The sequence below is a fragment of the Dasypus novemcinctus genome, chromosome 2, assembly GCF_030445035.2.
Source record: "Dasypus novemcinctus isolate mDasNov1 chromosome 2, mDasNov1.1.hap2, whole genome shotgun sequence".
NCBI lineage: Eukaryota > Metazoa > Chordata > Mammalia > Cingulata > Dasypodidae > Dasypus > Dasypus novemcinctus.
Genome location: NC_080674.1, coordinates 132439805 through 132583983, shown reverse-complemented (window position 1 = coordinate 132583983; position 144179 = coordinate 132439805). Strand labels below are relative to the sequence as shown.

The 144179-nt window shown below is 35.9% G+C and overlaps 1 long non-coding RNA gene across 1 annotated transcript; it reads left to right on the top strand.

The window, feature by feature from the left end:
* Positions 1 to 29975: 29975 nt before the first annotated feature.
* On the top strand, positions 29976 to 122909 carry LOC131280162 (uncharacterized). Its single transcript, XR_009187756.1, has 4 exons — positions 29976 to 30040; positions 30810 to 30901; positions 120084 to 120121; positions 122674 to 122909. It is a non-coding gene; the product is annotated as an uncharacterized lncRNA (long non-coding RNA).
* Positions 122910 to 144179: the final 21270 nt, after the last annotated feature.

Below are 144179 nucleotides of genomic sequence, written 5' to 3'. Positions count from 1 at the left end.
AGGGAACTCTCTCCAAATCTTTCCCCCTCCTTTCCCTCCCCTCTCTCCCTCTCTTACTCTCTCTCTCTGTTTGTATCTTTCAAATTTCTAGTACTTTGCCCTATGAAGTCTAGTTGCCCTGGTCTCTTGAATTCAACACTCTGGGAATTAGATAGATTCTGTGTTTCTCTTTCCTACACTGTGACCTAGCAACTTTCTCCATGCTGCAAGGCTTTTTACATGACTCACACAATTTGTTTTCAATCTCTCAGGATTTACTGTCTTGTACTACTAGCTGTCTAATATGAGAAAATTGCCCAAATTAAAAAATATTGTTTATGATAGAAGGGTAAGTCTATCCCTTATACTCAATTTTGGCCCAAGGCAGAAATTCCCAGAATAATCCTTAAAAACAGATGAATAAATATTTTATTCTATTCTTCAAAATAAGCCAATGTGTTTTAATCACACTTGGAACAAAATCCAAGTATCCAATATTACTAATGTCACAGCCCACCCACCAAAGACCACCAGGAACACATTTGTCTTCCACAAAGATAGATTCATTTATTGCTGCAGGAAGTGAAACTTCACATCATTGGGGAACTATAGTGTGTCTGTAAAGTGGGGAGTTAAGGAAGGGTAACAGTGGATTTTGGAGCTGAAGTTAGGCTCAGGATCATCTTAGAAGGATTAGTTAGAATCCACACACAAGAGATTTCTGAAACATCCCTGCTGCTATCTTTAGAACATTTGAGTCTATATAGAGTTATTAGATTATCTTGTGTTCTTATCTTGTAGCACATTGATCAGAATGAACTGGTATTAAAAGAGTTTGAACTTAGATAGTCTGTGCTGTCCATGTCTGGTGGAATTTATCTCTCAGGGTATGTTTTACAATTTATGGTTTCTGTTTCAATTCTCAATTTCCCCCTAGGAGCCTAACAGTCAGAAAGACATCTTTTCATTTTATTATCTACAGCCTTTCCAAGATTGCATCCTTGGCTGTCTCTCTAGTCTCCTCCTCTGGCCTTACTCATTGGTCTACTGGATTTTCTGCTCTCTTACAAATATGTCTGGCTTATACCTAGCTTGGGGACTTTTCCTAGGACACACTTCATCCTGATATTCCCAAGGCTTAGTCCTTCACTTCATTTATACCTCAACTCACATGCTCCTTCATTATAGAATATGTTAATATAGTATATCAGACCTATCCTACCCTTCAGTACTCTGTCCCTTTACCTTGCTGTGTCATTCTTCATCACCTTTTCCAATACCTGATATTATATGCATACAATTTTATATTGTACTTCATTAATTTTGTATTATGTTCATGCTATATCATACTAATATTACTATAATATGCATATAATAGTATATATATATATATATTATAGCAGGAGTTCTTAACAAGGGGTCCATGAATTTGAATTGAAATTAAAAAAAGGTTAGGATAGGTCTTCATTTCGAAAACGGGGACTAAAACATTGCTGATTCCTTTCTTATTGGGATGTTGTAATGACTGATTGAACTTCAATTAAATTTCCTACGCATTTTATTGTATGAGGTTGACATGGGACTTTGGATAGAAAGTATCTGGATTTGAATCCCAATTTTTCACTTAATATCAGAAAAAAAATGAACAAGTCCATTAAAGTCTGATTTCCTCTGAAATTAATAACAATATCTAAATTTGTTGTAGGAATCAAGTGAGATAATGTTACCAAAATGGAAAACTTCCTTGCTTCCTGTTCCTTTTTCCTACAAATTAATTTTTTATTCTGTTTTAAAATTTTATTTTTAAGTAGCATCTTATTTGCTCTCTTGGCAGAGATTTTTTCCTCTTATGGTTTAAGGCAAATATCTCCACTTGTGCTCAAAACATTTGCTCAAAGACATTTTAGCAGTGACTATTTTCCATTTTTCACTCTTTCAAATAACTTTTATCTTACAATATTAATATAATAAAATCTTTCTCAATCTTAATCCTATTTTTTACTGGGTTCTTAGAGTTTTTATTAAAGTTTAAAGCTTTATATAAAAGATTTTTTGAAGTTTGATTTTTTTAGGCAGTACCAAGGATTGAACTCAGGACCTCAAACATGGGAAGCAGGTGCTCATCCACTGAGCTACATCTACTCCCCTGATTATTCGCTTTTTAAAAAATTAATTTTTTACCAACAAACACTTCCTCTTCCCTCTTCCACGAGTTCACTCTCTAACCCTTGGTAATCTCTAGTCTGCATTCTATCTCTGTGAGTTTGCTCTTTCTAGCCATCTTTTATAAGTAATATCATACAATTTTCATCCTTATTTATTTTGCTTGTTTCACTAAGAATAATATTTTCAAGATTCTCCCATGTTGCCGCAAATCTAATTACCTCACTTTTTCTTATAGCCAAACAATATTCCATTGTGTGTATGTACTACATTTTGTTTATATATTCATTTGTGGATAGAAGTTTGGGTTGTTTCCAGCCTTTGGTTATTGTGAATAATGCTGGTATAAATACTAATGTACATGTATCAATTTGCAACACTCTTTTCATTCTCTTTGGATATATACCAGGAAGTGGGATTGCCAGGTTCAATGGTAACGCTATATTTAACTTTTGCAGGAACTGCCATATTGCTTTCTATAGTGGCTGAACCATTTGACATTTCCACTAACAATGCACTGGATTTCCAATTTCTCCACATCCTCTCCAACACTTGTTATTTAAAAAAAAAAAATAGCCAACCTTGTGAGTGTGCAGTTGTGGAAGTTCTTTGTATATTGTGGATATTAAGCCTTTATCTGTCATGGTTTTTGTAAGTCTTATGCATTTTTCCCCTCATTTTGTCAATTGCTACCTTCTTTTTGTTTAGGTGATCTTTTTATCATGAACCATTTCTAATCACTTATCCTTCTCTTTCTGGAGGTGTTTTAGATATTTTCTTTATGGTTACCATGGGGAAAGCATTTAGCATACTAAATCTGTTACAGTTTAATTTGTGTTGATTCCAACTTGACTTCAGTAAACTACACTTACCCAATACCTATATTCCCTTATCTGTCCCTTTTATGTTTTCCATGACACAAATTACATCTTTGCATTGTGTGCACAGTAACAAAAATATGTGATTGTTTTTCATACCTCTGACTTGTCCGCCTTATAAGAAGTAAAAGACCGCATTACAAATGAAAAAATATATAATACTGGAATAGATGTTCACCCATTTTGTTATTTACACCATTGGTCTTTTCCTTCATTCTGCAATGAAATACAATCTAGTGTCCTTTCCTTTAAATATGGGAAATTCCCTGTAGCATTTCCTGTAAGAAAGGGTTAGTGGTAATTAACTTCCTTCACTTTTTGTTTACCTGGAAATATCTTAATTTTTCCATTTTTGAATGATATCTTTGCTAGGTATATTATTCTTGAATAACAATTTTATTTCTTTCAGCACTTTACATGTGTCTTGCTACTGTCTTCAGGCTGCATAGTTTCTTTTAGAAATTGCATGTTAATCTTTTAAGGATTGCTTTTATGTGATATGTTGCTTCTCTCTTGATGTTTTTATGATTCTGCTTTTGTCCTTGGCATTGGAAAGTTTGATCATAATGTGTCTCAGTTTAGATCTCTATGTTCATTCTTGGTATTTGTTGAGCATCTTGGATTTGTATATTTCATATGTTTCATACAACTCAAGAGGTTTTCTGCTAATATTTTTTTCAATTTTTTTCTGGCCAATTATTCTTTTCTCCTTCTCAGACTGCTACAATGCTTATATTGGTACACTTGGTGTTTGCTGTTCCACAGTTTCCTCAGGCTCTAGGTTTTGCTTTCTGTTTTTCAACCTGGACAACTTCAGTTTTTTTGTTTTCAATTTCACTGATCCCTTCTTTTGCCTCTTCCTATTTTCTCTTGAACTCCTCTATTGAATTTTTCACTTTACTTATTATACTTTTGAGTTCCATTTGGTTCTTCTTTATAATGTCTATTTCATTATTTAAATTCTCATTTTGCTCAAATTTTATTTTCCTGGTTTCATTTAGTTCTTTGTCCATGTTTTCCTTTGGTTCATTTAGCCTATATTTGAGAGTTGTTCTAAGATCTTTGATTAGTATTTTCAGAGACTTGTTTCCTTCAGAATATTTCCTATTAAAGTCTGCTTTTCCTGTGACTGAGTCATACTTCCCTGTCTCCTTGTATGTGTTGTAATTTTTTGTTTGAATTGGACATCCTGAGTATTATGTGCACTCTGGGAATCTAGTTTTCCCACTCTTTAGTCCTCAATAATCAGTATAAGAAGAAAACAAAGAGAAGAAAGAGAAAGTTAGAAGGGGGGGAAAAAAAGAAAAAATAGTAAGAAACAGACAAAATATACTCAAAAATGAAGAAAAAATAAGGAAAATAAAATAATGTTGTAGTTTGACTCTTCAAGTCTCTTGTTCTGTCTGGTAGGAAGTCAGAAGCTGCTACTTTCAAAGGTGAAAACTAGGCCAGCATCTCTGCTTGTCCCTCATCCACCAGACCCAAAAATATAAATTTCAAACAGAGAAAGGTGAAAATAGCAAAATCCCTCCCCTCTGCCCCCCAAAAAAGGAAAAAGAGAAAGTTAATGGCTCTTTATGTTTCTTTAGTTGCTGGCATTTGGCCAGCAGATGCTGCTTCTGAGAGAAACTGAGATTAGCATCTGTGCTAGATCCTCAGGGACCCACTAGATTAAACAGCAGAGAAAGAGAAAGAAGAAACCCATCCAATGATAAAGTGCACTCCATCACTATGTCTGAGTAGCTGCTGATGTGAGACCAGAGCCTCTGCTGCAGAGAGAGTTATAACCAAGTCCAGAGTCTATGCTATGACCTTAGGGATCTGCCAGACAAGGAAACACTCACACCAGAAGGAGAAAAACAAAACAAAACAAAACAAAACAAAACACACTAATTCTGTACCTCCAGGTGGACGCTGATGGGAAGATGCAAGTGCTGCTGCCCAGAGGGCCAAAACTGAGGCCATCTTCCATTCTGGTCCCACACTGATCTCGAAACCAACCTCATCCTTTAGCTCCAACGTTGCGAGGGGGAGGAATCCTCTGCCCATGCTGGTTCCAGCTGGCTGTGCCCAGAACCTGGGTCATGGTGACACAGCTGCTGCCTTTGGCCCATCAATGGGGGCTGGCCACTGGTTTGTGCTTTCACTTACAAAACCTGCACTTTTGGCACCCTTTCACTTCCTCAGGCACACCTATAGTTGTTCTAAATGTCCATTCTGTTTCCAGGTTTACCACCTAGTAAATTCTAGTCTCTTTACCCTGTTCTTTCATTGATCTAGTAAAGGAAGAGATTTGTAATACTTACTACTCCACAATTCCACACCTACATTTTTTTAAAAAGAGTTATTTTTTTTATTTATTTCTCTCCCCTTACCCCCCACCCCAGTTGTCTGTTCTCTGTGTCTATTTGCTGTGTCTTCTTTGTCCGCTTCTGTTGTTGTCAGCGGCACGAGAATCTGTGTTTCTTTTTGTTGCATCATCTTGTGTCAGTTCTCCATGTGTGTGGCACCATTCCTGGGCAAGCTGCACTTTCTTTTGCGCTCGGCGACTCTCCTTACGGGGCGCACTCCTTGCACGTGGGGCTCCCCTATGCGGGGACACCCCTGCGTGGCACGGCACTCCTTGCGCGCATCAGCACTGTGCATGGGCCAGCTGCACACGGGTCAAGGAGGCCCGGAGTTTGAACCACGGACCTCCAAAGTGGTAGACGGATGCCCTAACCACTGGGCCAAGTCCGCCACCCACCCTACATTTTTATACCCAGATTGCCTTGCCCATATATGCCCTACTTTTTTTCATTTCTTCACAGGTCAATTTCTTCAAAAAGATGATGAATTTACTTCAGATTCAGTCTTAAAAATAGTTTTATTTTATCGTTTATTATCTGCTGACTCTCCAGTATCTTTTGTGTGTGTTTTGCAGGTTGTAGAGGATACTATTCTTCAGGGAAAAATATTTTCATTGTAAGTCCCATGTGCCTGGTTTATGGAAGCATTTCTAGAAGATAGATTTGCTTTTGTCTTACTTGGGAACCTATGAGCTTCTGAGAAGCAAGACTTTTTTTCAGACTAGTTCCTCACATTGAGTTTCAAGAAATATATGCTAGCTTGTATTTGGAGTTCTCACTTGCATTTAGTTTCCAGTCATTTCTCTGGTTTTGAGTTTCCTCTTCAATTCTGGCACATAAAGATTTTCTTTCTCGAAAGTTTGACTACATATTTAAATTTGTTATTCAATTATTTTATATTATTGTTACTTATTTCAAGCAGGAAAGGTAAATTCCTATGCCTGCTCTGTCTGACATATTGACTTCTCAAATTCTGAAATATGACAGTAGCCCTTGCACCTCTCCACTGATTTCATTTATACTATGGTCACCAAACATGTCTAAGGACAAAGAACACATGCTGTTTTCTCCTTGAGTGGTGGTTAACTCCTTGTAGCTTCTGGGATATCAGAACATTTTGATTTTCAACAATTAGAGGCTTTTTCCTATTTAGTCTCATCACTGGTCCTTCTTCCTAACTCTGCCAATTTCCAAAGGTTCTATAATTGACCCTCATATCTGCTGCCTATGGATAGTGCTGTGGCTTAAGACTATACTCTGACAATCTGCAAATTTATTTTAACACAGATCTTTTTCCTAAGACTCAGAATCAATTTCTCTGACTACTATATATTTACTAGGTTCTCCATTTATATTAGCGAGTTAAAAAACAAACATCACCTTACCTCCATTGGCCTACCCTAACAACACCTGCTCTCTCTACTCTCTTCCCAATGACTACACATGATTCTTCTTACTGTCTAATCCCAGGAAATGGCACTCCATTCATCCATTTTCTCATGCCACTAATTTTGGAAACATTCACATCATTTACCTCTCTTTATACCTCCACATTCAAGAAATAAATGCTTCGTGTCAACTTGTTCCTACTGGAAGCTCTTTAACCCACCTATTTTTCTCCATGTTTACCCACAATCCATGAGACCGGGCTATCTTCTTTCTTTTTTCTTTTTCTTTTTTTGATTTTCAATCCTTTATTAATAGATTAATTAATGGGATTAAAAGTTCACTTAAAGTTTCATTTATTTAATTTCTAAAGATTTATTTATTTATCTCCCCTCCCCCCCCCCCCCCCGCCGTGGTTGTCTGTCCTCTGTGCCTATTTGCTGTGTCTTCTTTTTTTTTTTTTTTATTTTTATTTTTTATTTTTTATTGACTTTGTAATAATATTACATTAAAAATATATATGTGAGGTCCCATTCAACCCCACCTCCCCACCCCCCCTCCCCCCCCCCAACAACACTCGTTCCCATCATCATGACACATCCATTGGATTTGGTAAGTACATCTTTGGGCACCTCTGCACCTCATAGACAATGGTTCACATCATGGCCCATACTCTCCTCCATTCCATCCAGTGGGCCCTGTGAGGATTTACAATGTCCAGTGATTACCTCTGAAGCACCATCCAGGGCAGCTCCATGTCCCAAAGACGCCTCCACCTCTCATCTCTTCCTGCCTTTCCCCATACCCATCGTCCACCATGTCCACTTTTCCCAATCCAATGCCACCTCTTCTATGTGGACATTGGATTGGTTGTGTCCATTGCACCTCTATGTCAAGAGGAGGCTCAGCGGGCTATCTTCTTTCTTACCTTGATTTGTGGTAAAAGCTCTTTCCAGGAATTGTTTTTCCACTCCACTACGAGGCAAAATATTCTTTTGAAAATATGTATTCAATAACATGTGGTAGTCTTCTGCTTAAAATTCCTTGCACATAATACTACCTCAGTCTGGTCTTTTCTGATCCTTCCTTTTTACCCAAAGAGCTCCTGCCTATTGTTCAACACCTCTATTATTAGACATCCAGCAAGCCTACACTGATTGTCAAGGTTGACTGCCCATCCTTGTCCACACCCCCATCCGACACTAATCATAAAATGACAGTTCAACTAAACAGAAAGTTCTTTGCGCTAGTATATATCCAGGACCATGTACAAGGTCTCCACACAGTAGATACTTAATAAATATTTGTTACATTTTTTTAAAGAAAAATAATATTATCTGTGTGCTTATTACATCCAAAGCCAATAAAATATTGTAATTTTGGCAAAAGCATCTTTCCCCCTACAATAGTGTTAAAAACAATATTGACTCTATTTTAATGTGGATTATAGTTTATTACAGGTTTATCCCAAAAGTAGTCATGAAAACTACATTAAATGTTTTGTTCTGTATTAGTTAATAGGGTTTATTATAGTTTCTCTTAAAAGATTTGACCAACCGATTGATTATGTGGCAGTAGAGCCTACTGAATGATCTTCATGTATATATTTAAAATTTTTACCAACATGGTCATTGTGCTGAGCTTATAGACTCTGCCACAGAACGATATCTAAGTTATATGATTTATTATGTAACCCTCCTACATAATTGAATGATTTGTTATGAATTCGGCTATGAGGGTGCTATTCACTTTGATTTCTGACCACTTCCAGGAGTTTTTATGAGACTTTATTTTCATAAATACTGTGACTGCTTCATTCCAGGGATATATTTAACATGATCTTCAGAGATATTTCACATATAAAGATTATTTACATATATTACTATGGTAACCACATGTCAAAGTATGATACATAGGGACTGTATTATTTTTTTCTTTAGCTCCTCAAATCAATGTAGCAATCAAATGTTTGAAGACAGCTTCATATAAAACACACCAGAACAAAATTAGGGAAAATACCTGGGGTTGAAACTTCTTAAAATACTTCTTTAAAAATTTATACGAATTTGAAATCATAGGCATGAAAATATTATTTTTCATGACAAAGAGTGTAAATCAATTAATATTATGTGAAAAAACTATGGTTTGAAATGATGAGATTTGAAGCACTTACAAAGTGAATTCCCTATGTCTTAATCTTAGTTCTAATATTAAAAAGAGCCTGACAATTAAGCAGGAAAGATCAGAAATGTATTAGAAGAAGGAGACATTGATACATTCTTTTTGAGGACTTCCTAATTGTTATTTTTTGAATATGTGTATATATTACATGTCTGTGATTTCAGGCAATGCGATGTAGAAGAACATCACCACTGTTGGAATCTGAAGTCAAGAACTGGGCCTCCCTACCAGAACATGAGCCTTTCTAGGAGAAAAGTCATACTATATTAATCTTGGCATCTCAACATCTGACATTTAAGAGGTTCATTATTTGAATAAATGTTGAATCAATAGGTTCCTGTGTTCTGCCACCTGTATTTCTAAATTTTTGTTCTTGTAGTAGGCTATGAGAACCATATCAAGCTACCTTAAGCAAAAATAAAATTAAATTTATAAGACAGACACTGGGAATGTTCAATGACTAAAACTTGGATTGTTACTAGAACCAACAGTTGTAAAGCCAGCAGTTACTCAGAGCATAATCTATTTGTATTTCACTCCTCATGTCTTCTCCTCTTCCTCCTCCTTATAATCCTTCTCTCACTGTGCTTTCATTCACACTTTTGATGCTGCAAGGTGTACCTGACTTCCCCATTGCCCCTGAGTTGACATGATTATCTCTACTTAGCTGAAAAGTCCATAATGGCTCTCCTGCCTCAGTTATGATTCCAAATACCTAGGAAAAAGGAAATGTTAAGCCAAGTTGGAGTTAGAACTCTCCTGGTGAAAATGGTTATTGCCAGGGATATGGAGTCATAATAGGATGAGTTTTATAAGTAAATGTTTTCCTAGCAAGCGTGAATTTTTGTCAATATCATTAATTGCTATGTGATCTTGGCTTTTAAGATTCCTGAGCTTTGAATGCATTCTCCAACCCACACACAGATCCCTCAGCAAAGGGTAGAAGCTGTTATGGATTGGATTATGTCTCCTCCAAAAGACACATTCAAGTCCTAACCCCTAGTCCTGTAAATGTGAATTCACTCGCAAATAGGATCTTTTGAGATGCTATTAGTGAAGATTAGGCCAAACTGGATTAGGGTTGGCCCTTAATCCAATATGATTAGTGTCCTTATAAGCAGAGGAAATTTAGGCACAATGAGTAGGAAAGATAGAGACAAAAGGGATGAAGGCAGAGATTGAGTTATGCTGCCACAAGACAAGGAAATCCACGGATTGCCAGGAGAAAGGCATGGAAGGGATTCTCCCTTTTAAGAGGAAGCATGGCTCTGTTGACATGGATTACAGTTTCAGCTTCCAGAAGTGTGAGACAATACATTTCTAGTCTGCGGTATTTTGTTATAGGAGCCAAAGCAAACTAAGAAAACTTTCTGGCTCAAGGTAGTTTAGGCAACAATTCTAACCAATAATTGATGCATTTCTAAGCTATGCTGACCTGTATTGACCAGGCTTAGCATTTTTAAAAAGCAAGATTTTTTTTTAAAAGAAAAAAATTGCACGAAGACCTTAAAAGTGGGGGAGATAGATGCTACAGAATTAATCCAGACAACTCACCTAACAACCAAACAGACAAAAACAACAACACTCCTTCCACCCATGAAGGGGGATCAGAATCCACAATAGCTACAATTTATTATCTAAATGTGTAGTTTTCAACAATAGCTTTTGAGACTTACAAAGAAACTTATACAGGAAAAATTCAGTCAATAGAAACTGTCTCCGAGGGGGCCTAGTTGTAGGACATGGCAGACAAATATTTCAAAGCACAACAAATGAAGGAAACCATGCTTAAAGAATTAAGGAAAAGCAAGATGACAATGACTGCTCAAATAGAAATAATATATTTTTAAAATAATCAAATGGGAATTCTGGAGGAAAAAATAACTAAATGATACTTTAGGGACTCAATGGCAGCTTTGAGCAGGAATGAAAAAGTACAGATTTGAGGATAGATACATAGAAACTATCCATTCCGATGAAAGAAAAATAGATGAAGAAAAATGAATAGAGCCTCAGAGACCTATGGGGAACCACTAAGTACAGCAGTATATGTGTAATGGCATTACCAGGTAGAGGAGAGAAAGGACTAGGAAACTACATTTGGAGAAATAATGGCCAAACACTTCCCAAAATTGAGAATAATATTAATATGCTTATCTAAGAAACTCAATGATCTCCAAGGCACATAAGAAGAAGAAATAAAATGCAAAATCCCTATTTATAGTTGACCTGACTGTCTATGTAGAAAATTGTGGGGAATCTATCCAAAAACCTCAAAGTAATAAGTGTTTTCAACAATGATGCAGGATATAGTGTACACATACAAAAAATTGTGTTTCTATATACTAGCTATACGCACATGGACATTAACAAAATTAAAAGTACAATATAATTTACAATTGCTCAAAAAGGAAATATTAATGTAAATCTAACAAAATATACACAGGAATTGATTGCTGAAAACTACAATAAACTGGTGAAAGAAATCAATAAATTAAGAGCCAATATATGTTCATGGATTGAAAGATTCCACAAAGTAAAAATGTTAATTATTTCCAAAATCATGTACATACGTACCCCAATTCATACAAAAATGCCAGCAATATTTTTGTGGCTATAGAGAAGATTATTTGAAAATTTGTATGGAAAAGCAAAGTTATTATTAATTTGAAGTAGACTGCAGTAAGTTAAGGTACATATTGTAATTCCTAGAGCAAAGAATAAGAAAATAATGAGATATATTTTTTCAATTTTAGCTATTACAGAAGAGCTAAAATGATTTTGAAAAGAAGAATAAAGTCAGTCATCCAGGCATTAATCAAGACAACGTAGTTTTGATTGAGAAATTGACACACAGATCAAAGAACAGAATAGAGAACCCAAAAAGAGACCTACACAAATATGGCCAACTTATTTTTAACAAAGAGAGGAGAGTTAGTCTTTTCAACATATGTTGCAGGATCAAATGGTCATCCATATGTATAAAATGAACTTCAATCTTAACCTCACACCTCATTAGGGCAGTTAAAAAATGTCATTGAACCAGTAAGTGTTTCTACTTTAGAAAGCATTATCCAGCAGTATAGATACCAAAATTGGTATACAAATAGAGGGTCTAACAGCTGTCTAACATCATATCAATAAAAGGTTTTCGTAATATCCAGTGAGGATGGAGGGAAAAAAAACCCCAAAGAAAACAGAGGGAGCTTGTTTTACTTTTATTTTCCTCATCTTATTTAACTGGTAATCTAAGGGCAGATATCGAAAGATTGACAGTTACACTTCCAAGATTATTGTACTAAAATCTCTGTGTATAGGAATAATTATTTTCTCGCTTTAACGTGTCTATAGATCCTGAGTCACACATTCCAACAATCTCATTGAGTTATTGTTCTTGCAAATTGTAAAGTTTATTTTAGAACAAAAAACACAACCTTTTGTTTCTGAATATTCATTAGCCACACTTCCAACTAAGCTGAACAAAATAATGATTTTGAAAGGCCATTTAAAAAAGCTTGTATATTCCCAGCTTACTAGTCATAAATAATTTTCGTCTGAATTAAATTTAAATTCTCACAAGATTCAGGTCTAAGTCCAGTCAAAAGTGAGTATTATTGTTCCATTTAACCCTGAAGGCAGAGAATTTTACCACATTTACTATAGAACATGATATTATCCAATAAATATTCTAATTATAGAAGAAAATAGAGATTTTAGGAGGCTGGATTTGAGGAAAACCATGATATCTGCCAAAAGGATGAAGCATTTCTTATCAATCTCTAACTAAGGAAATCAAGAGTATAGTTTTTCCCTTGAAAGGTGTTTGGTGGCCTTGATAGAAGCAGAAGAAAACAACTAAATACAATAACTAATCTTTAACCCAGACCACATTCATATTTATTCAAAGATCTTTATTGGTCCCTTAGAGAAATTTGATGTTATTGAAAATCATTGCAAGGAAATAATTCCTCAGGAAGGACACCATTCAGATGGTTTCTGCTTCTTACAAATCTGACGGGTACAGGAGTAGGGGGGCATGACTAGATGCTTAAAGTCAGCCTCTAAAGGAAATATGCTAGTTTCAGTTCTGATGGGAAAGGCCACATCTCAAGCTCAGATCAGCAGAGAGGGAGCAGAAGATGCAGATACAGTTGGTAGGTTTTTTCCCCCTTTGCTCTGAGTATTATTCATATAATTTCTTTAAGGAATCAAATCCATCTACAAATCATCCAAATACGAAACACAGAATTACAGTTAAAAGGCTTGAGTTCTTTGTCCAGCTCTATTGTTTGAATTCAGAGAAGTTACTTACCAATGTTCAGTTGACGACATTAAGTTATTTTATTAAGTTATTTAGCTGGCTCCAGTTTACCATGCAGAGCAAATTGGGGGCAATAGACCTTCCTCACTAACTCACCATGTTACTAGGAAGATACATTATTGGGAATAAAACTTGTGACAAAGTTAAAAGTTCTATAGTAATGTAATCCAACTACCAAAACAGATGAACTCAATGAGATTTTATAGGAATCAGTAAAACATCTTCCCCAACTTAATGTCTGCCATTTGCAGATACATGATGTTTTCATGTCTCTTTCCTGTTACATCTTTAGCTATAGGTATAGTTCTAAAAAAGAATTGCGTCTTAAATAGAAGTAAATGAGTCAATTGTAGGCAAAAGAATGGCTATCAGTACATATAAAGCCTGAGAGAGATTAATGCTCGAGTAGGAAATCCAGCACATAAAGACACTGGTGAGTTCCTGCCATAAGCCATCCTACTCCCAAGACCTTGCAAATGGAGGACTGCACACCTGAACGTCCTTAGCTCTACTATTCTCATATCCCATCCTGAGCTGTCCCCACCACTGCCAACAGGTTTGCGTGCCTGATATGCTCCTTACTTAGAAAAGAATCCTGAATCTGTGCTTTTGCCAGTTTTCCAGACAGAAGTGCTAACAATGGAATCATTTTCTTTTAATAAAACAGCTGGTTCTGAGGGGCCTAGCATTAGGCCAAATGTCTCAATTTTAGTTTGCCAGTTTTCCCTCACTTCCCATTCCTAGTGAATTTCTGTAAGAATGGCAAGCTCATGGAAATACGGTTAATGAGTTAGATTCTCGAATCTTCTCCCAAAATTCCAAATTAGTTTTTGGGTCCAGGAAACTCTCCTGACAGAAAACTCTTTCATGTGTACTTTTTTCAGGTAACATTTCAAGAATAGATTAGAAATGAGGGGTATTCATATCAAAGACTACACTGTGTAAAGCATCAGTGATACCCTCAGAATGGTATACTTATTCTTTATAGAAACTTCTTCCAATTCAGTGAGAAAGAGCATGAATTTTAATTTTAATCTACATGCAGACAGAAAAAGAATATGTTCTCTTAAGTCATAATGATGTTATTTGTTGCTTTCCTAATTTAACAAAATAGGTGCATTGACCTATATTTTATGTCTTCACTTTGAGATCAAGTTATTCTCCTACTCAGAGCCTGCTCCACTCACAGTGGCTTACAGAATGAAACTCAAATTCTGCCAGATATTCAAGGTACCAGTTGATCTAGCTCAAGCTATTCCCTTGGTCTTAAGCTTTTTGTTTTGCTTGTCTCCTTTGCCTCCCATGACATACTGTACTGACTTACTCCTGATATCACTAAAACACTCTTATATCCAAATACCCAAGTGTTGATTTGCTCACGTGTTTTTTTAATTTTTAATTTTTATTTTTTTATCTAAAGCTTACTGAAATCCTTCATCTTCTGAGAGCTAAGCTGGATGTAATCTTGTCCATGAAATCTATTCCAGCCTCTCTAGTTAATCTCACTTTCCTCTTTGTTCTCATAATATTTTTGTATACTTCTCCTGTGGCACTAATCAGCATCTACTTTGTTTTTACATAATTATGTAGTGAACAATCTTCCCCAATAGACTGAACAATCCTTAAAGCAAGAGATGCTGATATTTTTCATCTCTGTTCCACTGATAACACTGAAAGAGCCTTCAATATTTGTGAGGCTAAATTGTCATATATAAAGGGTGAATTCAAGAGAGGGGTTGTTTACAATAGCCCCAAGATAGAAACAACCCAAATGTCCATTAACTAATGAGTGGGTAAACATGAAATGGCCCATGTATATAATGAATAGTATTTAGCCATGAAAAGGAGTGAAGTTCTGATTCATGTTACAACATAGATGAATCTTGAATACATTATATTAAGAGAATGAAGACAGACATAAAAGGCCACATATTGTATGATTCCATTTACAGGAAATGTCCAGAATAGGGAAATTCATAGAGGCAGAAAGAAGATTAGTGGTTACCAGTGGCGATGGGAGGTGGGACTGGAGAATGACTGCATAATGGGTACAGGGTTTCCATTTGGGATGATGAAAAGGTTCTGGAATTATATAGTCATGATTCTGGTAAGGCAATGAATATAATTAATGCCACTGAATTGTACCTTTCACTTGAACCATGGTAATTCTTCTAATGTGTTTTTGGATTTGATTAGCAAATATTTGGTAGAGGATTTTTGTACCTGTTTTCTTTAGGGAAATGTGTCTGTAATTTTCTTTCTTTTTTCATAATAACTTTATCTGGCTTTGGTATTAGGGTGATATTGGCTTCATGAAATGAGTTTGTTAGCATCCTTCACTGTTCAATTTTTTTGGAAAAGCCTGAGTAAGATTAGTATTAAATCTTTTTTTTTTAAAGATTTATTTATTTATTTCTCTCCCCTTCTCCCCCCACCCTGGTTGTCTATTCTCTGTGTCTATTTGCTGCATCTTCTTTGTCCACTTCTGTTGTTGTCAGCGGCATGGGAATCCGTGTTTCTTTTTGTTGTGTCATCTTGTGTCAGCTCTCCGTGTGTGCAGCACCATTCCTGGGTAGGCTGCACTTTCTTTTGAGCTGGGCGGCTCTCCTTATGGGGTGCACTCCTTGTACGTGGTGCTCCTCTACGCAGGGGACACCCCTGTGTGGCAGGGCACTCCTTGCACGCATCAGCACTGCACATGGGCCAGCTCCACACGGGTCAAGGAGGCCCGGGGTTTGAACCGCGGACCTCCCATGTGGTAAACGGACTCCCTAACCACTGGGCCAAGTCTGCTGCTTAAATCTTTTTTGAATGCTTGGTAGAATTTACCTGTGAAGCCATCTGTCCTGAGTTTTCATTTTGGGGAGTTGATGACTGTTTCAATCTCTTTGCTTGTGACTGGCTTGTTGAGGTCTTCTATTTCTTCTAGGGTCAGTGTAGGTTGTTCATACATTCCTAGGAATTTTTCCACTTCATATACATTCTCTAGTTTCTTGGAATACAGTTGTTCATAGTATCCTCTTATGGTCTCCTTTATTTCTGTGGGGTCAATAGTGATGTCCCTGCTTTCATTTTTTACATTATTTATCTGCATCTTCTCTCTTTTTTCTTTGTAGGTCTAGCTAAAGGTTTGTCAATTTTGTTGATTTCTTTAAAGAACCGATTTTTGGTTTTGTTAATACCCTCTGTTGTTTATTGTTGTTGTTGTAGTTCTCAATTTCATTTATTTCTGCTCTGTTTTTTGTTATTTCATTCCTTCTGCTTGCTTCGGGAATAGTTTGCTGTCCTTTTTCTAGTTCCTCCAGCTGTGTAGTTAGGTCATTGATCTGAGATCTTTCTTCTTTTTAATGTAAGTATTGAGGACTATAAACTTCCCTCTCAGCACTGCCTTTGCTGCATCGCATAAGTTCTGATATGTTGTGCTCTCCTTTACATTCATCTTGAGATATTTATTGATTTCCCTTGTAATTTATTCTTTGAACCACTGATTATTTTAAAGTGTGTTGCTGTTAATCTCTGTATATTTTTAAATTTTCCCTTTATCTATCCATTGTTGATTTCTAGTTTCATTCCATTATCATCTATGATGGTTCTTTGTATTATTTCAATATTTTTATATTTAGAGAGACCTACCTTGTGACACAACATGTGGTTTATCCTGGAGAAAGATCCATGAGAACGAAGTATATTCTGCTGTTTTGGGGTGCAATGTCCTGCATATTTCTGTTAGGTTTACTTCTTTATCATATTATTCAAGCTCTATATTTTTTTATTGATCCTCTGCCTACTTGATCTGTCCAATGTTGAGAATAGTGTATTGAAGTCTACAACTATTAATGTAGAGGCAGCTATTTGTCCCTTCAGTTTTGCATTGTTTGCTTCACGTAATTTGGGGAATCCTGGTTAGGTGCACATACATCTCTGATTATTATTTCCTCCTGGAGAATTGCCCTTTTAAATAGTATATTAAAGACTTTCCTTGTCTCTAATAACAGGTTTGCTTTTTATTTTATTTATTTCATTTCATTTCATTTTATTTTATTTATTTCTCTCCACTCCCCCTTGCCCCCATTGTCTGCTCTCTGTGTCCATTTGCTGTGTTTTCTCCTGTGTCCACTTGCATTCTTGTCAGGTGGTAGCAGGAATCTGTGTCTCTTTTTGTTGCATCATCTTGCTGTGTCAGCAATCTGTGTGTGTGGCACCACTCCTGGGTGGGCTGCGTTTTTCACATGGGGTGACTTTCCTTGCTGGGTGCACTCCTTGCATGTGGGGCACCCCTACATGGGGGGCTCCCCTTTGTGGCACAGCACTCCTTGAACATGTGGGCCAACTCACCCCACAGGCCAAGAGGACCTGGATATTGAACCCTGGACCTCCTATCTGGTACGCAGATGCTCTATCAGTTGAGCCACGTCCGCTTCCCATCAGGTTTGCTTTTAAAGTCTGTTTCATCCAATATAATTATAGCTACTCCAGTATTTTTTTTTCTGTTGTTACTGTGAGCATTGAATATCTTTTCTCTAGTCTTTCATTTTCGATATATTTGTATCCTTGGGTCTAATGTGAGTCTCTTGTAGAAAGTGTATAGATAGTTTATATTTTGCTATCCATTCCACCAATCTGTTTCTTTTGATTGGGGAGTGAAATCCACTAACAATGTTACTATTGTAAAGGTAGTTCTTACTTCACCCATGTTGACGGGTTTTATCTGTTATATCTTGTTTTCACCACTCTTTTTACTCTTTTAGTTACTTTTAATGATATAATCTCCATTTCTAGACTCTCTTCCAACCCTCTCTCTCCTGCCTTTTCTTTTCAGGCCATAGCACTCCCTTTAGGATTTCCTGCAAACCTGCGTTTTTCTTTTTTCCAAACTCTCAGTTTTTGTTCATCTGTGACTATTCTAAACTCACCCTTATTTTTTAAAGACAATCTTGCCAGATATAAGATTCTTGGCTTCCAGTTTTTCTCTTTCAGTTTGTTAATATATCATACCACTGCCTTCTTCCTTTATGGTTTATGATGAGAAATAAGTACATAATCTTATTGGTCATCCTTTGTATGTGATGAATCACTTTTTTCTTGCTGCTCTCAGGATTCTCTCTTTATCTGTGGCATTTGATGTACTGATTAGTATGTGTCTCAGAGTAGGTCTATTTGGATTTATTCTGGTGGGAGTACATTGTGCTTCTTGGACATATATATCTATGTCCTTCAATAAAGTTGGGAAATTTTCTACCATTATTTCCTCATATATTCTTTCTGTCCCTTTTCTCATCTCTTCTCCTTCTAGAACATCCATAACACTGTTGTTTTGTCTTTTTTGAAGTTGAAATAAAGTTTAAAAAAAATAAAGAAGAGATAGACCAATATATAGTTTTTACAGAATTATTTTATTTAGGAACCTTTTTATTTAAGGAATTCGACTAACATCTCTTAGGTCCATACTGTGCACATTTTGGGGAAAGGTGCTAATAAAGTCAGGGTCACTTATTAGTTTGGCAATTGTTTCTTTTCCTGGGAAAAATATTTGTTTTAAAATATTATATCTTGAAAACACTTTTGGTTAATTTGTCATTATATTAATTCAGACTCAAATCTGAGCCATTTGTGGGTTCCTTCTCCATGTTTTTTTTTTTTTTTTTATTCCCGGCTCCCTTGTGGCTTGCTTGCTGTCTGCTCTCTGTGTCCATTTGCTGTGCATTCTTTGGTGTGTCTGTATTTTTATTTTTTATTTATTTTGTATTTATTCCACCCCCACTTTGTGGCTTGCTTGTTGTCTGCTCTCTGTGTCCATTCACTGCATGCTCTTCTGTGTTTTTTGTTTTGTTTTTTAACTTGTCCCCCTTTTTGTTGTGTCACCTTGCTGAGTTGGCTCTCTACAGTGCTTGCAGGCTGGTGGCTCTCCGCCACATGTGGGCGAACCTGCCTTCACAAGGAGGCCCCGGGATGTGAACCCAGGTCCTCCCATGTGGTAGACGGGAGCCCAACTGATTGAGCCATAGCTGCTTCCCCTTCTCCATGTTCTTTAAAGAAAAACACATAAAATATATATAGAAAGAATATATTTTCATGTCAATTCAGTAATGTACTAGGTTTTATTGATATATTAATATTTAATGTTGATAAAACAATCTGTTAAAAAGACTTGGTGTTTTAGGGAATACATTTTGGGATCAGACCGACCTGAATTTGACTCTCAGATCTACTTCTTGCTAAATACGTGATTTTTCTAAGTTCAGTTTCTTTATCTGTAAAAGGAGGATGATGATATCTCCTTCATTAAATTTTTGTAAGGATTAAAGGAGACAATGTAAACATGTAAATTGTGTAGACTGGTATCTGCCATAGAGTTAGCAGATACGGTTGAGAAAACGTTAATTTTTATAACTATTTTTTAACATACAATGCAGTAAAATGTTTCTCTCTTCCTTAGTTCAATAATTTTATTTCCTTTTCTGAGATGACTTCTCAGCTTGAGTATCTTATCTACCTTTGTAGTGGTTGCTTTAATTGCCAATGTCCAACTGATGTGGGTCTTGACCATTGAAGGCTCACACTGTACTCTCTCCCATGATTACCCTTGGCTGACAGTACCACCTTGAGATGACTGAGAGATTATTCACACCTCCTCATCCAAGAACAGGTCATGGATAATGCTTGACTGTTATAGGCAATAACAGCTCACCCCTTGCTTCTGGTAGGAACACTTTTGTGTTACAATTTATACTCCAAGGTTTCCCATGGAAATGAAGTGAGGTTAGACCTCTCTTGAAACAAAAGCTTTGCCTACCTTTCCCCCTTCATTATTCTGCCTTCCTCATTCCCCTACGGGTTTCTCCTGAAAGCACTTCTCTCTTTTCAGGCTGTTAACTATATTCAAACAGATCTTGAAATCATATCTTCTCTTCTTCCCCTGATTATCATCCACAATTTTATTAGAAACAAGTAATGATTTAGTAGCTTACTATGCTCAAGACGTCATGCTAGGTGTTAGGATTTCAAGAAATTGGAAAACTCAAGCTCTGTTCCCAGAAGCATAACATTTCATGATGAAAACCCCCTTCCCCATTTATACTTTCAAAACATATCCATGCTTCTCTTGCTCATTAACAACTTTGGCATGGAAAAAATGCAAATTCTTGTTTATATATTATTCTAATATTAGGTTACCTACACAAGACCAGGTTATCCATTAGGCAGAGCCAGAATGACTCTGGCCTGACCTCCTCGGAGGGTTAGCCAGATATCTTTATCCATTGAACTAAGAGCCAATTACTCTTAGTTCTAGAGGATTTTGTGACACCCATAGCTTGTAAAAGTTAAAACAAAAAACCTTCTATTTGCCATCAGTAAAAGCAAATCTTTGTTATCTGGTTTGTAAGAGTCTTTAATATCTTCCGAAATAAATTTCAAGGTAAGCTATTCAAGCTTTAAAGAGAAGTCTACTGAATCCATCTTTTCTAAATGTACTTTGCCTCCAATTTGTTGAACATTGCCAGGTAAAGACATGTGATAGGCAAAAATGGCCCACTGCAAATTCATTCATTCATTCATTCATTCCATAATACTTTTATTAAACATCTATTACCAATTAGGTATGATTTTAGGTGTTTGTAATATTGCTTTTAACTCTACTGGGGGATAAATTAAATTTATCCCTATTTAACTTCATTTAACCATATCCCAATGCTGCTAGAGACCACTGTAAAGTCACCTAACACTAGGAAAAGACTGGAGGAAGATGGAGTGGAAAGGGTCAGATGTCTTAATCGCTTGGAGAGGACTAGTCAGGGAACAGGTCCTGAAGCTTATGCCTCATTCACCTCCAGTTCATTCTCCTGTGGCTTCATTCTTATGATGGAGAGGTGGCACTGGAGTAAGTCCCTGTGGGTAATTCCTAGGGACCTCTGCATTTCAGCAGTTGTCACATGACTAAAGGACAACTTTTAGGGCCAAGCACTTGAACCCTTTAATTGAGAATCTATTGTTTTTCGATTACTTTTCCTTAGTATATTTCCTGATTTCTTCCAGCTCTTCCTTTAGGATTACATGCTCAAAACCCTAATTTTGTTAAATCTCATATGCTGTGTCATACAGAACTTTATGACTTATCAAAAATAGCCCCTGGGTTTTTGCTACACTTTTTTACATTTCCTTGAGAATAAAGAAAATCTAGTGATTTAAAAAAATTGTCACTGAAAGAATATAAATGGTCTTCCTTGCTTGCTATATTATCCTTTCTCAGAAAAGAAGTTCCCTGCCAAAGTAACCAGGAATGAATGAACACATGAATGGAATGGATGAACAAGAAAGAGAAGACAAGAAACAAGTTGGCATTCCTTCTCAGTGGATCATGCACCAGCCATTTCTTTGGTGGGATACCCAGTGACATTAAGAATGGTCCTCTATGTGTGTATAGCAAATTAACTTTCATCCTGATTCAACAATTCTGTTAGATCTGAATATTAAAAAAAATTTCATCAACAAGGTACAGTACTTGCCTAAACTCACACAGTTAATGAGACAAACAAAACTCTAAAGTCTATCTTTTGTCTTTAGGTTCTAGATTTAGGGCTTTGTATAGTATACCTGTTATATCCTATGATACTGTCTTTCCTGTCTCTGAACTCACATAATTCTTTATTCCTCTCTTTTGCCAATACTTTTTCAAATGTGTGTGCAGTTAAAATGTGGTCATCTTCTTCCTACCAAAGTATGTCTTCCTTAGTTCCTTGGAACAAGGACTGGATTATCAATTTATTAACAAGTTCTTTTTTAATATCTTTCATGCTGCACAAGGTGGAAACTTAATAGTTTGCTGAAAATTTTGAACTAATGAGTCCCAGGAGACCCAGATTGGATTTACTTATCTCAGAACAAATCCAGGAGAATGTTAAACAGAAAAATGAGATCTGGTTTGACAAGTATAACTGTCTGATATAGGAATCAATCTTTAAACTGGACTAGTTATTATTTTGACCTTGTCTGGCTCTCATCCTACACATATTTAGATGTTTGGAGCACAACTAAATTGTTCAGTGAAGAGATCAGGAATGCTTATAAGTAAGTTCTTAATAAATCCTTCTTCTTGATGATGATGATGATGATACATAATTTACCATTCACATGTAATTTCTTGCAAGATGAGATGTTTCAATGAAACAAAACTACCAATGATATCAATGATTAGAGTCTGTGTTCCTGACTGGGACTAATCATTATGGTGACTAGACACAAGGCTACGATAGTGGCTTGCAGGCAGGAATTAGCATGAGAAAGAGTCCTTTTGTGAGCATACAGAGAGGTCAATAAGTACATGATTATAAATTAGCTTGGTGTACTAGTGTGGTCATTAACCAGGTCGAGTGTTCCTATTTCATATAATTGTTTGCTGCACCTGAATTAATTTAAGTGTTTAAATCCTGCATATTAATTCTGTACTGCAGGATATAAAGCTTTGAACTAATCTCTTTAATACTCTTTAGTATAAACACCTTAATCAAGCAACAGCTTTATAATTAGTTCTTCTTACAGGCTGGATATAATTTACTAGTTTTACAGCTTCTGAGTTACCACAACTTTTTAATCAAAGTAATTATGCTTGAGAATGTAAGCATAAATGGACGTTCCTTGTTTATACCAAAAAAGAAACCAAGGCAGTCAAAATCAGGAGATTAATAAAATCCAATATATAGATACACTTGGTATTTTTATGGCAGCTCAGGATTACTCATGCTTGGAATTTAATCACCAGATTAAGGTAGGCTATTGAGCTGAGAAGGTATTTTTTTTTCTTTAAAAGGAAGTACAATTATATATATATTGCATATTTCTTTTGTTGGGTGTGAAAAATGCTGACATGATTTAATTTTATCACAGCAGTGAGTGCTCTGACAATAACCCTCTCGTGTACTAAACCTTGTGAGTAAATAATGGTTTAGCTGCTAAGGATGTGCAGATCCATTTTTCTTTTTATCTATTTTTTCCCTGAGGATTTTAAAGTACAAATCATCTCTGGCATTAAGAACATTTGTATGGTCAGGCAACACAGTTTAGAGAGCAGTACTTTAAATTAAGTCTTAAATAGGCATTTAAATTAAATTTATTAAGAATGATGTTTATATTAATTAAGTTAAAATAATTTAAAATACTTCATTGAGGGTTAGCAATACTATAAAAGCTTAAAGATAAAGATCTCTTACATTGTTGCTAAAAACAATAAATATGTATTATTGGTTGATCATTTTAAATGTATTATCACCATCTCCATTTATCCTGCTGAAATATTTATTTGATATTCTGGCACAAGTTTAACATATGAAGAATTCTTCTGAGCAAACTTCATGAAAAATAGGCTAAGTCTTTTGGAATTCAATGATTATCTTTAATTATATGAAATAATATAAATTGAAGCACATATATAATTTTATGAAATTATGTTTGTGTGTATATATATATGTATATGTAAATAGTCAGGTTTAATCATAATATGGTGAAACATAGACAATATTTACGTATTTTATTTTGGTTAGTTTAACAAAAATGTTGATTATCTTGTGGTTACTTTAGTCATAGAGCAATGTATTGATTATAAAGACTGTCAAGGTAATTGACCCAGTTAAAGCCTGAATATAAAAGCAGTTACTGTGAAAACCCTTTAAGACTGTAAAGAATGGGTAAATAAAATATCTATTTCTCATTATATTGCTGTCATATTTTATGGAACTTTGATTTGCTAAACAATGATACTATGTATATTAGTCAGCCAAAGGGGTGGTGATGCAAAATACCAGAAATCTGTTGACTTTTATAAATGGTATGAATTGGGGTAGAAGCTTACAGTTACCAGGTGATAAAGCTCAAGTTACCACCCTCACCAAAGTTTATTGTCACTTGTTGGAGCAAGATGGCTACCAACATCTATAAGGGTTTAGGCTTCCTGGGTTCCTGTCTTCTCAGGGCTTGCCTCTCTCCAGGCTCAGCAGCTCTGTTATCTCCAGAAGACCAGCTATAGACTCTTAGGTGAAGAGTTTGTTTCTCTTTCTGGGGCCCTCTCTCTTTTTTCACAACCAAGCTCCTCTGTGTATTCACTTCCCAGGGCTCCAGCTCAAGACTCCCCAGTCTGATCTTTGCCATGTCTTTTCTCTGTGAGTCCCCACCCACCAAGTGGGCAGGGATGCAATGTTCTACTGATGTGGCCCAATCAAAGCCTTAATCATAATTTAGTCAAGTAAACCCCTGAATCCAATATAATGTAATATGCCTAGAGGAAAAGACCAGCATTCCTGTAATGTAAGCCAAAACTGGATAAACAAACTGATTCTTAATAGCTATTTGTGATAGCTATTCAGAAAAACTAAGATAAATCACCCCCAGGCAGCTTAAAAAAATGACAATGCCAAGTCATCTTTCCCTTCCACTGCAGTTATGGTTAATACATGTCTTACATCCAGATTTAATATTTATTCTCTCTTGCTTTTCAATGCCTCTTTTATCTTCTCCCCACCAGCCAAAATATCTCTACATGCAAACTTTCCATGTCATAGCTCTTTCCACTCTTTCTTTCTTAGAGCTACCTTTTGCTCTCAACCTCTTCCTGAAATGTCTTGCTACATCTTGACCTAACTAAATGAATGTTTGCAATTCTGGGCCATTCTCCTACCTCTTAAATGAACCTAAGCAGTGTCCAATTGCTTCTGGATCCTGTTTTCTTTTTTCTGAAATTAAAGTTAAGTATTTTATAAGTTTATCCTGAAAGTATTAATGGGTACAAAGTATCATTAGTGATCTCCCCTTCTTTTGTTAGGTGAAGGCATGCCAATTTCTTCAAAGATTCTTGGGGCAGGATGTGGCTGGATTACACTTCCATGGGATTTTAGATATTATGTTTAGAAGCATGATGCCCAGGATAAAAACTCCTCATGGGCCTAGCACATTCTTTTCTTGATAACAACATCCAGTGTTCAAAATGGTGCCCTACCTAAAAATTATATTAGAGAAACAGTGTGCTTAGTCCAGCAAAAAAGACAACATAATGAGGTTCTATTAGCTGCATATAGAGGTGAAGGGCAGTTTTGTGGCAGACAATTAAATTTGACATACTTGGCTCCAGGGTTGCCCTAGAACCATTGAGTTTCAGAAGGTCAAGATTTTATTATTAATCAGGAAGAGCTGTTGAGAAATGAAGGCATTTTTTGTGTGTGTGAAATCAGTATCTCCATAAATTAAACTCTCTCTGGATTACAGTTTTGGTTTTAAACTTTTGCTTTGAGGAGCAGTCTGGAGCAACTTGTGTGAGGTAACTTGTTAGTCACCTTGTTTCAAGATGAGCATCTCTGCTAGATTATGTTTAATTTGCTTATATCTTGAGTAAAAAGGGATGCAAGTTTCAAAGGCGAGAAAAAAATTTCTGGAGATAGTCAGATGTCTTTTTTAAACACCAAAGATACCCTTCTGATTCTATGCATGGGATCACTTAGGACTGCCAGCATTTCTGGTGTCTTGACGTAAGCAAGCTTTCCCTTGTCCCTAAAAGCAAACTGTACAGGAGGAAGAGGTTCATCTGCCTTTTAAAAAGTCTAGCATTAAGGCATCCTTGCTTAACACCTATGGTCAGAACCATTCATTCAAACGGTCTGATTTAACTCTGATTCAGTTTTGTTGATCCAGATTATCTGACTTAACTCTTTCTGATTCATCAGACATGTATTGTATACTGTGAAAAGCAAGGCCTTGAAATGCATGCTGAGATGGACATGAAAAGAAAAATCGTTCTCATTTTAGGGCATTTTTAATCTAGCAAAGGATTCTTGTCAAGCTTCCTCTTTGCCAAGGGAAGGAGTGAAAAGGGGATCCTAGACTATGATGTTTCTGATAATGCTACTCCCACCTTCTCCCACATGACCAAGTACCCTGCCTCAGTTTGTCAAGAAGTTCACCCACTGCACATCTCCTTTAATGTTAATCATGATAAGCTCACCTCTTTTGCCGTTCCTCATCACCTGCACTTTGTCCTATGTGCTTCCCCTAATCTGGCTCCTTTTCTATCCCTCTCCCAACTTCCTAAGCTTGTAGTTTCTGGAACTCAAGGACCCACATCAGAAACATCTCCTCATACCAACAAATCATACTACTCTTTACCCTTCTTGCCGGGGTCATCTATTGTGATGGTTAATTTCATGTGTCAACTTGGCTATATTATGGTGTCCAAGTTTCTGACCAAGCATTGACCTGCTTGTTAGTGTGAGGGAATTTCAAGGTCAGACTTGCAGCTGTATTCATTTGATTGCCTCTATAGTCAACAAAGGATGTTACCCTCAGCAATGAGGAGAAAATCCTCATCCAATCAGTTGGAGGTCTTAAAATTTAGAACTGAAAATTTCAGAGGTCCGAAGAGGAATGTGAACTTCACTGCAATGTCGATTCTTGCTAGAATATCAGCCAGCCAGCTTTCCCTTGGAAATTTGGATCAAGGACTTTGGCCTTACTTTGTATTTTCATTTCCAGCTTGTGGTCTGCCCTACAGAGTTCAGCCTTTCAAGCCCCTAGTGTCATGTGAGCCAATTCCTTAAAACAAATCTCTTTATGTGTGTGTATTAGTTTATATGTATCATGTTAAGTTTATTTCTCTGGAGAATCCTGACTAATATATTGATAAATATCTCCAGTCAATCCGTCTTATGACCTGAAGTCTTTAAGAACTGACTCACTTCATTGTCTTTCTTTCCAATATTAATCCTATTAAAATTTTTGTTCATTCGAAGAGTTATATAGGTGATACAATCAATATTTCAGTCTCCTCGATTTCTTCCCCTTCTTTCCTCAGTCACTCATTCTCAGGGTCATACCTTAGACTTTGTGATTACCATTAACTCCATTACCCAACAAATCGCATGGTGCATCATGGTTATTACTCCCTTGTGTCCTTGGCCCTATTTTACTTTGGATATGTCGTGTATGTTTCTTCTGACTTGAATACTTGTTCCTGGAAAAGCCATTATACTCCCTTGCTGTTCTTAGGTATCTGCTCAAATGACACTTTTTTGTTAGTTCTTCCCTTACCACCTTACATAAAATAGCATCCATTTCTCACAGTCACTATCTTCTTTAATCCTGGTTTCCATTTCTTCCATAGGGTAGAACTTATCACCAGTTGGCATATTATGCATTTATGAGAGTATTGTATACTTATTTCACTAGAATATGAATTCTATACTCATAGAGACTGTTTTATTCAGTGGTGTATATTCAAAACCTAGAATAATGCCATGGGTAATAGTGGGTGCTCAAAAAGCTTCAGTAAATGGGTAAGCGAAAAAAAGAAGATAAATACACAGGCATACATGCATGCACCACACACTTCTACAAATCGACATGCAATTGTCATACCCAACATAGGATGAATGAAGTTTCTCTTTTCTCACTGATTATCTGAATCTAAGAATCCCAACTGGTGAACTAAATCCCATCTTAACAAAAAAATCCTCAAACTGTAAATAGCTTTGTACTTAATAGATTGAAACAATACTAAGATGAGAATATAACATGAATTTAGTAAAAATTTTGCTAGAATATAAGGCTAGAAAGTATAAAATAGAGGAAACTTGTTCAACATAAAACCTTTAGTTTTTGTTCACAAACTTCAACCTTTAATATGCTGTATAAATTTATATTTTTGGATGTTATGGTTCTTTGCTATTGTCTCTTTTTGTTCCAAACTATGTATGGACAATGAATGGGAAATGAAGCAAAAGGGGACAAATTCCTAAAATTCCACTTTTATCTCTTTTGATTTCCTTATTGGCAAAGCATTATCTAGTCAAGAAAGATATTCTCCAGCAGGCTTTTGCAAGGTGTTCTTTGTTATACAAAATCTTTTATTTCATTCCAGCAAAGGAATGAACCAATTTGATATGATCCTTTTATCCAAGAGAAAGGGCACAACTTCTTTATTTTCAAGGTTGTGCATTTTTTTAAACTGTAAAACATACTCTACTATTGAAGCCATAATTATATGCGCTTGTCAATCAATCTTAACCTACTACACTGTGGTTATGGCATTTTATCTAAAAAGAGAAGGATTAAAGGCTTTGCATGAAATGAAGGTACACACAGTCAGGGAAGTATAATGCATGTCATTAGCTATCTTGGTGGAGAGAAATGGACAGAGACAGATTACCAATATTTGATTTCTCACAGGCATTAAAGAAGTATTTAAGACTATCTGAAAAAAATGTTGGGGGATTTGACACTTTGATTCCTATTTTGTTCTCCTGGCAATTATTTAAAAGAGCTCCTTCATCCAGCAGCTACATAAATCAAATTGGAAAAGGATAACATTTTAAAGTGAGACTAAGTAAGTAAAAAAGAAAGCTGTTTTAATGTAAGCGCTGTGCTAGAACTTCAGGAGAGGATTTTAAATGTTATTTTCTGCAAGCACATTTTATTTTTTATGGTGGCTGAGACATCTGGAATTATTTTTAAATGCCTTTGCTGTCCTTTGGGTTTCTGAGCAGCACCATGGTAATTGGGAAGGAAAAACAACTTAGGAAAAGGCAGCAGAAAGGAAGCCAAGACTAAAGTGGTTAATCCATTTTCCAAGAAATATTGGTATGATGTGAAGTACCAGCTATGTTCAACATAAAAAAAAAATACTGAGAGAAACACTAGTCACAAGGACTCAAGAACCAAAATTACATCTGATAGCCTCGATGATTATGTTTTTGAAGTGAGCCTTGCTGATCTGCAAAACAATGACATTGCATTTAGAAAATTGTAGATAATTACTAAAAATGTTTTGGGTAAAATCTGCCTGTGTAATGCTCATGGAATGGACTTTATTGTTGTCAAAATGGATTTTATTGTTGTCAAAATGTGCTTCATATTCAAAAAACTGTTGTCAAAACTACCAATAGTTAAATTTGCTTCTTCATCTTTTCTGTGTGGGTTTTTGATTAAAATAAACAAACAAAAAAACTTAACCAGATCCAGAGAACTAGTTATGCAAGTTCTAAAAGAAGGCGATGGAAATCATGACCTGAGAGGGTAGACTAATGATTTGAAAAAGTGCTTGCCAATCTATGTACCCTCTTCATGACGTTTTGGTTAGAAAAGTAAACTGTGGAATGACAAAACTTAAGAAACTTCATGGTGAAGGTGGTAGTTTTAGAAGACCTTGGTGGTTAAGTCTGATGCTTAGATTGAACAAGTTGTTGGATATTAGCAGAATATATTTAAGACTCAGAACTTTTAAATGCTGAAAAACGTTATTATCAGCAAAAACTTCGTAATAATCAGTATGCTAGCTCCTATGGAGAAAAAGAAGCCAAAGGGAGAATCCTTTGTTAACAAAGTCCCCTTAAAGTGTACTCACTTAAACTGCAGTTTTAACTAATGCCCTTGTATTGCCGTATCTTTTTCTTACTCTATTTGTTTTTCTATATTTCTCTGGGAACAAGATATATTTTGGGTAAAGGTGAAGCCTTTTCTTTTCCTTTTATGAGGTTGGTATAATGTACCCTTCCTTTGTCAATTCTTTCACTATCAAAAAGTCCAAATATTGTTTAATACTTGCCACCCATACCCCAAGTCAACTCCATACACAAGCTTGAATCTGGATCCATTATGCTACTTTATATTAGAAATGCTCTAATTGGAAATTCTGCTGTTTTTGCTTTTATAGTTGGAGTTAAATTTCCTTATTTTGTCCAATTCATCAGGCAATTATAAACCTGTAGAATGTGAAGACTGATGAAAAGCCAACTAGTCAAGAGCAAACAATGGTGGGTTTTTGCCAAAATCTGGCCCAGAGATTTCTTGTTTTGTTTGACTTGTGTAGTAGTGAACTACATCATTGTTTTTTCTTTTTTAACTTTTAAATGAAATCAATTGTAAACCTTCAAAATTCAGAAAATTACATATAAAAATGGACACTATGGGGAATTAAAAAGAATCAGAAATAACTTTCTATACCTTTTTCCTGCTTTATTTTTCATTTATCATTCCACATTTATTTGTTGATTATCTATCTCCTTCCACTGAAGTGAATGTATTTGTCCTTTCTACAGTCAGGATGGTATTTCTCCTTTGGAGAAAAGGTAACTGAGAGATTGCAGGGAGGTACCTGTATTACACAAGAGATAAAGTATCTTCCTCTAAAATACCAACATCGCTTACCCTTTATCTCTTGAAATCTAACTGAGGACAAAGTCTTTCTGTCATTAGAAATTCGTCTTGGCCTCTTAGGTTAATTTACATATCTAAAATATGGTTTAAAGTAAATATTTACCTATTTAAAGTAAGGTGGAAGTGACTGATATAAAATCCAGTTAGGGAAGCAGAGTGGCTTAAATGATTGGGCACCATTTAGGGGATCGGGTTCCATTCCTGGGACCTCCTGGTGAAGACGAGCTGGCACGCTCCACGAGCTGACGCAATAAGATGACATAACAAAAAAAAGACACAGGGGAAAGGCAATGAGAGATACAACAAACCAGGCAGCTGAGGTGGCCCAATCAACTGATTGCCTCTCTCCTATTTTGGAGGTTCCAGACTCAGTTTCCAGTGCCTCCTAAAGAGAAGACTAGAAGAGAAGACAAGCAGACACAGAAGAATGCACAGCAAATGGATACAGAGAGCAGACAGTGAGCGCAGGTGGCTTGGGGTGGGGTGGCGGGGGAGTAAAAAAAATCCTGTTGGTTTAAGTAATTTCAAAATGTCTTAAGGACCATCATTGTTCTTCAACTTTGTTACATTTCAGTCTCATGCAAGACCTGGAGAGACTGAGTCAGCTTTGCTTCAATAATGAATGAATTTGGTGTATATACAGTACAGGGAGCACAGTCTAGAATTTTATATTTCAGATGCAATATTCTGAGTCTAATTCCTACTTCATAACCCCAAATTCTAAATATGATTATGATAATGAAAAATATTTCAACTCCTTTATCACCTTTATTTCACTCGACATAAACTTGCAGTTAGTCTGGCTAAAAATTTTGAAAAACTTGTGTCAGTACACATAGATTAGAGTTCAACTTTTGAACTGCTTACGGCAATATTTTTTCTATAACACACATTTATTTTTATAAAATTACCATGCTACTTTAAAAAGTATATTGATAGGTTGCCAATTCCGTAAGTATGTATATTAAGTGTTGATTAATGTATTTCTAAAAGCACTTCAAAAATTACAATAAAGGAAATAAGAATTTGGAAAGTGATTTTTTTTTCTCTTGTAAAATTCATAAGGTATAATCACCCAACATGTTTGTGTTTATTTTCAGAATGTTTGAAGTTTACTTTACATCTTGCTTATTTTGCCATTATATATAGCATTCAGAAATAGTTGAAGCAGTAGTAGAAAGAATGCTCCTATTAATTGATGCTGATGACTTCAATTCATATTTTAGGTCATCTTAGGAATTAAAAAAAAATGTGTTAGGTGTTGGGTTAATCATTCTCTATGAACCTCCATTTCCTAAGTAGAAATGAAAGGGTAATATTTTTAATCTTTTCATAAGACTTTCATGCTACTTTACTGGAATTGTAGTTGGTGTTGGGGTTTAAGATATAATTAGGGGATTTGAATCTCTGGACTGACAATATAATAGCCAGGCCCTGAGCCTCAACAGACTCCAGCTCCTACAATTGGATTTATTGGACTCACCTCACTCAGCTAAGATGGAGTTGAAGAAGGACAACCACCACACCATGGAGCCTAGAGAGCCTACAACTGAAAGCAGGAGGATTGCATCCAGTATCTATGTGGAATCTGAGCCTCCTCTTGACATAGAGGTGCAACGGACACAACCAATCCAAGGTCCACAGAGAAAAGGTGGCATTGGAGTGGGAAAAGTGGACATGGTGGCTGATGGGTATGGGGAATGGCAGGAAGAGATGAGATGTGGAGGTGCCTTTGGGACTTGGAGTTGCCCTGGACGGTGCTTCAGGGGCAATCACCGGACATTGTAAATCCACCCAGGGCCCACTGGATGGAATGGGGGAGAGTATGGGCCATGATGTGGACCATTGACCATGAGGTGCAGAGATGCCCAGAGATGTACTTACCAAATGCAATGGATGTGTCATGATGATGGGAGTGAATGTGGCTGGGGGGGGGGGAGTGGTGGGGTGGGGGTGGTAGGGTTGAATGGGACCTCATATATTTTTTTTAATGTAATATTTTTACAAAATCAATAATAAATAAATAAATAAATAAAAAATGGTATAATTTACAAATGATAAAATCACCAATTTAAACTCTACAATTTGATAACTTTTTAGAAATGTATATATTATATAATATTGAAGAAAGTAATAAAGGAAGACCCAAATGAAAAGAAAGATAATATATTCATGAAATCAAAGACTCATTATTGTTAAGATAACAATTTTTCACAAATTGATCTATTGATTTAATGCAATCACAATAAAAGTTTTAATATACTTTTTGTAAAAATCAGTGTGCTGCTAAAATATTTACATGAAGACTTTTATATCTTGCATAGAGAAAATGCTGAAAAGCATTTGGCAGAAATCAACATCCTTTTATTTAAAAAAGTTACCTGCAAACTAGAAATAGTTAGAAGATATCTACTGAAACCATATAGCCAACATCATATGTAATGGAGGAATGTTGAATAAAGCTAGGATGCCCACTCTTATCACTTCTATTCAATATAAAATATGAATATAAAATTATATATATTTGTTGTTTAATGCATTTGCTTAAGACAATAAAATATTTTTAGTATATGTTATTTTTAGTTACTTTTAGCAAGTTTTTTGTTTTGTTTTGTTTTAGGAGGTACCAGGGATTGAACCCAGGATCTCATACATGGGAAGCTGACATTCAACCACTCTGCTCCCCTTTAGTTATTTTTAATGTGCAAAAAATGTTTATTGTTAAGATGTCAATTTTCCAACTTTGCCTGTGGTTTAAATGCAATCCAAATAAAAATTCTAGTAGGATGTTCTTTGTAGAATTTGATGTTATTTTTGAAATTTATATGGGAATGCAAATAACCTGGAATAGTGAAAAGATTTAAAAAAAAAAAAAACAAAGTAGGAAGATTTGCATTACATGAGGTTGGAGGAGAAGAGAGAGACTAGCCATATGCCTGGTTGCCCACAGCTGAGCTCAATGAAATAAGACTGGAAGAGGAGGCAGAGACCCAGAGTAGCCAAACCACCATTGTGTCTTGCCGTGGGGCAAGAGTCCAGGAATCCCAGCAGCCGACCTTCAGGGAGACAGTATCTCTTAAAAGGATGTTTTGATTTGGATATTTTCACAGTTTCAGAACTGTAAGCTTTAACCTAATAAAATCCTATTATAAAAGCCAACATATTTCTGGTTTATTACATTGGCAGCCTTTAGAAACTAAAACAGAAGTTGGTACTGGGAGTGGGATACTGCAATTGAAATTGCAAATATCAAAAATGTGGAATGATTTTACAAATGAATAAGGAGAAGATTTTGGAGGAATTGTGAGATGCTTGTTAACAAAGGCCTAGACTGCTTTGAAAAGATCGTTAGCAGAAATATGGATCCTACAGTTACTTCTGATGAAGCCTTAGGCAGAAATGATAACTGTTTCATTGCAAACTGGAAAGAAGGTGATCGTTGCTTTAAAGTGACAGAGAACTTGGACGATTAACTTCTGACATTAGATGGAAGGCAGAATTTGAAACTGATGAGTTTGCATATTTAGCTGAGGGTATTTCCAAACTAAATATAGAATGTGAGGCCTTCTCCTTGCAGCTTATAGCAAAATGCAAGAGGAAAGGGATGAGCCAAGAACTGAACCCCTGGGCACAAAGAAACCAGAAACTGATGATGTGGGAAATTCGAAGTTTCCAGAAAACAAGTCCCCAGAGAATAGTGTCCCACATGAGGATTTAATTGAACATGGAACTAGCTGGTCTTTTCAGTGAAAGTCAGGATTGAAGGTGCAGTTTTCCAGGAAGGATTTGTGAAAAGTCTTACTGTCTGATGGCTTGGAACTCAGTTCCCTGAATCCTAAACTAACAAGTTTTTTTTTTGGTGAGATTTGTATAAACAAAATCAATGTCAACCTGAAATAAAAGGGACAGAAAAGGGAGAGGTTGAAGGAAAAACCACCTTTTTCCAAGGAAAAACCATGGAAGCTGAGGTGTGGGCTAAAGACATCATCTAGGGCCAAAGGGGGACCCCACTCGAGTGTGTGGAAAGGGTGTTTGTGCCAGCATTTGAAAAGGGTGGGCTTTCAGCCCTGCTTTTCAGAAAAAGTGCAGCTTCCCCAGGCTGCATCTCACTGTTCTGAGCGGGTTGGACTGGTGCCTAAGAGATTGGGGGAGTATGACCTTTACCCCAGTGTTCTCAGAGGGTGAGGCCTAGAGTTCAGGGCCACTCAAATGCTTGCTAAGGGTGAAACTGAGAAGATGGCTGCTAGGCAAACCTTTGGAAGGGGTAGGGTTCCCACCCTAAGAAGCCTAGAGGAGAAGAAACCATCAATAGATACTTTGGAATCTAATGGAGTATGCCCTGCAGGTTTTCCAGAATTGTTTGGGACCTGTTACCCCTGTTTTCCTTCTGATTTCTCCCTATAGTAATGGAAATATTTATTCTATGACCGCCCCTTCTTTGTATATTGGAAGAAGATAACTTTTTTTCTAAGAGCCACAGGTCTATAGCCCAAGGGTAATTTTGCCCTAAGACAGACTGCATGCTTATAACTGATTTTTATGAGATTTTATACTTGTTATTCAAATGATTTAAGGCTTTTTGAAATATTGTGATGGAATAAATGTATTTTGTAGATGGAAAGAACATGTGTTTTTTGTGATCCAGAGGGTGGAATGTGTTGGTTTGAAACTTTCTGTGGATTTCAGAAAAGACCATTTTCTTGAAGCTTATCCATTCCTGTGTGTGGGGGACCCTTTGATTGGATTGAATTCAGTTAGGGAAACTTTCATTAGATTGTTTCCATAAGGCATGACCCAGGGTGGGTCATGTTCCTCTTGCTGGAGTCCTTTATAAACAGGACTGAAAGCAGAGAAAGATAGAAAAAAGTATCAGGAACAGAAGTAGAGTCCTGGAGGCCATAGGCTGGAATCAGCAGAGCACAGAGGCAAAGTACAAGGTCCCCCAGAGGCTAAGCCCATGGAGAAGCATGAAGCTGAAGAGAAGAGGCTCAGGAGAAGAGAGAGAGAGAGATAAGCCAACCAACATTGTGCCCTACCATGTACCTGATCACACACAGCTGCAACTTGGTGATGATGTCTTGATTTGAACACTTTCACGGCATCAGAATTGTAAATTTTTAGCCCAATAAACTCTCATTACAAAAGCCAATGCATTTCTCTTATATTGCATTGGCAGCCTTTAGTAAACTAAGACATTGATTTACCTTTATTTTTGTATGTTTCTATTTGATTTAAACACTTTTGATTATTTTCTTCTACTTTTTAAATTGCTATTCTTTTGCTAGTTTCTTATGATACTAAGTTTCTTCTTTTTTTAATATAAGCATTTAAAGATAGATATAATTTATTCTAAGTACTGATTTTACATCCCCCAAATTTTAAAAGCTATTTCATTTATCACTGGTTTGAAATATTTTATAATTTGTAATTTGAGAATTTTCTAGATATCTTATTTATCTATAATTCAATTACATTATTGTCAAAGAACATTTTCTATGATTGAAATCCTTTGAAATATTTAGAATATGGTTTATGGTCCATCATATTGCTTATCTTGGTGGATGTATACTCATCACAGAACTTGCCCAGCATGTAGAAGGCAGCTCACAGAGCTCTCTTACAGAACACTGTGGAAGAGTTGTCAAGTTCTGGTTATCTGAGGCAAATGCTTGAGTACATTAAATGCAGTTCCTAGGACTATAAGGAAGCTCCTTCTTAGGGAAGAAGAGATATTTTAAATCATGCAAAAAGAATTCTAAGGGACACACATGTATGCTCCAGATAGGACGAATGTGCAGAAAGGATCAGGAAGACCCTCACACTTTGACTGGGAGCTAGACTCTAAACTCATGGCATAGATGAGCCCTAAGCATTTACAGGTCAATCTGCAAAGACTGGAGAAGCAATTTTAATTTTTGTTCTTTTTTTGTTAGCTCCTGTCCTTTAAGGAATCTCTGTCACAACACTATCTGGATGCAACCTTAAGAAGCAGATGCCTGAGAGTCTAAATTCCCATGATAACATATTAAAATATCAAAGTATCTGGGTTTCAGAGCTGATGTGGCTCAAGGAGTTGAGCACCTGCCTTCCTGATAAAACAAAAACAAACAACAAGGCAAACACACACACAAAAGCAACTTAGGGAAGCTGATATGGCTCACTGTTTGAGCACTGGCTTCCCATGTACAAGGTCTTGGGTTCAATCCCCAGCCCTCAGTATCTCAAAAAAAAAAAATCTAGGTTTTAATCAAGATTACAAAACATACAAAGATATAGGAAATGAAGACCCAGATTAAGATTAAAGTATTAGAAGTCATCAGGACCAGACCCGGTACATATCAGAAAAGGAGTTTAAAAACATGGTCTTAAATATGTTCAAAGAGCTAAAGGAAAACATGGCGGGGGGGTGGGGGGGGAATAAATCAGGAATATAATACACAGAAAACAAAGGGAATATTAATAGAGAAATGGAAATTATGAAAAGGAATTAACCAGAGCAGAAGACTATAGTAACAGAAATAAAAAATTCCCTAGAATTCTAGAGGGATTCAATAGCAGATTAAAGCTGGAAGAAGTATCAGTGAACTTGAATATAAAACAATTGAAAACACTTAATCTGAAAAGCAAAAGGAAGAAAGAATGAAGAAAAGTGATCAGAGCCTGAGGAATCTATGGGACACCATCAAGCATGCCAACATACACATTGTGGGAGTCCCAGAAAATTTAGAAAGAGAGAAAGGAACTGGCAGTTTGAATTTTTTGTGGTCCCCAGAAAATCAAGCTCTTAGTTAATCCACTCCTGTGTATGTAAATTTATTGTAGGTAGGCCCTTTTGATTAAATTAGTTCAGTTAAGGTCTTTTGATTAGATTGTATGACACAGGGTGGGTCTTAATACTCTTACTAGAGTCCTTTATAAAGAGAGGAATACAAAGCCAAACATAGGGGCAGAGAAAATATTCTAAGAAATAATGACTGAAAATTTCCCAAATTTAATGAAAGAAATGAATATACACATACAAGACACTCAACAAACTCCAAACAGGATAAACCCAAATAGACTCACAATATGGCATATTATAATCAAACTGTGAAATGCCAAAGATAAGAGAGAGTTCCAAAATCTGCAAAAGAGAGCCTCAACAAGATTAAGTGCCCATTTCTCACCAGAAAACATGGAGACAAGAAGGCAGTGTGATGAAATATTTAAACTGCAGAAAGCTAGAAATTACCAACCAAGAATTCTATATTCGGTAAAATTGTGTTTCACAAGTAAGGAAGAGATTAAGGCATAACCAGAGAAACAAAAGCTGAGGGAATTCATTCACCATTAGATCAGCCAGACAAAAGATGCTACAGAAAGTTCTTTATATTGAAAGGAAAGGACAATAGACAATAGATCAAAGCCACATGAAGAAATAAAGACCTCTGGATCTAAAGGCAAATGTATAAAATATAATAATAAATCAGTAATGGTTTGGGTCTCATAATGTATAAACATGTAAATTGTGACAAGAAGTACATAAAACTGGGGGATGAAGGGCATAGGAACACAATTTGTGTATACCATTGAAGTTAAGTTGGTATCAAAGAAAACAGTGGTGCTACATATTTATGATGTTAAATTTAAGTCCCAATGTAACTACAAAGAAACTTTTGGAGAATATGGAAGCTCATAGAGACAGAAATTAGAGTACTGTTGCCAGGGGTGGTGGGCATGGGGAATGTGGAGTTAATGTATAAAGGTTGTAGTGTTTCTGTTTGGGATAGCAAAGTTTAAGTTATGGAAGCTGACGAGAGTACTGCAACATTGTGAATGTGTTAGTATGAATACTCAGGTACTGAAATACTGAATATAAAACATACTGAATAGTATGTTTTGGAGTGGTTGAGGCAAGAAAGTTAATGTTGCATATATGTTCCCACAATAAAGAAAGAAAGAGCAGGTAACTAAAGAGACAATGACAGTTAAATTCTATACTTGATCCTGAACAGGATATATCAAGGGAGGAGAAAATCTCAAAAGTACATTATTGGGACATGAAAAAAAATGGAATATAGACTGTAAGCTTTATATCAATGTTAAATATCTTGAATTGGGTAACTGCACTTAAGGCAGTTACATAAATAAATATCTTTGTTTTTAGGAAATGTACAAAGCACTATTAAATGTTCAAGAACACAATGTGTACAACCTATATTCCAGCATTCAGAAAAGAGAGGGAAAGAGGGAGGAAGGGAGATAGATGGGTCAATAAATAGTTGTATAGATAGAATGATAGTACAAACATGGCAAAATGTAAAAATTGGTGTGAAATTCGTGTATCTGGGCATCTGGGGTGTAGGGGAGGTTGGAGTTTTTATATGGGGTTTGTATTATTTTTGTAACTGTCCTGTGTATTTGAAAATATTTCAGAATAAAAAGTTAAAAAAGGCAAAAACATCTGCAACAGTGGTGGATTTATTTCTCTCTTTGGTTTTGTCCTGTTTGCTTTAAGATATATATATATATATATTCATTAATATATATTAGCGTTCCATTCTTTGTACTCTAATGACTTTTCAGCTACTGCTCTTCATAGTCTCTTTTACAATTGCTCTAGTAATTACAATTTTAATCCATCATTTATTACAATCTACCTTGAATTAATATACCACTTCAGATATAATATAGGAATTTTACAATATTTATTCCACACCTGCCTTTTAAGTTATTATTGTCATATTCTTTACTTACACCTATGATATGAATTTTTACATTATATTATTATTATTTGTGTTTAAACAGTCAACTATCTTTAAAAATAAAAACATAAGAAAAGACAGAAAAGTAGTCTTTTACATTTTCCCATATATTTACTAGTTCTTGTGCTTTTTCATTCTTTCTTGTTGAAATAAATTTCCATCTAGTATTATTTTCCTTCAGCGTGGCAAATATGTTAACATCTTTTACAATATCAGTCTTCTGATGGATTCTCTTATCTTCTACTATCTGAAAATTTTATTTTCTTTGCTTTCTTTTTGTCAATGACATTCCACTGAGTGTATAATTATTTTTGATTGTTGATTTTACTTCTAGTACTTCAAAGATGTCATTCCATTGTTCCTTGTTCGCCATTGTTTCTTATGATGTTAATTTTCACTCTTGTTGTATTTCCTTGTAATACAATACTTCTTTTTCCCCCCAGGATTTTATGATTTTCTCTTTTTCTTTGGTTTCATCAGTAAGACTTTGAAGAGCTTAGCCGTGAATTTCTTAGATTTTGCTGAGCATTCCCAAATCTGTGAGTTCCTGTTTGGATTATGTGTGGAAAAATCTCAGTCAAGTTTCTTCACACTTTTTTTTTCTGCTTCAGTGTCTTTCTGAGGCTTCACTTACACCTATGGTAGACCACTTGATACAATATCCTACTCATTGAAACTCTATTTCTTTTCAACCATTTTTTTCTGTCTTTGCTTTCAGTTTGGATAGCATCTATTGTACTGTTTATATGTCCACTGATTCATTTTCTTCTTACATCCAATATACTGTTAATACATCTAATGAATTTTTAATTTCAAATATCTTAAATTTATTTCAAGAATTTCCATTGAGCTCTCTTTTTCTTCTATTGTTAATATTGTCCCCAATTCCTCATCTCTTAACTCATTCTACCTAAATTTCCTTATCTTTCTATAGCATATGTATCACGGCTATTTAAATTTTTTGTTTATGAATTCCAAAATATGGATCATCTCTAGTTCTCCTTCTATTGACTGTTTCTTCTTTTAACTATTGGTAATATTTTCCTGTTTCTTTGCATATCTAACAAAAGTTGATTAATAGACATTGTGGATAACACATCATAAGGACCTGCTATCTTTCTATAATCTTTCTATGATGAATATTGCATTTGCATTGCAGGCATTTAAATTGCTGCTATATCACTTTCATTAAGGGTGAGGTTTTGTTTTAGGCTTCGTTGAATGGCTGTACTTCTAAATGTGCCTCTTAGTTCTGGGACATGATCTTTATTCCTAAGATGTGGGCTTTTTTTGGGATTTCCAAGCATAACTCCATGTGTTCATCATATTTTATAACTCTGACAGATTGAACTCCTGATTCTGTGTTACCATTGGAAGGCAGCTTCTGAAATCACTGAACAGCCCCTTCAGCTTTTAAGCTTTTGTTTTCCATGGACTTCTTTGAATTTCCTTCCAGGCATGAGCAGTTCAAGAGTAAACCAAGTATTTTGGCAGAGTTTATATTCAGATTTGGGCCTTCCTTCTTGTGGAACCCTGCTTTACGGGATTTCTTCCTCAATTTCCTACTGTTCTGGAAGCCATATACTTCATTCTCTGACTCCTCCTTCTAATCTGTTGTGTTCTTATTGAGCCCTATCTGCATGTTTATCACAGGACCAGAAATGTCCTGGCTTTTATAAAGGAGATTTATTTGGGATAAAATTTCATAGTTCTGAGACTGTAAGATGTCTAAATCAAGGTACCACTAGAGATGCTTTCTCACCAAAGTTAGCTACTATTGATCCTGGTACCCTGTCACAGGACAATCAGGCATATGGCAGGGCTCGTCTCAGTCTCTTGGGGCTTCTCGGTTTTCCTGCAGTCCTCTCACTCACATGGCAGGATCAATATGGCAGCTTCCTATCTATACTCTATGTGTCTTTCTCTGTGTCTCTCTCTGTGTCTCTGTTTATATAACAGCCAGCAAGAAGGTGGAGACTCAACCTCATTGATGTAGTTCAGTCTAAAGCAATCTAATCAAATGATCTACTGAACCTGTGGTTGGTGCTGGGGTTGGTGTATATCCAGGACACTTCAATCTCTGGACTGGCCTGTTGCCAGGTGGGCCCTGAGTCTCAGCAGAGTTGCAGCTCCAGTTTGTTGGACTTGCACAGGTAAGCTAACAGGGAGGTGAAGATGGTCAACCACCATACCAGGGAACTGAGAGTGCCTACAACTCTAAGCAGGAGAATTGCATCCATCAACCTGGTGGGATCTAAGCCCCCTCTCAATATAGAGGTGGAGTGGACATCATCAACCTGGAGTCCACAGGATGGAGGAATAAAATATGGATTAGAGTGAACTTACTGGTATTCTACTATATAACTATTGTGACTCTAGCAATTGAAGAAATTGTATCATTGATGTGGAGACAGTTGCCACGGTAGTTGCTGAGGGCAGGAAGAAGGAAGAAGAGATGTGATGTGGGGGCACTTTGGGGACTTTGAGTTGTCCTAAATGATACTGCAGGGACAGATGTTGGGCATTATATATCCTGCCATAACCCACTGAATGTACTGAGGCAGAGTGTAAACTACAATGTAAACTATAATTCATGTGGTGTAGCAGTGCTCTAAAGTCAATCTAATGCAATCAAAGGGTACCACACCCACAGAAACAGATAAGTTTACGAACATAATCTTTTTTTTTTTTTTTGATTCACCAAACTCAAACTGTCACAGCACTTAACTCTGCATTTCTGGGGTTTACCTTCAGAGAAATTGTAAACAGATAAATATGGATCTCATTGTGAATAGCTTCCTTTTTTCCAGAGTACTAACCCCTTAACTTACTATTTTCCAGCACTTTCAAAGAGTGGTTTTTTAATATTTTGTCTAGAATTTTAAACTGTTATTGGTAGGTAGGTTTTCTGATACAAACTGCTTTGCCATTACCTGAAGCTGTGACAATTTTTAATATTTCTATTATTGAGTTTTGAATGGAATTTTAACTGTTGTTCAGAATTGTGGTTCACTCCCCAAAGCCAAGGATAGTATGTGCTAAATAATCTCCAGTTATAAAGTGGGTAAGGGAGCTCTTCTGTCCTGACCTTTATCCCTTTTTGCTACATATTCCTAAGTCAAGAAAGAAAGTTTCAAGAGAACCACCAAGAGTTCTGGAGTTACTGCAAGGGAATCATTCCTTATTTAGATATCTTTTTAGGAAATGCTATTGCTCATCTGTCTCTGGGCTGTTTGTGCATAAAAAGGAATAAGACTGAGAAATTAGTGTTTGGATAAAAAGCTAACAAATCCAAATATGTGTTCCACTGAGTTCAGAGAGTTTAATATAATGGGTATAGCATATGCATTGAATTATGAGGCTCTAAGAAGATAATATGTGAGAAAATGAAATATGTTATGCTTTCAGACAAGAGTGAGCTTTATTAAAACAGAATTATATAATGTAATAAAATATGTTATAATATAACTGAGGTCTATGTCATAATGTTATGACATAACATAACATAATAAATAATTCTTCATCTCTTATATGGAGGGATTCTTTTGATCTAATCATTCATTGAAGTTATCTTGAAACAAGTTTCAAAATAAACAAAAGAGCAGTGTTCTATTCTAAAGAAGGTGGGAACACTGGACAAATAATTTTTTTGTCCTTCATTAAACAAGGGGGAATTGAATTCTCTGACCCACAAAATGTGATTGGTGCTAGCAAATAATAACTAAGTTCCTGAACATGGTAGGTAAAGAATAAGAAGAATAGAAAGAGAAGAAAGTTAAAGCAATTTGGGAATATTGATTTAGCACAAATCTTGTACAAACTAAAAGGTGAACCAACAGAGCAATAGAGAAATACTTTGCATGATCATCTGGATTCAAGAAAATTAGTGAACATTATACAGTTGTCTCTGGGAAATGATTAAACCTCCCTATCTTTCTAGATTTTGTCGAGCAACTAATATCTACATGCAGAACATAGCAATCAAGTTCACAGACTTTAAGTCAGCTAGTACTAGGTTCAAATTTAAGCTCTTCCATTAACTTGCTATGTGAAATTAGAAATTCATTCTTGATTTCTTCTCTTCTGTAGATGGGATTAATAATGACACCTAGGTCCTAAAGATGTCAAAGTTAAATGACATTACATGTGTAAAACTTTTTAACACAATACATAATTAAGTTGTAAGTAATCAATAACCATACAAATAAATGCTCTTTTTATTTATAGTTATAAATATAAATATAATACACTTTGTCCCTCACTTTCTTCATGTCTTTATTTAAATGTCTCTGTTTCATATGAAGCCTTTTCTGACTGATTTATTGACCTATTTTAAATTTGAGTATCAGGCTCCCTTCTCTATTTTGTTTTCCTTCATTGTATTTAATATCTATATGCAAAAAACTATGTTTCTTATACTGTTCAATTCTTAAATATCACAGCTCCTTTTTCTGTTTTGTTTTTTGTCATAATATTTAACATCCATATTTTAAAAAGCTATATTTCTTATATTGTTTAATTTTTGTTTCCTCACACTAAAATGTAAACTATATTTGGTTGGGGATTATTTTGTCTATTTTATACACTGCTGTAATCCCAGAACCCATAACCTGGCACATACTTAGTACTTAATAAATATGTGTTAAATGAATGAATGATAAAACTTGATGTGTAATGATGTAGCCCTCCATCCCTGTAATCGATGCATATTCTTTGTTCTCATTGACAATTGACTTCTCTTTATTTCTCTTGTTTTATGACTGTAATAGAGACATTTTGATTTCCATTTGGCAGAAAAAGTCCATTACTTTGGGTGGGTTAATATTTTTGAAACAATAATTTATAAGTTTTTCTTTTGTATTTACTGTAAACCTGGTCTATTTCCCATTTATTTGGACGGGAGCTAGAATTTGCCAATTCTGTGCCTCAGGAAAATATTGTTTCAACCGCAAGACAGAGTGAGGGTATAGATTTTAAAACAATCGGACCCAAGGAAATTCAAAACTCTGAAGCTGTGGGACAATTCAAAGCAGCATTTCCTTTCACTGTAACTAAAGTAGATTCTCTGGACAATAGGAAATGAGAGAGTTGACAGTAGAATCTACAGTGAATAAATGAAAATAAGACTTGAGAAAGGGAGCTCTGCACTCAAACATTTACTGGAGCTCCCTCTGTGCATTAGGATAAATGGAAATTCAAGATAGTGTTGGTAATTCAAGTATAGAGAGGAACTGTGCTTTGTCTTCTGGGTGGTGACCAAGGAAGACTATAGTAGAAATGGCTACCTGGTGGAACTAGGAAGAGGGACCTGAAACAACCTTGCCCATCATGATATGAATCACACTTTCTTCTCCAGACCCCATACCACCTTGGTGGTTGCTTTTAGTATAGCCACCCTTCTGTCCTAGCATGACCAAGTGCTCATGAGCTGCTGCTGTTTTGACTGCTGCTCACTCAGGGCTGCCCAGAAATGCTTCCTCTCTTCTACAGGTAAGGAAAATGTCCCAAACATTTACAAGTCTTATTTGTAGGAAGTATTTCAATTTAGTGATATAAATCTCTCACTAAAATCTATAGCATCCTTATTCTTCACTCTTGTCCAAAAGTTCTGTCTTGGTAGGAAAAGTAGAAAACAAACTTTAAACATTGCTGGGATTTTTACTAATATATTCACTAGCTGTTAGCTTTTGCATAAAGTGCCATTTTCTGACATCCCAGTGGTGGTGTGAATTGGTGAGATTTTCATGTAGATTTTGCAAGTCCGTCTTCTGGAAATCTTTTCACTTCCAAACAGGATCTTATGGGATGAAAAACTTTTTTCCTGCATTGCTAAAACCTATTTCCAATAGAGTAGAATTACCAGTGATCCATTTTCCCAGCCCCTCTTCAGAGCTGCATTGGGTTTATTGGAAGGTAGAATGGGTGGCAGGTTTTAGAATATGAAAGACTTCCTTGTAAGCTGTGACAACTTGTCCTGTCTTCATTTTCTGGTTCATTGCTCATTCCATACCTTATTGCCTTCTAATTGGTCTCAAGATTATCAAGACCATCAGTTATTTCTGTGATCTGCTCTGATTGGGCATGCCACGTTTATGCCAGCAATCAGCATACTCTAAGTCCCTAGCCATTGCTTCTTTTGATTGAGATTTCCGCTTGTTGGCTAATTGTGCTCATTGAAAAGATCCACAATGTTTCATGTTTAAATCAACATTGATGAAGTGTAATATTAAGACTTCACTGCTACCAAAATAGTTGCAACAAAGGAGGTAGCCTAAAACCAACTTCTTCACAATAATGTGATTCCATGGCAATAACCCAAGCAGAAGTGGACAAAATATTTCCAAAAAACAATGACGGTGTGAATTGAGTAGGGACATATCAATGGATGGTATATTAGAAGGGCAAATCAAAAAGATTATATTTGCAGAGGAATAGTGAGCTATCAGTTTGACTTTTTAATTTTTAAAAATATTTATTATTTTAACCCCAATGATTGATTATAAATTACTAAAAGAAATGAAAAACAAAAAGCAGAAAGGTGTTAGTCAGGCCAGAGAAAGGTGCAATGTGTTTAGTTCTGGACCACAATCTTGTGTAAATAGTGGTAATAAAATTAGAAAGTGTGTATTATCACAAGCTATCTAATTAACTGATATGAATTATTATTGAAAACAGACGTTTGGAAATTGTTTTAAATGTAATAGAAAACAGATTAATTGACTCAAGAGTGGTGAGATCAGCATTCACATACAAGCATGCACATTGTGACATTTTTATTAGGTCGATTATTTGTATGTAGTAGGATGGGCCTCTAAACGTCCCCAGTGCCCTGGGCTTCTACACTCATGATCCAATATGAGCAAGGCTGACAGGTTTTTAAAGAAAATCTGCTTTCTATGAACACATGAAATTAATATAGCAAAACAAGCGAATAGTTTGATCTTTGATTCTGGTTTAAGTTGACATTTCCTCTTTTAAAATTCTATAGAACTGGTTAATTAAATACTTGCACAAAGAAAGACCATTTAAAACTACCAAGTGACGAAAGCACCTGCTTTCATTGGACAAAATCCTCAGTGGCCTTTCTGAGTAGTAACAATTAGATATGGGAAGTGGCATGGCTGTTTTTGTCACTGCCTATTTTTCTCCACCAAATACCAAAATCTCTCCTTTTTAGGTTTTTCCTACCTATAACAGATATATTTATTAATACCTGTTAATTCTCATTCTCATGTGAAGGAAGATTCACATCTTAGCAAGTTAGACGAAGGTGACCAGAGGGCCAATGAGCCTTCTTTAACCTGACTGTTTTTGTTCAACTTCCATAAATATTGCAAGAGTCAGATGTCTCCTATAAAACTGTCATCTATATTCTCCAAAAATATAAAAAGAAGACTCAACCATTTTATATTTCTCTATTATAAAATAAATTGAAATGGGAAACTAAATTGCATAAGGAGTGAAAGAAAAACCTTCTATTCATTCACTAATAGGAAAAAAAGACAGAACTTAGGAAGCAGAATGTATTTAATCCAATCATTCAAATATTTATTAAGCACATATCCAGTACATTTGTTCATTGATTTATTGGGATAAATAAGTCAACAAAACATACAAAGATCCCTGGGCTCATGGTTTTTATATTCTAATGGGGTGTACTGGTAAAAAACGACAACAACAAAATACGAACATGATATATATAAGTAAATAATATTAGAAGATGATAAATGCTAGGGAAAATGAAAAAAAATAGAGCAAGGTAGATGAAATTGGGACAGAGGTGATGGTCATGGTAAGTTTGCCGTATTGAATAGGTGTTTAGTATCAGCACCGTTGAAAAGGTGGGATTGGGAAGAGTTGAAGGAGATGTTGGAATGTGTCCACACATCCACTCAGCCTCACATGGCAACCTATCTGAGTACAACCCTACTTGTTTATACCTCACTGTCATTAATCCTTTTCCTAGAATGGCCTATTCTTCCTCTTGTCTTTTGGTAATCTTGTATTTTATTTGTATTTGTATCTTTAGCAACTGTTACTCAGGAAGTATTCAGTAAGTGTGTGTATGGGGTGAGTGATTAAGCTAATTTTTGAATCCACAAAGGGCCTCAAAGTGAATGTTATTTGTTATACACTGCAGGTATAATTTCAGAAAATAAAATTCAAAGATACAAATACTGTTTTATGTGTGGAGATATAGACTCCAAGTAAAGATGACATAAACATGGCAGAAATAGAATAAAGAGAGACCTGGCAAGCTAATAAACATTTGATCAGTGGTCTTCATTAGTTTCTTATTAACAGTTATGGAAATAATTTTGGATTGGATTTTTGTCTGAGTCTTTTTTTATGGTCTTCTAAGAGAAATGTATTTTTTGATGCAATACTCATTGACTCATTCATACAATTACTTTTTTCGGTAAATTAGTCATTTTTTTAGGTGCAGGAAATACAAAAATGAACAAAACACAGCCCCACTCCTTTTCTAGGGCATTATTTAAGTCTTAGATTTTAAGGGAGCAATTGACATAAAGTTAATCACAATATAGTATGATATGTACAAAGTGAGACAGGAATAGAGTAGTAAGTAATTAGGTATAACTTAAGTTTCCCTTTTTCAATAATGCCTACTGATTGTATAGTCACACCTAAGCACATATAAAAACACCACCTCTTAGTGCATAGAGGGGAAGTGTTCAAACTTCTCTAATCTGATGGAGTTCATCTACTTAAATTCAACTAAACTGATCCAGGGTTGAATTTTAGCTCCTTTCTACCATTTCAGATTGTGAACAAGTGTTCTGACCTTGCTTTCCCCATTTAAGAAACAAAGATAAGAATGCTTATCTCAGAGAAATTTAATGAAGAATATTTTTGGAAAATACACACACGCATACCTATATATAAATCTCTGAGGGTATATCTGACAGATTTGAAGCCATGTGATGTTCACTCTACTTCTCACACATCTTTGATCTCAAAATGTTAGATTTAGAAGGTACAGACCATGGGTATTGTGAAAATTGTATTTCATTTTTAAAATGACCAAATCCCTCAAATTTCTATCTCTCAAGAAAAGTGGACATTCTTTGGGTCACTAAGAAATTAGATTTCTGATGTTAAAAGTAAATGCAGCTCCGTAACCCTGTTCCTAGCAGAATCCTTTTCTATTAGTAGTATATACCTTGGTTCTGACCATATTGAAAATGGTGTTTTGGCTTTTCTATCTTCAGAACACAGTGCTCAAGGAGATGTTCTTACTTACTGGCAATGTTCTGTAACTTTCAGAGGCCAGGTCTCCATATGGACTTTTCATATTAGGGTACACAGACTTGACTTTACGATAGAAAGTGGTCCTGTTTCACTGGAGAACTAAGAGAAAACAGAAATGTAGTAGAAAATAAAATAAATTTTCTAGAAGTCAGATGAAAAAAAAATGCCTCAATAATGATAGTCCAGTGAAAATGCATTTTAACCCTCCATGAATTATCATTGTGTTGATACAATTTATTTGAGGAATATATCCTTAAAATGAACTGAATTGTACCTCCTCATGTTAAAACATTCAATAATGCTGCAGTTATGGAGAGTTCCTCTTATTGGCTTTTAACCCAGTAAAATCCCAAGAATATTAGCTTTCCAAGTCCAAGTTCACAATATTTGAGTAACAATTATATAATATACCTATGCATATTTCTATATTCATTTTTATGAATAGAATAATATAAAGTTTGAAGTAAAATTAAAATATCGTCTTTGAAAGATATTGTGTTCTCTATAAAAGCAAAAATAAAACATTGAATTCCAATTCAAATGAAGAATTGCTTCAAGAAAAGATATAATTTATGTTGAAACCTTCCCAAATAAATGTATTATTTTGTTGAAATGTTCCACCTGTACTTTGTATGAGGACTAAACATACCTTTCTAATGTTCACTGGGTTTAGTGGCACTTGTATGGGAAGTGAATGGTATTGCTTTTCAATATCTGCTACATTGCAAAGAGCTCCAGTTGATCCTTGTGTGCAGTGTGGTTTGTCTCTTTTGAGCTCCCAGGCAACAATAACCTCTCATCATGACTACAGAGCTTCTTACAGAAAGCTGGGCCTAATCCTGGTGCTCCATCAACTCAGTAATCTATTCCTATCAAGATTTGATGGATTTTACAGGCCATATCCAGACAAGTGAGACAGATTCAGGCAGGTCAAGCAACTTAGTCATATGCTGCAACATATTGGGGAAAATTTTTGTGCTACATCAAAACTTACACAAACTAAAATTGCTTCTGACTTCTTCTTGGTTGATAAGGAATGAATATAAAAACTTTCCAGATCTAAAGTTGAAAATATCCCTATGATTTTAGTTCTTGGACAAATTCATTCAACATGAAAAGTTAAAGATGAATAACTTGGTATTGTATTTAACTAACAACAATAATTTAAGATTATTAAATAACCTAGTCATTTCAATTTATGAGGTTTGGTTAATACTTATGGCTTTTGTTTTAGGTATAATCAGAACTCTGAGTTCACAGTGATTCAATGATCTTAATTCTATTTTGAAAGACAATAAATAAATATTTTTAAAGGTACAATTTAATATAAGAATATAAGAGCCATTCCCGTTTATATTTTAAATGTAATGACAAGAAATGGTGTCATTTAAAAAAAATCATGGTTTATTTCACATTTCACTGTTATACTAAGTCTTCTCCAATTCTGAAGGTTAGGTTACATGGAAAGAAGCCCATCTTTGTAATATGTCACACACACTTGAGCATTCCATTTTAACTAGAGAAGATTATTTTCTCTTGTATATTGTTTCCTTTTTTACATTAGCACTCACAAGACAAGAATATAATTTAGTAAACTAACTTCTCAATGCATATGTATTATTATAGCTAATAATAATATTAATAATTAATTGCAAATTTTCTGATAAGAGAGACAGAATCAAAATTTAAAACCCATAGTTATTAAGCTGTGTTCCGTATTTTTGTCATAGGGATAAAATTGAGTTGTGAATTTGAAGAGTTTCTTAAGGGTAACAGAAAAGTTGTACGTAATAGTTAAACAGTACTTATCCAATTTCCAAAGTCTTTTTAAAAATATACACCCTGCAACTTACTTTAAGTATGATTGATCTAACTATCATTTGAAAGATTTCAATATACTCCGAACAGTAGAAGGAAAACAATTTACCAAATGTACTCTATTTTTTAATGTCTGCTAAAAGCAGTGTTAGGGAAAAATTGTAGAGGGATATAAATTTAAAGTGTTACTTTTCTTCTTTTACTGTTTTCTGACTTTTTCCTCCAAGAGCTCAATTCTTATTTAACAACAGGATTTAAGAAAGAAATCCTAATCTTTCCTTCCTTCTTTGCCTTAGGGCTAAACTGTATACAGTAATTGTTAATCTAAGTTTTGTCTACAATTTCAAAAAGCAACTTTACATGTTATTTGAAAATAATATAAACTTTGTATAGGTGAATGTGGTTAAGAGAGGAAAATTTAGGATGGATATATTACTAGAATAAAACTTAATGCATAGGACCATTCAACACAGTGAACCGTATTATGAGCAATAGACTAGCTAATAGGAAAAGTATATGACTGTTCTTTCATGCATCATAGCAAATGCACAGTACTAACACTAGGTGGTAATAATAGGGTGGCATATAGGGACAATACACCTAATGTAAATAATGGATGATACAACTAATTTAATTATCTTTCATCAGTTGTAACAAAGGTAACTACTGTTCAAAAAAAGAATATAATTATTTTTTAAAAAGTACTATTAGCACTAGTAACAAATGTTCCACACCAATGCAAGGTGGTGGTGGTGGGCTGGTATATGGGAATCCTGTATTTTATGCCTGATTGTTTTGTAAACTTCTCTAATTTAAAAAAACTGATCTTCATTTTCTCTGTGAGAATGTAACCCATAGAAGCAGAATTCTGCAAGTGAATCTTGATTCTTCAGTGGTCATACACATGTAACTGTGTGTGGATGCATTTTAATATGAGTGTCTTCCCATTACACTCCCCAGCACCAAGTGGGTGGACATGCCTGAAGGAGCTGGGAAGTGGGAGTACGTTGTTTGGCTAAAAATACACTAAAAACATTATTGCAGTGATGGAATGCAAAACATCAAAAACAAAGCTTTTGCATCTTTTAATTTTTTGATACCCCAATTTATTTTTACCTTAATTTTTCTAAATTAATATGTATTCTATATCTAACATTTAAACTCATCACTATATTCCATTTTATTATTGGAACCTGGCAATATATTGAGCTTCATTTTTGAAGAAGTTTTGGATCACAGAGAGGTTCAACAATGGCAGGGGAGGAATACTGGTGTGGGATGTTATTGACAGGGGACACATGGTTGGCAGGGAGTTCTCCAGGGCATATATCCAGGGTACAAAAAAATGCTTGGATATTTTCATAGTGGTTACTATTAAAAACAACAACTGAGGGAGTGCTGAATTCCTAGCCAGGGGAGCTCTATCACATTCCCTAAAGGAACAACAACAATCCCCCAAGTGCAATGGCAAAGACCAAAAAAGAAGGAAGGTCCAACAATGAACCCTTGATACTAATGACTATGCTTGTGAGCCTGTGCACCTGCAATAAGAACAAGGCCTAGAGCTGCAGGGTGCCTAAGAGTTACCTCCTGAGAGCCTCCATGTTACTCAAATGTGGCCAGTCTCAAAGCCAAACTCAGCATGTAAATGCATTGCCTTTCTCCCAGAGTGGGACATGACTCCTGGGGATGAGCCTCCCTGGTGCTGAGGGATTACTACCAAGTACTAGCTGATGATGTAACTAGAAAATGATCTAGAATAAAAGGGTCAGCTCAGACCAGCAGAATATCTCAGTCTACATATAATACCAGGAGTTAAAAATACTTTTTGACCTGAATAAAAGGGGGAAATGGAAAGGACAAATTAGTTTATATGGCTATGAGTCTCCAAAAAGAACCGGAAGTTATCAGAGGGGTTGCCCTTATGCACACCTCAGCAGAGTCCTAGAGACAGATAAAGTAGATACAACCTCAGGTATTGGTTCTTCTGAGGGCTACAGAGACCCACAGTTTCTATGGTCATGGCAAATGGAGCTTAGTGCCATCTCAGTTGGCCCTACTTTGGAGTTTGTGTTTCTGTGTGATGGAGCTGGACTCAGATGTGATCTTTGTTCACAAGCCCCTCCTATTATTTTTACCTGATCTTTAGTTGGTGCTGGGGTTTAGTGTATGCCCAGGGGACTTGAATCTCTGGACTGACATGTGATAGCCAGCCCCTGAGCCTCAATAGACTTGCAACTCACACACTCTGGTTTATTGGACTTACCCAATTCAGCTAACATGGAGGTGAAGAAGGTCAACTGCCATACCAGGGAGCCAAGTGTGTCTACAACTGAAAGCAGGAGAATTGCATCCAGCATCCATGTGGAATCTAAGCCCCCTCTTGATATAGATGTGGAGTGGACACAACCATTCCAAGGTCCACAGGATGGAGGAATAGAATATAGATTAGATATTCTATTCATGAACTGTTGTGATTAGTAATTGAAGAAAATGTGGCATTGATGTGGAGAAAGTGGCCATGGTGGCTCCTGGGGATAGGGAGTGGGAGGAAGAGATGTGATGTGGGGGTGTTTTTGGGATTTGGAGTTGTCCTGGGAAGTGCTGCAGGGACAGTTACTGGACATTGTATGTCCTCCCATGGCCCACTGGGTGTAATGTGGGAGAGTGCGGGCTATGGTGTGGACCATTGACCATGATGTGCAGCGGTGCTCAGAGATGTATTCAGCAAGTGCAATGAATGTCTCATGATGATTGAGGAGATTGTTGTTATGGGAGGAGGAGTGTGCTGAGGGGGTTGGGGGTATATGGGAACCTCATATTTTTTGAAATAAATAAACACAAAAAAATTAAAATCACTAAAAACAAACTTTTACAGCAGTACTGAAATGGATCTATCATCATATGCCTTCATAATCTCTTTATATGTTAAAGTTCTTTGTTACATATAACTTTTTTGGACATCTATCCAGGACTCATTTTCAAACAGTTGTGATTATAGCTTATTCTTCTAATTGGCTCAGTTTGACAATTTAATCACTAGAATACAAAACCAAATTCAAAGTTGACCTTAAAAAGAGAAGTAACTGATTTTAAATGAAAGGACCCCTTCATATAATAAGATAAAACCACAGAAAGATAAAGTAATAGGTCTGGTTATATGATTTGGTAAACACAACATAGATTTTTTTCTATGATTAAGAAAGTAAATATATGTTATAAGCTATTTTATTTTATTTATTTTATTTTACTTTATTTTTTTGAGGTAGGGGGGGCTGGGGACCAAATCTGGGAACTCATATGTGGAAGTTGGAGGCACGTTGTTTCCCTGTGTTGGTTTTCTTGTTTGTTTTGCTCGTTGTTTACTTTTGTTTATTCAGGAGGCACCAGGAATGGAACAGGGCACTCAGCTGCTTGAGTTACCTCTACTCCCTGTTATATGCTTTTTAATACAGATGTGCATATCTGATGCATGCAGGAAATATGGAGAGGGAAATGTCACAATCAACCTTGTCAAAAAAAAAATAATAAAGTGTGGCCCATATTTATCTTCTTCTCACAGAAAAGAAGGGAGCATGGCTTAAAAATATATATTTTAAACTAACCGACATAAAAACAAATTCTTCTCCTCCTGGGCATTTCATCCATTGTTCTTGTTTTCATTAATTTTCATCAGGTTTCACAGATGCAAATTGTTGACTTCTTCTTGGTGATTCGTGCTGTGCTAAGGTTGGTTAATACTTAAAACGAACCCATTAGCAGATCCTTCCAAAGACTAAGAAGACAGGATAAGAAATGACTGCTCAGGCAAGAGCAAAGCAGCATCAAGGAAGCTAAGGTCTCTGAGCTGTGTAATTCTGCCCTTGACCACCTGTGTCATTGCAGCCCCACAGAACCTTGGAATGTGTCTGCCAGAAATCTGCAATGAGGCGTTGCACTGACTCCCACTGCTTTTCGAGAAGTTCTGTGGGGGAGCAAAAACGAGATTAATATGTGCTGAAAAATAAAATGCCCTTACCACAGTTTTGTCTGACCTTTGCACAGTTAAACGAAAATATTTCCTCACTGGGAGTGTTTGGCTTCATGTCAGCCTTGCAGAAGGAAAAAAAAGTCTTTGCAGCAAAGGGGGAAGGGATGCTCATAACTGAACTTTGATATATATCGGTACAAAGGTGATTCCAGGTGGGTTTCTTTCCCCATCCTCTCTGCACTTTGTGTTCTACCCTAGGGCGGAATAACTGATGGAAAATTACATCCATAGGAGAGTTGAATATTGCTTTAAAATGCCAATAAGGCAAGCTTGGAAGCAGACAATAGAGGCTTTATTTCATTTCATTTTATTTTGCACTGGAATGCTTTATATACACACCAAAGTTCTGTAGCAAAGCTGGGTGAGTGGGAGGAAATCAGACTTGTAAAAAGTTAACCTTGTACAAAGAAAACACCAAAAGCTTCATGTTGTCTGCTTTGCTGAAAGCTTTTCAGGGACAAAGCCAAATCGATTGCCATGAAATATGTGAATAACACAGATGCAAAAAGAATTTCCTCACTTCCTCCCCTCCACAAAAGTTCTTCATAGTCTATTTGTTTCTCCTTTTATTTTGCTAACGTGCCCGAGGGAAGCAAGGGCCTGCCAGTACCAAGAGACTTGGATTGCCTTCTTTTTGTGAGAACTGCACAGGCTTCAAGGGTTTTTACCTGGATCTATCCCAGGGGTCTGCTTGCTCTCTGGCTTTTCTTCTCTTCAGTCTTTCACCCTTGGAATTTGGGGTCTTCATTATCACTTTCTTCTGAGGGTGAGTTTAGAAAAGATAAGCAATGAATGAAGGCCCTCCTGTATGGAAGTCCTGAGGAGAGAGGGTTAAGGAATAAAAAAAAAATAATAATAAAATCCTGGAAACAAATTATGTTGGTCCTCGAGATTGTAGCCTCAAGATAAGCCAGATAGGCTGTGCAGGGTTGCATGAAACAATGGTGAGTCCTTTGTGTAGCTAGAATGGAGTGCAGCCTCTGTCCTGCCTGCTGGCCTAACTAGGGCTGTAGGTCATTGCCTGGGTACAGCAAGCAAAAGCTGGGAAGTGCCCCAGAGTCTGTGTCTTGAAAAGAGATTTAAAAAAAAAAAAAGAGCAAAAAATTTGGATCAGTGTTAGGAGTGAAAGCAATCTCATTTGAAAAAGAAAAGCTTTCAACTTGTTTTGACTGTTAGAAGAAAGTCAAATAAGAAAAGTGAATTTGAGTTTGGCTTTATTCTTTTCTTTTCATCTTTTTTTAAAAAGAAATTGAGTGAGGTGCTTTGTTCTTGGTAGAGAAGGAAGTTGAATATACTTGACCTTCAGAAATCCAGCTGACTAGCCAGTTCTAAAGGGAACGGATTCTTTCAAAATGTGGAAGATTTTGGTGATCCAATTTAACTGGTGATTTGATGTGTGTGTGTGTGTGTGCATGGATGTATGTGAGTATGGTTGAGTGTGTCTTCCCAATCAGAGTTGTCACAGGATGTTTAAGTTGAAAATTCCTGTTTGTTGTAAAACATCCCTGGGACCATTTGGTGAGACCTGAGAATAAAAAGGCAATATTGTGATGAAATAAGCACTTCCATGACCTTAACTTAAGTAAACAGTCGAATTAGCTATCCTGTCAGGAGAAAAATAGAAGCTGTAGTCACAAAACATTATTTCTGAAGCAGTCTAAAATGCCATTTGATATATTAAGATCATTAATAATGAGATGTCCAGCGTTGCCTTTTGGGTTGTAAGGTAATGTAAGGATTATTTGACTGGATGAAACCTGTTTCCTGTGGATGATTGTTTACTGAATTAGAATTGGTTTGTTTTGTAGAATTATATCCCCTCATTATTAAAATAATTCACATTATCAATACACATTGGGCTAAATAACAGTGAGGAATTACTTCATGGACTAGAGATAGAGATTCTGCTGCTTTCTTTTGTTTTCTTCTCTTTTTCTTTTCCCCATTTCTGTTCTTTCCCTCCCCTCGCCTCTCCTCCTCTCCCTGGCCTGCTCTCCCCTGCCTCCCCCGCCTTCTCTTTTCAATCTCCCCTGCCTCCCCCACCTTCCCTTTTCAATCTTGGGTGTCTTTTCAAAAGGAACAACTCCTAGCTTTTTCTTTCTTTCTTTTTTTTTTTTTTTTTTTTAACCCATGCGGAAACATTAATCAGATTCTCATTACTGCCTTCAGCTTGTCAGGAGGTGAATAGCAGTTTCAAGAAGAGTCTAAGAGAATCTGTAATCTCTAGCTAGGGGAATTGAGTAAACACATTAAATCTGGAAAGTTAGTCACCAGGATAATGAGTTAGGAAGGGCATTCTGCTAAAAATAAAAATAACTCTTTTCAGGCCCTCAAAGAAATATGGGAGCGCTTTAACAAATCTACTTGCATTTCTATTTTTCTCAAAATTTGGGCTTTTAGCATAGATGGGAACGAACAATTTTACATAAAGTTAGGAAAAAACCAAAGCTTACCACAGTTTAAAAATCATCTTTAAAAGTAATAAATTATTAATAGGGATAAAACTATCTGCAAACTTTTACTGATATGTTTGGCTCTGATGATTAATACATAGCTTGTCAATGCCAATCCCATATGTTGTTTTGTCTTCTGTAAATTATTTCTATTATGTTAGAAAATTATAATTCTTTTTCATAGGCCATTGAAATTGTCCATAAGTATACCATGATTCTGTAAGATCTGTAAGATAGTTAAGCTGAAATTATGGAGAGATTTCTCATTGAAGATATTAAATCAACATTCATATCACATTCAAATAAATGGAAGATTGAATGCTATTAGCTTATGAAATAGCAGCAAAATGAATCAATAATTTACTCTTTGGTTATAGACAGAAACATAGTTCTTTTTGTACTAGATATAGTTTGTATATTGTCCAAAACTCTTATTGATTTCTTTCACTAATAAGTAGAGAAAAATCACTAATGTTGGCAGTAAAAACTCAGGTGATTGAAGCATTTTCATCATAGCTCAGTCTTAAGAAATCTTATTGCATTACATATTAAATTAAAGTTTTGATCTTTCATCTCTGGATTTATAAGTGGAAACTATTTAAGATATTGATATAATACTGAGACATATCATTTGATTAAGCCAACAGAAATGATGGAAATGATCACAAAGAAATGTTTTCATTATTTATTTCTCCTTCCGAACACCCTTGTATGTGTACCTTTCTCCCATGCAGAGGGTGACAGAAAGGTAGAGACTTTGTTGTTGTTTTGCACAATCCTTGAAAAGGTATATATTACATGGCTTTAATTTTATTGTCTTCTAAATTATGACATTTATTCAATACTAAACTTATATCAGAAGGCATACATTGTTGACTAAGACAATAAAACAGTGTAAGGATTGGCAGTGAGAAACAATCCTCTACTATTCATTGGGCAATACCTGACTATTTTGGAATATAACTGGGACTTCATTAACATTGATTTCAATTCAAATTTCACAGTACATATTGTAATATAATACAATTTGTTAGCTAAAAAATAAGTTCTTTCATAGCATGGGTTTTTGGAGGTAGGTAGAACAAAAGTTTATCAAGTACTCCTTCCCCATATCTACTAAACTTCTTCCAAGAACTATAGCATAATATAAGTATTAGCATTTCTATCCCAATATAAAGTGAGATGTCTAGTAGTGTGAGTTTTAATGTTCAATAACAGTAATATTATGTGACATCAAACATATCACTTGACATAAGATTTTTGCAAATATTCCAATCTGCTTTTTTCAACAGAGGATAATGTTTACCACTAAATTATTGAAAGGCTTTACTTTTTGTATCTTTATGAATAGTGCAACTTTAGATGATGCCTCAAGAGTTGTAATTTTTTCCCTCTAACTTTACTGATCAAAGTCCTAAGTTTCACATTAGAAAGCTGTATTTAGCATTTGCTATGCAAAAAAAGCAATTGTTTACCAGAAAGATTATTGTTCCCAAAACCTGGAGTAAAGTGTGCATGGTTTTACAGCTCTAGTTAATCAATTAATTAACAAATAACACACTGGGGACTAGGATGAATGAGTTAATGTCCAATAGAACCATTCTCAAGTATTCATCTTTGTGCATCTATTGTTATCCTGCCTTCCCCATACCTTTTTAACAGCTTTATTGAGGTATAATTGACACATAGTAAAGTGCACATATTCAAAATGTACAATTTAATACATTTTAACCTCTGTATACATCTGTGAAACCATGGCTGCAATAAAAATAATGAGCACAGACATCGCTCCAAGACTTTCCTTATTCCCCTATATAACCCTTCCCTCTCACCTCTCTCCACCCAACACCTACCCCCAGGCAACCACTGATTAGTCTGCATTTGCTGGAATTTTATATAATTGGAATCATATGGTAGGTTTTTTTTTGGTCTGGCTTAATTATTTTGAGATTCACCCATGTGATTGTGTGATTAATAGTTTATTCCTTTTTATTGCTGAGTGGTATTTGGTATTACATTGGATGGTTATGCCACAGTTTATTTTTCTTTCACCTATTTATGAATATTGGGTTGTTTCCAGTTTGGGACTATTATAAAATAAAGTCAGTATAAACATTCATCTTTAAATCCTTGTATAACCATATGCTTTTCATTTCTTCCATTAACATCTCATAGAAAGGCTGGATACACACACACACACACACACATATACTTAATATATATATTAAGTATTTATTTAATATTAAAGAAACTGCCAAACTTTTCCTAAGTGGCTGTACCAGTTTACATTCCCAGGAGGAGCATATTTGAGTTGCAGTTTCTCCACATCCTTGGTTTTGTGTGTCTGTTGAATTTGAGCCATTATTCTAATAGTTGCAATGCTTTATAATTGTGATTTTAATTTTTATTTACCTAATGACTAATGATGCTGAGGAGATTTTCATGTGCTTATTTGCCAATCTTATTCTATATTATTGCTAATTCTTTGGTTGGGTTGTATGTTTTCTACCTTGGATTTTTTTCCCAGTGTCTTCTTTTTTTTTTTTAAGATACATAAATCACACCAAATGTTACATTAAAAAATATAAGAGGTTTCCATACACCCCACTGCCCACATCCCGTACTTCTCCCAATTCAACAGCTTCTTTCATTAATGTGGTACATTCATTGCATTTGATGAGTACATTTTGGATGATTGCTACACAGCATGGATTATAGTTTATGTTGTAATTTAAATTCTCTCCCAGTCCATTCAGTGAGTTATGGCAGGATATATAATGCCCTGTATCTGTCCCTGAGTATCATTCAGGACAACTCCAAGCCCCCAAATTTCCCCATATCACATCTCTTTTTCCCTCTCCCTGTCTTCAACAACTCCCATGGCTACTCTCTCCACATCAATGATATAATTTCTTCCATTACTAGAGTCACAATAATTCTATAGTAGAACACCAGTAAGTCCACTCTAATCCATATTTTATTCCTTCATCCTGAGGATCCTGGGATGGCAATGTCCACTCCACTTCTAAATTGAGAGGGGGCTTCGATTCCACATGGCTGATGGATGGGATTCTCCAGTTTGCAACTGTAGACTCTCTTGGTTCCCTGATGTGGTAGTTGACCAACTTCACCTCCTTTTTACCTGTTAGCTGACCTGGGTAAGTCCAACAAACTGGAGAGTAGGTGTTGCAACTCTGTTGAGGCTCAGGGCCCATGTGGCACATAGACAGTCCAGAGATTCAAGTTTCCTGAGCATACACCAACCCCAGCACCAACCACCAGTTCAGGAAAAGTGACAGAAGAAGCATGTGTAGAGAGGTCACATCTGAATCCAACTCCATCACACTCAGGAGCACAAATTCCAAAGTAGGACCCACTGACAAGGCACTGAACTCCAGAGACATCTGTCATGACTGCATTACCTGGGTATCTCTATAACCCTCAGGAGTTGTGCCTACTTTGACTGTCTCTGAGATTCTGTTGAGATGTACTTAAGTGCAATCCCTGACCTTCCTGAATCATTTTGAAGTCTTTGTCATATAAACTCATTTGTCATTACCTTTTCCCCCTTTTAGTCAAAGTATTTTTCTAGTTGCATCACAAGCTGGTGCCTGGTAGTAATCCCTCAGTGCCAGGGAGGCTCATCCCCAGGAGTCATGTCCTACCTGGGGGGAAGGTAATGCATCCACATGCTGAGTTTGGCTTAGAGAGTAGCCAAATTTGAGCAACATGGACACTCTCAGGAGGTCAGAGGCACCCAGGAGCTCTAGACCTAGTTGAAATTTCAAGCACACAGGCTCATAAGCATAGTCATCAGTATCAAGGGTCCATCATTGGACCATCCTTCTTCACTGGTCTTTGCCTTTGTATTTGTGGGATTCTTGCTGCTTTGTTGAGGAGTGCAACAGAGTTTCCCAGAATGGGAACTCAGCACTCTATCAGTTGTTGTGTGAATCTCTCTCTCCTATGTCAATACCCAATGAACATATGAACATATCTATATACACTAGATGCATGCCCTGGAGAAATCCCTCCCACCCATGCATCTCCCATCAGTGACACCCCACATCAGTGCTCCTCCGCTGCCATAGTTGAAACCCTCTGTGATCCAAAACTTCTTCCAAAATGAAGTCTAATATATTGCCAAATTCAATTAATAGGAAAATGAAATAGTAACGATAGGTTTAAAGATTATAAATAGAATACATAATACTTTTTTAAAAAAACAAAATAAAGTAAAAGATAAGTTGGGGTATTAAAAGAATGAAAAATACCATAAAATTTTTTTGACATCTTGCCTTTCATTGCTGTAATAGATGTTGCCCTGTATGTACAATGGCAAGGAAATCTCTTCCATTTCTTCCTCAGTGTCTACATCTTTTTTTTTTTTTTTATGTTTTCAAAAAAGTTTTAGGTCACAGTAAAGTCACTTATAGAATATAGGGAACTCCCATACACCCAACATCAAACCCTTTTCCCCTTTCCCCAACAATGATCTTTTTATACATGGATGTTAAATTTGTTGCAAATGATGTATAGATATTGAAACATAGCTACTAACCATGGTTCCATTATGGTTTATCTTATGGTTTACATTTTAGACTGTACACTTTTGTAAACTCTTAGTTACATATGGTTTGCATTATGCTTTACATTTTAGACTATACGCTTTAAAAATTTTTGGTGATATTTAACATGGCTTGTATTCATCATTGCAGGATCATGCAGAACCCTTCCATTGCCCCCGAGTTACCCCACTTCCAACTATTCTATTCCTTTCTCCCCCTCCCCTTGGGGCCCACAATGACAACCAAGCTTTACCACTTGAAGGACAAGATTCATAGATGCTTGCAACACTAGTCTGTCCTCCCTCTTTGGGAGCCACCCATGCTCTCAATAGACACCCTCCCCTCTGTTTGAAAGCGCCAGGCCTCTCCAGGATGGAGGTATAACACCTTCCTGCTCATTGTATGGGTCTCCATCCACTGATATAACACCCTATGACATGATAAGCATTCACACACTCCCTAAACTCCTGCCCCAGGGGCACCCTGTGCCAGATGCTCCCCATCAAACACCTATACCCGTAACCTTTCCTTATTATATTTTCTAAAGAGTTCTCAACATTACAGTTTGAACCACATACCTGAGAACCTCCCATGTTCACTTGCTCCACCCAACTCTCCCCCCAATTCCTTGGACCATCTGATCCATCCTCCCAACTCTAGCCCCCTTTAAACCTACAAAGCCTGACCCAATAGTATCACTATGTCCCCATCTTATCCCTTCACTGAACAACTACTTTCCTTCACTTTATCATAGATTTCGCCTGTGTGGGCAATGACTCACAAACTTCCTCTCCCCTCCTATTTCCTGTAAGCTTATTTTCCAGTCTCTAAGTCTCTAAGACAGCTTGATTTGCTTAGTTTGTATCAGAGAGGTCATGTAGTATTTGTCCTTCAACGCCTGGCTTGTTTCACTCAAGATAAGGTCCTCAAGATTCATCCATGTTATCCCAGTGTCAGTACTATATTCCTTCTTACAACTGAGTAGTATTCCATTGTATGTATATACCACATTTTGTTTATCCATTCATCTGCTGATGGGCATTTGGGTTGACTCCAACTTTTGACAATAGTGAATAACGCGGCTATGAACATTGATGTGCATATATTGGTTCATGCCCTTGTTTTCAGTTCTTCCGGGTATATACCTAGCAGTGGAATTGCAAAGCTAGCTTTTTGAGGAACCCCCAAACTGTCCTCCAAAATGGCTGGATCCTTCTACATTCCCACCAGCAGTGGATGAGAGTTCCCATTCCTTCACATCCTCTCCAACACTTATAGTCCTCTGTTTTTTTAATAGCCACCAGTATAATGGTATAGATTGTATCTCATTGTGGTTTTCATTTGCATTTCTCTAATAGCTAGTGATGTTGAGTATCTTTTCATGTGCTTTTTAGCCATTTGTATTTCTTCTTTGGAGAAGTGCCTGTTCAAATTTCTTGACCATTTTTTGAATGTGTTGTTTGTCTTTTTATTTTTGAGATATAGAGTTTCTTTATATATGCCAGATATTAGGCTCCTATCAGATACATAGTTACCAAAATTCTTTTCCCATTGGGTAAGCTGTCTTTTAATTTTCTTGATAAACTCCTTTGAGGTGCAAAAGACATTAATTTTGAGGAGGTTCCACTTATCTATTTTTTTTCACTGCTCATGCTTTGGATGTGAAAGTCATAAAGCCATTTCTTATTACAAGGCCCTATAGATGCTTCCCTACATTGTCTTCCAAGGTCTTTATTGTCTTGGCTCTTATATTTAGATCTTTGATCTATCTTTTTTTTTTTTCTTTGATTTATCTTAAGTTGATTTTTGTATAAGGTGTGAGATGGTAATCCTCTCTTGTAATTTTGCATATGGATACCCAGTTCTCCAAGCACTATTGGTTGAAGAGGCCACTCTCTCTCAGTTGAGTGGGCTTGGTGGCTTTGTTGAATATCAGATGACTGTATATGTGAGGATCTATATCCAAACTCTGAATTTGATTCCATTGGTCAGTATATCTCTCCTTGTGCCACACAGTCCATTTTTTAATTTTTATTTTATTTATTTCTCTCCCCCCTCCCAAGTTGTCTGTTCTCTGTGTCCATTTGCTGTGTGTTCTTCTTTTTGTTCACTTCTGTTGTTGTCAGTGGCATGGGAATCTGTGTTTCTTTTTTGTTGTTGTTGCATCATCTTGCTGCATCAGCTCTCCGTGTGTGCAGCACCATTCTTGGGCAGGCTGCACTTTCTTTTGTGCTGGGCGACTCTCCTTATGGGGCACACTCCTTGCGCATGGGGCTCCCCTATGCAGGGGACACCCTTGCGTGGCATGGCACTCCTTGTGTGCATCAGCACTGCGCGTGGGCCAGCTCCACATGGGTTAAGGAGGCCCGGGGTTTGAACTGTCGATCTCTCATGTGGTCTATCCACTGGACCAAGTCTGCTTCCCCACTCATTCCATTTTGACCACTATAGTTTTGTAGTATGTTTTAACATTAGGTAGTGTGATTCCTTCAATTTTATTTTTCCTTTTCAGTATGTCTTTGGCTATTCGGGGCCTCTTTCCCTTCCAAATAAATTTCATAGTTAGTTTTTCCAGTTCATTCAAAAATACTGTGTTCATTTTTATTGGAATTGCATTAAAACTATAGATCAGTTTGGGTAGGATAGACAACTTAATGATAATTAGTCTTCCAATTTATGATCAGGGAATATTCTTCTATTTATTTAAGTCTTCTTTGACTTCCTTTAACTGTGTTGTATAGTTTTCTATGTATAAGTCTTTTACATCTTTAGTTAAATTTATTCCTAGGTATTTGATTTTTAAATTTACTATTGTAAATGGCATTTTTCCTTGATTTTCTTCTCAGATTGCTCATTATTGGTGTACAGAAATGTTACTGATTTTCGCACATTGATCTTATAACCTGTGACTTTACTGAACTCATTTATAAATTCTGGAAGCTTTTTTGTAGATTTCTCAGGGCTTTCTATGTATAGGATCATGTTGTCTGCTAATAGTGAAATTTTGACTTCTTCCTTTCCAATTTGGATACCTTTTATATCTGTTTCTTGCCTCAGTGCTCGAGCAAGTACATCTAACACAATGTTAAATAGAAGGGGCCATAGTGGGCATCCTTGTCTTGTTCCAGATCTTAGAGGGAAAGATTTTAGGATTTCAGCATTGTAAATGGTGTTAGCAGTGGGTTTTTCATATATGCCCTTTATCATGTTCAGAAAGTTGCCTTCTATTCTTATCTTTTGCAGTGTTTTTATATGGAAGGGGTGCTGTATGTTGTCAAATGTTTTTTTCTGCATCTATAGATAGGATCATGTGATTTTTTCCCTTCAATCTGTTTATGTCGTGTATTATATTGATTGATTTTCTTATGTCGAACCATCCTTGCATATCAGGGATGAAACTCACTTGGTCACGGTGTAAAATTCCTTTGATGTGTTGTTAAATATGATTAGCAAGTATTTTGTTGAGAATTTTAGCATGTAGGTTCATTAGAGAGATTGGTCTGTAATTTTCCTTTCTTGTGGTGTCTTTTTTGGCTTTGGTATTAGGGTAATGTTGACATCCTAGAATGAGTTAGTCAATGTTCCTTCTATTTCAATTTTTTTGGAGAGTTTAAGCAAGATTGGGGTTAGTTCTTTCCAGAATGTTTGGTAGAATTCATTTGTGAAGCCATCTGGCCAGGGGCTCTTCTTAGTTGGGAGGTTTTTAATGACTGATTGTATCTCTTTACTTGTGATTGGTTTGTGGAGATCTTCAATTTTTTCTTTCTCGATATAGGTTGCTTATGTGTTTCTAAGAATTTGTCCATTTTCTCTAAATTGTCCTTCTTGTTGGTATATAGTTTTTCAAAGTATCCTCTAATGATAGCCTTTATTTCTATGGGATCAGTGGTGATATCCCCTTTCTCATTTCTTATTTTGTGTATTTGCATCTTCTCTCTTTTTTTCTTTGTTAGTCTAGCTAAGAGTTTGTCAATTTTATTGATATTCTCAAAGAAAATCTCTTTGTTTTATTTTTTCTAGTGCTTTCTTATTTTATATTTCATTTAATTCTGCTCTGATCTTTGTTATTTTTTCTTTCTTTTTCCTTTGGGGTTAGTTTGTTGTTGTTGTTTTTACTAATTCCTCCAAGTGTGCAGTTAGATCTTTGATTTTAGCTCTTTCTTCTGTTTTGATGTATGAATTTATGGCTATGAATTTCCCTCACAGTACAGCTTTTGCTGCATCTCATAAGTTTTGATATGTTGTGTTATCATTTTTATTGGTTTCAAGGTAGTTACTGATTTTTTTTTGAGATTTCCTCCTTGACCCACTGTTTCTCTAAGAGTGTGTTGCTTAACTTCCATATCTTTGTGCCTAATCTGGTTCTCTGGCCCTTGCAGATTTCCAGCTTCATTCCACTGTGGCCAGAGAAATTATTTTGTATGATTTCAGTCTTTTTGAATTCATTGAGACTTTCTCTGTGGCCTACCATATGGTATCTTGGGGAATGATCCATGTGCACTTGAGAAGATTGTATATTCTGCTGTGTTTGGGTGTAGTGTTCTGTATATATCTATTAGATCCAGATCCTCTAATATATTATTCAAAGTCTTTGCTTCTTTATTAATCCTCTGTTGAGATGTTCTGGCTAATGGAGATAATGGTGTATTAAAGACCCCACTGTAATTGTAGAGACATCTATTTCTCCACTTAATTTTTCCAGTGTTTGCCTAATGTATTTTGAGATGCCCTGGTTAGGTTCATAAAATTTTATGATTGTTCTTTCTTCTTGAAAGATTGCCCCTTTTATCAATATGTAGTGTCCATCTTTGTCTCTCACAATAGTTTTGCATTTAAAGTCTATTTTGTCCAATATTAGTATAGCTACTCCTACCCTTTTTTGGATATTGTTTGCTTATAAGATTGTTTTCCAGCTGTTCTCTTTCAACCTGCTTGAATCCATGGGTCCAAGGTGGGTTACTTGTAGACAACATATAGATGGGTCTTATTTCCTTATCCATTATGCCAATCTGTGTCTCTTGACAGGTGAGTTTAATCCATTAACATTCAGTGTTTTTACTCTCAAGGAATTTCTTATATTACCCATTATTTTCTTTGGATTTGTGTACATCATAAGTTGTTTTTATTTCTTTTTTTGTCTTTTCAGTTGTTCTTATACTCTCCTCCAACTCTGTCTCTCCTGTTTTTTTTTCTTTCCTTCTGCAGAACTACTTACAGTATATTTTGAAGGGCAGTTTTCTTATTGGCATGCTCCTTTAGTTTCTGTTTATCTGTGAATATTTTGAACTCTGTAATTTTTTTTTGAATGCCATTTTTCTGGGTAGAAAATTCTTGGCTAGAAATTTTTTACTTTTAGTACCTTGACTATGTCATACCACTGCCTTCTTGCCTCCATGGTTTCCAATGAGAAATCAGCACTTATTGAGTTTCCCTTGTATGTGATGGTTCTCTTTTCTCTTGTGCCTTCAATTTTTTCTTTTTATCTTGAGCATTCAATAATTTGACAAGTGTATGTCTTGGAGTAGGCCTGTTGATATTTATACTGTTTGGGGTGCATTGTGCTTCCTGGACATGTACATTCATCTCCCTCAATAGGTTTGGGAGGTTTACAGCCATTATTTCTTCTAGCACTCCTTCTGTCCCCTTTCCCTTCTCTTCTTCTTTTGGGATACCTGTAATGCATATGTTTGTTTGTTTTGTGTTGTCATTCAAATCCCTAAGTCCCTGGTGGATTTTTTCTCTCTTTTTATCTATCAATTCTACTATATGTTTGATTTCAGATGTACTGTCTTCTACATCACAAATTCTTTCCTCTACCTCTTCAAATCTTCAGTTATTTGTTGAGAGTGTATTTTTGATTTCTTAGATTGTGCCATGCGGTCACCCCTCCGGCTGAAGTGTGGTTTGCTGGCCTGGCAGGGGAGCGGCCGCGGTAGGCCTAATTCCGCTGCCCCCATAATAGGGTGGTTGGTCGGGCCCATCGCCACCCCTGAAGGAAGCTCGGCATGGGCGCAGAGTGCCCTCGGGTCTCCCCTTCTCGGCAGCCATGCTTCCGCGGCCGCCCCTCCTCCCAGATGGCGCCACCCGATGCCTTGTGGGGTGGCACCCTTCTTCTTCCTTCTCCCTGCGCAGGCGCAGGGCAGAAAATTCCAGTCTGCCCTTTTCCCCTCCCCCGACAGCAGCAACAGCCAGGTGTGGGCGGAAAAATCCAGCCCGCCCTTTTCCACTCCCCCGACAGCAGCAACAGCCAGGTGTGGGCGGAAAAATCCAGCCCGCCCTTTTCCCTTCCCCCGACAGCAGCAACAGCCAGGCGTGGGCGGGAAACTCAAGTCTGCCCTCCACCCCAGCAACAGCAGCCACCAATCCCGAAACCCTGCCCCTTCCCCCAGCAACAGCGACAGCCAATCCCTAACCACCACCCCTCCCCCGCCCAGTACCGCCCACTGACCTTTCGCCGGCAACCAATCAGAACAGGGCGTGGCTTCGACCAATCAGCCTTCCCCAGCCCCTATAAAACTGTTGCCTCTCCCTCAGTAAAGTGGACTTGTGTGTTTACCTTGTCTCCGCGGTAGTTCTTCTGCCGTGCGCCCTCCAGTCCTGAGAGCCCCCGACAAGGGCCTGGCCTCCCTTGTCCCCAGTTCGTCGCCGGCTTCGCCGGGCGACCCCTTCGTCGCCGGCTTCGCCGGGCGACCCCGTCAGCCGAACCGCGCAACCCCTTGTGAGACCGATCCCTCGTCTGCTGCCGGACCGACCCCTCGTCCCAAGTGGGACCAACCCCTCGTCCCAAGCGGGACCGACCCCTCGTCCAGAGCTGGACCGACCCCTCGTCCGCAGCCAGACCCCACCTCTACCGACCGAGCAAGCCGCCGCAGCTGGCGCCCAACGTGGGGCAGAGCACCCCCACCGCCACCGACTGAGCAAGCCGCCGCAGTGCCATTCATCACAATCATATCGTTATCTCTTTGTGTATGATTACAATTTCTTCAGTATGCTCTCCAAGTGTTTTCTTAATATCCTTATTTTCTTCCTTCACTTCATTAGGTTGGTCTATGATATTTGTTTTGAGTGCTTTGATTAGTTGTTTGATGTTCTGCTCCTCTTCCTGGTTTTTAGCTTGTTCATTGGATTGGGTCATGTCTTCCTGATTATTTGTATGGTTTGAAATTTTTTGTTGCTGTCTGGTCATCATTTTATCTTGATAGCCTTGTTCAGTTGATTAGCTTCTCCATCTAGCCTCAGGTTTGACTTAGGTGCTGTTTTGGTGTGTGTGTTTTCTCTTTGACACTTTGTTCTTCTTATTCTATTTCCTGGTTGTTGTCTAAGTTCCCTTGAGCAGTCACACTTTTTGTCATACTCTCTCCAGACCAATGTCCAGAAGCCTTCTACTTTGTAGGTTCCCTAAACAGCTCACTCAGGATTTTGTTCCCACTCAGCCATTTTTTTTTAGGAGAGATGACATGGGTGCACTTACTCTGAGGCCATCTTGTCCCTTTGGATTTTAAGACTTATTTTCTATTTTGGTTTTAAGTACTTCATCAGAAATATGATTTGTAAATATTTTTTCCAATCTGTGATTTTCTCTTAATTCACTTTTCTGAAGACCAAAATTTTTAATATTGCTATGTCCAATTTATCAATTTATTGTTTTATGAATTAGGTTTTTAATGTCATATCAACAAAAATTTTGCTAACCTAAGTCACAAAGGTTTTCTCTTGGTTTTTGTCTATGAATTGTATGGCATAGCCAAGTGCAATAGAAATAGAATTGATGATAGCAGAAATCCTTGTCCTGATCTTAGGCGGAAGGCATTCAATCATGACCATTTCATATGTTGATAGCTGTTGGTTTTTGGTAAGTGCACTTTATCAGTTGAGAAAGTTCCCTTCTGATCCTAGTTTGTGGAGAGTTTTAAGCAGCAATGGATGTTGGATTTTGTCCAACATTTTCTGTGTCTATTGTTGGTGATATGGCTTTCCATTTTGAAATTTCAAATGTGATGAGTGGCACTGACAAATGTTTGCATATTAAACCATTAATTGAATATTTTTATGATTCCATATTTTTTCTATTGTTGACTTATTAGCATATCTCTGTTTTGTTATTTTAGTGGTTGCTTTAACAATTGCAATGTATCTCTTTATTTTAAAAAATTTTTGCTAAACATTTACTTCAAAGCAGCATCAATATAGGTTAGTTGCCCCCCCCAATGTGTCATGTAAATTCTTATTTTTTTTCTTTATTTTAAAAGGAGCTTTAGATTACATAAATGTTACATCAAGAATATAGGGGATTCTCATATATCCCACCTCCTTTCCCTCCCAAACTTTCCCTTATTTACACATTTAATTAGTGTGGTACCTTTGTTACAATTGATGAACACATATTGAAGCATTGTTATTAAGCATGGTATATACTTTACATTATGGTTTACACTTTCCACCACACAATTTTATAAGTTTTGACAAAATGTATAATAGCTTGTAACTTTCACTGCAATATCATGCAGAATAATTGCAATGTCCCCAAAATGCCCCATGTTACATCTATTCTTTCCTCTCCCTCCACTCAGAACCTCTGGTAATGAGTGTCTATATATCAATGTTACAAAGGTCTTTCATTACTAGAATAATAATAAGTCTGCTTTAGTCTATAGTTGCATTCCCCTCTTATGTTTGTTCATTCTTCAACCTTGAGGATTTGGGGATGGTGTTGCCCACTCTGAATTTGACTGAGAGGGAGCTTAGATCACATAGGGCAGATGAAGGAACTGTTATGCTTAAAGTTGTAGGTACTCTTTTTTGGGGGAGATGGGCATTGCCTATCATTATCCTTTTGTTAATTGTCCTGGATAAATCCAATGAACTGGAGAGTAGGTGTTGGCTGCAACTCTGCTGAGATTCAGGGCTCAACCAGCATATGAACAGCTGGAAGATTTAAGTCTCTGGGACATGTATTTAATGGGTATAGTGCTAATTATACATTAAAATAAATGGGACAGAAGAACCATATGTAGGAAAATTATAAATGAGTCTAACTCTGATAACTTGGGGAGATAGATTATTATATATTCAAAGGTAATGCCCTCCAACTTAAGGCTGCCAGATAGGGTTGTCTGCCCTATTTATAGTGTCTAGAAGTCTCTAGAGCCCCCAGGAGCCCCACTGCACTATTTATTGTGGCAATCAATGAGATTCTGTTGATATGTGCATACGCATAACCTCTGGAATGAACTCCCATCTCACTTTGAAATCTCTTAGCTAACTCTTTTGTATTTAATATTTCCACTTTTTGGTCAAGGTCTTTTTCCAAATGCATTGCTAGTTGGTGCTTGGTAATAATCTCTTGGTACCAGGAAGGCTTATCCCTGGGAGTCATGTCCCATGGCCAGGTGAAGGTATTGAGTTTATGCTGAGTTTGGCATAGAGAGTCCACATTTGAGCAATAAGGAAGCTTTTAGGAGGTAACTCTTAGGCAATATATATTACTAAGTTAAGTATCCTTTTCACAAGAACAAGGTTCAAAAGAACAAGCATCAATATTAAAAGCCTGGCATATTGGTGTATCCTCCTTTGCTAGGCACTGCCCATGTACTCTAGAGATTCTTGCCTCTCTATGATAGAATGTAGCAAGACTCACCAGGATGGGAATTCAATATTCTTTTGGTTATCGTGTGAGTTTCCAGCCACTGAGACAACACCCCATGACTACATGAACACATTCACATTCCATGCAGGCATGCTCCAAGTGCACCCCCTCCCCACACATCCCTCCACCTCTGTAGCCCCACACCAGTGATCCTCCCCTGCCAAATTTGCAACCCTTCTGCCATCCAAAACCTCCCCCAAAAGAAAACCAACAAAAAAATAAAATTTAAAAATTTAAAAAGTGTTTTTTGTATTGTGTCATTCATCACCATAAGATCTGTTATCTTTTATATATATTGGCAATTTCTTCTATATGTTTCTCCACTGTCTTATTTTTTTTTACTTTATTTTCCAAAAAGCTTTAGGTTACAGAAAAGTCACAGAGAAAATAGAGTTTTTCTTTAAATTTCTTTTCATAGAAAAATAAAAATAAGGTTTTTCTTTAAAAAAAATGTAAATATGCGAGTGGCACTGATTAAGGTTTGCATATTAAACCAACAATGAATTAATTGAATTTTTTTATTATTCCATATTATTTCCATTGTTGACTTATTAGGATATCTCTCTTTTGTTATTTTAGTGGTTGCTTTAGCATTTGCATTATGTCTCTTTAGCTTATTGCACTCTACCTTCAAGTGCTCTTGTCTCAGTTATCTATTTATTTGTGACAAGTTACCCCAAAACATAGTGAATTATATAAAAAACATTTATTATCTCATAGTTTCTGTGAATCATGAATCCAACAGTGACTTAGCTGAGTCTTATGCATCAAGGTCTCTCACAGGCTCCAATCAAGTTGCTGGCAAAAGACATCAGTCATTCCAAGCCTTTACTGGAGAAGGGTTCAATGCCAAGCACAATAATGTTTGGTTGTATTTGATTTTTTGTGGGCTGTCAGACTGAGGCCTCAAATTTCTTATAGGCCATTGGCCAGAGACCACTTTAGTCTTTGCCACACAGGACTAACCATAGAGCAAGTCACAATGAACCAAACTTCCTCAGAAGGAACAACTGTGAGGCAAGTGAGAGAGTGAACAGGACTTAAGTCATAGTCTTTTGCAACCTAATATTGGAAATGACATTCCATCACTGTGGTCATATCTTTTTGTTAAAAGGAAGTTGTTGGGTCCAACCCATATCAAGGTGAGGGGATTATACAAGGACTTGAACACCAAGAAGCAGAGATCATTAGGAGCCATGTCATAAGTTGCCTTCCACAGATATTATACTATTTTATATATAGTATAAGAAAATTAAAATGATATGCTTCCATTTCTCCTCCTCCAAAATGTTTCAGTTGCAGAATTTTTTATTGAGATCGAATTCACATACCATAATATTCACCATTGTAAATTGTACAATGAAGTAGTTTTTAATACACTTACACATTTGTGAACCAACATCACTCTCTAATTCCAGGACATTTTCATCAGCCCCAAAAGAAATCTTATATCCACTATCCGTCATCCTCCATTCTCTCCTCCCCTCAACTCCTGGCAACGAATAATCTTTGTCTATCTATGGGATTGCTTATCCTGGACATTTCATATAAATGTAAACATACAGTATGTGGCCTTTTATGTAAAAATTTTTCACTTAGCATACTATTTTCAAGGTTGATCCATGTTGTATTATGTATCAGTGCTTCACTTAATATTCCATTGTATAGTTATTCCATGCTTTAATTTGAAATATAATGATAAAATTTATTATTTCCTGAAATATAAATTTGAAAATGAGGTTAGCAAGTGAGAGAAAATTTCAATGAAAGAACCTAGAAGACGAAAATAAAACAGAAATATATGAAGAAAGGAAAATATTTAATTTTGTTTAATCTTTGAGATTGAGATATGGGTTATATCATCTGCATATTTATATATAGGGTTGTATCCTAGTTTCTACATATTCACAAATAATTTTACAAAATCATAGGCTTTCAACACTATGTTTCAGTTTGCTAAAGCTGCCAAGCAATATACCAGAAATGGGTTATTTTCTTACAATGTAGATTTATCAATTTAAAAGCTTACAATTCCAAGGTTGTGAAAATGTCCAAATCAAGGCTTCATCAGGTGATGCTTTTCTCCTCCAAGATCTGTCTGCTGGTGGTCTTGGATTCTTCTCTTGTGGCAGGATGCAATAGCAGTGTCTGCTGATCTCTGCCTTCTTTTCCAAGTCCCACTACTTTCAGCTTCTTGCTCTTGTCCTATTTTCTCTCCTGGATAACTCTCAGTCTCTGCAGATTTTTATTCCTCTGTTTATAAAGTACTCCATTAAGAAGATTAAGACCTGCCCTGGTTCATGCAAGGCCCTTAAGTAATATAATCAAAAGGTCGCACCTACAACAGGTTTACACACACAAGAATGGATTAACCTGAAGGACATGGTTTTCTGGGGCCCACAAAAGCTTCAAATTGATGGGATTCCTGTACATCATTCTAACACCAACACCTTACATTGCTGTGACACATTTGTTACAAATGATGAAAGAACATCATCATAATATACTACTATCTATAGTCAATAGCTTATGTTTGGTGTATTCTTCTCACAAACCATCTTATTATTCACACCAGCTATTAGTATTGTATATTTGTTATAGTTTATGAAAGAACATTCTCATATTTTACTGTTAAACACAGTCCATAATTCACCCTGAGGTTCACTGTGTTATACAGACCCCAGCCTGGAATAACCCATCCAAAGTGTACACTCAATGGATTTCAGTTTCATCACAGAGTTGTGCTGTCATTAGCTCAGCCTATTTCAGAATGTTTTCATTATTCCAAAAGGAAAAATTCCATAACCTCTTATATCCCCCATTATTGACCCTTAGCATTGATATAGTCTTTCAACATTGCCTTAAAAATATTGCAATATAACTGTTAACTGTAGTCTATGCATTATGTTAGTTATATTTTTCTAATGTCTCTACATATTCTTAACAACTTGTTGTGGGCAGCGGCGGGCCTCCGGGAGGGTCGGCGGTTGGCCAGGCGGGCTCTCCGGACGGGGGCTGCCTCGTGGTCGAAGGAGAGGAGGGGGTTCGGCACGAAGCCGTTGGGCCCTCGCTCTCTCCGCTCAGGCACGGGGGACACGCGGTGCAAGCAAGAACACCACGGAGACAAGGTCTGGGCACAAGTCTGCTTTATTGTTGAAGGGGACATGGTTTTATAGGGTCTAGGAATACGTAAAGGGACTTGATTGGTGCCGGCGGGTGCTGTTGCTTGTGTAGGCAGTTACTGGACAGTAGGTGGTTACTGGACAGTAGGCGGTTACTGGACAGTAAGCTAGCTAAGAGGTTAGGAGCAAGGGAGGGGAAGGGGAAAGTGTGGGCTGTCTAGATAACAGCTAGGCAGAAGACGGAGAAGGGGAGAAGGAGGGGCAGCGCCGGCTGCCAATACTGGGTGGGAAGGAGACGGGGACAACTTGTAATAGAGGAACATTCTTGTATTTGTGTTATTAACCACAATCATCATCCACCATCAAAATCACTATGTTTTACAGTCCCTGGATTATCCTCTAGCTTTCTTTCAACTGATATTAACCTCCCTAGGCTAACCCTTTAAGGCACAATCCATTTATAAATCAGAGGTGCTGATTATACTCAGTATAATGTGTTACCATCAAATCTATTTTCCCACATTTACAATCCCCCTGTTAAACATTCTACATTCAATCAACATCAGCTCCCCCTTCTCAAACCACATTCTATCTCCTAGTAACCTATACTCTATAGTTTAACTCCAAGAGTTTACTCATCATATTTAGTTGTTATTAGTGAGATGATACAATATTTGTCCTTTTGTGTCTGGCTTATTTCACTCAACATAATGTCCTCAAGGTTCATCCATATTGTTATATGCATCCCAAGTTTATTTCTTCTTACTGCTGAGTAGTATTTCATTTTAAATATATACCACATTTTGTTTATCCATTCAACAGTTAATGGATACTTGGGTTGTATCCATCTGTTAGCAACTGTAAATAATGCCACTATGAACATTGGTGTGCAACTGTCTGTTCATGCCCTTGCTTTTAGGTCTTCTGAATATATTCCTAGTAGCAGGGTTGCCACATTATATGGCAGTTCTATATTTAGCTTCCTGAGGAACCACCAAACTATCCTCCACAATGGCTGCACAATTTTACATTCTCACCACCAGTGAGGCATGTTCCTATTTCTCCACATCCTCTTCAACACTTGTAGTTTTCTGCCTTTTTAATAACCGTCATTCTGCAATGCATGAAATGATATTGCACTGTAGTTTTGATCTGCATTTCCTTAATAGCTAGTGCTGTGGAACATCTTTTCAAATGATTTTTGACCATTTATATTCCTTCTTTGGAAAAATGTCCATTCAAGTCTTTTACCAATTTTTTAAATTGGGTTGTCTTTTTAATGTTCAATTGAATGACCTCTTTATATAACTTGGAGATCAAATCCTTTTCTGAATATAGGTTCTTTATGTCCTTAGTTAAATTTATCCTTAAATATTTGATTTTTAAAGTCATTATTGTATATTGATTTTTTCTAATTTCTTCATATATCACTCATTAATCATTGTCTAGAAATGCTACTGGGAGCTGATGTGGCTCAGTGGTTGAGCACTAGCCTCCCAAAAACAAGGTCCAGGGTTCAATCCCTGATCTCGGTACTTTGAAAAAAAAAAGAAATGCTAGTGATTTTAGAATATTAATCTTGTATCCTGCCATTTTTCTAAACTTGTCTATTAATTATAGTAGATTTGTTGTGGATTTTTTGGAATTTTCTAGGTATAGAATCACATCATCAGTGAATAGTGAAAGTTTTACTTCTTCTTTCCTATTTGTGTGCCTTTTATTTCTTTTTCTTGCTTAATTGCTCTAGCTAGAACTTCTGGCACAATATTGAATAATTGGTGACAGTGGGCATACTGGTCTTGTTCTCGATCTCAATGGGAAAGCTTTCATAACTTCAGCATTGAGTACAATGTTAGCTGTGGGTTTTTCATGTATGCACCTTACCATGTTGAGAAAGTTTCCTTCTATTCCTATCTTTTAGAGTGTTTTTTTTTCTGTTTTGAGCTACCAGGGTTGGGGATTGAACCCCATTACTCATATGTGGAAGACAGTGCTCAGCCATAGAGCTACATGTTTCCTTGAGTTATTTTTTAAATTTGTTTGCTTATTTGTTTTTATTTTTAGGAGGTATCAGGAATCAAACCCAGGGCCTCACATGTGGGAAGCAGGTGCCCAACAATTTGAGCTACATCCTCTCCCCCAGAGTGTATCAAGAAAGAATGCTTGTCAAATTTTTTCTGAATTATGTCAAATTCCTTTCTGCATCAATCAAGAGGATCATGTGATTTTTTCTTCTTCAATTTATTAATGTGGTGTATTACACTAGTTGATTTTCTTGTGTTGATCCAAACTTTCATACCTGGGATAAAACCATTTGATCATGGTGTACAATTCTTTTAATGTGCTTTTGGATTTAGTTAGCAAGAATTTTGCTGAGGATTTTGGGATCTATATTCATTAGAGAAATTGTTCTGTGATTTTCTCTTTTTTTATAATATCTTTGTCTGGCTTTGATATTAGGAAGATGTTGGCTTCATAGAGTGAATTTGTTAGTGTTCCCTCTTTTTCAATTGTTTGGAAGAGTTTGCACAAGATTGGTAATAGATCTTCTTTGAATTATTGGTAGAATTCAGCTGTGAAGCCATCTGGTCCTGGGATTTTCATTTTGGGGAAATTTTTCATGAGTGTTTCAATCTCATTAGTTAGGATTGGTTTGTTGATTTCTTCTATTTCTTCTAGGTTTAGTTTAGGTTATTTGTGGCATTTCTAAGAATTTGTACCTTTCATCTACTTTGTCTAGTTTGTCTGCATACAGTTATTCATAATACCTTCTTATGATCTCTCTTATTTCTGTGGGGTCAGAGATAATGCCCCCATGTTCATTTCTGATTTTATTTATTTGCATCTTCTCTCTTTTCTTCTTTATCAGTCTAGCTAAAGGTTTGTGAATTTTGTTAATCTTCTCAAAGAACTAACTTTTGATTTTGTTGATTCTATTGTTTATTTGTTCTAAATTTCACTTATTTCTGCTATAATTTTTTGTTGTCTTTCCTTCTGCTTGCTTTGGAGTAGTTTGCTGTTCTTTTTCTAGTTCCTCCAGGTGAACAGATAGGTCTTCAATTCTAACTCTTTATTCTTTTTTAATATAAGCATTGGAACTATAAATTTCCCTCTCAACACTTCCTCTGCTGTATCCCATAGGTTCTAATATGTTGTGTTCTCCTTTTTTTTAATTTTTAATTTTTGTCTATTTATTTTTTAATAGTACATTCAAAAAATATGAGGTACCCATATACCACCCACCCCCCTCACTCCACTCCTCCCCCCGTAATAACAATCTCCTCAATCATCATGAGACATTCATTGCATTTGGTGAATACATCTCTGAGCACTGCTGCACCTCATGGTCAATGGTCCACATCATAGCCCTCACTCTCCCACATTCCACCCAGTGGGCCATGGGAGGACATGCAATGTCTGGTAACTGTCCCTGCAGCACCACCCAGGACAACTCCAAGTCCCAAAAATGCCTCCACATCTCATCTCTTCCTCCCATTCCCTACCCCCAGCAGCCACCATGGCCACTTTCTCCACACCAATGCCACATTTTCTTCAATCACTAATTACAATCGTTCATGAATAGATTATCAGTAAGTCCACTCTAATCCATACTCTATTCCGCCAACCTGTGGACCTTAGAATGGTTGTATCCACTCCACATCTATATCAAGAGGGGCTTTAGATTCCACATGGATGCTGGATGCAATCCTCCTGCTTTCAGTTGTAGGCACTCTTGGCTCCCTGGTGTGGTGGTTGACCTTCTTCAACTCCATGTTAGCTGAGTGGGGTAGGTCCAATAAACCAGAGTGTAGGAGCTGAAGTCTGTTGAGGCTCAGGGCCTGGCTATCACATGGTCAGTCCAGAGATTCAGGTCCCCTGGGTATATATTAAACCCCAGCACCAACTACAGTTCCGGTAAAAGTAACAGGAGAAGCTTGTGAACAAAGATCACATCTGAGTCCAGCTCCATCAAACAGAAACACAAACTCCAAAGTTTCTCCTTTTCATTTGTCTTGAAATATTTACTGATTTCTCTTGCAATTTCTTCTTTGACCTACTGATTATTTAAGAGTGTTTTGCTTAATCTCCATATATTTGTAAATTTTCCCTGTCTGCCTATTATCAATTTCCAGCTTCATTCCATTCTGATCAGAGAAAGTGCTTTATATAATACATTTATTGAGACCTGCATGTTGATCCAACATATGGACTATCCTGGAAAAGGATCCATGAGCACTTGAGAAGAATGTATATTCCAGTGCTTTGGCATATAATGTTCTTTAAATGTCTGTTAGGTCAGGTTCATTTATCATATTATTCAAAGTCTCTCTTTCCTTAATTTCCCTCTGTCCAGATGTTCTATCCAATGCTGAGAGTGTTGTATTGAGAACTATTATTGTAGAGATGTCTATTTCTCCCTTCCGTTTTGCCAGTGTGCATCTCATGCATTTTGGGATACCTGGTTAGTTGCATAAATATTCATGATTGTTATTTTTTCTTGGGGAATTGCTGCTTTTATTAACATAATAGTGAACTTCCTCTTCTTTTATAACAATTTTGTATTTAAAATCTATTTTGTCTGATATTAGTATTGCTACTCCAGGTGTATTTTGTTTACTATTTGAGTAGAATATCTTTTTCCAACTTTTCACTTTCAGCTTGATTGTGTCCTTCCATCAAAGCTGTATCTCTTTTAGACAGCATAATGATGGCTTATATATATTTTTATCCATTCAGTCAGTATATGTCTTTTGTTTGGGACATTTAATCCATTAATGTTCAGTGTTATTACTCTAAGGGCATTAGTTACTTCATCCATTTTATCCTTTGGCTTTCCATTGTCATATCTTAGTATTGTCTGTCTTTTTAACCTTTTAGTTCCCCTTACTAATAATCATTTCTACACTCTTCTCCAAGTCTCTCGCCCTTGATTTTTCTTTTCAAGCTGCGGCACTCTCTTTAGTTTCACTTGTAAATCCAGTCTTTTGGTTACAAACTCTCAGTTTTTGTCTGTGAAGACTTCAAATTCACCCCTACTTTTGAAGGACTGTTTTGTATGATAAAGAATTCTTGGCTATGAGTTTTCCTCTTTTAGAACCTTAAATATGTCATACCACTGCCTTCTTAGTTCCATAGTTTCTGATAAGAGATTAGCACTTAGTCTTGTTGGACTTTTCTTGTATGTGATGCATTGCTTTTCTCTTGCTTTTTCTCATTCTGCATAATATGTGTCTCAGAGTATGTCTATTCAGATTTATTCTGTTTGGCATACATTGTCCTTCTTGGATATTGATATTTATGTATTTCATACATGTTGGGAAGTTTTGGTTATTATTTCCTCAAATATTTTTTATGCCCCTTTTATGTTCTTTTCCTTCTGGGTCACCTATAACACATATGTTTGTGCATTTCAAATTGCCATTCAATTCCCTGAACAGCTTCTCCATTTTTTTCATTTGTTTCCCTTTGCAGTCTCCTTTCTTCTCAAGTTCAGATGCTCTGTCCTCCAATTCACTAATTCTGTTCTCCAACAATTCAGATCTGTTGTTATATGCCTCTAATATATTTTTCTCATCCATTATATCTTTCATTCCCATAAACTCTGTTACTTTTCTTTGCAAATGTTCAAATTCTTCTTTCTGTTCACTCAGTGTTTTAAAATATCTTTGATCTCTTTAGTCATATTTTCCTTTAACTGCTTGAATTGATTTAGGAAATTTGTGTGAACACCATTGATAAGTTGTCTTAAATGCTGTGTCTCATCAGAATTTTTTATTTGATCCTTTGTCTGAGTAATGTCTTCCTGTTTCTTAATATGGCTTATAAATATTTTATGTGTTTTAAAGTTACAGAGAACTTAGCAAGATTGACTCCTGATGCTACATGGATGACAGAAATTTGAAAATAATGAGCTTGGACATTTAGCCAAGGAGATTTCCAAAGTAAGTGAGGAAAATGAAACCTGGCTTCTCCTTGTACCTTATGGCAAAATGTTAGAGGAAAAAGAAAAGTTGAGAATTGAATTGTTGGGCCGAAAGAATCCAGAAACAGATTCTGGAAATTCCAAACTTCTGGAAATCAAGCCTCCAGATGATAGTGCCCCATTTGAGGAATGAACTAAACTTGGAACTTGTAAGCCAGGATTGAAAATGCAGTTATCCAGAGAGGACTTGTGGAAAGTCTTACTGTCTGATAGCTTGGACTCCTGCTTCCTGCATGCTAAACCAACAAGCTTTTTGAGAGAGCTCTATGAACAAAACCATTGTCAGCCTGGACTAAAAGGGCCATGGAGGGGAGAAGTGGAAGGAAAACTGGCTTGAAGAGGAAAACCATGGAAGCTGAGGTCTGGAATTAAGGCATCTCCTTGGGCCAAGAGAGGTACCCCACTCATGTGAATGGAGAAGTTCAGTTTGCTCTGGCATTTGAAGAGGGTGAATATTCCAGCCTGCTGTTCAGGGAAAGTTTTATCACCTCAGAGTACAAAGAAGATGAATCACATTCCTCAAGGGTTAGAGGAGTGAGGTCGACACCCTAGTGCTCTGAGAGGGGTGTACCTCTTCTCCATAGCTTAGGGAAGGCCAAGTCACCACCTCACATTTCTGAGGAGGTTGGGCCTGTATGCTAGAGATTAGGGAGATTAGCAGCCACCTCACTGTACTAAGAGGGTTCAGACTCTACCCCAGTGATAGGTAAATTGTGGCCATCACCCTAACTCTCTTGGAGGGTAAGGTGGGGTCACCACCCAGATGCTTGATGAGGGTAGAACGAAGAAAAGGGTCCTTGGGCAAGCCTGTGGAAAGGGTGGATCCCCACGGACCCCAAGGAGGAGAAGAAATCATTAAAAGAATGACTCTCAGACTTTGAAGTCTACTGGAGTATGCTCCACAGGTTTTCAGAACTGTTGGATACAAGTGACTCATGGTTCACTCTCAAATTCTCCTTATGGTAATGCAAATGTTTATTCTATGTCTGCCACTTTGTAAAATGGAAACAAATAAATTGCTTTGTAAGTTTCGCAGGTCTACAGCCAGAGAGAAATTTGCCCCAAGACAAACTGCATTTCTATAAATTGATTTTGATGTGATTTGTACTTAGCATTGTTACTGAAATAAGGTTTTGTGGAATATTATACTGTCTTTTTGGGGTTCAGAAGTGGAGTGTGGCAGTTTGATATTATTTATGAATTCTGAAAAGGAGAAAAATTATGTTTGTAACCTGGTCTTTTACTCTGGGAGTGATAGCCTTTGATTGTATTAAATTAAAAGGTTTTAGCTTTACTTGGTAAAAGATTAGGGCTCTGATTTGACTCTGTCAGTAGGATATGAATCAGGTTTGAGGTCCTGTCCCCTTCGTTGGCTGATGCAAATGGACATTCACTCAAGAAGACACATGGGAGAAGAAAGAGAGCTCCAAAGACATGGGAAGAGAGAGAGCTTTGTCAGTTTTGATCCTGGAGCCCGGGGGAGAGACAAGCCATATGCCAGCCTACAGCTGAGATTAGAAGAAGCTGGGCCTGTGGAACCTTAAGAGGAAGAAGGAAGCAGAGACCAGGCAGAGATTGCCTACCATCTTGCTTCAATACATGACGACAAACCCTGGTGAAAAAGCAGCCTTGAGTTGAACTCTTTAGGGCCTTGTAACTGTAAGCTTTTACTCCAAATAAATAAATACCCTTTTAAAAGCCAACAGATTTCTGGTACTTTCCATCAGCACCACTTTGGCTGACTTATATGAGTGTTTTTTCACTTTCATTGTTCATAATGAGAAATATGCTGTCGTATTTATTCTTGTTCTTCTGTATTTGACATGCCTTTATTCTCTTATTTCTTTTAAGATATTCTTTTCATCATGATTTTGAGCAATTTGATTATGATGTTCCTTTATAAATTTTTCTTCATGCTTCTGTTGAAGATTGGGCCCTCTTCAGATATCTGGAATTTTCTTTCTATGTAGCTCTCTTCGCACGGGTATTCTGTCCTGTAAACTCTACTTGACTTGGTCTCCTCAGACTCTCAATTACATAACATTTACTTGGAGCATCTGCCAGCTCTGCCTTGGTTCAGCTTTCTCAGCGACTCTCTTGAGTAAGTAAGCTGGAACAACTCTAGCACTTGCTTTATTTGCTTTCCATTTCTCAGAGATCATGGTCCTTCCTGACATTATGTCCACTGTCATAACAATCATTCTTTCATACTTGTCTCTCTTTTGGTTATTTCATGTAGGAGGAAAATCCATTTTGGTCAAAAGCAGAAGTTATGTTACTATTTCAGTCATTATGTCTATACTTCATTTACAGTTTCTGTAAATTAATAGAGTATTTTAGCCAGTTTTAGGTTTATGGAAAAATATAACAGAAAGTTCACAAACTTCCTGTATACTAACCTTCCCTCTCACATTGTTTCTTTTATTATTAACACCTTGGATTAGTGGGGGTACATGATTTACAATTGATGGACCAATATTGATACATTATTATTAACTAAAGTCCATAGTGCATTAAGGCTCATTATTGGTATTGTTTTAACCAGTGTATAATACCATGTGTCCACCATTACCATATCATACACAAGTTTCACGGCCCTAATAATCTCTGTGCTCCAAATATTCATCCCTCCCTCCTTCCCTTCCCATGACATCCTTGGCAACCACTGATCTTTTCACTCTCTTTAGTTTTGTCATTTCCTTAATATCATATAATTGGAATCATACAATGTGCAGCCTTTTAAGATGGACTTTTGCTCACTAAGCAATATGCATCTAAAGTTTCTCTATATCTTTTCATGGCCTGAGAGCCCATTTCATTTTATCACTAAATAATATTTCACTGTATGAATGTCCTATTGTTTGTTTATCCAGTCACCTTGTGAAAGGCATATTGGTTGCTTCCAAGTCCTGGCAATTATGGACAAACCTGCTATAAAAATTCTTGTGCAAGTGTTTGTGCGAATAGTAGTTTTCAACTCATTTGGGTAAATACCAAGGAATGCAAATGCTGGATCATATGAGTTAACCACTTTTTAATCATTGATCTGATTTTTAAAATATTGGTATATAATGCAAAATTATAGTAACAAAATAACATTTTTAAAAAAGTGTTAAAAAGCAATTTATGTAAAAATTTATCAGAAAATATAAACTGTACCCATCAATGAAACATTAGCCAATATACCTCTTGTCCAAGTCCTTGAAGTTGAATATAAGATTTAAGTAAGTACATAACACTATATGGAAATCATAATTTATCTATCATTTCAAATTTGAGAAATTTATATGAGTAAGGTTGGTTTATCACTTTATTTTTCTAAAGCTGAGAACATTAAATTTCAAAAATATTTGAAAACATGTTATCTATTATGATGGGCAGAGGAAGAATAGACAAGTAACAGAGGAAGGCAATGTAGTAATGGGTATTATCAAACTATTTTCCTGTCATATAATATTATAGGAGTAAATTTTTTCTTTGTTAAGAAGGGAGTGGAGTTTTTTCTTTGTAAAGAAGAGTAGTGGAAGAGTAGAGGCATGATCAAACATTTGGTAAACACATACTTTGGAATTAGACCTAATTTGAATCTGCACTAAAGTGATTCTTGAATCCACTTACGATGCAAGTTGTGGAATAATAATTCAGCCTCTCTGAGCTTCAATTTTTCATCCAAATGTTCATTAGAATGTAGGCTTTCCATTAGTATATATGATTCATTAACCAGATATGGGGACTCTTCTGCTCACATAATATCCCCATGCCTAAAAAGTGCTTAGCATGAATTTGTGTCTCAGTAAATTTCACTTAATGTTCAATGGGCTTAATGGCTATATTTTTCTCAGAATTGCGTGTGTGGAGGTATGTGTGCACATGCATCCACATGAGAGAGAAAGAATGAAGAGAGACACTGTCTTCAAAGTAATTAGCATGTACATAGGTACAAAGCAATTTTAATAAATAGAGGAATCTGGATGTAAATCTGGGCAAAATATAGCAGAAAAGTTACAAGACTTTAATGCCAATAAAAATTATGCTCATTTGAATGAAAGAGTTTTCCCTATTGCCAATAAGAATTGATTCTTCCAGTCTCTTGGTATAGAATTTCTGAAAGACAATCCATTGTTTTTACTACAGGAATAATTCCATTAATAATGACATTTCTCCCCTGAATACCTGCTTCTGAGAAGCCTGGTATGATCTAGAGATTGACCATCTCCTGTTATAAACAAATAGGTCTATGGTTTCTTGGTGAAATTTTTTATTATTGATGTGGATATTGGAGCATTTTAGATGGGGTATATATAACCTTTGTTCCCCTGGAGCAATCTGCTTTACAATTCAACAAAACTAATTTAATACTTATTAAGCACTAGCAGGCTGCATGACATTATACAAGAGACTCAGGAATGGAACACTGATTCTTTCTTACTGCATGTATAAGAGACAGTCCATGAGAATTACATGTCTTTTGGAATTCAAAGCTATGAGCTTAATAGAATTACAGGTAGATGCTAAAACAGAAGTGTGAGGTTTGAAGCTGTTTGTACCCCCAGGAAACATGTTCTTAATCCATTCCTGTGAGTGTGAACCCATTTTAAGCAGGATCTTTTTGATGAGGTTACTTCAGTTAAGGTGTGACCAACCTCAATCAAGATGAGTCTTAATTCCATTACTCGAATTCTTTATAAGTGGAAGGAAATTCAGATAGAAAAAAAAAAAAGCCACAAGGATTAGCCAGAAGCTGAACATCAACAAAACCCAGAAGAGAAGGGAGCGGCTGCTATGTGACAGAGGAGCCAAAGATTATTAGTAGCTAGCTCCAGAATGTCATAGTATCTGGGGAGAAAGCATTGCCTTGATTTGGACTTTCTTTTAGTCTTAAAACTGTAAACTAATAATGTCCCATTGTTTAATTTGACCTATTTTATGGTGTGTGCCTGAGCAGCCAAAGAAACTAAAACAAGTCTTCAGGCTAAACATAGTAAAAGTAGAAACACCATTGGCAGATGGAGTATTAAAGCTATAACATGCTATATTCAATAGTCTCTACTAAGATGGAGAATTACTTCTTAGTTTTACTGGAATAAAAGTTCCATGTTATATAGATATAGATGGTCAACTATCTAAGGGGTATCTGGGGATACGTTTCATTTCCAAATCCATTCCTTACTCTGCTTTGTGATGCTGGAGTTTCAACTCTGTAAATTACAATTCTTCTTTGCTAGTAATTTCCTGGTAGGTTCTTCAAACACTGGATACAAAAGACTGGAAACTGAAGGAATGTTTCTGTTTTCCTCACTGGACAAGGACCAATACTACCATAATTAGGTAAAGTCAAACTAATGGTTGCTGCTAGATGTTATTATTCTCTTTTCAGATTTGCAAAAAATAAAACACAATATCCAGTGTTGATCAACATACGGAAAAACGTATAAACTTATGTACTCTTATGAGAGTAAATTAGTGTAGTATAAAAAAGTATGATAAAGTTGCTCAATTTTTGGAGGGACATTTGGACATTTGGCACTACATATTTACAATGTATATGCATTTTGACCAACAAGCTTTATTTCTCTGGAGAATGACTCTTATCTTGATATAACACTTGTATGATATTCATCAAACATATTATTTGAACTTAAATAATCAAGACAGGGCAACCGTCAAATAATCTATGGCCTATCTGAAATACAAAATGAGGTCATTTCTACTGTCATGGAAAGATTTCTAGAGCAGATATTAGGCAAAAAATATCAACTGTACAGTGTTTAATTTGTATAATTAGGCAAAACCCAGCTAGAAAATATATTGGATTTGAAGGGATAGTTTGAGATGTTGGCCCCTCACTTTAGTGAGGATGATGCCCATGTGTTACTGTCCTCACCAGATCTGATGTTGCCAGAGCACAGACGATGCTGCTGTTGAGGGCACTGGCTAAGCACTTTTATCTAGCATTGGACAATGTATTTAACTTTTCATTACATTCCTAAAAATTAGGTTTTTAGTCAATATGAATATTCTACAGATTGTAGACCTAGGGCTCAGATTAAGAAACTCAAGAGACAGTAGTCAATATTATTACTATCATTATTATAGAATCGCCATAGTTTTGAAACAGAAGAGGTGAATTCCAACTTTGGTACTTCTGGTTATATAAGCAGCCCTTTTAAGTCATTCTGAGGCTCCTGCATGAGGGCTTCCAAGCTCCAAGGCTGCACCTGGGGGGAATTGGCCCCAAAGGCCTTTAGAGCAGAGCCCTGCTGGCTATAATGTAATGGGGAAACCGTGGGAAGACGAGGCTGCAATGTTTCTCAGACTCACAGAAAGCTCCCCCAGAACTTCATCTGTGAAGTTAACTCTGCATTTTATTTCTGCAACTCAGGGTGACAAAACTCAGGTTCCTGAGGTGAAGCTTGTGGAGCTCTCCACTACATAGCCTGAGGCAAATATTCCTGAGAACCCCTTTCATTGCTCTTTGTTTCAGGGCACTCCCTCCATCTCCTTCTTGTTCCTACATTTCTTCCTCCAGATGGGTTTTGTACACCAACTGAGCAGCCAGTTGCTTGTGATAGAGTAGGGAGTGATGCGGATATGGTGCCTGTCCTTTGAGAAGATAGATAATTAATCCAAAAATTATAGCACAGAGTAAAAAGTATATCGTGGCAAGTCCAGGCAGAGGGATACTTCTTTCACTACGACAAGAAGGAAGGAGAAAGGAGGGGTGGGATGCAAATGTTTTTGAAGATTTGATGAAGAAATGTTGCATCATAATGACTTCTAGTTCTTTTATGAGGTGGAGTAAAGCATATCCTCTGGGGAGGCTGGTGGAACTGAGTTTGTAGAAGTGGAACACATCTGAAATAGTTTTATTAAGGAAGAGAGAACCAGTTAACTGTGGAAAACATTTTGCAAAATTCCAAAAACAGAATGTTTAATTTGTTCATTTATGTATTCCAAGAGCACATTGAAAGTACTTGTATATAAGTACATTTATATGAAATGAATGAATGAATATATATATGGTTTCTATGTAGTGCTGGAATTGACTGCTAATTTTAGACCATATAATTATCATGGTAAAATATACTCAATTGTGTGCTTTTATCCAGTAGGTCTCAGTCACTTAGTAGAAGTCAAGTCTGGAAGAGGTAGAGTACGGGGATTTACTCAGTCCAGAAATGTGAAATGAGAATGGGATGAGGGTATTTAGGATATTCATTCAGGATGGAACATCAGATTTACATGGAGAAAGAGGCAATGAGGACCAGAGGTTGTTGATAAACAGAATTGGAGGTCCTGAAGTATTGGCACTTGAAGAACATGAGTTTGAAGGACTGAAGATTGAGATCAGAGTGTGGGAGGCCAACTGTATTACTTTAGAATGCAGATCAGCTCCTGGTGATAAGACCTGTGATGTGGCTGTACCTGAAATGATATTTCTGAATTGTGTTTTTTGTAACTTTCCCCATATTACATGTATTGGTATTTGTGCTTCAGTTGTTCCTTCTGAAAAGGGGGTAACAATATCTATTTCAAAGAATTGGAAAGTTTAAATGGGATAATAAATATAATTTCTCCATGATACTGAGGTGTAAGAAACCCCACAGTATTTAATTTTTCTAAATAAAATTGAACCTAGCTCTAAGATGGTAAGATGCTAAATATGACTAATTACTGGATGCTCTTTTCCCTGCTTAGCAAGGTAAATACTGTCAAAAAATTAGAAAATATCCACTGACCTTTGCTCCATCAAAGTTTCCACTTCAAGGCTCACTGCACAAGTTGAAATGCTTTACATGTAGCATATTTTTCTCTATCATAAAACAGAAAAATGTCTAAACAAGTTAACCAAAGTGGGAAATTTGGGGTGGAAACAAGGGAAAAACAAACTTTTGGGATGAAATCGGGTTTAAAGATAAGTAACTTACATTTTATTTATGCAAATTTTACCTTTCCTTCAGTTGTACTGTCATTTTTATTTCCGTTGCCCACGTTGTGTCTAAGTGTATATATTTACACACACACAACAGCTGTAATTTATTCAGTATTACCATATTACCAAAAATGATTTCTCTTTATGATGGCAAAAAGAAAAGACTTTTTTATGATTATGCAAAAAGCCTAGAGCTTTAAAATCAGACATGCCATTTTAAAGTCACTGTAAATATGTAAAAGAATATAGGCATCTAGACTTATAATTTTTGAAATAATAACAATTTACAGTGATCAACTGAAAAGTTCAGTCATTAACCTTGTCTCATCTAAAGAAAAAAAATGCATATCCTTTGTAATACTGGCACTTAGAACACATTCATCTAAACAAAATGCATACTATTTCAGTATTTTAAGGGAAGAGCTTTTCTTGATTATAATCTCAGTTGAAGGCATGATCCTGAAACTCTGTTTTATAAATAAAAAAATATTCCAGTGGCAATTTAGCTCAAAATTCAGTTGGGCTGAAGACATAATTGGTATATATATATTATAGCCAAAACATATTGGAAAACCCTCCTAGTGTATCAAATCTGGCCAATCTGAAGAACCTCTAATTAAGTTTGGCTCCAAAAAAAGAAGAAAAATGGCTGGCATTTTGAGATTGTAATCTAGACAAGGCTTTGAAATCATATTTCTTGTAAATGTTATTCCTTTATAATCACTGGCCTAGAGCAAGGTCCATTTTTCAACCTATAAGAACACAAAAATAGTTCTATAGAAAATTAGGAAGAGGCTCCTATGATATTTTTACTTAGAATTACCCTTTGCTTGTGAAAATGTATAGTTTTAAATGATTCTGGCTGCCACCAAAGCACTCTTTTTTCTAAAGGGTTACCATAGATTCAGATATAATCCTCAGATGGGAAAGAAATAGTTATTATATAGTATGAATGTAAGACCTTAAGTATATTGCATGTTTTAAATGAAACCAAGGCTCTAATTTCCCAAGACAATATATTAACCCAATTTACCGTGTGACAATGCATTAAACTGGTGACTTCTTGAGAGAGATGTGATGAACCTTATTTGAGATGAATGGACTCTCTAGGCAGGACTAGTTGTGTAGCTGATATACAGGGAAGCCCATGCTTTGAAGAGCTAGCCACCTATAATTAATACTAAACTAGGATTCAATGAGGAATGTAAAAAAAAAAAAAAAAAATCAGAAGGCACAGACCAGAGAGAAATTCTAAAATGGTTGTATGATCTACTAGACAAACCTAAAGAGAAAGGTCAGTAAAGGAAATCAGGAAAAGCAAAGATGAAGAAAAAGAACTCAGTGTGCACATATCAACAAGATGATTCAGTGAAGGACCTAAGGGGGATAATGGTAGTATTCAAGGATCACAAACTGAGCTAGATATTTAGCTATTAACTCAGTGAACATTTATAGAATGCCAAAAGTGTATCAGATGACGGAGTTTGTACAGCCAACTAAAGTGATATTTATCTTTCCTTCTTAGAGAATCTCATAGTCTAGTAAGACACACAAATAAATAGTGCAGATACAGAGTGCCCAGAACTGTGGTAGAGAAACCTACAAGCTGCTGCAGATGCACAGAGAAGTGGCAGCTAACTCAGTCAGGAGACTGAAGGAAGCTCTCCAGTATAAGTGACAGCTGGGCTGAGATTTGAAGGACCAGGAGGATGGAAGTAATTGGAGAAGAATGGGAAAGATATTTTAAGCAAATTGGAAAAGTATGGGCATAACTCAGAGGCAAGCATTATGGAATGTTCAAGGGTCTACAAATATTTTAGCATTTAGGTCTCATAAATAGGTATAGGAAAGTAGAGAAACTATGAAAGATCTATTTCATGGTACTGTTTATTCTGATTCGAAAGGATTTAAGAGAATGGTGTGATCTGTTTTATATTTTGGGAAAATCACTATTGTAGCAGTGTGAGTAATAAATTGGGGAGAGAAAGAAGGAAATATGATTAGAAAATGCAAGTAAGAAAGATGGGAGTTTAATGTAAGGCAAAGGCAAAAATAGTACAAAAGAAAAAGAAATTAAGTAGTGCAAAGGTAGAATTGACAAAATGTTGAAATGGAGTGAATGTAGAGGAAAGTGAAAAATCTAAAGTGACATTTAGATATCTTGGCAAACTAGGAATATGGAGATATAAGTCACCAAATCAGAGAATTAAGAAAATCAGTGAGTTGCAGAAGTGCCATGTTATGTTGTTCTTGTCAAGTTTGAAATGTTTGCAGTGTTTTCTAATGGGTGTTTATTAGGCAGTAATAATCTGTGTGTAAGATTCCAAACCAGGCTCTGTGTTGCCAAAGCCTGCACTCTTTTAACTATATTCTATTTTTTTTTCAGGAAGGGCTGCCAAGCAAATATTGATCAAACTAACATGACAGTATCGTTTTAAACTTCAAATTCATATAAATCCAATTTCTAAGACTTTTGCCAAACTGTGGGAAAGACTACCTGTGACCCTGACTACGATAAGTTTAGAAAAGAGGACAAGGTGAAGAAAAAGGAATGTGGGGAAAGACTGCAAGAATACAAATTTTAATGGAGAAATCTCCCCTTTTATGAACCCTGGGTTGGGGAGTCAATGGAATAAATGCTGAGAACATTGGACTTTCTATTAGAACAATGCCCCTGCAGACTGCTCCTTTGTGTAAATAGGTCTCTTTACTTGGAAATTTTCATGATCCTGCATTCTTTTCTCAGTAACATTATCCTTGTAATTTCAAAATTATTTCATTTAATTCAGCCATTAGTTGTAATTCTTTCATTTTGATTTTATTTGCAAATAGAGTGATGTTTTCCAGTTAGTTGTCCAGGGATCTATTGTAGTAACATATGTATATAAAATAAATGGCAGATTAAAAATAAAACCATTAAAATGCAGGGACGCCTGTGTCATAGATGTGCTACTGAATGGAAGACTAGTGACAGTTTTCAAGTAAATTTTTAATCCTTGTAAAATTAGATCAACAAACTCATCAGATTATCTTGGAAATAGAAAACCTGAACAATCTTTGCAATCAGATTTAATGTTTTCTCTTGGTGGAGGAAGATATTAATAAATGGATGGTTATTAATAGTTTAAACTTTTGAACAAAAAGGACTTCCAATATTAATTCCCCTTAAGAAATTTAGCCTCAAGAATAAACCTCAGTCACAAATGATTTTTAAAGGTGAAACACATAGAGTGTTGAATCAATATCAGAACTCTTAGAGAACCCATAATTTTTCTCCCTTCCCATGAAATAAAAGCAAATAAGGTCAGGTCACAGCATCTCACCTTCCAATCTAGCAGCTCGCTAGACAACACAATTATTTAAACCACAGTCTTAAGAACCAACAATCAAAATGACAAATCCTCACATTATTTGACCATGTTTACAAGTGATTCAGATGTTCCTTGTTAACACTGGGAGGCCACCATGTGTTCTAGGCACTGTTTGTGAATCTGTCCACCTGATTAGTTTGTGATCTCTGTAATAGCACTGAACATATGTTGTGGGCAAAAGCTGTCAAGCAAAAAAAAAAAAGAGTTAATCCCATCTATCTCTGTCATCTTTAATACCTACACTTATTCAGTTACTGACTAAGGCGGTGAAAGATTTAGATAATTATACTTTTAGTATTTTCGCATGTAATAAAAATAGTCTGATGAATTTGAAATGACCAGAAGGAAATCATAAAAAATGACCATTCATTTTACTCAATTTAAATTCATAGCCTAGAACACTATGGCTAATAATTAGCTGTAGCTAATGAAACAAGGCACATGTAATTGACAAGCCTGTACCAGAAAGGCACACTCTTTCATTTTTCAGCTTCAGTACACTGCATATGCCGGAATTTCATTAAAAAGAGAAAAGTTGAACTGGGCAGATTCTATAAAAGAAAAGGGGAAGACAAGAAACATACAGTAGCCTGTATAGATTCTGTACATGATTTTTAAATGCGCCTGACATTATTATTAATGTGTTTAAGTAAGTGTTTACTTAAGCAAGTTTATTCTCCAGTAGTTTTTGCAAAATTTCTTTATTAACCAGTTGTTTTATCTTTGGATTTTACAATCTGACAAATACAAATTTTTAGAATAGTATGCTGTGCACACTATTCAAGCACAACTGCCACAGTCATTTGAGGCTACTGAGTTCTCAGTACAGCTGGTTTATTGTAAATCAATTACAGTCATTTCTAAGGATTATGAATCACATGCTAAGAATGTACTCTTTTGTGTCTTGATTTGACTTTGGTAAAATTCTGCTGGTTTATGGAAACAGTGTAGGGTTTTATTATGAGCATGGGATCTACCTTATTAAAAAGCTGAGCTATTTATTATTCAAGTCATGTTCACATTTCACTAGAAGCTGCATTATGAATAACTTACTCATAGTCAGTGCTGGTTTTATAACATCTGAAAACAAATATCAAATGCCAAGCACAAGATGAGTGAAAATAAAGTTTTCTAATCCTTAGGTCATCCTGCAGAAACAAAACTATGTGAAAAACAGATGAATTATTTAAAAAATGATTTTGGTTAATGTTACAAGCTCAGCCGCCAAAAACCTGACTACATTAATTGTGTTTATTTCCTTAAAGACATATTTTTAAACATGAAAGCTGTCTTGGATATGGTAGACTAAGACAAGCCTGGAATAGTAATAATACATGGCTCTAAATACTTTCAAGAGTACAAAAATGATACCACAGTTATTTTCCCTCAATTCATAGTGCAGTACTTTAAATAAACAGGGAAAAAGACAACTCAGAAGCTAATATATTACAAAGAAATACCAGCATAGTACTCAGTATGTACACAGGAACAGAGAACTTAGGTTCAGAGCAATCCTGGAGTACCTTTTGATTTCACAGCCTGACAAGGCTGTAAGAGACAGTGTTGAAAAAGGAAATTACAGAGTACTAGGGGTCAGTAGTTACATGCCTCCAGAAGTTAAGAACCGATATTTACAAAAAGATGTTTCTTCCCCTCTCTTCTTTCATCTATTGTCTTTTTGTAGCAAGGAATGTGTGAAAAGGATGCTAGCTAAAGCAAATGCTCTTCTAGCTATATCCTTGACCTGAATTACTTATCAAACCATCTTCAGAAAGATGCTATTGCTGCTTAGTGGCAATTTTAATTGCATATCTTGTTCCAGTGCAGGGTACATGCAGAATGATTCCCTTTTAGTTTTTATCAGCATGTCTTCAAAAATAACACTAGAAAGAGATTATTTACTGTAGATTTAATGATTACAGTTAATGAATACCACTATATGCCAAGAAAATTTCATAGGTCAACATATCTAAGGAATAATTCTGATATTATTACATTTATAAACATAAAATGCTGTATAATTATATGTTCATTTTAAGCATGAAAAATAAAACTTTTAAGTCAAATTCAGCATTTTTAAATGATTTTAAGGCAGTTTTAATTTCAAGGTCTTTAGATACATTTATATACTCCTTTTATGTGAGCTAACTTCCATTCATAATCTGGATAATTTTTTAACCTCAACAATGAACAAGTGATAATGACCTCAGGAGCCTCCTTAATCTCCTTTGACCCAAGGATAAAGGGCATGACAAACTTGAATTCATGATTTTTCATGATTAGTGGGCAGCCAAGCATAATATTTGAGCAATTTCATCATCTTTAAAAGCAAGATATGCTCATGGAAGCTATTTTCTAAGAGTAATTTAGGGACTTTAGTTAGGCCCATTTATTCTTTTGGATTATTAAGAAATAAATTGGTAAGTAACCACTGTAGTACAATAAAATTTTCTTTTACAGCATTTTGTTAAATGTCAACATTTATACTTGTCTATATCATGATGATCTTTCTCTTTCGTATAAAACTGTCATAGAATTAATTACCACTGAGCTCAGTTTCCCTCTTGAACCACAAATTTAAAAAATTGTGAGACTAATAATGGCAACAGGAATGCTTAAAATAAAATATTTTCTAGACACTTCAATGATGTTAAGATGTTGAAACTTCCAGATTAAGTAATGCTGGTCCCAACTCTTAAGAATTCTGCAAACTTGTATATTGAATATTACATTAAGCAAGTTCCAAAAATCAGAGGATTGCATGCAGTATTATAATTGAGAAATTTTATTTTTTCTGAATCAAGTCTAAAATTGTACATATAGAATTAAAGCTGTTGATACATACAGATTTGGTAAACCATATTGAATTTATGTTTTGTGTTACCAGTAATTTCTTAATTTGCCCTTTGCTGGAAATCAGCTAAAACCTCTCCTTGGCATTAGGACATAAATCTTTCCACAACTTTTTTTTTTCTCTCTCTTTATTTATTTTTTAAACGTTAATTTCAAAAAATATAAGAGGTCCCCATATACCCCTCACCCCCCCTTACCCCACTCCTCCCACAGCAACAACCTCTTTCATCATCATGGCACATTTTTTGCATTTGGAGAATACATTTTGGAGCACTGCTACCCCACATGGATAATGGTTTACATTGTATTCCATAAGTCTTGGTACCCTGGCCCTAAATACACAATTCATTTCCCCTTCATTTTGGAATTATCTTTTATTTGTGAATTTTAGTTCTCATATTTTTCTATTTATTGCTGATTTTGGTTTATTTTGTAATTCTCTCTGTTGACTTTGTAAATCACGCTCATTTTTTAGGCATTATTTCATCACTTTCAATCAGTACGTGTCTTAAAATCTCTGGTTTTCATCCACACTTGGCTTTCCTTTTGTGTTCTGTGAAGAGAATGTCATCTAACTCTACCAGCCTCTTTCTTTGATATGCCTGTTCTGGCTGAGCCTTGTTTCTCTTGTTCTTTGTAAGTCTGAGTGCTTTTCTTTGCCATTTTTTTCAAGTATTGCACTTGAATATTAGGCTTCTGAGCTTTCTGGAATTCTATGAATTTTTGGTTTGCATTTTAGTTTTCTTGTGCAACAAAATGCATAAAAGTAAGAACCTTCAGTGTCATGCAGAAAGGAAGAATATAAGGGTATAATGATCCCCTTCAAATAAAAAGTGATTAACATGCAGTAATTGAAGTACATGTAAGAAATTATTATCAACCATGTTTTCCTGAGTTATGTGATTTAAAAAATATGACAAACAGAAAAAAATATAGAAACTTAAATAAATCCTATTGTACACTAGTCATTAACCTCAAAACAATTTTCCCGAGGAATGCACTTTGGGCAGTTCTTGAAAAAGTTGTTAATCTTCAATAGTCTCCACAGCATATTCTCCATTTACTCTACTGCCAATTTTTAGCAGAACTGTTGGCATCTTCTGGATGATGTCTTATTACGATTCATGTGAAACAGAGCTCACTGGAGTTTTTCTTTCTTCAAAACATGAACTTCATTGCTTTGTTTTTAATTCTATAATGTGATGTTCATGTTTAAAAATGTTTTTCAAGGAGGCAAAGCAAGAAGAAAAAAGCATAATCTGCCTATTACTAACCTCCATTCACTAGAAGCAAATATTATTACAATAACTTGTCTTTTACTTTCCGTACTTACCATTTTTTGCTTTATGTAATACACATATCCTCTATTTCTTGAATTAGTAACTCCAGAAAATATGTATTACTTCTCCTTTGGAAGCCATGATGAACTTAACTCAAGCAATTTCCTTAATCCTGACCCTCCCCCCACATTCTTTATCTTCTGGCATCTCTATTTATGTAACTGTTAGCTTCTTCTAGTGGTTTACTTTACACAAAGTCATATGTTAAAAAGCTTGCTTTATTAACTGTATCTATTGACTTCCTTGCTATGAAAGATGAGAGAATTAGAATACTTATTGATTCTTTTTTTTAAATTTATTTTTCTCCCCTCTCCCTCCATCCCCTCGCCCCCCCCCCCCTCGCCCCCGCCATTTAGGTTGTCTGCTCTCTGTGTCCATTAGCTATGTGTGTTCTTCTGTGTCCACTTGGATTCTTGTCAGCAGCACCAGGAATCTGTGTCTCTTTTTTGTTGTGTCATCTTGCTGCATCAGCTCTCCTTGTGTGCAGTGCCACTCCTGAGCAGGCTGTGCTTTTATCATGTGGGACGGCTCTCCTTACGGGGCACACTCCTTGCGCGTGAGGCTCCCCTAAGAGGGGAACACCCCTGCATGGCAAGGCACTCCTTGCACACATCAGCACTGTGTGTGGGCCAGCTTACCACATGGGTCAGGAGGCTCTGGGTTTGAAATCTGGACCTCCCATGTGGTAGGTGGACACTTGATCAGCTGAGCGAAATCTGCTTCCCACTTATTGATTATTGAATGTCTTCTCTACTCTTCCACATTCTTTCTCTTGAATTCAACTTGTTCTGAATATAGATTTCTGAATTCAGTATAATAAATGTCTCCCCTCAACATTTTTATTACATTATCTAATTACCTTGAAGCATTTTATGATAAATCTGATTCTGTTCTGATCCTCATATCTTTGTGGCTAGCGTGTTATGTCTATTTATTTTTCTCATTTAAATGGGATAGTTTTTAGATCCTCTCAGTATTTTACATTTTACCATATTGTGTCTAGGTTTGTGTCTTTTTTCATTGATTCAGGTTGACATTCATTGGTCTTTTTAATCGGAATACTCTCATTTTTAACACCATTTTTGAGAAATAATTTATATATGCTAAAGTTCACCAAATTAAGGTGTAACAATTCAATCATTTTTATTATATTTGAAAAGTTGTGCAGCAATCACCATAATTTAATTTTAGACTAATTCCTTCATCACTTGTCACCATGAGCAGTCACTCCCCATAGACCGCTCCTGCTCTGTCCCTCACCTAGCCCTCAGAAACCAGTAATCTACTTTCTCTATCTATACATTTTCCTGCTCTGCACATTTCTTGTAAATGGTATCATATGAAAAGTGATTTTTGTATGACTTGCTTTTTTCATATATCAATGTTTTTGAGGTCAACCATGTTGTCACATGTGTCAGTATTTCATTCCTTTTGGTTGCTGAATAATATTCCATTTAAAGATATACCATGTTTTATTTATCCATTAAACTGCTCATAGCCATATGGATTGTTTTCACCTTTTGACTATTATGAATAATGTAATAAACATTGTATACAAGTTTTTGTGTGGATATATGTCTTCACTTCTCTTGGCAATATACCTAGAAATACTTTGCTTGGCTGCTTAGTAACTCAGTATTTCAGTTTTTTAAGAACTGTAAACAGTTTTCCAAAGTGGTTGTATCATTTTATATTCTCACTAGCAATGGATGCGATTCCCAATTTCTCTACATCCTTGTCAACACTTATTATTGTCTATGATTTTGATTATTGGATCCTAATAGGGGTGAAGTGATATCTCATGGTTTAGATTTGCATTTCCCTGATGAATGGTGCTGTTGAGCATTTTTTCATGTGTTTATTTGTCATTTGTTTATCTTCTTTGGAAATATGTTTATTCAAATCATTTGCCCATTTTTAAATTGGATTATATGTGCTTTTTCTGTAATTGATTTTCAAGATTCCTTTTTGTATTCTGAAAAAAAGTCCCTTATGAGATATATAATTTGCAAATATTTTCACCCATTCTGTAAGTTATCTTTCTCTTCCTTAATGACTTACTTTGAAGCACAAAAGATTTTAAAAATTTGATGAAATCTATCTTTTTAGTCTTCTCTTTAATTGTTTGTGTTTTCAGTGTTGCATTAAGACATCATTTCCTAACTCAAGGTCACAAAGATTTAGTCCTATCTTTTCTTTAATAGTTTTAACTCATGTTTAGATCTACAATCCAGTTTGAATTAATTTTTGTTTATGGTATTGAGTAGGAATCCAAATTTATTCTTTTGTATTCACAATTCCTGTTGGCTTAGTACCATTTGTTGAAAAGACTATTCTTTCCTCCATAGAATTGTCTTGGTGTCCTTGTCAAAAATCAATTGACCATAAATGCTAGGGTTGATTACTGGAATTTCAACTCTATATCAATGATCTGTATCTTTATCTTTATGCCAAAATCACTGTCTTGATTACTGTAACTTTGTAGTAATTTTGAAATTGGAAAGTGGGATTCCACTAACTTTGCTCTTCTTTTTCAAGGTTGTTTTTGGTTATTCTGGATCCTTTGCATTGCCATATGAATTTTAGAATTGGCTTTCAAATTTCTTCATTTTAATAAGCAAGAAATTTTCTTCTATTTTATTTTTTAAATTTTATTTTAATTTCTTTAATTTCCTTACCTTGTTTTCTCTTTCTGGAATCCCTATTAGGTAGATTCTGGACTCCCAACTACTTAGAGCTAGATGGAACTGTCTTCCACATCAGCTGACTTTTCTCCTTTTATTTTCTATCCCTTGGTTTTTTATTCTGCGTTCTGGAAGAATTGCTCTTCTTAGTGTTTTAAGTTTTAAATTCACCCCTAAGCTATTTCTATCACACTACAAAATAGCTTCCTATTTTAAAAGTATACTGCTGGGAAATTTTTTATTTCCATGGTATATCATGGATTCTCTTGCATTTTGCATTCTTTATATTTTGTAGATTTCATATCCTCTATTCATTTTATCCTCAACTGGGAATTCTTCTGTTAGTTTAGTTTGGTGCTTTTCTTTCATGGTGTTTATGCAGAAATGTTTTCTTTTTTCCTCCAAAAGTTTGGTGATTCTTGTTTCTTAAATTTTGTTTATTTATTTGCTCATGTTTTCAGAACTCCTTTAATATTCCCTGTGAATTGAACTAGATGCAGTTTCAGAGGACAACAGGATCTGGACTCTATTGATTTTGATATAAAAGTATATTATATGAGTTGTGTATGTGTGCCATTATTTTCTTCTTGTCTTATATTCTATCCTAGATATTTAGTATTTTTCTGGGGTCTACATCATAGCTCAAGTAGGACAGGTAAGAGGGAGGAAAAGCCAGTGGTGTGGAAAATGGGTTTTCTATCTCTGTAGTCACTCCTGCTTATGTAATCTATCACTTGTAATCTTGCTAGTAGTCCTCTATATCCACGTGTCAATTGGATTGCATATGTTTTCTAGTTTTCAAGAATTTCTGTTACATTTATCTTCTTATTGCCTTTGTCTTCTTATTGCCAGCTACTTTATGTCTTAATTATCTTTAAAAATGTTTAATTAGGTTTTACTTGGGGAGCTATATAAATTGGAGGCAAGTCCACTCAGTTTGTCATTGATATACAAAGTCTCTTCTGGAACATTTTAAAAAAGAACTTAATAATTTTTAATAGAATATTTTTATTTCCTATATCTATGGATTTCTATGAAGATTTTCTTTTTCTGTCTGTATAAATCCCTCTATCTCACTATAAGAATGACTGTTACTTTCATGCTTAAATGTGTATTTATGTGTTTGCACATGTGTGAGAAAGAGAAGGAGAGAGAAAGAAAAAGAGAAAAGCAGATGGAAACAGAGACAGAAGGAGGGAAAGAGACAGAGAGAAGACAGCATATATACCTTTGTTGCCATGCTTGGACTATCATCCCTGACTATAACCATTTCATCAAGACTCTAAATTATATTTAAGATATTCAAAGAAAGAAATGAACAAAATAAAGGAAAATGAGAATGAAAAGGAGTATTCCAAAGATACCTATATACACTTCAGGTTAGAAACAAAGGGGAAAGCTAATTAGAAAAAAAAAAAAGTACATGTTCATGGGGCCATCAGTTTCAAACATTTTTCAGCTTAAGGGTGGGTATCTCTTTTGAAACAGAATTTTTTTTCATCTTTTTCATGTGTGTAAATTATTATTTGTTTTGTCTGTGCAACTGTGTCTATAAGTTTGTACTCTATGTCATGTGCTTTCAATCTGAGTTGTAATTTTTAAAATTTGTGGTCTCTTTCTCAGATCTATCTTTATGTTCAGTTTCCTGAAGCTCTTTCCATGGAAAGATGATCCTGTGCAAAGGAGTTGTTTAGTTCTTGTATGATAAATAACATAATAGCCATATTTTAAAAAGTAATGTTTAAGTGTGTTTAAAATATCTTTAAAATACTGGAAGCAAAAGAATTTGTTTTAAGACATCTTTGACAGAGGTCAAATTATAAACAAAAGCTGCTGGAAGTGATACTAAGTATAGTTGCCATAAGAATAATTTTCTTATTAGATCATTATTATCAGATTTGGTAAAAACTTCATCTATCACCCTCTGGTACATCTTCTCCTTTATTTCCCATGCAAGGAAAAGCAAATAAGAAAAACTGAAAGGGCAATTCTTTTTTTTTTTTTTCATTCTTAGTCATTCTTTAATTAAAAGGAAAAATCCCTTCTTTATTTCTTTTTAAATGTTACATTAAAAAAATATGAGGTCCCCATATACCCCCCACACCCCTCACCCCACTCCTCCGTCATCAACAAAGTCTGAAAGGGCAATTCTGAAGTAAGTCACACAATTCATAAAAACCCGCGTATCAAGAGAGCCAGTTCAGTGGCTGGAGACAAATTATTAGGAGGTAGAAGGTTTGGCAACAATTGTGAGTTACATCAACAGAATTCTCCGGAGATAAGCCCTTCACTTAGAAGTATAAGCCTGAGAGTTAAGGCTTTGGTTTTGTGCTACTAGCTCCAAGTGGCTAAAACATTCTGCATGTTTAAGAAACGTAGGCTAAGGCCAAGTATTGTTTTATCTGAACACTAAAGCTTAAAGGATAGAAATCTAGAAGAGTTTACAGCAAAATATTTAGAAATAGATTAGAAGAAGTGTCTTAGTTTGCTAGGGCTTCCTTAACAAAGTACCACAGCTGGGCGGCTTAAACAAGAGGAATGTCCTGTGACATTCTGGAGGGCCTCTATTCCTCTGAAGGTGGGATGTTTGGAGGTGGCTGACTGGCAACCCATGGCATAATTCACTTTCTGCTTCCATTACATGGCTATCTTCTCTCTTAACTTGTCTGTGTCCAAATATCCTTTTATTATAAGGATGCTAATTACATTGGATTAGGGCCCACCTTAATTTGTTTGACCTCATTTTAACCAATGATATCTTTTTTTTTAGAGAAATTTTGTGGATTTACAGAACAATGATGCATTAAGTGTGAGATTCCCTTGTACCACCCTATTAATAACATTTGTTTCAACTGATAAAAGCACAATTTTCTAATTATACTGTTAACTATAGTCCATGGTTTAACTTAGGGTTCACTGTATAGTGCAGTTCTACAGATTAAAAAATATGTATATATCCTATTATCTTATATACAGTCTAACATTTCCCCTTTTAACTACACTTAGTTATATATTTTAGAGCTCTAGGGAGTTTAATTACATTCACAATGTTGTGCTACCATAGCCACCATCCACTACCAAAATATTTTCATCATTCCAAATAGGAATTCTGTATGTGTAATTAAAAAAAATTTGATGCTGTCTCATTTACCTATTTTTCTTTTGTTGCTAATGCTTTGAATGTAAAGTCTAAGAAAACATTACTTAACACAAGGTCCTGAAGATGCTTCCCTACATTTGACAGTTCTGGCTCCTATATTTAGATCTTTAATCCATTTTGAGTTGATTTTTATATAAGATGAGAGGTAGGGTTCCTATTTTGTTCTTTTGCAAATGGAGACCCAGTTTTCCCAACACCATTTATTGAAGAAATTGTTCTTTCCCATTTGAGTAGTCTTTGCTTCCTTTCAAAATCAATTGGCCATAAATGTGAGGGTGATATCTGAGCTCTCTGTTCAATTGCACTTGTTTATATGTCTGTCCTTGTACCAGTAGCATGCTTTGTAATAAGTTTTAAGGTTGGGAAGTGTGAGTCCTCCAACTTCATTCTTTGTCAAGAAGGCTTTGGCTATTTGAAGTCCCTTTCCCATCCATATAAATTTGATGATTGGCTTTTCTGTCTTTCTAAACTGACTGTTGGAATTTTGCTCTATATTTTATGCCTACTTTATATCTTTGGATTGAGATTAATTGAAATTTATATGATTCACATTTAAAAAGTACATATTTACTGTGATAACTGCAGAGGATAGGCATAATTACTGTATTCAAGGAATTATCAGTCAAAAAAATAAAAAATAAAAAAAAAAAGCCAAAAAAGTCATAATGACAAAAGTACAGAGCACAATTAGCAATAGATAACAGGGGAATCACAGTGTCTGGGAGTGGGGTGAGGTTGAGGAAGGGCTTCTTAGAGGAAATCATTAGTGGAGAAGTGAATGAAGAATAGTTAGCTAGATGGAGAAAAAAGTTGGAAGTGATGTGGAAAGAGAAGGAACATTACTTCTTTTTTGCAAAAGGAAAGCTTGTAAGAGAGAGTATTACACATTCAAAAAGCTGAAAAAGGTTAACTGTGGACAGCCAAAAAATGCTGGGAGACAGGGAAGAGCAGTACCAAAAGCTGCAGTTGCTCAAGGGTCAGATTTTACCTCATGGCCATCGTAGTATATTTAAACTTGATCTTAAAAGAAATGGAAAGCTACTCATGGTATTAATTAGGAGCTCATCATTACTAGGCTTGTGTTTCAGAAAGGACACTCTGACTGCTATGTAGAGACTGTGGTGGAGAAGCAAGACGGCAGGATGTGAGAGCAGTTAACAAACTATTGTAATCTAAGTAAGACATGATGGTGGCTGAAACTGGGATCTTGATAAAATGTGCGCAAATAGTTGGACAGATTCAGGAGACCATTGAAGGCATAAATTCAGAGGACTTAGTAATTGTATGTGTAAAGGCTAAACATAGACTAAGCAGTCAGTGATGACATCTAAATTCCTGACTAGACTGATAGTGGTGAATTCACTAAATTTGAACTCACCATAAACTGTTAGTCAATTATATAATTCAGTGTTACAGTAGATTGGCTTATTTCTCCACTCCAGAGGAGGACATTGAGGCTAAGAGAGTTTGGATGATTTGAACAACACCCCTAGTTACTAAGTGGTGTGCTAAACGTCATGTAATCCTAGCTATGTAATGCCCAGGTATTTGGTAAATATTTTATTTCTGCTTTCAATTATTTAGATCTCGCATCATTCTAATAATTGCATTTATGCATTCAACATTCTGTACATATTCATTGTATTTTCAAAAGATAAGCATTGAGAATGAGACAGTCAACAAGGCACAGTTTCTGTCGTTAAGGAGCTTGCAGACTAAATTCCTGATTTACAGCAAGTAGTGACTTAGAAGAAATAAACTATATGATGGAGACTTGCCTTATATATGCGTACCTCTTTAGTGGCAAATACTAATTTCTAATTCATTGTCTAAGAAGTAATTTTAAATTTCGTGGTCTTGACACGCTTTCGTTTATCCATTTTTTTGGGAAAATTGGGCATTGTGTCAGACTTGTTGCCATTCATTCTCCCCCACTAGAACCCCAAAGTTTAGGTAGGCACATTGCCACACCATTGTAAAACTACATTTTCTAGCTCATCTTGTAGTTAAGTTCCAAGTTCTGAAACAATGAGAGCTGTTGTGTGGGTCTCTAGATATTGCTCTAAAGAGAGGGTGTGTGTGCATTTCTTCTTTCTTTCCTCTGTACTGTTACCTGATGTGTAGATGTAGCAGCTTGAGTTCAGGCAGTCAGTTTGGACTCTGTAGATAAGAGTCACACCCCAGTGGAGGCACTGCCTTGGTTCATGATGATATTGTGGAATCCTCATAGAAATCTGTGGTCAGAAGCCTCCATGCTTTTTTGCTATGTGAGAGAAATTGTTTCTATTTGGTTAGCATTACAATTTTTTTAATAAGTAGCCAAACTTATTCTTCCCTCATACCCCCCCCCAAGCAACAGACCAGAAAATCTGCAATTATTTATTCAGGAACTCTTTTTGAACCAGTTAGAGCTGAGCTAATGGATTGTTCCTACACTCATTAAAAGGACTAGCCCAGGATAAACATTGTAAAAATACTTTAGATTTTTTTAATACAAGTGGAGACTCAGGAGAAGGGAATTACTTCCCAGCCAGAAAGTTCATAGGCAATGAGGAAAGGCTGCATGATTTTATTTCTCAATATAATCAGAAAAGCAAAGTACTCATGAAATGATATACTCTCAATGTTCATGCTTTGAGGAAAAGAGCAGCAGTGATTTGCCAGGAGGGCTCTGCATCCCAGTAAATATGTAACAAAAGAAAAACAGAATTTTCTTCTTAAATCTCTCCTCGTCATTTGAAGCTACAGCTCTTAATGTAAGGGTAGGAACTGATCAGCTCCAATAGTTCAATTATTTGCTCTAAGTAGCTCTTCTTTCCCTTTTTTCACCCAAGCTAAACTGGATGGATTGGAAAATTTGCTAAATAAGCACTTTTGACTTTGTTTTGTCACCCCATGTATTACTGTCTTCAGATCCCATCTCTATTCATAAAAAGGAAGGTACATATAAGGAGAAGCCTTAATATTTATTTATTTCAAATGGTTAATAATTAAGCATTCCTTTCAATCAGAACTAACTTGAACTTTTAAAAATTCTATGAATTTATTTTAAAGCAAAATTTCTACACTATATAGAATGAGAGGTGAAAAAAAGCAAAGTCAAATTTTTTCCCAGATAATGGCATATTTTAACATACCAATTTAGTAATAAAACATGGCAATATAGCTATACATCAGTTATTATAGATATATTACAAATGATGCTATCTACTCCACTACATATTTTCATTGAGAAGAGTGAGTACAAAAATTGATTTATGATTACCACCATAAATCCCTTATCAATCGTGATCACATGTATATGGAATTAGAATTAACTTTATACTGCTACTGAGGAGAAAATAAATTGTTGATAAAACAGGTAATCACTCAATAATCAGGGTATCCAACAGGTAATTGATCTACAGCTTTATCTTCTTTATTCTTATAATTGTCCAGAAATGACAAATGTTGAAAACCATTTTTTTTCCTAGACAATATAATTGTGAAATAGCAAATTAGACTTGAAGTTTCCAATCAATATTTTGATAGCTCTTTAAGAAGAAGCGTTCTTTAGATAGTGGCCAAAATTAAGGTCTACATTAAGAGGAAGATTTTCAATAAGTGGTTCAGCTCTGTGTTGAGCACAGCGTAATTCATGGTATGTCTATAACATTGCCAGAGCATTAAGTGGGATTTACTAGCAAATGCTGCTACATTTTCTCTTCTGCTTTGATGATTTGCTTTACATTAATATAAATGAGGTAAAATTAACACCAGTTCAGAGTATAGCAGCCCATTTAATTTGTAGAATATTTTTCAACCACTTCAAGTGATGTATTTAGTCTCAATGATAATAAAAGACCATTTATTATTTTTAATTTAAAAATAAATAATTTTGTGTAAATATTTTAATTTCCAATTCATTTCCCCTGTTGTGTAAGATATGAGTCAAAATATTTTAAAATATTTTGAAATTCAGTTTTTCAGTATTGTATAAAACTTAAGTCTTACATAATAAAAGAAAAGAAAGCAGGCCTGAGGAAAACATTGTTTTGGAGGATAACTACCCATAAACGGGAATATGTTCCACCTCATTTTGAATATAACTAAGGGTAAGTTGCTGTATTTTTCATTAAGAATTCCTACTTGCTTTATATCAGAAAATTTCATGTGCTTACCAAGAGAAGATTGTATTTACTGTAAATGGAGCTTGTTAATGAATACTAGGAGTCACTCAAAAGAGTTAAAACATCTTTCCAAAAACTTTCTACTTAAGGAAGGACTGACCTTAAAATATTTACAAATAAAACAAAACAAAACAAACACAATATCCCTGAGACATCTATTTTAAAGCAACGTAACAAGAAGTAGGGAAAAAACCATATGGTTGAATTTAGGAGCAATAAAGAATGTGGATTAAGGAGTGCTAAACATGGGTAAAGATGATTAGGGGAAGCTCCGTGGCAGACATGAATTTTGTGGCGATGAATGCAGAAAGGTGGGCATGTGCCATGTTTGAGTGTATGTGTATCTGTGTTATGACCTTATAATAGTAGAATGTAAAAATGTCATAGTAAGACAAAGAACTTAGAGCAATTCATAGCTATGTTTAATTTTCAACATGTTATTAAATTAAAAACCAAAAATTAAGGACATATGTTGCATTTCTTTTGGGGAGCTAGAATTGGGCAACTTCATAGATTAGACATGAACGTATGTGGTGGCATATTCTGTTTTTCTGCCCGTTATTATTTGCATTTCTGTAGCACCTAATGTCTAAATGTTCAACTAAAATTGATGTGCACTGACGCTGACTAATAATTTTGGGAGGAAGGAAACATTGTCAGTACCATGCTGAGGATGAAGGCTGGGCAATTGCTCTGGGAACATGCATTTGCAGTGCTCTTTTTTTTTCTAGCATAAAGTACCAGGTGAAGGTAAAGTACCTGAAGTTTGGGTTAAAGACATATTTTATGCAACAGAGAACCAAGAAGGCTGACATAGTTCTCATGAGGAGAGGAGAATATATGATATGGAGAACAGGGACATTCCACTTGGAAGGTTTCCACTCTGTTCTCCCTAGTTATGCATTTGTCCCTTGGGAGCATTCTGAGCTCACTCCTTGTGCTGAGGGGAGCAGTGTGTACCCTGTGCCCTGCTTGTATTTACTATGAGGGGAGGAGAGGAAAAGAAAATGACTGGGGCAATACTTTTTCTCTTTCTTTGATTTGATGCTTGAATTTGTTACTTTGGGCCACAGGCCTCAGACTCCGTGATTGGCTCCGTTGCTGGTCCCTGCTGGACTGCTGGCAGTGAAAACTTTGCTTTACCTAATCCAAAACCCACATGAAAGTTTCCTGTGTTCTCTCCTGTGTATTACCCTGAAGGTATGTTGTAATATTTTTAACAGTTCCCTATGGGATGTTGGGATCCAAATTTTGAATTTTGTTTTGTTTCCCTTAGTGGGAAGAAAGGATTAGATCTGCTTTCATCCTTGGAAATTTAGGCTTAATTTTAAGTTGAGCTCCATTATATGTGGAAGTGATTACAGATAAGAGAATTCAAAAATTCCATGCTATTTTTCAGTCATGGTAGCAAAAATAACAAAAGCAAAAATATTTATTTGTATAGAAGTTGACATGTATAAAAAAAAGCAATACCTTTCTCACAAAAGGCTTAAACTGCTTCTCTTTATTGCTTGGCATTCCGATCACCATTAAGAAGGTATTTTTCTCCACATGGAAACAGAATCCCCTCCTGCCTAAGAAGCCTCTAAAAGCTGCCTAGACTCTGGGCTTTGCTTTTTTCCCCCACTCCCTCCAGTGTCCTGACCGGGGCTGACACTCTGACACTTGTATTCTTGTTTCATGTTGTGAGATTAATAGCAGGAAACTATTATAATAACGTCGGTATTACGATGATAAGGATATTGACTATGGTACTGAAGGTAGAAATGAAGGAAGGATTTAAGAGGCTTTTCCATGAAACAGAATTGACAACCCTGATAATCCTCAATGCAGGGAGAGAATGACTCAAATCTTTCAAGCACAGCTTCCTTAGAAAAACATAGCTAGCGGAATTAAGGAAGTCGAAGGGAGGAGCTAGCTGAAATAGGGAAATAATAAGCGATTTTTGTGTTTTTTTAAAGTAAACATGATTAGATTTGTGATGAAATAATTAAGTCAGCATTTCTAGAAGATAGTTGGTATTGGAGCTTGAGGTTGGAGATCTAGGAAAAAATCCTTGAGAAGTGGGCACATGAGAACAATGATAGATATAATGAGAGTTAATAGAGGACAGAGAGGGGGAAAGAAAAGCAGGAGACTGGGGTTTGACGCTAGTATACACATTTGAAGGGCAAGGAGAGGAACTAGAGAAGGTAGCAAAAGAGCCGGGAGAGAGATGGGAGGAGACAGTCTCTGAATGAGGAAGAGAAACTACAAGGTGTGTATAAAAACAGATACCCTTTTCTCCTAGACTTCCTCTTAAACTCTAAGATTAGATTCCCTTGGATGCTCTTTCTATTCTGAAAGTAACAAAGCAAGATAAAATCTGGACAAGGAAGGAAAAATTTTTGAGCAAAATGATTTTTTTCTGAGTGTTATCATATGCTACTGTGTTCATGTATGGTGGCAGCCATGGAAATGGCCTTCTCATATCCCCTTCAGGAGAACCTGCTGTGGGGAGCAAAGCTGACTGAGAGCCGCCCCAGCTACCTCCCTCGTGGATCCTCCACTGCGTTTGCGTTGAGGCCAGTTAGTAACTGTTCTGAGTAGGCTGGGCGGACTGCTGCTACTGCAGGCCACTTTGCTCAACATGGGGTTCCGCTGTTAGGCAACTTTTGTTTGGGGACGCGCCACTGGCCTAGTCAAGATTTTCTTAGAACTGCACTGCCACATGAGGGTCTTGCTACCCTCTAACTCACACCCTCTGACTCCTATTCTCTTCCTCTTTATCCTTTTTCCCACTCTCTCTGGTGCCCTGACTGGCCATTTGCCTCAAGACATCCCTTGGTACATGCTTTTTGGAAGATCCAAACTGATACATCCCTTAACCTAAGTTTAATAGTCAACGTGGGCAAATCTGATAACCTCCAGTCCACAGAAACGAGAGCCAATGTCCTAAAACGATTATCTGTAGTTAGCTTGCTCTACCTCAAGATTTTAGGACTAAATTATAGTTTATTTGGAGATAGAAAAGAACCAAGACTAGAATGGATTGGATCATGCATTGTCTTTGTTCTCATATTTAGTTTAATTTGGTTATCAGTTTCCTTTCATAGAGCAAGGCCATTCAGAAATATAGCTGACCTGCATAGTTTAAATTTGCTTCTGTCCCTTTAAGAATTAATTTTTTAAAACTCAATTTGTAGTAAATAGTCTGAGGAGACACTGATTTTTTTTTATTGGTTAAAAAGTAGAAAGTTCTATAATATTTACAGACACTTTTTTTAAAGGTTAAAAAAAGTAGCTCAGTAAAATCCTAAAATTTGGAAAAATATAGGGGTATGACACAGCACAATTAACAAAATCAAACTGCTCAAAATGATATGCTTAAGGGCATAACTACCTTCTGGGAATGGGATAAACAATTAAATGCCCTATCAGTTATTTTACCAGATAGTCCCTCAAATGAATGAAAGAATTTATTATTCAAAATTGAAGGAAAAGTTTTCTAATCAGAAAAGATCTCTGGTCTGAAAATAAGGCTTTGCAAATAAATTATGACTTCAAAATATTAAATGATAACCTAATTATATGAGATTTTCCACTAGAGAAACTTCTAGTTATATATCTAGTCATATATGTTAATATAACTTCTCAATATATATCACATGTTCTGGTAGGAAGAGCTAATTAGCTTGGCATTTAGGAAATCTGGTTTTAAATCCCAGTTAATTAGGTAACATTGGACTTCATTTAAGCTCTCTGTTCCTCAGAATCTCAACATACATACATATATACATATATATATATCTCCCCCAAATTTCAAATCTGTAATACTATTCAGTTTATTTCCAGGAGATTATGCACTAAGAAATAAACAGCTTTTTTTTTTTTTAATTAGAGAAGTTGCACGTTTACAGAAAATCACGCAGAAAATACAGGGTTCCCATATACCACCCTATTATTAACACCTTACATTAAAGTACATTTGCTACAATTGATGAAAGCATATTTTTAATAATTGTCCTGTTAACTATAGCCCATGGCATACCTAAGGGTTCACTGTTTCTGTTTTACAGACCCGTGGATTTGTTTAAAATTTTTTATTCTAGTAATATATATATAGGAATTTTAGGTTGTAGATATATATATATAATATATATATAATTCCTTCTTCTAATCATATTAAAAAACATAATTCAGTGTTGTTATTTATGTTTTTAATATGCTAACATCACCACCATCCATTACCAAAACTTTTCCATCATCCCAGATTGAAACTCTACAATTTAAGTCATTAAGTCCCTTTTCCCAACCCCTACCTTGTTCCCTGGTAGTCTAATTCTAGGTTCTGACTATTATGAGTTTGCTTATTCTAATTATTTCATATTATTGAGATTATACAATATTTGTCCTTTTGTGTCTGACTTATTTCACTCAATATGATATTTTCAAGGTTATTCATGTTATTCCATGTGTCAGAACTTCATTCCCTTTTACAGATGAATAATATTCCATTGTATGCATATACCACTTTTTATTTATTCATTTATATGTATATGGACACTTAGGTTGCTCCCATCTTTTGGTAATTGTGAATAATGCTGCCATGAACATCAGTGTTCAAATATCTATTTGAATCCCTGCTTGCAACTCTTTTGAGTATATGCCTAGAAGAGGGATTGCTGGGTCACATGGTAGCTCTATACTTAATTTTCTGATGAACTGCCAAACTAACTTTCCCATGGCTGCACCAATTTTACATTCTCTCCAACCATGAATAATTAATTGTTCCTATTCCTCCACACCATATCTAGTACTTGCTATTTTCCTCTTTTTAATAGTTGCCATTCTAGTGGGTATGAAACGATATCTCATTGTGGTTGTATTGATTTTCCTTAAGGGTTAATGATGTTGAGCATCTTTTCATGTGCTTTATGGCCATTTGCATATTTTTTTTGGAGAGAAGTCTATTCGAGGCCATATTTAATTGGATTATTTCCATTTTTGTTGTTGAGTTGTAGGATTTATTTACATATTCTGGAAATTCATCCCTTATTAGGTAGGTGGTTTCCAAATATTTTCTCCCATTCTATAGATTGACTTTTTGCTGGCATGATGAAGTCTTTTGATGCACAAACGTTTTAAATTTTGATGAGGTAAAAATTGACTCCTTTTTCAAAATAAAAACTTGATTGAAATATATTGGACAATACCTACTCTCCAATTAATTGGACAACCCAGGACAACTAACAAGGAGATGATGATGAACAATGACCGTTCCAAGGAACAGAGAGAGTCTACAACTGTAAGCAAGATAGTCCCATCCATCTACCCTATGGCATCTAAGCCCCCTCTCAATTAGAGGTGGAGTGGGTATCCCCATCACAGAATCCTCATGATTGGGGAAAGAATGATGAACTAGAATAGACTTACTGGTATTTTGCTATAGACTTATTGTGATTCTAGCAATGAAAGACCTTTTTTAACTGAAGTGGAGGCAGTGGCCAACGGAGGTTGTGAGGGAAGGGAGAGGGAAAAATAGGTGTACCATAGGGGCATTTTCAGGACATTGGAATTGTCCTGAATGCTGTTGCAATGACAGGTACAGACCATTATATATTTTGTCATAAATTACAAAATTGTGGGGGAGAGAGTTTAAACTATAATGTTAATCCACACTTAGTGGCGATGCTCCAATATACCTTCATCAATTATAACAAATGTACCACACTAATGAAGGATGTTGTTAATGTTAGAAAGTGTGGGAGGGGTAGGGGGTGGGGCATATGGGAATTCCCTACATTTTTTATGTAACATTTATGTAATCTGAGTATCTTCAAAAAAATTGTTTTAAATATATTTTTAAAAAAGAGCTATTCCACTAAGATTGGACTGCGAACAGTACTCACAATAAACAAAAGCTTAGCCCTCAGGGAGAAAAAGAAATATATTGGACATCAAAATATGTACAGTATATTGCAGTGTCTGTAAATTTTATACACCTACTCATACGGTCACTTCAAATCCACCTCTCATCTTCCTCACTCCTAATATAGAATTTCTTCCAAGGCAATGTTCCTGTCTTGCTCTTATTTATTACCTTCAATGCCTAGAAGAGTAGATGTTAAATAAACACTAAGGAATTGGATTAAAATTTCTGTCAGCAGAAAGATTATGAAGGGGTTCAAATCACAGTTTCTTTATGTAAACACTTTTATAGCAGATACTAAATAAATATCAGGAGAATGGGATGAATATTTTGCATCAGTAGAAAGATTCTGAGGTATTTCAAGTCACAGTTGCTTATGAAAATACTTTATTGAAGGTAGGATAGGCATAGTTCTGAAGGTATATGAAGGTCTTATTTTTTAAAAATGCAGATGTTACATTAAACTCCCTACAGAATCCACAGCCATTTCCATATGTGTTTTAGTAGCATATATAAAAATGACATCTAATTGCCCAGTGGTTATTTGAATGGTATTGTTGGCATATGCATATGGAGAAAGAAAGAAACTGATGTGCTATTAACCTTGTTTATGGTGTATCTGACACTGTATTTATAACTTTATAACATCATTATGTTTCATTCTCACAATGGTTCTATATATCCATTCCCTCTAATTTCAGTTGGGAAACTCAGAGGGGTTAAGAGCTTGCCCTAAATAACAGTGATATTAATAGGCAGAAACAGATTTCAAACTTAGCAGATCTGTCTCCACAGCTCAAAGATTTTCCACCACAATAGACACATAAATTCATGCTAGTTTACTAGTCACTGGGTAAATCCCCAAATGTGACATCGCAGAATAGTCATTCACTCACCATTTATTAAGCAGCCTTGTCCTAGTGCTGGGGTTGCAAAAGTAAAGAAGAGCTTAGTGGGAAAACAGTCAATGAATAAATGAGATGACTTCAGCTCCTTTTTTATATAACAAAGCAAACCCTCAGTGATATCTGAGTTATACACCATAGCTCCTTATAACTAAAAAGAGAAGTAAATTTTCTTAACTTAATCATGGGAATTCCCTATAATTTTACTGAAAAAATTATACCTAATGGTAAATTATTAAAAATGTTTCCATTGAACTTAAAAAAAGGCAAATGTAACAGATGACCTAAATATATAGAAATGCATATCATATCTTTTAGGTAGGAAAAATCTTGTTAAAATGCCAACCAACTAAAATTTAATCCATAAATTTAATGATACTCAATGAAAACCACAATGGGATATTCTGGAAGTTGACATCTGAAAAGGAAAACACACAAGAATAACTAACTTGTTTTTGAAAAAAAAAGACAAATATTTGATTGGGCTTGGCCTACCAGAATTAAACTATAATACTCAACTACTTAAAAGAGTGTGATAATGGTGCATAAATAGTTCTTCGTGGAACAAAGATCCCAGAAAAATATTCCCTGTATGTACAGAAATTTAGTTTGTGATAAAGATTACATCTTCAATCAAAGAAAAAGGATATACTGCTTTAAAAAATGCTATGGGGACAGCAGACTTGGCCCAGTGGTTAGGGCGTCTGTCTACCCCATGGGAGGTTCAAACCCTGGGCCTCCTTAACCCGTGTGGAGCTAGCCCATGCCTAGTGCTGATGCGCACAAGGAGTGCCCTGCCACTCAGGGATGCCCCCTGCGTAGGGGAGCCCCATGCACAAGGAGTGTGCCCTGTAAGGAGAGCTGCCCAGCACGAAAGAAAGTGCAGCCTGCCCAGGAATGGTGCCACACAACACGGAGAGCTTACGCAACAAGATGACGCAACAAAAACAAACACAGATTCCCATGCCGCTGACAACAACAGAAGCGGATGAAGTAGGCGCAGCAAATAGACACAGAGAACAGACAACTAGGGTGGGGGTGGGAGGAAGGGGAAATAAATAAATAAATAGATTAAAAAAATAACTTAAAAAAATGCTATTGGGAAAATTGGAAATCACTTGGGAGAAAATACATTAAATATTGATTTCATCCTATGTATGCACACACATATAGCCACAAATTCAATCATTTTAAGAATGGAATAAGCAAATAAAATAATAAAGAGTTTAGAAAGAAATATAGAAATATGATTTTATAATCTTGATCTGAAATGTGTGTTTGTATATGTGTATGTGAATATACTTTGAAATCTATATCTAAATCCAAGGTTTTAAAAGGAAAGACTGGTAGATTTGACTATGGAGAAAAAAATATCCTGTAACATAGAAAATGCAAGCATCAGCAAAATTATAAGAATAAAGAAAGACAGATATGATGCAATTGCATCATCAACATGAGGCAAAAGTTAAGGTTAAGAGATTACAAATCATTTCTGAAAATGATAAATAGCCTATTTGGAAAAAATAGCAAAGGCTGTAAAGAAGTGATTTACAAGAATTAAAAAAAAATATATGAAATATATGTATCCTCACCAATGGTTGGAGAAATACATATCAAAATAAGGTATCTTTAGGACAACCACCACACCATGGAGCCTAGAGTGATTACAACTGAAAGTGGGAGGATGGCATCCAACATCCATGTGGAATCTGAGCCTCCTCTTGACATAGAGGTGCAATGGTCACAACCAATCCAATGTCCACATAGAAGAGGTGGCATTGGATTGGGAAAAGTGGACATGGTGGCTGATGGGTATGGGGAAAGGCAGGAAGAGATGAGAGGTGGAGGCGTCTTTGGGACATGGAGCTGCCCTGGATGGTGCTTCAGAGGCAATCACCGGACATTGTAAATCCTCACAGGGCCCACTGGATGGAATGGAGGAGAGTATGGGCCATGATGTGGACCATTGAGTATGAGGTGCAGAGGTGCCCAAAGATGTACTTACCAAATCCAATGGATGTGTCATGATGATGGGAACGAGTGTTGTTGGGGGGGGAGAAGGGGGGTGGGGGGGTGGGGTTGAATGGGACCTCACATATATATTTTTAATGTAATATTATTACAAAATCAATAAAAAAAAAAAACAAAAAAAACAAAACAAAACAAAAAAACAAAATAAGGTATCTTTTTTGTCCATGACATTGACAGAGAGTTTAAGCATTTATAGTATATAAGTAAAGGAGGAAAAAAAAACATTTTCTTATAATCTGTTGGTGGGGCTCTGATTGGTCAGAGTTTTTGGTGAGAAATTTGCTAACATCTATCAAAACTTATAATGTCCCTATAATTTGAATCCATGATTCTGCTTTTATTAATTTAGGAAACATCAGGATGGCTACAAAACATGTGATATGTGATAAAAAAATTTTCAGACTTTTTTTGCTTGTGAGGCCCATTTCTTAGCACAAACTGTGGATCAAGACTTGATATTTTTTAGTATAGCATTGCCAACATTTCATGGTAGCATGATATCAAATCCCCTAATTATGAGTTTTGCAACACAATTAATAAACAAAATCCATTCATTTATTCCAAAGTTTCTCTTAGCCCTTTAATTTTGAAACATCTATCATGAAAACTGTATTAGTCAACCAAATGGGTGCTGATGCATAGTACAGAAATCTGCTGGGTTGTATAAAGGGTATTTATTTGAGGTAGAAGCTTGCAGTCACAAGGCCATTAACAGAAAGTTACTGCTCTCACCAAAGTTTGTTGCCACATGTTGAAGCAGATGGCTGCCTGCCTCTGGAAGGGTTCAACCTTCCTCTTTCTCTTTGGTCCCAGCTTCTTCTGATCTCAGCTGTAGGCTGTCGTAAGGTTCATATCTCTTCCCAGGGCTCCTGTCGTTCAGGGCTCAGCTGCTCTACTCTTCCCACAAGGCCAGATGTAAACTATCAGGCAAACGGCTTGGCTCTCTCCCTGGAGCTCCAGCAACAAAAACTCAGCTCTCTCCTTTGCCGTGTCATTTTCTATGTGAGTGTTCACCCACCAAGGGGGCGGGGACTCAGTGTTCTACTGATGTTGTAGAATCAAAACCCTAATCGTAATTTAATCAAGTAAAAGTGAAACTTCTGAATTTAATACAATCAAAGATGTCATGCATAAAGGAATAAATCAGTTTACAAACATAATATTTCTTTTTGGAATTCATCAATAATATCAAACTGCCACATGAACCTGTTTGTCAATTCCCTCTTCTGCCCATGTTAACTGTTTTTATGAGCCATATCTCCACTGTAATCATTTTGTGATTTTAGTGTTCCTCCAATATCTCTGCAAGAAACTCCCCAGCTTGTACGAATTTTGTAGAATTGTGTTGAAAATCAATTTGTATTGATATTGCATAATATATATATATATATAAAATAAAAACACCCTTATACCACTGGTCATCTCTGGACTTTACCCAGGTGGTTGGTTGTTTTTTTTTTTAATCCCCCTGCCTTATGATGGCTCCCTCATCTGTCTGCTCATTGTCTGCTTGTCTTCTTTAGGAGACACTGGAAACTGAACCTGGGACCTCCTATATGGGAGGTGAGTGTCCAAGGACTTGAGCCACTTCCAATCCCTGCTGGTTGCGGCGGTTGTGGTATCTGCTAGTTGTGGAGGTTGTGGCATCTAACTGGTTGCGGTGTCTGCCTATTTTCTTTAGGAGTCACTGGGAACCAAACATAGAATCTCCCATGTAGGAGGCAGGTGCCCAATTGCTTGAGCCACATCTGCTCCCCAATATTGCATAATATTTTCAAACAACATATTCAAGTACAGCATCCAATATAACAGGGTGCAGACAACAAATATATGGTGGAAGAGAAAGATGCTAGTTATTGCATGGTGAGCAAAATTTGAAGGAGAAAAAGAATCAGGGGTGGGGGGTGGCTACTTTTAGAAGTGATCATTTAGTTGATAAAACATTTTTGTATCTCATTGGTTTTACTTCCTTACACAATTTAACTGGAATTTTGGGTAGCATAAAGATTATTAACTCAAAGATACAAATTACTGTGTTTATTTTAATAGTTCACAGTGGATGTAACCTTAATGTTCCTTGATAAGGTAGAGATTAATTACCTTTTGGCATATATAGCATGGAATACTTTTCATTTATTAATTTATTCATTCATCTGACAAATATTTATTGAGCCCTTATTAGTTTCTACACTCAAAACAGAAAGATTACCAGATCTAATGGAGTTTAAATCTATTGGAAGATGGTAGACACTAAACAAATTAACAAAGACATGCATAATATGTCAGATGTCAATAAGTGCTATGAAGTAGTATAAAAAGGATAGGGGATAGGGACTAATGAAACAAAAGATACTATTTTATGTATGGTGGTCAGTGAGAACTCTTGGGAAAGGTAACAATGGGGTGAGGGCATAAACCTATTTATATCTATGGGAAAAAAAATTCTAGGCAGAGGAAGAGTATGGTTCAGGTCCTTAAAGGAATGTTCTTGATATATATATAAATATATATATATTATATATATATATAATATATATATATATAATGTATTTTAGTTTGTTAAGAGCTGCCAAAAGCAATATAGCAGAAATAGGCTGGCTTTTACAATAGTCTTGCAAACTTACAGTTCTGAAACTGTGAACATTTCCAAATCAAAGCATCAGGTGATGCTCTCTCTACAAAGAGTGTTTTGCCCACCATACTGGACTCCTCTGTCAAATGGGAAGGCACACAGTGACATCTCCCTTCTCCTCTAGGTTTCATTGCTTTCAGCTTCCTGGTTTTCATGGCTTCCTCACTCAGCTTCCATGGGTTTCTCTCTGAGCTCTTGTGTTTCTGTATGTTCCTTTCCATATTCATTCCATTTATAAAGGACTCCAGTAAGAGGATTAAGATCCACTCTGGGCCATGTCTTACTGGAACTGAATCTGGAGCAGAGAGGGTATGTGCTCCACTCACCAAACTGGAGCCCAGAGCAAGGAAAGTCTTCTCAAAAAAGCCAAGAATCCAAAACAGCTCAGGACAGATAGAGTAGCTAAAGAGGTAGCTTCAGCAAAAGTCCAAGTACAACTTCAACAAGCTCAAAGAACTACAACATGATATAGGAGAAAGTTCTGCATTCCAAAACCTAACAGAAGGAATATGGAAGTGCTGAGAAGAATGGTAGAGTACAAGTGGCTTGGAGGAAAGGAAAGCAGTTGCTAGTGATACTAGACAATGTAGAACTGGGTAGGACTGTGATCATCTGTCCTTACTTTTGGCTTATCACAAAGAAGCCTAGATGGCGTGAGATACTTCAAAAGAAGGGGCAGCAGGCATGGATTGGATGTCCCTTCCCGAAGAAAAGATAATGGAATGCTTTCCAAATCTTAGATCAGCTCCAAGGAAAAGGAAAAAAGGTAGGAAGAGTTGAGATAATCTGGAATTGGCTCAGTGTAATCCAGAATTAAATACGTTTAAACCAGGAAGAGTATAGGAAAAATGCACACACAAACATAGCTTGAGAGAGAGAAAGAGAGAGAGACTATTTTGAATGATTGCTGAGAATCATTTTTGCATGGACATTTGGTTAAGTGACCACTGAATGATAGCAATTTGGATCTATTTATTGCAAACACAGATTTGAGAGTTTAATATTTACACTTTGCTATTCAGTTTATTGTTTTTTGTTGTTGTTATTGTTGTTGTTGTTTTTGCAGTTTTTGCATCATTGTATTCCAAGGGAGTATGTCTATTGTATTTGGGCAAATAAGTAGGCATCCACTATGTTTTCAAAGAAATTAATGTTATTACATGAAATAGCTTGGTTAACTAAAAACTGCTCGATTTTAAGTTCATTAAATTCTGATGTGTATATTTTAATGTAAAAGCAGTATCCTTATCATATACATGAAGAAATCTCATAAATTCCTTTCCTTTGTAGGTATCCAAACACTGTTGGTATTTTTCAATGTTTTCTGGTTATTGGTTGTTATATACTCACAAAAGCACTCATGTAGGGAAAAAAGCAATTTGTTTTGTAGTTTATGGGGAAAACATAAAGGGAAATGATGAGAATACATGGAAAAACATACTCAACTATGTTTGTATTGCAGTGTATGCAGATTGACATTTCAGATTGTGACAAGAGAAACAGGAAATAATTTCATTAGTCCTTTTCAACTATATGTTCCATAAATGACATATATATGTACCATAGAGTGACAATTTGGCAATGCATTAGTGTGGTTCCGTTTAGATGGACCCCTCTTTCTTGCTGTAATGGCATCAGTCAGAAACATTGTTGGATCTGTTCTCTACAGCTTAAACCAGGGCAAGATCCTACTGTGGTACAATGACCTTTTTTATTTCTTTCCTTACATTTTCATTAGTCTTTAAAATCTGTCTAATGACAGGTTTATGTCAGCTTCCATTGTCTTAAACTAACATTATTTTTCCAGAAGTTTCCAAACAGTTTAACAATTTGCCAGCTGTTGTTTTTCATTAAAAATGAAAGGTTATGTACATTGTTCAACTGACTGTCCAGGAGCAAAAAGAAACTATAGAATGGAAATTGCCAGTGTCCTAGCAATTTTACCTTAGTCTTTGCTTTCAGTGTGCAGATACAGGGTAAATAATCAGAGAAACTGGAGAGCAAGAAAGTAGTACTTCGGGGTATTTCCCAAGGTTATTTAGCAATCATTTTTCCTCTTGAAATACTTTATATTTTAATACTTGAAATCAATTTCTTTTATGATAGAAATGAACTCTTCCAGACTTCTTTTTCATAAACACACATGCATATGATTTTCCTCCTATTGAAACTTGCTAGTAACTTTATTCTCTGCTGACTCCAAATAATCATATTCTTCTAAGTTTAGAAGCAATTTATTCATCATGGTGGTAGTTGCTATCCAAGCCGAATTATTGGAAAAATCTATTAACTTGAGCAATGACTGTCTCTATATTGACTAATTCTGATGGAGCCACAAAATTATGTTATAATAGAACATAAAATGGATAAGGTGATATCCCCAATTCTCTAAGTTTAAGTTAAATGGAGGGAAAATGTTAGTATCTGCCAAACTATTTAGGTATTGCTTTAAGATTTGGAGAAAAGTAGCAAAATGACTCTTTTGAGTGGACAGATACTTTCCATCAGTTTGAAATTCCTATGACTGACACATAGTCATTGTACTCTCATCACTGGACAGATGCTAAATGCTCACATAAAGAGAATGAGTGTCTGTTCTGAGAAACAATATGGCCTATCTGTATTCATAAATGGAAGCTCAAGATGGAATACTCATAAAATACTAAGAATTCATGTTCAAATTGGAATTGATCAGATTTAATGCAAGGCTCAAAAACGCGTCAAAGAGAGAGTGGCTAAACAGATGGGAAAAGGGAGTTGCACATTTTTATCAAGTTATAAATATTCTTGTTTAGAGATTATTAAATCAGGGGAGTAGTACTTGTAGAGGCCTCTAAAAAGAACTAGACATTACCATTGAGTCAAGAAAAAAGAGCTAATAAATTTGGAGAATTGTCAAAAGGAAGGTGCGTAGATCTTTGATACCCTAGAACCAATAGAGTTTGTTTTTTACCTTCATCTTGCACTCTCAGTTACAACTGTGTTGACCTAATAATGTCCTCTCTTGTTCCTAGGATATACACCTGCCCCAGCAAGAAAGGAATGAGAGGAGGTTTGTTGTTTATCCAGTGATTTCTTCTCTTTCAAGGTCTTCTTGTTTTTGATTCCTATTTTGTGATTCTTATTACATTCAGTAACATTACGCATTTTAGAAACACTACCTTAGAAGAAGAGTGTAAGTGTTTACTGGTGCTTTAATCTGTTTGATTTGATAACAAAAGTCTTATACAATGAAGAAGATACACTTCAAAGCCTGTTAAATATTTTATGTACCTTTCTGACCATGGTACTTTGTCTGAAGTCCCTGCTGTGGTGGTTATAATATGTTGTGGATGAAGACATGAGCAATACTTAAGACTTGAAGCCTCTTAGGAAAGTCATCCACCTTTGAACTTCTTTGCTCAGGGCACAAATTATGAGATCATGGTGATATTAAATCACATTTCTTTTACTAACTTAGAGGCAGGAAGGGACAGATTTCTCCCTGGTCTTTTATAAAACATAAAAAGCAAGTAAGATTATTTTTAAAGAGAAAAAAGATTTGAGTAAATGTTTTGCAGATGTAACATTTTCTTAACCCTTATTGAAGGAGCACGAAATTCCTGGCACAACTTTCTTTAGAATATTGGTCATTGCTTATTAACAGTTTCTGTTCCTCTGAGAGCAGTATGTTGTTATAAAATGATGCCTCAGTCTCAAATGTCATAAAAAAACTTTTTATCCAAGAGTCTCTGATATGAACGCCATCATACACACACAAAAAATACACACACACAAACTTATTAACATACATTCTCCTCTTACCTTCTTTAAACAGAGGAAATGCAGGGATAAGGCAAGAATAGAAAAGAATGATATTTTTTATAGTGGTTGTAATGCTGGCTAGTTAATTTACTTACCCTACAATTTACGTCATAGTAATTCATACCCACAAAGTGATGCAAATTCCATAAGTGCTTAAAGATGTAAACATTTGCCTTTGTAAATTGATTTGTAAATGAAAGAAATAAACATTTGTTGGTTTCAAAATGTTCTAATGTCAGTTAAAGTGACTGTACATTCCAAAGGAAGAGACTAATCCCAGTGGATATCTGTAACTGATGCACAGAGCTCTAGGAAAGTTTAAGGATGCACTTAGTTTCCATATATTGCCCATAATTATTTCTCAATTTGTCACTTTTGGTCCCATGGGAAATTTGTTCTAGGGACATTGGGTAGAAAATATTTGTGTTTTTTTGGTGGCACCATTAAACTCCTCATATCGATGTATGTTTTATGTTGCATCTTTCTAAAAAAGTGAAATACTTAAAAAAGTTTTGATAATAACTTCGTTTTTCTATAGGAACATTTCTGTGAATTCCTGCTCTTACCTTAGCTCTCATTACTTTTCCTTATGCTTATGTTCTCAGATCATTTTTTGAATAATTTGTGAGACTTTTATGTGAACAAAACAATTCTCAGGTTTGAGTCCTGCCATATGAGCCTGTCATCACCAAATTTCTTTGGTGGAGAACTGGCTGATTCAATTTCACAGGTGAAGGCTGAAACTAGCCTAAATTAGTGTTTACAAATGACCAAATGGACAATGAGCAAAGAAACATAAAAATCACTACCAATATCTGAAATAATGATAGCTCCTATTTAATGAGCAGCTATTATGGGGCAAGTAGACTTCTAATTATGTTACATATACCATATAATCCCTTTCAGGGAGGGATTACTTACATTTTATATATAAGCAAATTAAGACTCAGCAAGGCTAAGTTACTTTCCCAAAGCCATCCATGTATTTAGTAACCAAGCCCCCCAATCCTATGATTTTTACATTAAACCAAATTGCAAATATTTCAGTGCTCATAGAATATTGAATATTGTTGATTCAGTAGCAGCATCTACATATGTGAGATTGTACATCCTATAGATACATGTTTAAGTAAATGTTCATTGGACAAATAAATGACATCAGTGTTGAAATGGTAGTAAAATGTGATTTGATACATGGTCTTTATGATACAGAAACTGTCCTGAAATAAAAGTGGCCAAAACATTAGTGAATGATTCATTTAACAAATGTTCATGGTCTATTTTTATTTGCATAGTATATATATTAACCAGAAGTTATGGTCCTTCTCCTTCACACAAGGCATAAAATAAGAAATACATATGTTATGAAATTAGCCATGGTTTTGTGGCAAGATCACTGATAAATATAAATGCACAGGACAGCAGGCAAAATAAAAACATGGTGGATGGAGACCATTAAGAAAGAACTTATAGATTCATTTGATTTAAGTTGAACCTTGAAAGATGAGAGAGTTAAGCAATAAAAGAATTAGGGAGATCATTCCAGGGAACCAGAATGGCATAACAAGTACTGAAATAAATATTGAGTGTGGCTGTGATATATTTTATGACAGTTGGCAACTATTCCTGTTCCTTCCTCTTATGGCAGGGTTAACACGTCTCTGCCCCGCGAATGTTAGGCTTGGCTGAGTGACTTATTTAGGCAATTGGAATATGAGCAGACTTGACATATGCCCCCCTTGAGCAAAAGTTTTAAATGTGAATGTGTAATTCAGTCTGACCTTTGGCTCTTCTCTGCAGGAATAGATACATCACATAACTGACCCAGACCTAGAGCAGAGCCTCAGAAGCGACAATTTATATGTAACTTGAGCGAGAAGTAAACCATTGTTGTTTTCAACCACAGAGAATTTCAAGTTGTACTTTATCCCGCATAGCCTATTAAATGCTGATGAATGAAATGGCCTTTGAGAGTTGCCTCTATGGAGTTCTGGCTGAAGAAGAAGGTTCATATTGTGGTCTAAAAGTTAAATAAAATCAAGAGGACTTTACGTTAAGGATTTGGACTTTATCTTATAAAACTTGGAATAGGTTGTCAATATTGATATCTACTCCTTTGATTAAAAAAAAGAAAGTTTCGATTCCTTGGTAGTAGCCTTGTTAATAAGGGGCATTATTTCTGACAGTTATCTAATAGAAGCGCTTCTCAAATATTTTTTGTTATGGCCAGAATTAATGGTTTAGTGACTAGAACCCATGACTTTACTTTTATATGCACCATCCACAAGACCCATCAGCCACTTCACATCTGGGTTGAAAGTGTGGATTTGCATGAACCCAGAATTCTCCCATTTAGAAAACAGAGAACTGTACCAACATATTATTGGGTTGGCATTTGTAATGGCTTTTCTTTGTTCCTATTAAATGACTGGTAGTACATATCACACATATTTAATCATTAGAAGTTTCCCTTTTTTGATTTAGGAATTATTTCTTTGAAAAGCCACTCTTTATATAATAAACTGAATGGATGTCAAAATTTATCTATGCTTATTACTTAAATTAAATACCCCTATATCAATGGAGTGACCAAGCCATTTGTTGTCTAAGGAGGGGCACTTTCAAGAACAAAATGGAACTGTGCTAATGCAATCATACCTTGGTACTCAACTGCTTTGAAACTCGTCAAATTTGGTACTCTAGGCATTTTGACATGAAAATTTGTCCTGGTATGTGTCTTTTGTTTGCTACTCAATGTGCAAGCTAGAACTCATCAGTATTGGTTGCCTTGTGACTCGCTACCCTTTCCAACCAAAACAAGCGGTCACACATTTGTCACACAGTAGCTCTTGCCTTGTGCACATCCCATTGCAGTCTTATCTTAGCTTCTGGGATCATTTTGTGTATTTTAATTTTTTTTTCTTTTCATGAGCCCTAAGAAAAAGCAATGAAAGCACTGAGCAGAAAAGAAGATTAGTTCACACCACCATTGAGACAAAAAAAGAAATAAAGGTAAATATGAAAGCAGTATTTACCTTACGGACTTGTTAAGGAGTACGGTATGCCTACAACAATGGTCTCCACCATTATTAAGAATAAAGAAGTGATAAAAAAGGCTGATGTTGCGAAAGGAGTTAAAGCAGCAACAAAGCAGCATTCCCAAACACTTGAGGAAGTTGAAAATCTGTTACTAATTTGGGTAAACAAGAAGCAGTTAGTGGGTGACAATGTATTGGAAGTCATGGTAAATGAAAAAGCGGAATGGTTGCATGTCAATCTTTTGAAAAACAAACCAGAACTGACTGATCAGAGTGTTGAAGTTTTTAAGGTAAGCCATGGCTTATTTGATAATTTTAAAGAGGACTGGCATGAATTTTGCATGAAAGAATCTGTGGCCAGATGTGACTCAGAGACTTTTAAAGGTTTGAGGCTGACCCAAGCCTGCAGGTAGAGAGGGAGCAGTTGTGCAGGATATTGTATCTTTGGGCCAATCCATGGGTCTGGAGGTCGATGCCACTGAAGTTGAGTTAGTGGAGGAACATCATGAAGCGCTCAGCACTGAGGAGCTGCAGAACTACAGAAGAAGCTGCAATAAGGGGTGACTAAAGAGGTTTCTTCAGGTAAGGAGGAAATAAGGGAGAATGTTCCCAGTTCCTTGATAAAAGAAATGTGTGCCAAATGGATAGGAGTTAAAAACTTTTTGGAGAAGTACCACCCAGACAAAGTTCTGACAAGCAGAAATGTGAATTTACTGAGTGATCAAACAATTTCACACTTTTGAGGAATTCTGAAAAGAAAACAGAAGCAGTCCTCATTAGATAAGTTATTAATGAGGTGACAAACAGTGTGCCAGAGCATATGGTGTTGCAAGTTGAAAAAAGGGAGAAAAGAGAAAGAACATTTGAAGTCCAAGTACCCAATGTCTTATTTGAGGGGGACTCTCCTTCCAAACAACACTCCATATAATCTCTCCTTCTTACCACTCTCCTCCCACCATCCCATTAGGCCATGGGCTTTTCTCAGTACAGGTAAAGTGAAGTTTTTATTTTATTTAACTAAGTATTTATTAATTTTTAGGTTTGTTTCTTATGTAAAGTAATGATATAAACCCTGTATTTTTACATATTGCCTTAAAAATGTGCATTGTCTTTGGTTTGGGAATTCATTAAATTTATTTGCATTATTCTTTTTTTTTTAGATACTAATTTATTTATTTATGTCTTTATTTCTCCACCTTCCCTCCATTGTCTGCTCTCTGTGTCCATTTGCTGTGTGTTCTTCTATGTCTGCTTGTATTCTCATTAGGCTGCTCTGGGAACTGATCCTAGGGCCTTCCACAGTGGGAGAGAGGCGATCATTCTCTTGCACCACCTCAGATCCTGGTCGACTGTGCCTCTTATTATCTCTCCTCTGGGTCTCTTTTTGTTGCATCATCTTGCTGTGCCAGCTCTCCATAAGGGCCAGCTTGCCACATGGGTCAGCTTTCCACATGGGCCAGCTTGCCTTCACCAGGAGGCTCCTGTCTACATTATTCTTTATGGGAAAAATTTGTTTGGTACTCATCATGTCTCCTGGAACCAATTATTGAGGAATACTGAGGTACCACCATAATTGTTTCTGTACAACAGAAATCAACTGAGTTTATTCTAGGCAAACTTAGATATATGATTGGCCAGTGAATGAAGGGACTGAACTATCGCATTTATCACTGCCCTCTCCTACTTTCTGGAAAGAATAAAAGGAAGGACAGTTCCCCTTTTCTATCAGTTACAGATCATGCACACATGCTTCTGTGTCTTCCTCACCACCCACCCATGCAACCAGCTCCTGAGAGAAGGAAGAGAAGGGTCAGCAGCTGCTGCACTCTGAATCTACCACCACATCCTAGCCTTTCTAAAATGGACCAAACATTCGACCATCAGAACCTACCAGGAGTGACAACTTCCTACCCACCCTCACCCTAGTCCCTGGGGAATTAGGTAGAGGTCATTTTCTCCCAACCCAAGATTCAAAGACCGTGGGAAGAAGGACTTAGCCAGGCCCATGTTTGTTAAATCTCAATCTCCATGTGATCCACAAGCCACTGTTTCTTCGAGTTTATGGGAAAATGAGAGATAGGGTTTGTGGGAGGGTATATATGAGAGGATGAGAAGGTTATTGAATTTTTTGTATAAAAAAGAACAAAAACTTACTTATTTTGTAGGGGCAATGTTTATTTTTTGTAAATAGCAAATCCTATCTTGAATATCATATTAAATCCTGTTTCAACTAAAAAAACAAAACAGAACAAAGAAAACCTCATCACAGCAGTACTTCACTAAACATGAAACAAATTATCTTCAGTGTGATAGGATGAATTAAGATGATTTTTCATTGTGTTTGGTTTTTTTTTAAAGCATGTGAAATACAAATTTTTTATTTTAAAGAATTTAAGCGTTTTCCCTAATGTTTCCTCCCTGTTTTCTCTAAAAGTGAAAAGTAGCCAAAACAGTGCTATTAGCAATTTAAGAAAGCTATCATTTAAAAAAAAAAGTTTGTGTCTTTAATTTGGCAAATGTTTCAAACTGGAATATTTGCAGTGAAATTAAAATTATTTAAGAAATTACACATGATACTGAGCTCTTTAAATTATGTAACTTTTTAAAAATAATAAACTTCATGTTTAAAAATGTATTGGACTACAGAAAAGTTACATCAAAAGTATAAGGAAGTCCCATATAATCCACCCCTCCCCCTGCCACATCTTCCCCTATTAATAGCATCTTACAATTGTGTGGTACATTTGTTGCAATTGGTGAAAAAATATTGAAGCATTGCTATCAGCCAAGGTCTATAGTTTACATTGTGGTTTACACTTAATCCAATGCCCTAAAAAAGTCCTATGTTCTGCCTATTTTTTTCCTCCCCATGCCCTGAGAACCTCTGGGAACCACTATCTTTATACCAATGTGTTACATGTACTTCCATTACTGCAGTGTTAATAAGTTTATTTTGTCCATGGTTGCACTCCCTGCTCAAGTTTGTTCATTCTTCAACCTTGAGGGTTTTTGGATGGTGATGCCTGCTCTGCCTCAGATAGATAGGGGGCTTAGATCTTATGGAGTAGATGGGAGGAACTGTTTTGCTTGCAGTTGTAGATATTCTGTGTTTTGGGGATGAGGGTTGTCCATCATCATCATTTTGTTAGTTTTCCTTGGCAAGTCCAATGTACTGGAGAGTAGGTATTGGGCGCAACTCTGCTGAGATTCAGGGCTTGACTGGCATATGAACAGACCAAAGATTTAAGTCTCTGAGATATATATTTAATGGGTATAGTGTTAATTATAGGTACAAATAAAAGGGGCAGAAGAATCATGTGTAGGGAAATTTTAAATGAGTTTAACTCTGTTACATTGAGAAAATAGGTTGTCAAATATACTAGGGTAAGGTCCACTAACAGGGTACTGATTTCAAGGGGCTAAGTGCCTTGCCTATAATGTCAGATGGTTGGAGAGCTGTCAGGAACACCCCTATTTGAGGCTTTGTTCACAGTGGTCATTAGTGAGATCTGAGACCTGCATAAGTGTAACCTCTGGAAAGACCTCCAGACTTATTTAGCAATCTCTTAACTGTAAAAACTCCTTTGTATAAGATGTTTCCCACTTTTTTTTTTTTTTTTTAAAGATTTATTTATTTATTTAATTTCCCCCCCTTCCCTGGTTGTCTGTTCTTGGTGTCTATTTGCTGCGTCTTGTTTCTTTGTCCCCTTCTGTTGTCGTCAGCGGCACGGGAAGTGTGGGCGGTGCCATTCCTGGGCAGGCTGCTCTTTCTTTTCACGCTGGGCGGCTCTCCTTATGGGGTGCACTCCTTGCGCGTGGGGCTCCCCCACACGGGGGACACCCTTGCGTGGCACGGCACTCCTTGCGTGCATCAGCGCTGTGCATGGCCAGCTCCACACGGGTCAAGAAGGCCCGGGGTTTGAACCGCGGACCTCCCATATGGTAGACGGACGCCCTAACCACTGGGCCAAAGTCCGTTTCCCTGTTTCCCACTTTTGTTCAAGGTCTTTTTCCAAATGCATCTCTGGTTGGTGCTTGGTATTCATTCCTTGGTGCCAGGGAGGCTTATTTCTAGGAGTCATGTCCCATACCACAGGGAAGGTAGTACATTTATTTGCTGAGTTTGGCTTAGAGAGAGGCCACATTTGAGAAACAAGTATCTTTTCTGGAGGTCACTCTTAGGAAATAGTTATTATAAGGCTAAGTATCAATTTTACAAGAATAAGGATCATAGTTACCTGCATTAATATTGAGGGCTTGGTATATTGGTCAGTTTTCTTTTATTAGGCACTGCCTATGTACTCAAGAGATTCCTGTCCCTCTATTTGAGATTGTAGCAGGACTCCCCAGGGTAGAAATTTACTATTTTGTTGTGTATTGTGTCTACCCACTGAAATAACACCCTATGACAAGATGAACACATTCATAGTCCATAGACGCATGTCCCAGGTGCTTGCCTCAGTCTCATGGACAGCCAACCCACCCCCTAACCCTGTTTACCCTCACACTCCAGCACCATCACCCCCACCCACTGTCAAACCACTCCCTTCCATCTTATCATAGGTTCTGCCCAGATTGAGAATCAGTTCACCACTCTCTATTCCCTTTTTATCTCCTGATAACCTATCTTCCAGACTATCTCTGTGAGTCTGCTCAATATGCCTAGGTCATAGCAGTGAGGTCAGGCAATATTTGTCCTTTAGTGACTGGCTTACTTCACTCAACATAAGGTCTTCAGATACATCCCATTTTGTCATGTTTGTCAATGCTTCATTCCTTTTTACAGTGGAGTAATATTCCATTCTATGTGTATACCACATTTTGTTTATCATCAGTCGGTGGCCACTTGGCAAATAGCTTCCAGTTTTTGGCAATAGTGAATAATGCTGCCATGCTCATTAGTGTGCATATATCTGTTTGTGTTGCTGCTTTCAATTCTTCTGGGTGTATATCTAGTAGTGGGATTGATGATCATATGGCAATTCTATAGTTAGTTTCTGATTGAATCACCATACCATCTTCCATAATGGCTACATCATTCTACATTTCCACAAGCAGTGAATAAGTGTTCCCATTCCTCCATATCCTCTCCAACACTTGTAGTTTGCTGTTTTTTTTTTTTAAATAGCAACCTGTCTAATAGGTATGAGATGATCTAATTGTAGTTTTGATTTGCATTTCCCAAATAGCTAGGGATGTTCAGCATCTTTTCATGTGCTCTTTAGCCAATTGTATTTTTTCATTGGAAAAGTGTCTATTCAAATCTCTTGCCCATTTTTAAATGGGTTGTTTGTCTTTTTTTTTTTGAGATGTAGGATTTTTTATATATGCTGGATATTAGACACTTATCAGACAAGTGGTTCTCAAATATTTTCTCCCATTGTGTAGGCTGCCTTTAAACTTGTCATTTTAAGGTCTTAGCACAATTCCTAGCACAGAGTAAAGGTTGAAAAATATTTGTTGAATCTATGAAGGAATTAAGAGGTAAATATATTCCATGTGAAATATGCCATTTAGGTTAAGAAATCAAGACTATGTTGAGGCCTATCTAGGATAGTAATGGAAACTTCTTGGAGATAAATAGATATGACCTTGAATATTGGGAATAATTTGAATAAATAGGAAGTTGAAAAAGGCATAGAAATAATGTGAATAAATATTGGGTAGTCAATAAAAATATATGTTAATGCACACTGAGAAAGTTATTTAGAAAGGATGATTTCCTTTCCTGGAATAGCAATAATCTATTGTTTATATAAATGGAATTATCTGAATGTCATGAAAAGGAAAGTATTTATATTTGTATATTCCCACTTTTATATTATCATCAGGAATTTCTATTTAAAAATACTTTAGTAATTGCTTGAATTGAATAATCTTCTTTTTCTCATAAGAGAAAACTAATACTATTTGATTAGGTTAGGAGGTGGATACCAGAATCATGAAAAAATATAAATTCTAAGTTTATCCTTTAAAGAACAAACATACACAAAGAAAGCATTAGAAATGAAGGCATATAGTAATAGACAATCTTAATGCAATAAAAAGATAAGCATTTAGGAAAATATGTTCACAGTTCTAAGATCAAACTTACTTTCCATACCAATTAAGTATAAACTAGCTAAAATTCCTCTTTAAAAAAAGTGTTGCTTGAAAACTAAAAGATACACATATACATACACAGAAATATGTACAAATATATATGCATAGATATATATATACACAGATACATACATACTTAGGTGACATTAAAATAAAAAAGGCAAAGATCTTAAGAATATTTAAATTTTTAAAAACAAGAATCACGTTAAAATTAACAACAAATTTGAAAAATAAGGCAAATAACATTATTGAAAAGAAAATGACCTAATAACAAAGGGTGTGCCAAAATAACACCTCCTTCAATCCAATAAAATAAGTGAACAAAAAGTTAAGTATATATAGAGAAAACATTAATAATATAATCAACATAGTAGATCTAATTGGTATACACTGAACACTCTCTTAAAATCATTCTTTTTTTTTTTTTTTAATTTTTTTATTTTTTATTGACTTTGTAATAATATTACATTAAAAATATATATGTGAGGTCCCATTCAACCCCACCCCCCCACCCCCCCCCCTCCCCCCCCCAACAACACTCGTTCCCATCATCATGACACATCCATTGGATTTGGTAAGTACATCTTTGGGCACCTCTGCACCTCATATACATTGGTTCACATCATGGCCCATACTCTCCTCTATTCCATCATGTAGGCCCTGTGAGGATTTACAATGTCCGGTGATTACCTCTGAAGCACCATCCAGGGCAGCTCCATGTCCCGAAGACGCCTCCACCTCTCATCTCTTCCTGCCTTTCCCCATACCCTTTGTCCATTATGTCCACTTTTCCCAATCCAATGCCACCTCTTCTATGTGGACACTGGATTGGTTGTGTCCATTGCACCTTTATGTCAAGAGGAGGCTCAGATTCCACCTGGATGCTGGATGCAATCCTCCCATTTTCAGTTGTAATCACTCTAGGCTCCATGGTGTGGTGGTTGTCCTTCTTCACCTCCATCTTAGCTGAGTGTGGTAAGTCCAATAAATCAGATTGTAGGTGCTGGAGTCTGTTGAGGCTCAGGATCTGGCTATCACATTGTCAGTCCAGAGATTCAAATCCCCTAAATATATCTTAAACCCCAACATTAACTGCACCTCCAGCACATTAGCATGAAAGTCTTATGAAGGGAGATCCCATCTGAGTCCAGATTCATCACACATAAACACCATTTCCAAAGAGGGGCCATCTGCCCTGGTAGTTAACCCCATCGGCCATGACCATAACTCCCATGGGTCTCTTTAGCCCTCAAAGGAACCAATATCTGGGGGTTGTATCTGCTTTATCTGTCTCTCTGACTCTGCTCAGTTGTGCATGAGGGCAAACCTTCTGCCAGCCTCCAGACTCTTTTTTAGAAACTCGTAGCCATATAAACTCATTTCTCCTTTCCATTTCCCCCTTACTTTAGGTCAAACAGCATTTTAAAGTCATGGTATTTTATGTAGACATGGATATTCTGCTGATCCGCATTAAAATCATTCTTTTAAATATTCATAAATAATTTTTAAAAATAATGTTTTTGTTCTTTCCATTTATCATGGTATGTAGAAAGCACCAGTAAATTCCCACAGTAGACAAAGCAACCAATATCTGTTAATCACAATGAAATAAAACTGTAAATTGATGAATATATTAGTTATATATTGCTACATAACAATATTCATATAAACTTCCTAGCTTAAAACATTACACATTTATTATCTCATGGTTTCTGTAGGTCAGGAGTTCAAATAGAGCTCAGCTGGGTCCTCTGCAATGTTGCAAACATGTGGTTGGTGTGGACTGCCGTGTTATATGAGTTACATTCCTAATATATATCTTACTAAAATAGGATTAGAAAAGACCAAGAAAAAATAGCAGATTTTATCCTAAATGATCAAAAACAAAAAATATTTTACATTAATATCAGGAAGTAGACAGGGATTTCCACTATCATCATTATTTTTAATATGGCAAAAATCTAGTGAATGCAATAAGAAAATAAAATATAATACAGAGCATAAGATATAAATTGCTTTATTGAAGACATGTTACTACATCTCAGAAATGGAAACAATTTTGTGGAGATTTTAGCATTAATTAAAAAGTACAGTAAAGTGCCTGGTTATAAGATAAATATACAAATACCAATATTTATTTTCTATTCTCTCAACACAACTATGAAATAAAATGTTATACACACAATAATACCATAATATGACATTGATTATATTAAATTTAAGTAAGAGATTTGAGGAAACTTTATGACTAAGTCTATGGCATGTTTTGAAGTAACTCTCCCAAAAGTAGTCCTTAAGTTTAAGGTAATTCTTATCAGACCCCTAATCAGAATTTTTTGTAGCCAAATACTGTTATTATATATATATCAAATAATATATGTTCAAGAAGAGCTAACAAATATATGAAAAGAACAGGAGGAGGAAATTGCCATAACTAGGCTTAGAATATATTCTAGGGCCTTAGAAAGAAAATAAATGCAATATTGAAAAAGGAATAGATAAATGTGCAAAACTAAGTAGATAATTAAAACATAAATACCAATATAATAGAATTAAAATATTAAAAAGTTGCAGTAAGTAAAAATAAATAAAATTAATGTTTTAAAATATTTTTTTCTTTTATTAGAGAAGTTGTGGATTTGCAAACAATCATGCATAAAGTACAGGATTCTCATAAACCATCCCACCACCAACACCTTACATTGGTGTGGAACATTTGTTACAATTGATGATAGAAGATTTTAGTAATTGTGCTATTAATTAAACTCCATGGTTTAACTTAGGGTTCCCTGTTTGTGTAGTGTAGTTCCATGAATTAAAAAATAAAAATTTATTCCATTGCCATATGTACAATTTATCTTTGCCCCTTTTAATCATATTCAGATATATATTTTAGTACTGTTAATTGCATTCACAATTTTAGGCTACCATTATAAATGTTCTACTACATAAGTTTATATGAATGAGCATGCTTGTGGCATCATTGTTTATAAAGGTAATAAGCCTGAAATAAAGTAAATGTTTACAAGAGAAAAATTATTGAATATAATTCATATAAATATAGACTTATATAAAGATAAATATACATTACAACTAGTCCATTAAACTTACAGGAATTGCCTTGAGTTACAATTGAATGAGAAAAGCAAAACATAGACATCAATATATTTAAAATATTTATATTTTTAAAATCAAACATGAAAAAACATATATAAAATATGTACATATATATATACATACACATACAAACTCTGGTACTTGTGTATATAAAACTATATGAGGATAATAAAATACAATGAAATATAATGGACATTGTTTCAGGGTTTCTTTAGGTTTGGACTGGAGAGGTTTCATGTGAGTGGAGGATAAAAAGAGTGGACACTGGAAATGATAGTATTTATATATATAAACGGAAAATGAAATTCAAATTTAAACTAAAATTAGGTAATTTTTTTACCATTTATATTAACAAAGTATGTTTGAAAACACTTCAGTGAATGTTTGGGTAAATAAATATTCTTGCACACTTATCTGGGGAATGAAATTTGATAAATACTTTATAGCTCTACAAAAAACATTTCATAATACCTATCAAAATTTAAAAAGCATATGCCCTTTCACCCAGCAATTTTACTTCTAGAAGTTTGTCTTACAAATATGTTCACATATGTGTGAAATGTATAAGAATATTAATGTCAGCAATGATAGTGCTAGCAAATGATTAGAAATAAAAAATGAATGACAATGGAGGACTAATTACATGAGTTATGACACACCCATATAGTACAATAGTCTGCAACTATTTGAGAGAATAAGGCATTTCCATTTTTTCTGAAAAGAAATAATTGTCAAGATATATTGTTAAATAATAAATGGAAGGCACAGAGTGTATATAGATTGCTGCCATTTGTGCTTAAAAGGAAGTATGTGTGTGTGTGTGTATTTTATATGCACATATCACTTACAGAAGTTCTAGGAGAAATTGGAGATTGTTGTCTCTAGGTAGTGAGACGACATGGCTGGGAGGTCAAATTGAACTGAATCCCTGTAGTTTCTTTTAAATATTGTACCTTGTATCTGCATGATTTGTTCAAAACTAAAATAATTTTTAAATTATCCTTAGGGATTTATATTATCTAAATGACAGAGAGACTCTACCATAATAATTAGAATGTTGACATAATGTTTCAATATTCCCAAATAATTTCTTAATAAATCTTTAGAAACTTTTTCTTCACTATAAAACCTTCAACATTTTATGAAAAATTCCTTTATTTAAAACACAATCTGAGTGATCTTGCAACATCCTTGAAAGAATGGAAGGAGAGAAGGAATAGTCAAAAACAGAGCACTCCACAATGCAGTGGCTGATGCTTATCCTCCACCGGTGGCAGAAGCTGCCTCAGGAGCTAGTCCAGGACTGGAGTTGAAAGCACCATTTCCCCAAAACAAGGGAGGAAGAGATGATTAGGAATCAACTTCTAAGAACAGCTAAAGTTTGTACCTCTCCAAGTTGAAAAAAGGCAGTAGCTGCCATTTTAACTACTTTCCATCATGAGGGGAAGCTGGGCTAATTGAAAATGAGAGTGATAGTAGGGAATGACTTCTTTCCATCCAGATCAGGTTGCAGCCCTTGCCTAGGCTCCAGCCCCACCTCTGGCAGGGAAGAAACTGGGTGGACCTGCAGCAGCCTCTACAGGTAACTGCAGGAGCTTTCGGCAGGCAGACTGAATAGTCAGGAACCTGGGGCTCCATCCCCACAGCCCAAAAGGCTAGGAGAGGAACTGTGTTTCCTCAGACTCACAGGGCAACTGTAGACACTTTCACCCAGCTTGAAAATGGTTTATTGAGTGCCTTTGATTCTGTCTTCACCCCTCCACCCCCATAGGACGGGAGGAAGCTAATATTTCTTCAGCCTCTCTGAAAAATGCAGGCACTTTCAGCCCACACAGACTGTATACATGGGGCACCTTTAGCTCACTCTCCACCCCCCAACAGGATAAGAGGGAGCTGTGCTTCCTTGGTCTCTCTGGGCAACTGCGGGCACTTTCACCCCTCAGAAACTAGTTTATTGAGTACGTTTGATTCCATATCCAGCCCTCCCCTCCCAATAGGATTGGAAGGGGCTGGGGTTTCCTCAGGCTTTCTGGGCAACAGCAGGCACTTTCAGCCTGCATGGACCTGATTCTTGGTTGTCTGTGGATCTACCACTACCCCCTAATAAATTAAAAGGGGGCTGGTATTTTCTCAGCCTCTCAGGGCAACTAAAGATGTTTTGGGCCTGCACAAACTCACATATTAGGCACCTGTGGATTCACCTCACCTCCACAGGACATAAGAGGGACAGTGTTTTTCCAGTCTCTGGGTACAGCAGGTACTTTTGGCCCACACAGGTAGAACTGTTGGACACCTGTAGCTCCATATCTCCCTCAAATAGGATAGGAAGGGACCTGTATTTCCTTAACCTTTCCAGGCAATGGTAGATACTGTCGACCTGCACAGACTGGACTGTTTGGTGCCTGTATATCCACCCCTGCCCCCTAATAGGCAAGTGCTGGTGTCTCATCAGCCTCTCTGGGCAATGGCAGGCACTTTCATCCTACAGAATGTTGGGCATTGGTGGTTCTGTTACCACCCCCTAAAGGGCAAAACAGAAAGTACTCCCTCACAGCTTACAGTAAAAACAACATCCTCAGCTCCTACTACACAACCAGCAAGGGAGAAAGGGAAATAAAGCCCTAAACTAAAGAGAGAAACTGCACCAGAATAAATACATGCAGTAAATCAGATACCAAGACACCAACAAAAAATTCCAATCCATAGCAAGAAACAGGAAGGTATGGTCCAGTCAAAGGAACAAGATAAGCCTGCAGATGACATAAAGGAGTTGAGAAAACTAATCATAGACATGCAAACAAACCTTAATAAATTCAGTGAGACAGCTAAAGAGATTATGGATATTAAGAAGTCACTGGGTAGCAAAAAGAATTTGAAAGCATACGTAGAAAAATAGCACATTTTATGGGAATAAAGGTACAATAAATAAGTAAAACACACTGGAGGCAAATGATAGCAATTTGAGGAGACAGAAGGATCAGTGAACCTGAAGACATGGCCTCCTAGAGTGAATATACAAAAGAAGAGATGAATAAGAGAACAGAAAAAATTGAACAGGGTCTCAGAGAATGAAATGATGGCAAGAGACATGTGAATATACATGTAATGGGATTTCCAGAAGAAGAAGAGACGGTAAAGGGGGCAGAAGGAATATTTTTAAAATAATGGTAGAAAATTCCCGACCCTATTGAAGGACACAGATATCTGTGTCCAAGAAGCACAATGCACTCTTATCCAAATAAATCCAAATAGATCAACTCTGGGACACAATTTAATCAGAAAGTCATGGGCCAAAGACAAAGATAATTTTGAGAGCAGCAAGAGAAAGCCAATGCATAGCATATAAAGGAGACCCAATAAGATTAAGTGCCAGTTTCTCATCAGAAACCATGGAGGGAAGAAGTAAGTGGTATGATATATTTAAGAAACTGCAAGAGAAGAACTATCAGTCAAAAATTTAATATCTGGCAAGATTGTCTTTCAGAAGTGAGGGCGAATTAAGAATATTGACAGATAAATAGAAACTGAGAGAGTTTATAACAAATAGACCAGTTTTGCAGGAAATACTAAAGGAAGTACTATAGCCTGAAAAAAAAAAACAGGAGAGGGAAGCTTGGAAGAGAATCTAGAAATAAAGATTATGTCAGTAAAAGTAACTAAAACTGTACAAAAAGTGGTGAAAATAAAATATGACAGATAAAACCCAAAGGTCAAAATGGATGAAATAAGAACTGCCTTTACAGTAATAACATTGAATGTTAATGAAATAAACTCCCAATCCAAAGGCACAGACTGGCGGAATGGATAAAGAAATATGACCCATCAATATGCTACCTGCAAGAAATTCATCTTAACCCAAGGATATCAATAGATTGAAAATGAAAGGCTGGAAAAAAATATTCTACACATACAGTAATAAAAATAAGCTGGAGTAGCTATACTTACATCAGAGGAAATAGACTTTAAAAGCAAAAATGTTATTAGAGACAAAGAAAGACATTGTATATTAATAAAAAGGGTACTTCACCAGGAAGAAATAACAATCATAAATGTTTATGCACCTAACCAGGATGCCCCAAGATACATGAGACAAATTTGGTGAAACTGAAGGGAGAAAAATATATTTCTACAATAATTGTTACAGACTTCAATACATCACTCTCTTCATTGGATAGAACATCTGGGCAATGAATCAATAAAGAAACAGAGAATTTGAATAATGTGATAAATGGGCTAAACCTAATAGACATATAAAGAACATTGCACCCCAAAAGAGCACTACATGCATTTTTTTTCAAGTGCTCATGGATTTCTTCTCCAGAATAAACCATATGTTGGGTCACAAATCCAGTCTCAATAAATTCAACAAGATTGAAATTATACAAAGCACTTTCTCTGATCAGAATGGAATAAAGTTAGAAATCAACAAGAGGCAGAAGGGGAAAATCCACAAGTATATGAAGACTAACCAACACCCTCTTAAATAATCAGTTGGTTAAAGAAGAAATTTCAAGAGAAATCAAAAGGTATCTCCAGAGGAATGAAAACAAGAGCACAACATATCAGAACCTCTGGAATGCAGTGCAGGCAGTGCTGAGAGGGAAATTTATAGCCCTCAATGCTTAATTTAAAAAAGAAGAAAGAGCTAAAATCAATGGCCATTATGCAAAACTGGTGGAAATTTAAAAAGCCACAAATTAATTTCAAAGCAAGTAGGAGGAAAGAAAAAAGTTCAGAGCAGAAATAAATGGAATTGAGAACAACAACAAAAAAACTATAGAGAGAATTAACAAAATCAAAAGTTGGTTCTTGAAGAAGATTAACAAAATCAACAAATCCTTAGCTACCCTGACAAAGAAAAAAAGAGAGAAGATGCAAATAAATAACATAAAAAATGAAAATGGGGACATCACTATTGACCCCACAGAAATAAAAGAGATCATAGGAGGATATTATGAACAACTGTATGCCAAAAACTAGAAAGCAATGTAGACAAAATGGAGAAATTCCTAGGAAGGTACAAACAACCTGCACTGACCCTAGAAGAAATAGAAAACCCCAACAAACCAATCAAACAATTCCCCATAATGAAAAGCCCAGGATCAGATGGTTTTACAGGCAAGTTCTACCAAGTGTTAAAGAAGATTTAATACCAATCTTACACAAACTCTTCCAAAAATTCGAACAAGAAGGATGCTACCAAACTCAATCTATGAAGCTGACATCACCCTAATACCAAAACCAGGCAGAGATATTATGAAAAAAGAAAATCACAAATCCATTTGCTAATGAATATAAATGCAAAAATTATCAACAAAATACTTGATAATCAAATCCAATTACACACTAAAAGAAATATTCATTATGATAAAGTGGGTTTTATACCATGATTGCAACGATGGTTCAAAACAAGAAAATGAGTCAGCATAATACACACATTAATAAACTAAGAAAAATCACATGATCTTATCAATTGCCACAGAAAAGGCATTTTACAAAGCACAGCATCTTTTCCTGATAAAAATACTCCAAAATATAAGATTTGAAGGAAATTTTCTCATCATGATAAAGGTCATACATGAAAACCCACAACTAACATTACACAATGGTGAAAGACTGAAAGATTTTCCATTGAGATTAGGAAAAAGACAAGGATGCAAACTGTCACCACTATTGTTCAATATAGTGCTGGGAGTTCTAACTAGAGTAAGCAGGCATGGAAAGAAATAAAAAACATTCGAATCAGAAAGGAGAGGTAAAACTTTCACTATTTGCAGATCATATGATCCTATACCTAGAAAGTACAGAAAAATCTACAGCAAAGCTGCTAGAGCTAATAAGTGATTTCAGTTGAGTGTCAGGATACAAGAGCATTAAGCAAAAATCAGTGGTGTTTCTATACACTAGTAATGGACAACTTGAGGAGGAAGTCAGGAAAAAAATTGCATTTACAATAGCAACTTAAAGAATCAAATATTTAGGAATAAACTTAAGTAAGGATGTAAAGTACTTGTATTCAGAAAAACAATGCATTGTTAAAAGAAATAAAAAAGACCCAAATAATTGGAAGAACATTCCATGCTCATGGATTGGAAGACTAAATATCATAAAGATGTCTACCCAAATTGATATGCAGATTCAATGCAATCCCAATAAAAGTTCCATGAGCATTTTTTAAACAATGGAAAGCACAATTATCAAATTTATTTGTAAGGATAAGGAGCCACAAATAGCCAGAAGCCTATTTTTTAAAAAAAAGCCGATTTGGAAGATTCTCACTTTTCATCTTTGAATCATATCACCTAGCTACAGTGGTAAAAACAGTAAGGTACTGGCATAAAGACAGACACGTAGACCATTGGAACCAAATTGATGGTTCAGAAACAAACACATCTCTGGTCAAGTGACTTTTGACAAGCCTGTAAAACCCACCCAGCTGGGGCAGAACAGTCTATTCAACAATAGTGCTGGGAGAACTGAATATCCATAGCCACAATAAAGAAAGAGGACCCCTACCTCGCAACTTATACAAAAATTAACTCAAAATGGATTGAAGACCTAAATATAAAAACTGGAACCATAAAGCTCCTAGAAGAAAATGTAGGAAAATATCTTCAAGACCTGGTGGCATAGGTGGTGCATTCTTAAACCTTACACCAAAAGCGAGAGCAATGAAAGAAAACAGGGATAAAGGGTCCTCCTTAAACTTATACACTTTTGTGATTCCAAGGACTTCATTAAGAAAGTGAACAGGCAGCCCACTCAATGGGAGAAAATATTTGGAACTACATATCCAATAAGGGTTTGATTTCCATTCTATATAAAGAGATCATATAACTCAACAATAAAAGAGCAAGCAATCCAATTAAAAATGGGCAAAAGACTTAAATAGGCATTTCTCCAAAAAGGAAATATATATGGCCAAAATCACATGAAAAAATGTCCAATATGACTGGCTTTTAGGGAAATGTAAATCAAAATGGCAATGAGATATCATCTCACACTGCATAGAATGGACGTTATTTTAAAATCAGAAAACAGTAAGTGTTGGAGAGAATGTGGAGAAATAGAAACTTTCCTTCACTGTTGGTGGGATTGTAAAGTGGTGCAGCCTCTGTGGAAGACAGTTTGACGATTCCTCAGAAAGCTAAATACAGAACTGCCATATGAAGCAGCAATTCCTCTACTAGGAATATATACCAAAGAACCTAAAACTATGACAGAAACAGACATTTGCACACCACCGTTCATAGTGATGTTATTCACAATTGCCAAAAGATGGAGACAACCCAAGTATCCATTAACCAAAGAATGGCAATGTGGTATGTGTATACAATGTAAATACTATGCTGCTGTAAGAAGAATGAAATTGGGACACATATTTTAACATGGATGAATTTTGAAGATATTATGCTAAGTGGAATAAGCCAGACACAAAAGGACAAATATTGTATGATCTCATCAATATGAGCTAAATAGAAAGAATAAATGCATGGTGTTAAAATCTAGAGTATAGATTATTAGGAAATAAGAGGAGGGCTGTGAAAGGTTACTGATGCTTAATGTATGTAGAAGTTTTAATTTAATTTACTTGATTGTAAATGTGTGAAAGTATATAGAGTTGATGGTAACACATTATAGTGAGTAGCAGCTGGTTTATAATGGAATTGTGCCTGAAAAAGATAGTCTAGGGATGTAAATGACAATTGAAAGAAAGATAAAGAATAATCTAGGGACTGAATAACAGTGAACAGAGGTGGATGAGAATTGTGGTTGGTAGTACAGATGCAAGAATGCCCTTCTGTTTGTACTAGAATGGATGTATGTCACTATTGCAGGGTGGTGGGAATATGAAGAATCATGGGAAAAATAGAAGTAATGTAACCTATGGACTACACTTAACAGCAATATTGTAATATTCTTGCAGCAATGCCAAAGATGTACTGTGTTAATAATCAAGGGATATGGAAAATATATGCCAAATGTACACTATGGACCATAGTTAGTTGTAGTTAGTTGTAATAGTCTGATGATATTATCTCATAATCTGTAACAAATATTTTACCACAGTGTGGTATGTTGGTGAAGGGGTGTTGTATGGGAATTCTTCACATGTGCATGATTGTTTTGTAAGTTCACAACTTCTGTAATAAAAATATATTAAAAGTAATCTTAGAAACCATTCGAAGTTGAGAATATGTTTTAATTCAAATGGAATCAGAGAAGACTACCAGTATATTGAAATTATTTTAAGAGTATGATAATAGCTTTCATATAGCTCACAGGAATATGTGCCTAGAATGACGATTTAAGCTGAGATTGAAGCAGAAAAATTTTAATTCCTAAAGTTAACACCCATTCTCTGCTTTCTCCCACCAATTCAGGAGACTCCTGGATTTACCCTGATATCACAAAGGAGGGAATGGCAAACTGTTGCTGAAGCAACAGGACCCAGAAGAGAAGTAGCTGTCTTCACGTGCCTTGCCATGAGAGAACTCCAGTGTTGCTGGTGGCTTGTCTTCTGGTGATGCCTTGATTTGGGCCCTTTCATGGCCTCAAGGCTGCAAGCTTTTAATCTAATGAATTCCCATTGTAAAAGCTAAGCTCTTTCTGTTATATTGCTCCCAGGAGCATTTAGCAAACCAAAACAGTTACAAATACATTGGATGTCAAATATAGGTTAGTGGGCATGCTAAAGTAGGATGCTCATGGCTGTAAAATTTAATTTAGACAAAACCTACCCAGCCAGTTTTCAACACAAACTAATATCCTATGAAACAAAACAAGTTTCCCTTATTTACATCAGTGAGAACGTTTGCATGGGATGATGGTGGAAACTTCTACGAACTCAATTTTTCACAAAGTCTTGAGAAGCAGGGAAGGAAGTACTGAAAGAAGAAGTACATTTGCAGTTGTTTACAGAAAGAAACCTGTCAGTGAGAGAGTGCAGAGGAGACATACTACTGTGTGAGCATCCCTAAAGCCACCAGTCTCTTGACTGAGGAAAAGTAAAGAATAAGAACTCACACATCATCCTGTGTCCCAAGGAGAGTTTCTGCCAGACTTGGCTCCTCACCAATATAAGTCTCTTGCAAACAGCTATTTCAGTAATAAGTCACCTAATTAACAGTTGAGTAAAGGATAAGTAATAATTTTTAAAGTCTTAAGGACAGGATCTAAAAAAATTTAAAAATGAGAAAATGTAGACTGGCCCTATGAGAGATGCTTAAGATAGTTCTACAGGTTTAAAGGAAAGGACAAAAGATAATTAAAGCCTCATGAAGACTTAAAGATCTATAGTGAGGGTAATGACAGGAGTAAATATAAATGCCAGTACTACTGTAATTTTAGTTTGTAACTCTGCTATTTGTTTTCTACAGGACCTATAATAAAAGGCAAATGTATAAAATATAATAATAAATCAGTGTTTTGGGGCTCATGATTTAATAATGCAATAAAAGAGGGATGGTGTGGTAAAAGAACATAGTTTGTGTATAATATTGAAGTTAAGTCAGTATGAAAACAAATGAGATTGATATAGATTTAGGATGTTAAATTTAAGTCCCATGGTAGCTGCAAAGACACAGAAATTAGAGTACAGGTTGCCAGGGACAGGGGACAACGTTAATAGGTAATGATGCTTAATGAGTTTCTGTTTGGGAAAATGGGTAATGGAAGGTAGTAAGGGTACTGAAACATTGTAAATGTAGAAAATCCTATTGATTGGGAATGGTTGAGATGGGAAAATTTATGCTGTATATTTGTTCCCACAATTAAAAAAAAAAAGAAAGAACAATTATAAAAGACAATGACAACTAGATCATGCAATACATGACCCTGAATGGAACTAGCAAGGGTGAAGAAAAGGGAAAGGGACACTATTGGAACATACACAAATTTTGGAATATAGACTGTTAGCTTTATATCAATGTTAAATTGCTTGAACTTAATAACTGTACTTAAGGTGGTTCTGTAATTGATCATCGCTCTTAGGAAATATACATGGCAGTATTAAGTGTTCAAGGAGCATGATGTATATAACCCACACTCAAATATTCAGAAAATGGATTGATGGATAGAGAGAAAGAGGTAGAGATAGAAAGAGACAGAGAAAATGATACAGCAAATTTTGGAAACTATTTAAACTATTATATCTGGCTATTTGGGGAAGGTAAGGGTGTGTCAGAGTTCTCTGTGTGGAGTCTATTGATTTTGTAAGTCTAATGTTAATTTGAACATGTTTCAAAATAACAAGTTAAAAATATATTTCCTAATGTCACATTTTATTTTCTTTGGCTCATGGATTATTTAAGAATGTGTTATTTCATTTCCAAATATTTGTGTGTTTTTTTCCAGAAATCATCATGTTCTTACTTTCTAATTTAGTTTCATTGGAGTCCAAGAATATAAAGTTTATGACTAGAATAATTTTAAATTTATTGAGACATTTTCTAATACAGAATATAATCTTTCTTGGTAAATATGATTTACTTGAATAGAATATGTAATCTGCTATGGGTGGATGGAATGTTCTATAAATGTCAATTAGGTCAAGTTTGCTGTTTGTGTGTGTTCTCTATCTTTACTGATTTTCTCTTAATCTTTTCCATCAATCATTGAGACATGGGAATTTAAATCCCTGGCTATAATGTCTATATGCCTATTGTATAATATATTCTTATTAGTGAAAAAGTGATTGAAAAGGCAAGATCATGTTGATGGCATCAGAAATGTATAGGAAATAATATCCATAATTATTTTCTACCTAATCTGGCATTTTCTAAATGTATAAAATTTTTTAACCTTCTTTCCTTGTAGTTTTCCAGATGACATTTCAACAGAATGCATCAGTTCCTATTGTCTCACAGAAGTAAAAATGCATTTAATTCAAATTAGCTAAAAATATCTCCAAAGTCTATGAGTCCATATCAATTACACCTGGCAATCTGGTTGCCATGCAAGCTGTTTGTTTCATATGGTCAAGAGGCATCTAAAAGACAGCTGACATGGTGATAATATTTCTGTTATGCTATTGACATGTTATACACA